Here is a 144,179-nt window from a genome sequence, read left to right as displayed (position 1 = left end):
GCGATCTGGGGGCCAGTATAACCCTCTTCATGTAGCACCACAACTCGCACACGATCCTCCGCTGGCAAAAATCTGAAGGCTCCCATCATAAAACTCTACAGTATGATTAACTAGATAGACCAACAGATAAAACAAACAAACAAAGCAGCAGATGTGATGCAACGTAATGCAATGTGATTGGCTGCCATATCCCGGTTATGATTGGTCACAAGAACCTCATCTGTGATTGGCTAATTTTGGATCTGAAGCTGTACAATGTTTAGTTCTGCTTTCAATTCCCATATTGTTGCAATAATTTCAGGCAAAACTGCTTCAAAAGCTAAAAATATTACAGGGAAAGAATGCAAAATTGTATTCTGAACAAAACCATATATAATATGTCATATTAGCATCGAAAATATTCGACAGAAAACGTTTAAAACTTGAAAAATCAAACAATTTATCCTATGCAGGACTTTTGAACACCACTGTATGTGTATATATATATATATATATATATATATATATATATACATATATATATATACACACACACAGTTTTAAAATGATCGTATTTTTTTTTCCTTTCCACACAATTTTTATATCATTAATCTTTTTAAACATACTGTTAATATTACAGACCTCTGATAGATACTAAGCGACAACATCAATATACAATTCTCAAAGTAGTTTTTTTGTTGTGCTATGTAATGTGCAGCTGCTATTACCTTTTGCCGGTTTTAAGCATATTGTTTCATGTGTTTTTTTTTTAATCTTCACTTTCTCTTTTAGCACATATCCCTAGAATATAAAGATAACATACACACAAAATAAGACTTCTGGATATCCTGTCTCCTCACTGTTCCCACAGGTCTTTAATGGGCATCTCTCTCTCGACGTCCTTTGGTATGTGAAGCAACTTCACTATATCAAAACCTTTTTTTTTTCTTTCCTTATGTTTTATCTACCTCTCCACAGGATTTTTAAATTTTTATTATATATTTCTTACTCGCTTACATCAAGGGAATATTCTAGGGTAAGCCGTGATCAGTGGAGTTCAGCAGAGAGAGACTTTCCAGCTGTAAGATTACCTTGTTACGTCATTACACAGCCAGCACTGTCTGCACTTCACTCTGATTAATTCAGAACCCTTTGTATTTATTAAATCATTACGGCACATATTCACACATATTTGTTTCACCACATAAAAATAGTCAATTAATGAATGTATAATAATAGGGGTTTTTTTGTTTTGTTATTTCTTTTCTTTCACATGAGGCTATGAATTCTTCTTGTTACCTTAATTTAACGGGGCACTCTGAGTTCAGTGCAACAGAAGATTAGAACATTTCATGTCGTAAATTCAACTCCATTATATCTACACATAAATATACAGTACAGACCAAAAGTTTGGACACACCTTCTCATTTAAAGATTTTTCTGTATTTTCATGACTATGAAAATTGTACATTCACACTGAAGGCATCAAAACTATGAATTAACACATGTGGAATTATATACTTAACAAAAAAGTATGAAAACTGAAAATATGTCTTATATTCTAGGTTCTTCAAAGTAGCCACCTTTTGCTCTGATGACTGCTTTGCACACTCTTGTCATTCTCTTGATGAGCTTCAAGAGGTAGTCACCGGGAATGGTCTTCCAACAATCTTAAAGGAGTTCCCAGAGATGCTTAGCACTTGTTGGCTCTTCTGCCTTCACTCTGCGGTCCAGCTCACCGCTCACCGTTATTTCACCATCAACACACTATGGACTTGGACCCAGGGCCGGACTGGGACTAAAATTCAGCCCTGGCATTTGAAGTTACACAGGCCCACTTGTCACATGGTGACTGTATAATATCTTTGTACACTTGTAGGCAGGGCCGGTTTTAGGCAAAGTGGGGCCCTAGGCAAAGTTTAAAATGGGGCCCAAAATGCTAACATATTGCACATCACACAAAAGCATTTCGGTTGTATTTACATGTGCTGAGTTCAGGCCGCTAAATGAGTTTGATCGACAATATTGAAGTTGTTCAACGCTTGTTTCCCGGCCTCTTTCCACTGTCTGAGACAGAATGATGGGACAGAACGATCACTAACAGATCACCATACAGTATCATGTTATCAGCAGCACATCTACAGTTTACGCTGGCGATGTGCTGCTGAGAACAATGATTTTTGTTCCGGCAAAAACAATCTGAATATGCAGCATTTTACTTGTTTAGTAAAATACACCCCATAGTCCTCCATATATTATAATGTGCACTACAGTCCTCCATATAGTATAATACACTCCCTATAGTCCTCCATATATTAAAATACACTGCTCAGTCCTCCATATAGCATAATACACTCCTCATAGTGCTCCATATAGTATAATGCACCGCCATAGTCATCCATGTAGTACAATTCAATTACCATAGTATAATGCACCCCATAGTTCTTCATATAGTATAACATATTCCCCATAGTCCTCAATACAGTATAATGCAGCCCACATACAGTATAATGCAGCCACCACCCTACAGAGTATAATGTAACCCCCCATAGAATATAATGCAGCCCCATCAGAGTATGATGCAATCATCCCTCATAAAATCTAATACAGCCCACATGGAATATAATACAGCCCACCTCCCCATAATATATAATGTAGCCCCCCATAGAATATAATGCAGCCCCCCATAGTATATAAGACAGCCTCCCCCATAGAATATAATATACCCCCATAGTATATAACACAGCCTCCCCTACAGAATATAATATACCCCTGCAATAGTATATAACACGGCCTCCCCCATAGAATATAATATACCCCCTATAGTATATAGCACAACGTGCATATTATATAGAGCACAGCCCACACAGGGGTATATAGAGCACAGCCCACACAGGGGTATATAGAGCACAGCCCACACAGGGGTATATAGAGCACAGCCCACACAGGGGTATATAGAGCACAGCCCACACAGGGGTATATAGAGCACAGCCCACACAGGGGTATATAGAGCACAGCCCACACAGGGGTATATAAAGCACAGCCCACACAGGGGTACATAGAGCACAACCCACACAGGGGTATATAGCGCACAGCCCACACAGGGGTATATAGAGCACAGCCCAGAGCCCACATAGGGGTATATAGAGCACAGCCCAGAGCCCACATAGGGGTATATAGAGCACAGCCCAGAGCCCACATAGGGGTATATAGAGCACAGCCCAGAGCCCACATAGGGGTATATACAGCACAGCCCAGAGCCCACATAGGGGTATATACAGCACAGCCCTGAGCCCACATGGGGGTATAGGGTATATACAGCACAGCCCAGAGCCCACATAGGGGTATATACAGCACAGCCCAGAGCCCACATAGGGGTATATACAGCACAGCCCAGAGCCCACATAGAGGTATATACAGCACAGCCCACATCTCATCTCTCCCCCACCAACCCCCCCGGTAATGGCCCCACAGTCCAGTTAAAAAAAAACAAAACACTCTCCTCACCTTCTTGCCCGCGCTGCTCCTGTCTCGGCGGCTGCAGTCTGCCCGGGACACAGCAGGTGCGCGATGATATGACGTCATCGCGCACCCGCAGTGTCAGAGGCAGAGCGGGGAATGATGGGAGAGGGAGCGTCAGCAGACGCTCTCTCCTCCATCATTGCATTGAACTATACCGGCGTCATAGACGCCGGTAAAGTTCAATGCGGCGGCACGGGAGGGGGAGGTACAGTGCAGCGGCCCACTTCTGGCACCGGCCCTTCTGGCATTTGCCAGAAGTGCCCGATGGCCAGTCCGGCCCTGCTTGGACCTCATGAAAGAGAACGACCCATGAGGGCCTTCTTGCAGCTCTATCTGCAACGTGATTGTTGCCTGTTATGATCTGGTGGTTTAGGAGCAACATGGAATGAGCTCTGAAGGAAGTGGTATCTGTACTGACCGCAGTCCCTAAGCTCAACACAACACTAGAAGTAGCCGTGGGATGCTCCTGTCACTCCCTAGGCACCTCGTCACAGCCTGAGAACTAACTACCCCTAAAGATAGAAACAGGAAAACTATCTTGCCTCAGAGAAAATCCCCAAAGGATAGATAGCCCCCCACAAGTAATGACTGTGAGTGGAGAGGGAAAAGACATACACAGAATGAAACTAGGATGAGCATAGGAGGCCAGTCTAGCTAGATAGATAGGACAGGATGGAATACTGTGCGGTCAGTATAAAACACTACAAAAAATCCACACAGAGTTTACAAAAATCTCCACACCTGACTAAAGGTGTGGAGGGTAAATCTGCTTCCCAGAGCTTCCAGCATCACAGAATTAATTCATACTGACAAGCTGGACAAACATAGAAAGCGCAGAACGGATAAGTCCACAACCTGTGGACAGAAAAGAGCAAGCAAGGACTTAGCTTTGCTGAACTGGTCAGGATAACAGGGAAATCCAAAGAGATGTGAATCCAACCAGGAACCATTGACAAGTGGCACAAGCTGAAGGAAAGAGCCAGGCTAAATAGCCGAGCAGAAAAGACAATCAGTGGAGCAGCTGCTGACAGCTAAATCCAAGGAGCAGCCATTCCACTTAAAACCACCGGAGGGAGCCCAAGAGCAGAACTCACAAAAGTGCCACTTACAACCACCGGAGGGAGCCCAAGAGCGGAATTCACAACAGTACCCCCCCTTGAGGAGGGATCACCGAACCCTCACCAGAGCCCCCAGGCCGATCAGGACGAGCCAAGTGAAAAGCACGAACCAAATCGGTGGCATGGACATCGGAGGCAACAACCCAAGAATTATCCTCCTTGCCATAACCCTTCCACTTGACAAGATACTGAAGCCTCCGCCTGGAAAAACGAGAATCCAAAATTTTCTCAACCTCATATTCTAACTCTCCCTCAATCAACATCGGGGCAGGAGGATCAACTGAGGGAACAACGGGCACCACATATCTCCGCAACAAAGATCTATGGAAAACATTATGAATGGCAAAAGAGGCTGGAAGAGCCAAACGAAAAGACACCGGATTAATAATTTCAGAAATTTTATAAGGACCAATAAACCGAGGCTTAAACTTAGGGCAAGAAACCTTCATAGGAACATGACGAGAAGACAACCAAACCAAATCCCCCACACGAAGCCGGGGACCAACACACCGACGGCGGTTAGCAAAACGTTGAGCCCTTATCTGAGACAACGTCAAATTGTCCACCACATGAGTCCAAATCTGCTGCAGCCTGTCCACCACAGAATCAACACCAGGACAATCAGAAGGCTCAACCTGCCCAGAAGAAAAACGAGGATGAAAGCCAAAATTACAAAAGAAAGGTGAAACCAAAGTAGCCGAACTAGCCCGATTATTAAGGGCAAACTCGGCCAACGGCAAGAAAGACACCCAATCATCCTGATCAGCAGACACAAAGCATCTCAAATAGGTCTCCAAGGTCTGATTAGTTCGCTCAGTTTGGCCATTAGTCTGAGGATGAAACGCCGAAGAAAAAGACAAATCAATGCCCATCCTAGCACAAAAGGCCCGCCAAAATCTAGAGACAAACTGAGAACCTCTGTCAGAGACAATATTCTCCGGCATGCCATGCAAACGAACCACATGCTGAAAAAATAATGGAACCAGATCTGAGGAGGAAGGCAACTTAGGCAAAGATACCAGATGGACCATTTTAGAGAACCGGTCACAAACAACCCAGATAACAGACATCTTCTGGGAAACAGGAAGATCTGAAATAAAATCCATGGAAATATGCGTCCAGGGCCTCTCAGGGACCGGCAAAGGCAAAAGCTACCCAGTAGCGCGGGAACAGCAAGGCTTGGCCCGGGCGCAAGTCCCACAGGACTGCACAAAAGCACGCACATCGCGCGACAAGGAAGGCCACCTAAAGGACCTAGCAACCAAATCTCTGGTACCAAAAATCCCAGGATGACCAGCCAACACAGAACAATGAACCTCAGAAATAACCTTACTTGTCCATCTATCAGGAACAAACAGCTTCCCCACTGGACAGCGGTCAGACCTATCAGCCTGAAATTCCTGAAGCAACCGCCGCAAATGAGGGGAGATAGCAGAAAGAATCACCCCCTTCTTAAGAATGCCAACCGGCTCAAGGACTCCAGGAGAATCAGGCGAAAAACTCCTAGAGAGGGCATCAGCCTTAACATTCTTAGATCCCGGAAGATACGAGACCACAAGATCAAAACGGGAGAAAAACAGGGACCATCGAGCCTGTCTAGGATTCAGCTGCTTGGCCGACTCGAGGTAAATCAGATTCTTATGATCGGTCAGGACCACAACGCGGTGTTTAGCTCCCTCAAGCCAATGTCGCCACTCCTCAAACGCCCACTTCATAGCCAACAACTCCCGATTGCCGACATCATAATTGCGTTCCGCAGGCGAAAACTTTCTGGGAAAAAAAGCACACGGTTTCATCAAAGAACCATCAGACTCCCTCTGAGACAAAACGGCCCCTGCCCCAATCTCAGAAGCGTCGACCTCAACCTGAAAAGGAAGAGAAACATCCGGCTGATGCAACACAGGGGCAGAAGTAAATCGGCGCTTAAGCTCCTGAAAGGCCTCAACAGCCTCAGAGGACCAATTCGTCACATCAGCGCCTTTCTTCGTCAAATCAGTAAGGGGCTTAACCACACTGGAAAAGTTGGCAATGAAACGGCGATAGAAATTAGCAAAGCCCAAAATTTTTTGAAGGCCCTTCACAGGTGTGGGTTGGATCCAGTCATGAATAGCTTGGACCTTAACAGGATCCATTTCTATAGACGAGGGAGAAAAAATAAAACCCAAAAAAGAGACCTTCTGAACTCCGAATAGGCACTTAGACCCCTTCACAAACAAAGCATTATCACGAAGGATCTGGAACACCATCCTGACCTGCTTCACATGAGACTCCCAATCATCGGAAAAAATCAAAATATCATCCAAATATACGACCATGAATTTATCAAGATAATTGCGGAAAATATCATGCATGAAAGACTGGAACACAGATGGAGCATTAGAGAGCCCAAATGGCATCACAAGATATTCAAAATGGCCTTCGGCGTATTAAATGCAGTTTTCCATTCGTCACCCTGTTTAATACGAACAAGATTATATGCCCCTCGGAGGTCAATCTTAGTAAACCAACTAGCCCCCTTAATCTGAGCAAACAAATCAGTAAGCAAAGGCAAGGGGTATTGGAATTTGACCGTGATCTTATTAAGAAGACGATAATCAATACAGGGTCTCAAGGAGCCATCCTTCTTAGCAACAAAAAAGAAACCCGCTTCCAATGGTGACGAAGAGGGCCAAATATGCCCCTTCTCCAAAGACTCCTTAACATAACTCCGCATGGCGGCATGCTCTGCAATCAGAGATAACATGAGCTGAATCACCACAGTAAAAACACAGCCTATTCTGACGTCTGAATTCCTGCCGTTCTGTTCTAGTCAAAATCCTATCACATTGCATAGGTTCTGGACTCTGCTCAGAGGATACTGCCATATGGTGCACAGCTTTGCGCTCGCGCAGACGCCGATCGATCTGAATGGCTAGAGACATAGATTCGCTCAAATCGGCAGGCGTAGGAAAGCCCACCATAACATCTTTAAGGGCTTCAGAAAGACCTTTTCTGAAAATAGCAGCCAGAGCCTCTTCATTCCATTTAGTGAGCACAGACCATTTTCTAAATTTCTGGCAGTATAACTCTGCCGCTTCCTGACCTTGACACAAGGCCAACAGGGTTTTTTCTGCATGATCCACAGAATTAGGTTCGTCATACAATAATCCGAGCGCTTGAAAAAATGCATCAACATTCAATAATGCCGGATCCCCTGTTTCAAGAGAAAAAGCCCAGTCTTGAGGGTCACCACGCAGCAAGGATATGATGATTTTTACTTGCTGAATGGGATCACCAGAAGAACGGGGTTTCAAAGCAAAAAACAATCTGCAGTTATTTTTAAAGTTCAAAAACTTGGATCTGTCCCCAAAAAACAAATCAGGAGTAGGAATTCTAGGCTCTAAAGCCGGAGTCTGGACAACATAGTCCTGGATACTCTGTACTCTTGCAGCAAGTTGATCCGCACGAGAAAACAAACCCTGAACATCCATGCCAAAGCATATATCCTGAACCACTCAGATATCAAGAGGAAAAAAAAGACAAACCAGAGCACAGAAAAAAAAATGGTTCAGAACTTTCTTTTCCTTCTTTTGAGATGCATTTAATTCATTTTTGGCCACTTGTACTGTTATGATGCGGTGGTCTAGGAGCAACATGGAACGATCTCTGAAGGAAGTGGTAACTGTACTGACCGCAGTCCCTAAGCTCAACACAACACTAGAAGTAGCCGTGGAATGCTCCTAACTCTCCCTAGGCATCTCGTCACAGCCTAAGAGCTAACTACCCCTAAAGACAGAAGCAGGAAAACTATCTTGCCTCAGAGAAAATCCCCAAAGGATAGATTAGCCCCCCACAAATAATGACTGTGAGTGGAGAGGAAAAAGACATACACAGAATGAAACCAGGATGAGCACAGGAGGCCAGTCTAGCTTGATAGATAGGACAGGATGGAATACTGTGCGGTCAGTATAAAACACTACAAAAATCCACGCAGAGATTACAAAAAATCTCCACACCTGACTAAAGGTGTGGAGGGTAAATCTGCTTCCCAGAGCTTCCAGCAAGACAGAATTAATTCATACTCATAACGCTGGACAAACATAGAAAGCACTGAACGGATAAGTCCACAATCTGTGAACAGAAAAGCGCAAGCAAAAACTTAGCTTTGCTGAACTGGTCAGGATAACAGGGAAATCCAAAGTGATGTGAATCCAACCAGGAACCATTTACAAGTGGCACTGGCTGAAGGAACAGCCAGGCCTAAATAGCCGAGCAGAAGAGACGATAAGTGGAAGCAGCTAATGACAGCTAACTCCAAGGAGCAGCCATACCACTTGAAACCACAAGAGGGAGCCCAAGAGCAGAACTCACAAAAGTGCCACTTACAACCACCGGAGGGAGCCCAAGAGCAGAATTCACAACACCTTTCCTGAGCTTCAATCTTCAGGCTCTCGTTAAATAGTTTTTTAATCAAACAACTGCAGTGGGGCTACTAGTTGGGTTGGGGCCTACTACCAGTGTTTGCCGCTCCAAGGTGTTCTCCAGGTTGCCTTTCCTGAGCTTCAATCTTCAGGCTCTTGTTAAATAGTTTTTTAATCGAACAACTGCAGTGGGGCTACTAGTTGGGTTGGGGCCTACTACCAGTGTCTGCCGCTCCAAGGTGTTCTCCAGGTTGCCTTTCCCTAGCTTCTATCTTCAGGCTCTCGTTAAATTGTTTTTAATATAACACTGCATTTGGCCTTCTTGTTTTGTTGGCCCTACCAGCAGTGTCTGCCGCTCCTTGATGTTCTCCTACACTGAACAAACCAGTGCCACCTGTTTACTACTGTTACCAATTTTGAACTGCATTTAGCCTACTTACTGATTTGGGCCTACTCACTGTGTCAGCCTCTCATTACAGTTGTACTCCACTGAACAAAGCAATGCCCCCTGGTTAGTCCTGTTACCAATTTTGAACTGCATTTAGCCCACTTTATTCTTTGGGCCTATATCTTTGTTTCCTCCTCATCCTGCCCATTGCCCAGCCAGTGATAGATGAGTCTGCTGGTACATTGACCCAGAACGCTACATTCCCCGTGCACGCTACACAGCAAGAATGTGACCCTGCTGAAAGTCAGGTTCCCCTTCCCGCATACCATAACACCTTACACGGGGACAAAGAGGAAGGTGCAGATGAAAGTGCAGGTTCCTTCATCAGGTGGGGGGGGGATACACGTTGGCGACGTCACTGGCACAGGGCCCCTCATAGTACGCAAAAAGTGTCGCTGCCAGTGGGAGGCGCCCCCGCCGTGCAGACACACCTCCGTACTTTGAGGGGCCCTGTGCCAGTGCCAATGCCAACGAGTGGGCCCCCCCTGCTTGCTCAGGATCACAGCACTTGCAAAGTTTAAATACTTACCTCTCCCTGCTCCACTGCCCTGAGGTGGTCCAGATTACCTGGGCCCACTAAATACTTGAACCAGCCCTACCCCCCACAACTTTAGCCAAATGACCCCCAATTTCCAATGCCTAACTATTATTATAAGGTAAATTAAGATTGACAAGCTTCAGTAACAAGAATGGATGTTTTTGCCATTAAAATGGGCACTGTATGTGTTTTCCTGGCCTTCACTCACTGCCGACTATGCTTCCCCATTGACTTGCATTGGGTTTCGTGTTTCGGTCGATCCCCGACTTTTCGCGATAATCGTCCGATTCCACTCGACTCGACTTTTGAGATAGTCGGGTTTCGCGAAACCCGACTCGACCCTAAAAAACTAAAAGTCGCTCAACCCTAGCAGCGACGTTACCTCAAAAATAAGCTATGCTCAATTCCTTTTAAGGGCGATTATCTTTTTGGTCCCGCTCTAGACGAAATTCTGGAATGGGCCACAGATAGAAAAAAGGCCCTTCCAGAACAAAAAAACAGAAAGCGTATTTTTTGTGCCTCACAGTCTAAAACCCCCCAAACAAGAGGTAAAGGAAAAACAGGGAGATGGAGCTATGCCAAGGGCAAAGGAAAAATATCCTCATTCCCCAGCAACAGCAGCAGGAACAACAGCAGCAGGACAAATGACTCCGTCCCGGTGAGGGGGAGGCTCGCAAACTTCAACCACCATTGGCGGGCCATTACCAATTGTCAGTGGGTTCTCAATGTTATTCAAGAGAGCCTCCTTACAGAATTCTCGGAGTCTGAGAATTACCTCCCCAACATCCCAGGGAGCACATACTATGATGATGACAGGTCTTGGGGATCTCTTAAAATCAAATGCGATCTCCCCGGTACCCCCGAAGGATGGGGTGCAGGCCATTACTCGTCTCTTTCTGGTAAAAAAAAAACATCAGGGGAGGCGAGAGTCATAATAAATCCAAGAGATCTAAATCGCCATATTCTATACTACAGGTTCAAAATGGAGTCAGTGAAATCTGCTTTTCCCCTGATAGGTCAAAACGTTTTTATGGCAACCATCGACTTGAAGACGCGTACTTCCATGTACCGATTCACCTCCGGCACAAGAAGTATCTCAGATTTGCAATTCAGTACAACCAGCAAGTGAGACACTTCCAATTCAATGTGCTCCCTTTCGGCATCTCGTCAGCGCCGAGAGTATTCTCCAGAATAATGGCAGAAGCGGTATCGTACATTCGGAGCCAGGGAGTCTGTATTGTTCCTTATCTGGATGATCTGCCACTTATAGCCCTCTCAGCTCAAATCCTCAGCAGTCATGTTTCAAAGACTCTCGACATTTTCACAACCCTGGGGTGGCTCCCAAATCTGAGGAAGTCCCATCTCTAACCTTCCAAATCGAGGAGGTTTCTGGGGTTTCTGTTAGACTCTGTGAAACAAAAAACTTTTCTCCTGGAAGATCGTCGCCGGACATTAATAGAAAAGGTTATAGATTTCAGAGAAGACAGATCCCAGACTCTACGAAAAAGCATGTCGGTCCTAGGTTCTATGACGTCCTGTATTCAGTCAGTGTCCTGGGCTCAGGCCCATTCCAGAATACTTCAAGCCCACATACTTTCAAACTGGGACAGAAATCCGGGCTCTCTGAACAAAAGAGTGCACACTCCAGGGCGTGTGAAGGCATCCCTAGCATGGTGGTTGAACCCCAGGAATATCCACAGAGGTGTAAGCTGGTCCAGCCATGGAATTTCCGATTAGCCTACGCCTTCCTGCCGATCCCAATTTTGGGAAAACCCTTCACAAGATCCGAGAGGATCAGGTGCCGACCATTCTAGTGGCCCCAGTGTGGCCGAAAAGGAGCTGGTTCAATCTTATCGTTGAGTTACAGGTGGACAGCCCAATCCACCTGCCAGTAGAAGCCGATCTTCTTCAGGGGCCCTTCCAACATCAGAACCCCCAAAAGTTGAACCTAGCAGCTTGGTTACTGAGGCCCAGGTCCTAAGTGCTAGAGGGCTGTCAGATGCTGTAATTGCTACCTTGCAAAAATCTAGACAGCCTATTACTAATGCAATTTATGGTAAGGTGTGGAAAAGATTCTCATCTTTCTGTCTACCTAATGGTCCAGATCCACTTCATCCAGATATATCGCAAATTTTGGATTTCCTTCAGCGTGGGTTAGAGTTAGGCCTTAGGCCCAGCATGCTGAAGGTTCAGGGTTCCACTCTCAGTGCTGTTTTTGACCAGGACCTGGCCAATCATCGTTGGATCAGAAGATTCATGGTATCGGCTCTCAGATCACAACCCAGAAAACAACCCATTTTACCTTCTTGGGACTTAAATCTAGTTCTCAGGGAGCTCACACAAGCATCTTTTGAGCCCTTAACTTCCTGTTCGCTACAATTTTTGTCATACAAAGCTGCCTTTCTAGTAGCAATAACCACAGCAAGACTTGTGGGGGAGCTGCAAGCCTTATCAATTAGAGAACCATAATTGTTGATTACAGATGACTCTATAATCCTCCGTCTTGATTCGTCCTTTCTGCCGAAGGTGGTGTCCGATTTTCACCGATCTCAGAACATTGCTCTTCCTTCCTTCTGCCAGAATCCGGCAAACCCAAAAGAGGAAGAGTTCCATACTCTCGACGTTAAACGAACTATTCTTCATTATCTGGAACAAACTAGCTCTTTCAGAGTTGATCAAAACTTGTTTGTCCATCTGTCAGGTCAGAAGATGGGGAGGAAGATGGCAAAAAGTACCATCTCTAACTGGATAAAGAGGGCCATACATGAAACCTATCTGGCTCAGAACTTGACACTTCCAATCGGGGTCAAGGCCCACTCTACAAGATCTACTTCAGCTTCATGGGCAGAAAGAGCGGGCGCTTCCATCGAGCAGATATGCAGGGCCGCAACATGGTCTTCACCTCATACCTTCACCAAACACTACAGATTGGACTTATTGTCCAATAGAGATCAAGTCTTTGGCTGGAAAGTTCTCCAGGCTATTGTCCCCCCCAGTGCAGAATTGGTTGGTACTCCTCCTATGCTGTCGTGGAAGGTGACTAGAGGAAATAGAATTAGACTTAACGGTAATTCGGTTTCTAGGAACCTTCCACGACAGCACTAATTCCCTGCCTTTCCTTGGATTAATCCTGGGTCCTTTAAGGTAGCTAGTGCTATGGTATCCATTGTAAGTCACTGGCGATTTGGAGGGAGCAGGGGCCTTTTAACCTCTTGTGCTTCCTGTAACCCATTAGGGAATGGAGACACCCTGCTATGCTGTCGTGGAAGGTTCCTAGAAACCAAATTACTGGTAAGTCTAATTCTATTTTTTAGGTTTTATTGTTCTCATCACATTCCACTATGTAATGAATAAAGATTTACAACTGGAATATTTCATTTAGTGATATCTAGGATGTGGGATTTTAGTGTTCCCTTTATTTTTTTGAGCAGTGTATATGGCCAGAGTCCGTCACTGACTCCATCACCACTGGCCGCTTATATGAATGTTTCCCGTCTTCCCTGCACTGTAATCTTCTATGACGTTAGATCTCATGTCTGTTCACACACAGAAGTTTGAGGCTTTTATAAAAGCTATTTTGTAAGAACATCAAAACAGGAGATATCTGATGCCAATATCTCCATGTACACTGTTTTTTTTTCTGGATATGTTTTTTTTTAGCATTTTCCTGTAGGCTTTTGTATATTACATGAAAAACACACACAAAAAAACAGTGCTGTGGGAAGATTATACTATGTGGGGGCCCCGTACTATGATGGTAATACAGGTTTTATAACAACCCCACAATTTGTGACTCTTCAGGGTAAATCACTATCTCACCATTGGATTAGAGCTGATACTATGAAGCTAAGGCCGGAGTCGCACTAGAGAGGAATACGGACGAGTGCTATGTGAGAAAAAAATCGCATAGCACTCGGACAAATGTTAATCTATGGGGCAGCTCCCATCACCTTTTTTTTCTCGGCCGTATTATACGTGCGAGTTAAATCGCAGCATGCTGCCATTTGCACCGTACTGTATATCGGCCAAGACTCGCTAATGCAAGTTTATGGATGCGAGACAAACTCGCACACCACATGGACCATCAGTGTGACTTGTGAGAAATACACACTGGTGTCTTTGAAAAGCTAGCAATTCATGTATGATGTACAGTAAAATCACACTGACAGCTTACAATAGAATAGATATATACTAGTGATGAGCGAGTATACTCGTTGCTCGGGTTTTCCCAAGCACGCTCGGGTGATCTCCAAGTATTTGTAAGTGCTGGGAGATTTAGTTTTCGTTGCCTCAGCTCAATGATTTACAGCTGCTACACTGCTTGAATACATGTGGGGATTCCCTAGCAACCAGGCAATCCTCAAATGTATTCAGCCTGGCTAGCAGCCATAAATCATGCAGCTGCGTCAACGAAAACTAAATCTCTGAATAATACACGGGAAAACCCGAGCACACACGGGAAAACCCGAGCAATGAGTATACTCGCTCATCTCTAATATATACACATAGTATTGGTGTATATATATATCTATATATATATAGATATATATATATATACACACACACTGCTCAAAAAATAAAGGGAACACTTAAACAACAGAATATAACTCCAAGTCAAACTTCTGTGAAATTAAACTGTCCACTTAGGAAGCAACACTGTTGACGATCAATTTACATAGTTATTAAGGTTGAAGGAAGACTATAAGTCCATCTAGTTCAACCCATAGCCTAACAGACCACATCTCAGTAACAATGCTTTCTGACTGATGTTTTGGTCACTTTTGAATATTGGTTGTTCTTTCACACTCGTGGTAGCATAAGACGGACTCCTCAACCCACACAAGTGGTTCAGGTAGTGCAGCTCATCAAAGATGACACATCAATGCGAGCTTTGGCAAGAAAGTTTGCTGTGTCTGTCAGCGTAGTGTCCAGAGCCTGGAGACGCCACCAATAGACAGGCCAGTACACCAGAAGATGTGGAGGGGGCTGTAGGAGGGCAACAACCCAGCAGCAAGACCACTACCTCAGCCTTTGTGCAAGGAGGAACAGGAGGAGCACTGCTAGAGCCCTGCAAAATGACCTCCAGCAGGCCACAAATGCGCATGTGTCTACAAAAACGGTTAGAAACCGACTCCATGAGGATGGTCTGAGTGCCCGACTGTTGTGAATTCCGCTCTTGGGCTCCCTCCGGTGGTTGTAAGTGGCACTTTTGTGAGTTCTGCTCTTGGGCTCCCTCTTGTGGTTTCAAGTGGTATGGCTGCTCCTTGGAGTCAGCTGTCATCAGCTGCCTCCACTTATCGTCTCTTCTGCTTGGCTATTTAGGCCTGGCTGTTCCTTCAGCCAGTGCCACTTGTAAATGGTTCCTGGTTGGATTCACATCTCTTTGGATTTCCCTGTTATCCTGACCAGTTCAGCAAAGCTAAGTTTTTGCTTGCGCTTTTCTGTTCACAGATTGTGGACTTATCCGTTCACTGCTTTCTATGTTTGTCCAGCATTATCAGTATGAATTAATTCTGTCTTGCTGGAAGCTCTGGGAAGCAGATTTACCCTCCATACCTTTAGTCAGGTGTGGAGATTTTTTTGTAAACTCTGCGTGGATTTTTGTAGTGTTTTATACTGACCGCACAGTATTCCATCCTGTCCTATTTATCAAGCTAGACTGGCCTCCTGTGCTCATCCTGGTTTCATTCTGTGTATGTCTTTTTCCTCTCCACTCACAGTCATTATTTGTGGGGGGCTAATCTATCCTTTGGGGATTTTCTCTGAGGCAAGAGAGTTTTCCTGCTTCTGTCTTTAGGGGTAGTTAGCTCTTAGGCTGTGATGAGATGCCTAGGGAGAGTTAGGAGAATTCCACGGCTACTTCTAGTGTTGTGTTGAGCATAGGGACTGCGGTCAGTACAGTTACCACTTCCTTCAGAGCTCGTTCCATGTTGCTCCTAGACCACCGCATCATAACACCCGACGTCCACAGATGGGGGTTGTGCTCACAGCTCAACACTGTGCAGGATGTTTGGCATTTGCCACAGAACAACAGCATTGGCAAATTCGCTATTGGCGCCCTGTGCACTTCACAGATGAGAGCAGGTTCACACTGAGCACATGTGACAGATGTGACAGAGTCTGTAGACGCCATGGAGAGCGATCTGCTGCCTGCAACATCCTTCAGCATGACTGGTTTGGCAGTGAGTCAGTAATGGTTTTGAGTGGAATTTCTTTGGAGAGCCGGACAGCCCTCCATCTGCTCACCAGAGGTAGCCTGACTGCCATTAGGTACCGAGATGAGATCCTCAGACCCCTTGTGAGACCATACGCTGATGCAGTTGGCCCTGGGTTCCTCCTAATGCAGGACAATGCCAGACCTCATGTGGCTGGAGTGTGTCAGCAGTTCCTGAAAGATGAAGGCATTGAAGCTATGGACTGGCCCGCCCGTTCCCCAGACCTGAATCCAATAGAACACATCTGGGGTATCATGTCTCGCACCATTCACCAATGTCACGTTGCACCACAGACTGTCCAGGAGTTGGCAGATGCTTTAGTCCAGGTCTGGGAGGAGATCCCTCAGTAGACCATCCGCCACCACATCAGGAGCATGCCCAGGCGTTGTAGTGAGATCATACAGGCACGTGGAGGCCTGCACACACTACTGAGCGTGATTTCCTGGTCTTTAGGCATTGCCATTGAAGTTGGATAAGCCTTCATTTTCCACTTTGATTTTGAGCATCATTCCAACTCCAGACCTCCGTGGGATATTTTTTATGATTTTCTTTGTTCATTTTTAGGCTTTATCGTTCTCAACACATTCCACTATGTAATGAATAAAGATTTACAACTGGAATATTTCATTCAGTGATATCTAGGATGTGGGATTTTAGTGTTCCCTTTATTTTTTTGAGCAGTGTATATATGTCAGTGACACACACATATATATATATATATATATATATATATATATATATATATATATTTAGTGTATATATATATATATATATACAGCGTATATATATATCTTTATATTTCATAGACAGATAGATAGCAGAATGGCCGGTAATTCATTTGTCGGTTCTGTAAATTCATTGCAGAAGTAGACAAGATAGAAGCCACGGTTACATGTCAATTCTGGCTTCGGCTAAGTTTTTTCTGTGAAAATATTCTTTTATTAAATACATACAGGTGCCAAATTTTACACACACATACTAATAACAGTATTAGTCACTGACATATATGTCTAACTGTTCTGCAATCGTTTACTGTATGTAAACCATGTCTTCTATCCTGTCGGCTTCTGCAATGATTTCACAGAAGCCGACAAATTAATTATCGACTATTCTGCTATCTATCTGTCTATGAAATATAAATTGATATATACACTGCCTTGCGAAAGTATTTGGCTCCCTGGAACTTTCCAACCTTTTACCACATATCATGCTTCAAACATAAACATACCAAATGTTAATTTTTTATGAAGAATCAACAACAGTGGGACACAATTGTGAAGTTGAACGAAATTTATTGGTTATTTTGTGGAAATTCAAAAACTGAAAAGTGGGGCGTGCAATATTATTCGGCCTCTTTACTTTCAGTGCAGTAAAATCACTCCAGAAGTTCATTGTGGATCTCTGAATGATCCAATGTTGTCCTAAATGCCTAATGATGATAAATATAATCCACCTGTGTGTAATCAAGTCTCCGTATAAATGCACTTGCTCTGTGATAGTCTCAGGGTTCTGTTTGAAGCACAGAGAGCATCATGAAGACCAAGGAACCCAACAGGCAGGTCCGTGATAGTGTTGTGGAGAAGTTTAAAGCCGGATTTGGATACAAAATGTTTTCCAAAACTGTAAAAATCCCAAGGAGCACTGTGTAAGCGATCATATTGAAATGGAAGTAGTATCAATCCACTGCAAATCTACCAAGACCCGGCCGTCCCTCTAAACTTTCATCTCAAACAAGGAGAAGACTGATCAGAGATGCAGCCAAGAGGCCCTTGATAACTCTGGATGAACTGCAGAGATCTACAGCTGAGGTGGGACAGCCTGTCCATAGGACAACAATCAGTCGTACACTGCACAAATCTGGCCTTTAAGGAGGAGTGGCAAGAAGAAAGACATTTCTCAAAGATATCCATAAAAATTGTCATTTAAAGTTTGCAACAAGCCACCTGGGAGACACACCAAACATGTGGAAGAAGGTGCTCTGGTCAGATGAAACCAAAATTGAACTTTTTGGCAACAATGTCAAACGATATGTTTGGCGTAAAGGCAACACATCACCCTGAACACACCATCCCGACCGTCAAACAGGGTGGTGGCAGCATCATGGTTTGGTCCTGCTTTTCTTCAGCAGGGACAGTGAAGATAGGTAAAATTGATGGGAAGGTGGATGGAGCCAAATACAGTACCATTCTTGAAGAAAACCTGTTGGAGTCTGCAAAAGACCTGAGACTAGGACTGAGATTTGTCTTCCAACAAGACAATGATCCCAAACATAAAGAAAAATCCTCAATGGAATGGTTAACAAATAAACGTATCCAGGTGTTAGAATGGCCAAGTCAAAGTCCAGACCTGAATCCAATCGAGAATCTGTGGAAAGAGCTGAAAACTGCTGTTCACAAACGATCTCCATCCAACCTCACTGAGCTCGAGCTATTTGCCAAGGAAGAATGCGCAAGAAATTCAGTCTTTCGATGTACAAAACTGATAGAGACATACCCCAAGCGAATAGCAGCTGTAATCGCAGCAAAAGGTGGCACAACAAAGTATTAAGTTAAAGGGGCCGAATAATATTGCACGCCCCACTTTTCAGTTTTTGAATTTCCACAAAAATTTAAAATAATCAATAAATTTCGTTCAACTTCACAATTGTGTTCCACTTGTTGATTCTTCACCAAAAATTTAGATTTGGCATCTTTATGTTTGAAGCATGATATGTGGGAAAAGGTTGAAAAGTTCCAGGGAGCCAAATACTTTCGCAAGGCACTGTATATGTGTGTCACTGACTAATACTGTATATATATATATATATATATATATATATATATATATATATATATACATACCTATTCTATGTGTATATATCTATTCTATTCCAACCTATTCTATTCTATACTGTACACATCTGCCGGTTTTTAATCTCGCTCTATATATATGTTTTGAAGATTTGGTTTCAAAACGATGTGTACAGTTGTGTTTTATAATGTGATTTCAAAGGAAAGAACCTGGCACTCAACTTAATGCTCGTGAAATTTTATTTGTAGTAGCCAAAACGTTTCGGTCCTATGTTCGGACCTTCATCAGTTACTACAGATGTGAAAAAAGAATCACTATTTACAACTATATACAAAGGTGAAGAAATTATTTACATAGTACAAAGTACCAAAATTTATACAATGCGAAATGTCACTTCCATGACAAAATAATTATGGTCATTTAGATAAGAGAACAAGGTAAGTATTGACTGATGTCAGGCTGAATGAGACCCCGAGATATTAAATGTGATTGGGCGTGTGGTGAGAATGAAATTAACGTATCGTACTAGTGGTAGGACAACTGGAGAAAATGACACCAGGGTCATGTAGGGCACAGCATAGTGTACATAGTAGTGTGAAATAAGTTATAATGTCATACGTACGTCTCTATACACTTGTGAGGGGAAGGTGATGGTGATGAGGCATACCTGGTAATACGCAGTAAAAAACATAGGCACACTGAGCGGACTGGAGAAAGAAAAAAAGGATCGTAACGACTTTAGTTAAGTATACATGCGCCAAGAATGCAGCGGCTCGTGTGCTATGGAGGATAAAGTGCCCGTAATGTAGGAGTTACCTTAAAACGCTGGTTCGCGCTATGCATGTGTCCAGACGCGGAGTCCTCCGCTGGTCTGGAAAATGGATGAAGTGCGCGCGTTATAAAGGAAAAGGGCGGTGTCAGAATGGCATCGCTAGGCGACGGGGAGCGTGTTCAGATAACCGGAAGTGACGCGACCGGAAGTAGAATGGCCGTGCGCGTCACTAGGACAGCGCTCTGCGTTCCACCAGGGAAAGAAGGGAGCGGAATGTAATAGGAGGGTGCGGGAGACAAGGGGGGAGGTGCCTGTGATGTCCATGCGCCGTAATAGATCTAGTAGTAATGCAGTCGTCCAGTGATAACTAGGAGCGGCGAGTGGAGGTGGAGCGAGTCCGTGGTATTGGCCTCAGAAGGAGGAGAAGTGACGGACAAATGAGGTGACCCACTACATCAGTACAGCCGGCTCTAAAGAAGAAGAGTATTAGAATCAGAGTCTAGGGGGACGCAGAGTCATTACAGTACATACATGATATTGGTAACAGCAATGGAAATAACAATAGTGAACATCACAATAACACCCGCAGAGGAAAACAATTCTAAGATGACATATCCAGAGCAAAAAGGTCCAGTATGTAAGGTATACAGCATAAAACCTGTTATGTGTATAATCAGGGTACTTATAGAACACAATCATGTTTAGAGACTAATATGCAAATTATCAATAATAAACAGAAGGTACATTTTGCAGGCCATAGACAGATTTATAGAAATGATGCTAGGTCGTAGTCTCTATTGAGACCTCTGGGATGGAGGGTTTCTAGATTGTGTATCCAGAAAGCTTCCCGACGTTTTAACAAGGCAACCCTATTTCCGCCATGTCTAAGTGGGGGTATGTGTTCTATAACTTGAAACTTTAGTTGAATGATATTATGGCCCTGAGTGACAAAGTGAAAGGGGATTGGCAATAGCAAATTTTTGCAGCGTATGGTAGATTTGTGTTTAGATATCCTGTCTCGGATGGGCTGTGTTGTTTCCCCCACGTATACCAATCTGCAGGGGCATTTTATAAGGTATACGACCCAGGAGGTGTCACAAGTGAAAAAATCCGGGATGTTAAAGGTCTTACCCGAATGGGGGTGGTGGAAAGACGTACCCTTAAGGACGTTATTGCACTGGGTACAATGGAGACAGGGGAAGGTCCCCATTCTGGGGTTTTGGAGGAATCGTTGGCGAGGTGTGGATCTTTTTGTGCCAATGTCAGCCTTTACTAATGAGTCTTTTAAGTTAGGGGCCCGTCTGAAGCAGGGTAGAAATGGTTCTTGGAATTCTGGAATGTTAGGATGTGCCCGGGCCAATATAGGCCAATGTTTGCGTATCGTTTTATGGAGGATGTAAGCGAACGGATGAAAGGAATGTACGAATGGAATACGACTCGAGGATCTATTAGGTTTAGGTGTGGAAGGTTTACTAGCACTGTCCAGAACTGATGTTGGATAGCCTCGGTCCGAGAATTTGGAAGTCATTTTTTTCAGCCTTTGGGAGTGAAGGTCTTTGTCTGAGACTATGTTACTAACCCGGTGAAACTGGGATTTTGGTATAGACCGCTTGGTGGAAGAAGGATGAAGGCTAGAAAAGTGTAACAAACTGTTATGGTCCGTGCTTTTTGTGTAAAGGTCAGTAGCAAGTGAGCCATCAGGGTTTAGTATGACCATTGTATCAAGAAAATTAATTCTGTTTGGGTCTTGCGATATCGTAAACGAGATACCTGGCCATGCCGTATTGAGCCATTCAAAAAAGGAGGCAAGGGACTCCAACGGGCCCCCCAGATGCAGAAAACGTCATCTATGTACCGTCTCCAAAGGAGAACGTGGTGGAGGTAGAGTGGATGGCTATAGATGAGGCTCTCCTCAAAATCGGCCATATAACAATTTGCATAGGGGGCGCCACGTTGGAGCCCATTGCGGTACCGCGGATCTGGAGGTAAAAATCATCCTGAAACATAAAATGATTCATGGTTAGGATAATGGTTAACAGTTCCACACATAGGTTGACCTGGTCCTCATGCATTCCGGACTGTTTAAGTAGCTTATGGACAGAGTTAATACCATCCACATGCGGGATGGACGTGTATAAATCTTTAACATCTAGAGTTACCAGAATCGCATTTTGAGGGATATTGCCCAGACCCTTCAGGACATCCAAGAAGGCCCCTGTATCGAGGATAAAAGATTTTGATTTTTTTTATCAATGGGGTGAGGATTTTCTCTAAGTACACGGCAATTGGAGAAAGTATTGAGTCCGTGGAAGCCACGATGGGTCTTCCCGGGGGTTTGTTCAGATTCTTGTGTATCTTCGGGAGAGTATAAAAGACCGGGATTACCGGATGAGAATTAATAAGAAAATCACAGGTCCTAGAGTCTAAAACCCCAAGCTGAGTATATTTGTGGAGAGTATCTGTAATTCTCTGACGTATGGAGGCTGTGGGGTCCCTCTGTAACCTCTGGTAGATAGTGGTACTACTTAGTTGGCGTGTGATTTCAGAAAGATAATCTGACTTATTCATCACCACCAGGGCCCCACCTTTCTCAGCTGGTTTGATCACCAGACTATTATCCTCCTGTAGACCCCGGAGGGCCTGGCGTTCTGTTACAGTTAGATTAGGGGGATAAAATAACCTGCCCCTGTTTATATCGTCCCGTAGTGTACGGAATGCGTCCTGGACAAATCCAATAAATGTCTCAATGGCATGTGAGGCCTGTGGGGGTCTAAAGAGACTCTTTTTCTGTAATCCCAAGTCCCGTGAAGAGAGAACATTGGAAGGAGATGTTATGGGAGGTTGGGGAGGGGGGGGGGGGGTGTCCGAGGGTTTAGCAAAGTAAGCCTTCAGTCTAAGGGACCCGTCGCCTAGCGATGCCATTCTGACACCGCCCTTTTCCTTTATAATGCGCGCACTTCATCCATTTTCCAGACCAGCGGAGGACTCCGCGTCTGGACACATGCACAGCGCGAACCAGCGTTTTTAGGTAACTCCTACATTACGGGCACTTTATCCTCCATAGCACACGAGCCGCTGCATTCTTGGCGGATGTATACTTAAAGGGGTTGTCCACTACTTTCAATTAACCCCCCAATGTACCCCCCGGGGCCCCTAATGAATTGTGCCATTACCTTCTGTTGACGTTTTTGCCTGAGAGCGGCGCTATTTCGGCTGCTGAGTCCGGGTCACGTGACCCCCAGACTGCAGCCGCCGCTCATTTCCGCCGACGTCACGTCAATTTCCAGACTCTAGAAATTGACGTGACGTCAGCAGCAGGCGTGACCATCCCCCACAGTAGGCAGTCACTCATCAAGAGTGACTGGGCTGTGGGCGGTGCTGGGGGCGGGCGGGGCTGTGTGTGCTCACTGCTTCTGGGATGTGCAGGCGGGGCTGTGCTGAGGGCGGGCGGGGCTGTGTGTGCTCACTGCTTCTGGGATGTGCGGGCGGGGCTGTGCTGGGGGTGGGCGGGGCTGTGTGTGCTCAGCTCACTGCTGCTGGGATCATGATGTGCGGGCGGGGCTGTGCTTCGGTCGCCAGGGGTCTGTCCGCCGGCACCGGTGTTTTTGTGGACCGGCGCCGGTGTCTGCCCGCCGGCGCCGGTGTTAACGTGTGTGTGTGTGCCGGCGCTGTGCGTGTGTGTGTGTGCCGGCGCTGTGTGTGTGTGCAGGCATCGTCCGATGGGACTACAAGTCCCATCGGGCTCTGCCTGCTGCACTGACAGTGAGTGACACATTAGCCAATGATGGGACAGTAGTAGTCCCATCATCCGGCTAATGTGTTGAATGTAAAAAAAAACATACACAGTACATACATACATACATACATACATACAACACACACCATGCGACGACATGCACCATGCGGCATGCTGCATGCACCATGTGACGACATGCTACATGCACCATGCGACGACATGCACCATGCGACGACATGCGACATGCACCATGCGACGACATGCGACATGCACCATGCGACATGCTGCATGCACCATGCGACGACATGCTACATGCACCATGCGACGACATGCGACATGCACCATGCGCCGACATGCTACATGCGACGACATGCGACATGCACCATGCTACATGCACCATGCTGCATGCACCATGCGACGACATGCTACATGCACCATGCGACATGCACCATGCGACGACATGCGACATGCACCATGCTACATGCACCATGCTGCATGCACCATGCGACGACATGCTACATGCACCATGCGACATGCACCATGCGACGACATGCGACATTCACCATGCGACAAGCACCATGCGACGACATGTGACATGCACCATGCTACATGCACCATGCAACGACATGCACCATGTGCTCACATGTGACATTCACCATGCGACAAGCACCTTGCGATGACATGCTACATGCACCATGCGACAACATGCGACATTCACCATGCGACATGCACCATGCGACGACATGCAACATGTGACGACATGCGACATGAACCATGTGACAGCATGCACCATGCGACGACATGCACCATGCACCATGCGACGACATGCATCATGCGACGACATGCTACATGCACAAGTGGCGACATGCACCATGCGACGACATGCACCATGCTACGACATGCAACATGCGACGACATGCACCATGCGACGACATGCAACATGCACCATGCGACGACATGCACCATGCAACGACATGTACCATGCAACGACATGCACCATGCAACGACATGTGACATACAGTACATACATACATACTACATACATACAGTACATATAACATAGAGTACATACTCACCATCACTTGTCACTTTGTTCCCCGAAGCCAGTGTCACCTGTAAAAAATGTTAAAATAATAAACAAACAATATATTCCCTGTCCGCAGAAATCCAATTAAAACGAGTGTCCCACGATGATCTCCCGTGGAGAGCAGTAGCATCAACTGATGCGACCACTCTCCAGGGGCTCCAGGAACACAATGATGTAAGGTATCCATCATTTATTCCTCACAAGGTATTCCTACGCCCCTGTGAGAAAATAGTCCCCAGTCTCACTATTGGCATTGCTGGGTGAGACATTTTCCCACGCAGCAATTGCCATAAAGTGAGACTTTGAACTAGAGTAACCTCAGTGATGCACTGCAGGAGCCATTGTCTCCTGTCAGTGTGTCACTGAGGGTCCTATAGAGCAGTGACATCACCCGATGTCACTGTTCTATAGGGGAGATCGTCGTGGGACACTCGTTATTAATTGGACTACGGCGGACAGGTAGTATACGGTTTATTATTTTACTTTTTTTTGCAGGCGCTGAAGTATGGTAAGTATGGTTAAATGAAGAATATTAAAATACTTTTTTCCAAATGTGTGTGTGTTTTATTAACCCTTTCTTACTATTGGATTAATAATGGACAGGCGTCTTATTGACGCCTCTCCGTTATTAACCCGGCTTAATGTCACCTTACAATAGCAAGGTGACATTAACCCCTTATTACCCCATATCCCACCGCTACTCGGGAGTGGGAAGAGAGGGGCTAAGTGCCGGAATTGGCGCCATTACAGATGCGCCATTTCTGGGGCGGCTGCGGACAGGTATTTGTAGCCGGGGGGGGGGGGGGCAATATCCATGGCCCCTCTCTAGGCTATGAATATCAGCCTGCAGCTGTCTGCGTAGCCTTTCTGGCTATAAAATATAGGGGGGCCCACGTAATTTTTTTTGGGGGGGTCCCCCTAATTTAATAGCCAGTAAAGGCTAAGCAGACAGCTGGGGGCTGGTATTCATAGCAGGCTACAGATATTGGCCCCGGCCGTCGGCTTTCCCCCTCTGGCGCAGAAAATTGCGCGGGAGCCCACGCCGTTTTTTTCTGCATTTTTTTCTTTTTAAATTCAACGCTCATTAAGGCCTCTTTCACTCTTGCGTCGGTACGGGTCCATCGCTATGCGTCGGGCCAACGCACCGACGCACGTTGTGAAATTTGTGCACAACGTAAGCAGCGGATGCAGTTTTTCAACGCATCCGCTGCCCATTCTGAAGTGCGGGGAGGAGGGGGCGGAGTTTCTGCCGCGCATGCGCGGTAGAAAATGGCGGGCGAGACGGCCAAAAATTTTTTAAATTGAACGTTTTTTCGTGCCGACGGCTCTAATACAAGTCTATGGGTAAAACGCATCCTGCGAGCACATTTGCAGGATCCGTTTATTTGCACCGTATCGTTTTTTTTCCGCCAGATCCGTTTTTTTCAACCGGATCCGTTTTTTTCCGCCGGATCCATTTTTTTTCCATCGGATGTTTTTTTTCTGCCAGATCTGTTTTTTTTTCATAGAGTTGTATTATCGCCAGATTGCACCTGATGGCCACACGTTTAATCCGTTTTTGCAGGATCCGTCAAAAAAGCTGTTTCCGCCGGACGGAAAACACATACAGAGGAACGGTTTTTCGGTACGTCGAAAAAATGCACAGCGACTGATCTAGCAAAAAATGGATGAAACGTGTGGCCATCAGACGCACTCCGGCGCTAATACAACTCTATGAGAAAAAAACGGATCTGGCGGAAAAAAAACCGATCAGGTGGAAAAAAACGGATACGGCGGAAAAAAAAGATCCGGCAGAAAAAAAAAGATCCGACGAAAAAACCGGATCCTGCAAATGTGCTCGCAGGATGCGTTTTGTACCCATAGACTTGTATTAGCAACGGATCCGTCGTGTTTTGGCGGACGCGACGCACAAAAAAAGTTCAATGTAACTTTTTTTTTGCGACGTGTCTGCCATTTCCGACCGCGCATGCGTGGCTGGAACTCCGCCCCCTCCTCCACGCTCATCACAATGGGCTGCGGATGCGTTGTAAAACTGCATCCGCTGCCCATGTTGTGCTAAATTTAGCATAACGTCCGTCGGTACGTCTGGCCGAAGGTTTGCGATGGGCCCGTACCGATTCAAGTGTGAAAGTAGCCTTACATCTGAATTTGCTGAGTATAATGCAGCCACCCCAGAGTATAATGTAACCCCCAAATAATATAATGCAGCCCCCCATAGAGCATGATGCAATCACCCCTCATAGAATATAAATATAATACAGCCCCCCATAGAATATAATGTAGCCCCGAATAGAATAGAATGCAGCCCACCTCCCCATAGAATATAATGCAGCCCCATCAAAGAGTATGATGCAATCATCCCTCATAAAATCTAATACAGCCCCCCATTGAATATAATGCAGCCCACCTCCCCATAATATATAATGTAGCCCCCATAGAATATAATGCAGCCCCCCATAGTATATAAGACAGCCTCCCCGATAGAATAGAATATACCCCCGCAATAGTATATAACACAGCCACATAGTATATAACACGGCCTCCCCCATAGAATATAATATACCTCCCATAGTATATATCAAAGCCCACATATAATATAGCACAACTTGCATAGTATATAGCACAGCCTGCATAATATAGCACAGCCCGCGTAGTAGTATACAGCACAGCCCGTGTAGTAGTATACAGCACAGCCCGGGTCGTAGTATATGCAGCACAGCCCGCGTAGTAGTATATACAGCACAGCCCGCGTAGTAGTATACACAGCACAGCCTGCGTAGTAGTATACACAGCCCAGCCCACACAGAGTTATATACACAGCACAGCCCACACAGTGGTATATACTGTACACAGCACAGCCCACACAGTGGTATATATAGCACAACCCACATCTCATCCCCCCGATAATGGCTCCACAGTCCAGTTAAAAAAAAAAAACCCTCTCCTCACCTTTCCTCTTGCCCGCGCTGCTCCTGTCTCCTGTCTCGGCGGCTGCAGTCTGCCCGGGACACAGCGGGGGGGCGATGATATGACGTCATAGTGCACCCGCAGTGTCAGAGGCAGAGCGGGGAATGATGGGAGAGGGAGCGAGAGCGGACGCTCTCTCCTCCATCATTGCATTGAACTATACCAGTGTCATAGACGCCGGTATAGTTGAATGCGGCGGCGGCACTGGTGGGAGGAGGGGGGAAAGAGTGCAGCGGCCCACTACTGGCACCGGCCCTTCTGGCATTTGCCAGAAGTGCCCGATGGTCAGTCCGGCCCTGGTCACCGCCCACACACTTCCCTCCTCCTGAACTGCAGCGTTTCTCGGACCCACATCCGCAGCAAAACTGCAGATATTTTTTACATCTCAATGAAAGTCTAAGGCCGGAGTCACACTACTGCGAGATACGGCCGAGTCTCGCAGGTTAAATACAAGCTCTGGCACCGGCACTCCGGAGCGGAGCGTGCGGCTCCATGTATTGCTGTGCGGCTGCACGCTCCACTCTGGAGTGCCGGGGCCAGAGCTTGGTTTTAACCTACGAGACTCGGCCGTATCTCGCTGTAGTGTGATCCCGGCGTAAGGGTGCAGAAACGCTGCAGTTCAGCACAAAAGAAGTGACATGCTGCAGAGAAAAAAAAAACTGCGTTTCGGTGCGGCCTTTTCCGCAGCATGTGCACAAGTCTGCGGCTCCCATAGACTTACATTGGTTGTGCACTACACTGCGGATTTGATGCAATTCCGTACCGCAAAAAACGCTGCGGATCTGCAATCAAATCCGCAACGTGTGCACACAGTCTTAGCATTTAGTGAACCTAGCAAAAAGGCAAGCAAAAAACAAGTGTGGGATTGCACTTTTTTTGCAATTTCATCGCACTTTGAATTTTTTTTCACATTTTCTGTTACACGACATGGTAAAACCAATGGTGTCGTTCAAAAGTAGAACTTGTCCCGCAAAAGAAAAGCCCTCACATGGCCATATTGACGGAAACATTATGGCTCTGGAAAGAAGGGGAGCGATAAACGAAAAAAGCTCCAGGGGTGAAGGGGTTTAGAAACATGGATATGGACATATCTATGGAAATAGATATATAGATATATCTGTATGTATCTATCTATCCCATATCTATCTAATTCTATCTATCTGTCTGTGTCTATCTATCTATCTATCTATCTAATATCTAATATCTATCTATCTATCCATCTATCTATCTATCTATTATCTATCCCACATCTATCTATCTATCTATCTATCTATCCCATATCTATTATCTATCTATCTATCTATCCCATATCTATCTATCTATCCCATATCTATCTATCTATCTATCTATCTATCTATCTATCTATCTATCTATCTATCTATCCCATATCTATCTATCTATCTATCTATCCCATATCTATCTATCTACCTATCTATCTATCTATCCCATATCTATCTATCTATCTATCTATCTATCTATCTATCTATCTATCTATCTATCCCATATCTATCTATCTATTATCTATTTATCTATCTAGTATCTATCTATCTATCTATCTATCTATTTATCTATCTAATATCTATCTATCTATCCCATATCTATCTATCTACCTATCTATCTATCTATCCCATATCTATCTATCTATCTATCTATCTATCTATCCCATATCTATCTATCTATCTATCTATCTATCTATCTATCTATCTATCTATCTATCTATCTATCCCATATCTTTCTATTTATCTATCTATTATCTATCTATTTATCTATCTAGTATCTATCTATTTATCTATCTAGTATCTATTTATCTATCTATTTATCTATCTAATATCTATCTATCTATCCCATATCAAATCCCATATCTATCTATCTATCTATCTATCTATCTATGTGTAATGGAGTGTGGGTTGGACAAATGTAAAAGAGGAGTTGGACAGAAATGACATCACAAATCTTTTTGAAGAGAGGAGGGAGAGGAGGGAGGTGTTTGGGTATGTTCACACGTTCAGGATTTCCATCCTTTTTTTTTCCTGACTGTTTTTTAAAAAACTGCAGCTCTTGGCAGAAAACGCAGGTCCTTTTTTTGGTCCTTTTTTGGTCCGTTTTTGATGCGTTTTTTGATGCGTTTTTTGATGCGTTTTTTTGATGCAGTTTTCTAGCCAGAGTCTGTGTGTTTTCTAGGAATTTTTTTAGGGTTAAAATGGCTGAAAATACCCTAACCCTACCCCTAACCCTACCCCTAACCCTAACCCTACCCCTAACCCTACCCCTAACCCTAACCCTACCCCTAACCCTACCCCTAACCCTAACCCTACCCCTAACCCTACCCCTAACCCTACCCCTAACCCTACCCCTAACCCTAACCCTAACCCTACCCCTAACCCTACCCCTACCCCTATTCTAACCTTAGTGAAAAAAAAAAAAAAAAAATTCTTTATTTTTTTTATTGTCCCTACCTATGGGGGTGACAAAGGGGGGGGGGTGTCATTTACTATTTTTTTATTTTGATCACTGAGATAGGTTATATCTCAGTGATCAAAATGCACTTTGGAACGAATCTGCCGGCCGGCAGATTCGGCGGGCGCACTGCGCATGCGCCCGCCATTTTGCAAGATGGCGGCGCCCAGGGAGAAGACGGCCGGACGGACACCGGGACGCCGGGTGAGTATAAGGGGGGGAGATTAGGGCACGGGGGGGGCATCAGAGCACTGGGGGGGGGCATCGGAGCACTGGGGGGGGGGCATCGGAGCACGGGGGGGCGGGATCGGAACACGGGGGGGGCAGCCACACTCCGCCCACGCACTTCCGCCCGCTCCCCGCACTTCCTGCTGCAGCGGTTCTGCACATCAAATCGCAGTAAAACCCGCAGATATATTTTTGATCTGCGGGTTTTACTGCGGTTTGGACCTCACAATGGAGGTCTATGGGTGCAGAACCGCTGCGGCTCCGGAAAAAGAATTGACATGCTCCTTCTTTTTTCCGGGAGCTATTCAGCGCGTCTTTTTTTTAACAATTTCCGGACCATGTGCACAGTGTGTCCTGTTTTCCATAGGGTACAGTGTACTGTACCCTGCATGGAAAACAGCTGCGGAACCGCAGCGGCAAAACCGCCGCGGTTCCGCGGTAAAAAACGCACTGTGTGAACATGGCCTTTGGGTGTTTTTGGAGTGGGTGTGCTAGGTTCGGGCTTAGTGGCAGTGCAAAGCATCATGGAACTTGTAGTATTAGAGCACAATGACTCAGGAGAAAGGAAGTTGTCGATTAACCCCATGAGAGCTGAATCCAGCACTGAAGATGTGCTGCTACAGCATGATAACAGGTAATATTGCTAAAATAAACACAGTAGATGTTTTCAGTGGCACATAATAGCAAGATTTATGAAAAAAAAAAACAACTTTATAGTAGTGAACAACTTCTTTAACTAAAGTCGTTACGATCCTTTTTTTCTTTCTCCAGTCCGCTCAGTGTGCCTATGTTTTTTACTGCGTATTACCAGGTATGCCTCATCACCATCACCTTCCCCTCACAAGTGTATAGAGACGCACGTATGACATTATAACTTATTTCACACTACTATAGACGCAGACTATGCTGTGCCCTACATGACCCTGGTGTCATTTTCTCCAGTTGTCCTACCACTAGTACGATACGTTAGTTTCATTCTCACCACACGCCCAATCACATTTAATATCTCGGGGTCTCATTCAGCCTGACATCAGTCAATACTTGTTCTCTTATCTAAATGACCATAATTATTTTGTCATGGAAGTGACATTTCGCATTGTATAAATTTTGGTACTTTGTACTATGTAAATAATTTCTTCACCTTTGTATATAATTGTAAATAGTGTTTCTTTTTTCACATCTGTAGTAACTGATGAAGGTCCGAACATAGGACCGAAACGTTTTGGCTACTACAAATAAAATTTCACGAGCATTAAGTTGAGTGCCAGGTTCTTTCTTTTGATTTCATAAGGTGTGGGAACCTACCTGAGCACCATTATTAGTAGTGCACACTCTTCTATCTTTCACATTATAATGTGATTTCAACATGAGCTTTTACATAGAGAGAACTACTGTATGTAAAGGCTCATATTGCATACGGATGCCATACGGATGTCACACTGTTACTAGATACGAGGAAATCGCATCCTCGCATTGCAAATGGATTACATATGGATCACTGTTCAGGGAACTTTTGTGCGATTCTCGGCAATCAAAATTGGACCAATTTTTTATACATTAAGTTTGGCTCCAGCCTCATGGATATATTGGTTTAGAGGTCTCAGACTTATTATAATTTGGTGGGATCCAAAGACATTCTGATAGGGAATTTAGAATCTGAGCCCCATCGGTAACAGTGATGATAATGTGTGCAATCTGTAAAGCGCTACGGAATATGTTAGCGCTATATAAAAATAAAGATTATTATTATTATCAAAAAGAGCCTGGAGTACTGACCCCTGTTCCTCTCTCTCTCTGGGACCGGAGAAGTTACCTCTGAAGCTACTAGTTCCATGAGGCCTGACTCCAGGGTGGTCTGGAGTGTCTGTGTAGAGAGCTGAGTCTCTCTTATTCTCTGCAGAGGGTAGGAGGTAAATTCTATTCTGACCCCTTCCTGGATGGATCTTAGGACCCATGGGTTGGTAGATTTGTCCCGTCTTTTCGGAAAGAAGTGATAAATGCGACCTCCTACTTTTTTCTGGGCGTCATGGTTTACTTCAACGCTGGTCCTGGGAGAGAAAAAGATTTCTGCCCCGTCCTCCTTTGGGGTAACTCCATCTTCCTGTCTTTCCTTTGCCTCGGTATTGGGAAGGCTGCTCCTGTGGGGGCCGAAAGGATCTCTTTTTGGCATCCTTTTTGGTATTCTTCGGCTCTTGTAGTGACTTTTTTTGCCTGAAACTTTCTCTAATAACTCATCCAAAGCCAGCCCAAACATATATTTCCCTTTAAAGGGGATGGAACATACAGTAGTTTGATTTTAAAAGCTACGTCCCTGCTCCAGGATCTCAGCCACAGGGCTCGTCTTGCTGAGTTGGATAGGACTGCTGATTTAGCCGCCACGCTGAGGGATTCTGAGGCATCAGCCAGGAAGGCTGTAGAATTTTGGAGGAGGGGAAGTGAGGCAAGGATCTCTTCTCTGGTGGTCCCTGATGCCGGGTGTTCTTCCAGCTGGATCTCTTCTCTGGGTTCCCTGATGCCAGGTGTTCTTCCAGCTGCCCCAACCAACGAGACATTGATCTAGCAACCAATGTAGAGACTGCATTTGTGTTTAACAAGGCCGCTGATGTTTCCCATGTTTTCCAGAGGATACCCTCCATTTTGCGCTCCAGGGGTTCCTTCAACTAAGAGTCATCCTTAAATGGCAAGGTTGGTTTTTTTGGCTACCCGGGCAACCTGAACATCCACCTTGGGTACCTCAGACCAGCATCCTACAGTCTTGTAATCGACTGGAAATCTATCCTTTAATTCTGAAGGAGTACTTAATCTGTTCTCTGGAGTCTCCCACTCTTCCAGCACCAGTTTCCGGATATTCTTTTGCATGGGGAGGAATAGCTTCTTTTTGGATCGGAGGCCTCCAAACATCTCCTCCTGTACTGAATGAGCTGGCCTTTCTTCCTCCACTTCCATGGTTCTTCTCACCGCCGTCATGAGTTCATCCATTTTCACTGCGAAAAAGTAGTACTTCCTCTCCTGTGACTCCAGGTCAGAACTTCGCTCGCATTCTTCCTGGAACTCCTTCAGCAGAGATTTCTGGGAGTCCTACACCTCTTCGTGCAGACTTTTCCTATTTTTTGCTGCTGGAGGAGCACTAGGGGCTGGTGTTAGCTGGGAAAAGGATACCAGGGAAGCTTGTATTTCATGACGTACAATGCTTTTAATGTCTCTTAAGGAGGGCTGTTCCTCCTTCAAAACTTTCTCAATACACTCCTGAAATAAGGGTTTGCCATGTGAGGAGGAGTTTTTTGGCACATAACGCACATTTGGCACGGGAACTACAGGTGAGACACACGCACTCTTTGACCGTTGAATAACCCCCAGCTGTAACATCTTATCGATCTGGCGCATAACCTGCTGCACCTCGTCGGAGATCTGATAGGGTGTTCGCCGTAGTGAGACATGATTCTTGGTGTCCAGTTCGTGGACCACTAACATAGTCCTTTGAGGTCGGTTGGAAAACACGACCGGGAAGGGTTCCAGCATGGTCCGCAACTGCGACCTCCGGGGTTCGGTTAGAACGGCGCTTACCTCCACGTCCTCAATGGACCCAACGGCCTTGGATTGGGCCAGCATGTCCAGGAGGGGGTCTTCCTCCCAGTCTTCGGGTAGGATGTAAGGTTCATGTTCGTGATGAGCCTTCATCATGTTGATGTGAAAGGCCTTTCACCTACCCCGAGCGTGGTTGAGCGTTGCCACGTAGGTGACCGGGTTGAGCTGTTATTTGACGACGTATGGGCCTTCCCAGGCTGCCTGAAGCTTATCCTTTGGTACGGGGACCAGCCTCCACACCTTTTGACCCACATGGCAGGTCCGCTCCCGGGAGTTCTGGTTGTACCAGTGCTTCTGATCAGCCTGAGTCATGCACCAACTGCTTCAAGGTCTGCATCTCGTCACGGAAGAGCATGACATACTTCACTATGGACACTTCACAAGGGTTCAGCTCCTCTTCCCAGGATTTCCTTAACAACCCAAGGGGTCCCTGGACTCTTCTGCCGCACAAGAGCTCGAAGGGGGAGAACCCCGTCGAGGCCTGTGGAACCTATCGGTAAGCAAATAGCAGGTGTGGGAGGTACCGCTCCCAATTGTGTCCTTGGGTCTCAACCAGCTTGCGTAGCATCTGTTTGAGAGTACCATTGAAGCGCTCACACAAGCCATTGGTCTGTTGGTGATACGCACTCAATACCAGACACTTCACCTACATTTTCTTACAGAGAACCTCCATTAGGCGAGACATGAATTGGGTCTCTTGATTGGTAAGCATATCCCTGGGAAATCGTACCCGTGAAAAGATAGCCAGCAGTACAACCGTCACCATATCTGCCCTAGTTGAGGACAGAGCCACTGTCTCTGGGTACCGGGTAGTCTACCACAGTAAGAATGTATTGCTTTCCAGAGCTGCTGGAGACAGCCAGCGGGCCCACAATGTCCGCCGCGATCCTCTGGAAAGGCTCCTCTATCACTGGCAACGGGATCAGGGGAGCCTTAGGGGCAGGCCCCACCTTCCTCACTCTTTGACAGGTGATGCAGGAGCGGCAGTAGTTAGTCACATCTGTCCCCATCTTGCGCCAATAGAAGTGTTGAGACAGCCGGGCCTTAGTTTTGCTCATCCCCAAGAGTCCAGCGAGCGGTATATTATGAGCAATCCTCAACAACTCACCTCTGAATTGGTACGGGGCGACCAGCTGTCTTTCCCTCAATCACTTCTTTTTCGATTTTCTGGGTACTGTCTCCTGGCACAACCTCCCTCGTTCCCAGAACACCCTCTACTTATCAGACACGGAGGTGGGTGTCTCTTCGAGGTGTCTCAAATTCTCCAGGCTCGCATCTGAGTGCAGAGTGGTCTGGAACTCCTGGCTAGGGGCAACCAGAAGCGACATCAGGGTCCCTTCCCCACGGGAACCCTCTGGGACCTGCTCTAGGTCCATCTCTGGTTCAGTCACACCTGTGACCGAGGAGGGTCCAGAAGGCAGAATGTTATCTGCGTTCCAGGCACTATGACTGGGGGTGACAGCAGCTACATAGGCTGTCTCCCTGGGGATTTCCACAGACCCATCAGCCGGCGCTGCTATGGGTACTACCTCTCCATCCACCCCCAACATTTCAGGAGCAGTGCTACTCATGGGGCAGCTACCTTCCTCCGTAGCACTGATCAGTTGCACAGCATCACCTTCCTCACAGTTCCCATGCATCTCCCCATTTTCCTGAGCACCATCGCTTGCTCCTGTTAGGGATTCCTCAGCCATCCCACTCCGTGGAGTGACGTGACTGAGCAGTCCTGCACCTGTGAACACATTCCTATGAAACAAATGGTGATCAGGTAAAACATACATATTTTCATAATTTGCATCATCAGCATTACCCTCAGCATTTTCAGAAAAAATCAATATCAAGTACATTATTAACCGGTAAAGCATTGTCAGGTAGCACATGCAATTTCCCATTGCTATCATCCGCATTTGATCAGGGAGGGGAGTCAGGGACATAGTATGCAACCATTCTTCCCAGATAAGTCCCCAATGAAACATCAGTGGACAAATTATCGGACAGCCCCACTTCCTTCACCCCGCTCCCGACACCCCAATCTATATACACCCCGGTCATTGGCAGGGGACAGCGGAAGCTCCCAATCCTGGTGACAGTCAGGGTTTTCCCAGGAATGATCTCTTCAGGGGCCGCCAGTTCGGGTTGGATGAGGGTTTGTTCAGCCCTGGTGTCCTTGAGGCCTGTAGCGACATGGCCCCCCACGGTGACGTTCTGCATGTTGTCACACACCCTACCAACTGCCCCACCCACCAAAATAACTGCTGCATTAGGCCCTAGAGCCTTGGCTGGGGGGTTCTTCTGCTTCCCTGGACAGTTGGTGCTGATATGACCAGTCTGTTTGCATGAAAAACAATGGCAAAAGTCGGAGGTAGGTCTGCTGCTGTTGGTAACAAGGACAGGGCCTCTGTTGTGTTGGCTGGCAGGGGTACTGGCGTTAGTTGCAGGCTTACCCCCTCTCCAGCTGGCTCTTACTGGCTTCCGCACTTCCGATCTACGGTTGGCCTCATAGGCATTGGCAATCTGCGCTGGTTTAGTCACGTCCGTCTTTGGGCTCTTAGTCCTTCATGAACTGTCGCACCTCAGCTGGGCAAAGATGTAAGAACTGGTCTTTAATCATCAGGTCCCGCAGCTGTGCAAAGGTGGTTACTGACAGTCCTTGGGTCCACTGGTCAAAGTGGGTCCAGAGTCCATGCGCCACATCGCTTTAACTGTCGTGTGGGCCACATTGGAGGTTCCAGAACTTTCTATGGTAAACCTCAGGTGAAAGCTGGTACTTGGTTATCAGGGCCTGCTTGATGGCCTCATAATCATCATCCTGGTCTGGCGGGAGAGCAGCAAACGCCTCCAGAGCTTTGCATTTTAGCCCTGGGGTCAGGTATCGGGCTCATTGGTTCCCAGGCAGCCGGTACGGTCTGCAGGCTTTGTCAAATGCCAGGAGAAAACTGTCCAAGTCCCCATCCTTTTCATCACAGGAAAGTGCTCTGGCCGGGGTTTAGGGGTCTGAGCGCTGTTGAGCTCGCCGCTGGACTGGGACGACCTCGGCCCATGGAGTCGGGCTAACGCCAGCTGGTGCTCCCAATCCATTTGCCTCTCTCCACCTCCTGGAATTGCAGGACCAGCTGCACAAGTCTTTCCATGCTGTCTGTGGAGCATTGTTGCAGAGCCAGCTGCAGGCGGAGGTCCGCGCTCCCCTGGTTGCAAGTTGGGCTGGCATTCAGTGGTTGGACCTCTGCGGCAGCCCTATTTTCACTTGGGCCAGCTTCTGCATCCGCTGGGCTCTGGGCGATTTCCTGTTGCACCTGAGCCACGACCAGTTGATTTTTGTTTTTGCCCATGGCGTCAGTCTGCATCAACCTGCAGATGGCAATAAGAGTGTCCTTGTTATGCTGCTTATACCAGCCTTCTCCTCTTGCGGCCATCATTGCCAAATAAAAGATAGGATAGAAAAGCAATGAGAAGGGTAGGGGGTAGTCACAAGTACAGTTAGGGCCAGAAATATTTGGACAGTGACACAAGTTTTGTTATTTTAGCTGTTTACAAAAACATGTTCAGAAATACAATTATATATATAATATGGGCTGAAAGTGCACACTCCCAGCTGCAATATGATAGTTTCCACATCCAAATCGGAGAAAGGGTTTAGGAATCATAGCTCTGTTATGCATAGCGTCCTCTTTTTCAAGGGACCAAAAGTAATTGGACAATGGACTCTGAGGGCTGCAATTAACTCTGAAGGCGTCTCCCTTGTTAACCTGTAATCAATGAAGTAGTTAAAAGGTCAGGGGTCGATTCCAGGTGTGTGGTTTTGCATTTGGAAGCTGTTGCTGTGAGCAGACAACATGCGGTCAAAGGAACTCTCAGTTGAGGTGAAGCAGAACATCCTGAGGCTGAAAAAAAAAGAAAAAATCCATCAGAGAGATAGCAGACATGCTTGGAGTAGCAAAATCAACAGTTGGGTACATTCTGAGAAAAAAGGAATTGACTGGTGAGCTTGGGAACTCAAAAAGGCCTGGGCGTCCACGGATGACAACAGTGGTGGATGATCGCCGCATACTTAATTTGGTGAAGAAGAACCCGTTCACAACATCAACTGAAGTCCAGAACACTCTCAGTGAAGTAGGTGTATCTGTCTCTAAGTCAACAGTAAAGAGAAGACTCCATGACAGTAAATACAAAGGGTTCACATCTAGATGCAAACCATTCATCAATACCAAAAATAGACAGGCCAGAGTTAAATTTGCAGAAAAACACCTCAAGAAGCCAGCTCAGTTCTGGAAAAGTATTCTATGGACAGATGAGACAAAGATCAACCTGTACCAGAATGATGGGAAGAAAAAAGTTTGGAGAAGAAAGGGAACGGCACATGATCCAAGGCACACCACATCCTCTGTAAAACATGGTGGAGGCAACGTGATGGCATGGGCATGCATGGCTTTCAATGGCACTGGGTCACTTGTGTTTATTGATGACATAAGAGCAGACAAGAGTAGCCGGATGAATTCTGAAGTGTACCAGGATATACTTTCAGCCCAGATTCAGCCAAATGCTGCAAAGTTGATTGGACGGCGCTTCATAGTACAGATGGACAATGACCCCAAGCATACAGCCAAAGCTACCCAGGAGTTCATGAGTGCCAAAAAGTGGAACATTCTGCAATGGCCAAGTCAATCTCCAGATCTAAACCCAATTGAGCATGCATTTCACTTGCTCAAATCCAGACTTAAGACGGAAAGACCCACAAACAAGCAAGACCTGAAGGCTGCGGCTGTAAAGGCCTGGCAAAGCATTAAGAAGGAGGAAACCCAGCGTTTGGTGATGTCCATGGGTTCCAGACTTAAGGCAGTGATTGCCTCCAAAGGATTTGCAACAAAATATTGAAAATAAAAATATTTTGTTTGGGTTATGTTTATTTGTCCAATTACTTTTGACCTCCTAAAATGTGGAGTGTTTGTAAAGAAATGTGTACAATTCCTACATTTTCTATCAATGGCCAAGTCAATCTCCAGATCTAAACCCAATTGAGCATGCATTTCACTTGCTCAAATACAGACTTAAGACGGAAAGACCCACAAACAAGCGAGACCTGAAGGCTGAGGCTGTAAAGGCCTGGCAAAGCATTAAGAAGGAGGAAACCCAGCGTTTGGTGATGTCCATGGGTTCCAGACTTAAGGCAGTGATTGCCTCCAAAGGATTTGCAAGAAAATATTGAAAATAAAAATATTTTGTTTGGGTTATGTTTATTTGTCCAATTACTTTTGACCTCCTAAAATGTGGAGTGTTTGTAAAGAAATGTGTACAATTCCTACATTTTCTATCAGATATTTTTGTTCAACCCTTCAAATTAAACGTTACAATCTGCACTTGAATTCTGTTGTAGAGGTTTCATTTCAAATCCAATGTGGCGGCATGCAGAGCCCAACTCGCGAAAATTGTGTCACTGTCCAAATATTTCTGGCCCTAACTGTACACACGGTATCGTCTCAGGACTAGTGAACACTGAGCTTGTTCTCCAAACTTATCTGCGCAGAGTCCTCGCAAGAACTGTGCAAGTTTTTAGTGACAGGAATGATTGCTCAAACCAGATCACTAATGCTCTATTATCCCACCACTCTGCCACCAATATATCACGGTTCACACCGTGCTGCCAACAATATGTCACGGATCCCAGCAATATGTCAGGGATCCCAGGGAGGATATCTTTATCATCCCCACTACTCACACCAATTTGTCATGAACCGGGGTGGCTTGGTTACCCCTGGTTCCTTCTGAAGGGGATTTATCTATATCCCACTTCCCTGTTATGGTTTAAACTTGTAAGGGCGCCCACTTACCCTCAGGTCAGATTAGGTACTGCACCCAGGGTAATTAGTCGCCAGAAAGTCTGCCTGCTATGTACTGGCTATTGAGCTCACTGCAGCGAGTGCGATTTAACTACTCCCATTCAGGCGGGAATAATAATAATTAACAATGCCGCCGCTGATACAAAGCTCCCCAAATGCACAGAACAAAGTATGCTGCCACCAGCTCCAATTAACGGGCCCTGAGCCAACCCAGCTCAGTAGTGTAATTCACCTCAGAAGACGCACAGTTCATTATAGTGCAGGAAGAGACAAGCTAGTAATTTTATATTTTACTCCATAAAAAGGTAAGCAGTGTTTACAAAGTATTAAGAGATATTATAAAGGAGACAATCATATGTACATTACAGATTACAAAGATACAATAGGATTAAAGTTGAAAAGAGAACACTTACAGGTCGTTATCTCATGGTATCATCTTAGCTGGCCTGTGGCTTGAGAGGATAAATACATCCAGGTGCATAGAATAGCTTTGCTGAGCTGATGTTAGCTCGCTTCCTGGGCCAAGACTAATACCGAATTCAGCAGGGGTAGAGATATGCCCTCTGGTCATGACATAACTAAGTGGGCTGAGTAATGATATGCACTCTTTTCTCAGAAGTTCTTGGAAGCCCCCAGACAAAAGCATTCCTGTGCCAGTGGAAGGGGAAAATGAGTGGCTTTACAGGATTGGTCGTCTGCAGTTTGAAAGCCACGCCCTGCTCACACATTAGTATCAAGTTGTACAGTGTCTCTGCCACAGGGCTTTGTGTCTGTACCCGCGATTGCAGTGGGGGAGGAAGGGGGTCAAATCTGCAGCATGTGTGTGACATGGTACTTTCTAGAACTAATCTCACATTACGACATTGTTACATTATCATGACACCTTCCCCTTTTGGACTGCGCTACGGAGGCAGAACCTCTCGGTACTCCTCTATGAGCATCTCGGCAGGTTCACCTGGCAGGACAACCCATCTGCATTGCCATGCTCCCTGCCCATTTTGTGTTCAATTGTAAAATCATACTGCTGGAGGGCAAGGCTCCAGCGTAGCAACCTTCCGTTGGTTCCACACATGGCTTATAGCCAGCGCAGAGGGTTGTGGTCGGTCTCCACAGTTAAGGGGCGACCGAATAAGTAGAGCTGCAACCGTGGCAGGGCCCAGACTATGGCCAGGCAATCCATCTCGATGGTGGAATAGGCCACTTCCCTCGGCAGAAGCTTCCGGCTCAGGTTCAACACGGGGTGCTCTTGGTTCCCCGAGTCGACCTGGCTGAGCACAGCACCGAGGCCAAACTCGCTGGCTTTGGTCTGCACCAAGAACAGTCGATTGCTGTCGACTGCTTTCAACACAGGGACAATGCACAGTGCAGTTTTCAATGCCTGGTAGGCCCCCTCACAGCCGTTGGTCCAGTCGGCTATGTGGGGTAGCTTCTTCCTGGTGAGGTCCGTCAAGGGTTTTTGCAGGCTACTATAGTGCTGAACGAAGCGACTATAGTACCCTGCAGTGCCCAGGAAGGACATCACCTGTTTCTTGGTCCTGGGGGTGGGCCAGCACACGATCGCATCCACTTTACGAGGCTCTAGCTTTATGGAGCCCCCGCCTACTTGGTGCCCCAGGCAGTGGACCTATCTGGCACTTTCCTGCCTTGATGGTCAGTCCGGTTCGATGAATTCGCCTGAGCACCTCCTTGAGATGCTGCAGGTATTCACCCCAGGAGGAACTTAAGATGACAATGTCATCCAGGAACACCACCGTGTACTTCTCCAGTCCCTCAAGCAGGTGGCTGACCATCTGCTGGAAAGTGGCAGGAGTATTCTTCATGCTGAAGGGAATTACCATGGACTCGTACATTCCGAAGGGTGTGATAAAGGCGGACTTCTCCTGCGCCTCAGGTCAGATAACCGCTCAAGCAGCTCCTCGATGCACGGCATTGGGTGCGCGTCAGAGGCTGTGATGGCGTTGAGCCACCTGTAGTCCAAACAGAACTGGGTGGTCTGATCCTTTTTTGGCACAAGAACTACAGGTGAGGCCCACACACTCTTTGACCGTTGAATCACCCCTAGCTGTAACATCTCATCGATCTCCTGGCACATAACCTGCTCTACCTCGTTGGAGATCCGATAGGGTGTTCACCGTAGTGGGGCATGATTCCCCGTGTCCAATTTGTGGACCGCTAACAGTCTTTCGAGGTCAGTTGGAGAACACGACCTGGAAGGGTTCCAGCGTGGTCCGCAACTGCAACCTCTGGGGTTCGGTTAAAATGGCACTTACCTCCACGTCCTCAATAAACCCATCGGCCTTGGAGTCTCAACCAGCATGCGTAGCATCTGTTTGAGAGTACCATTGAAGCGCTCACACAAGCCATTGGTCTGTTGGTGATATGCACTCGATACCAGATGCTTCACCTGCATTTTCTTACAGAGAGCCTCCATTAGGCGAGACATGAATTGGGTCCCTTGATTGGTAAGTATATCCCTGGGAAATCCTACCCGTGAAAGGATAGCCAGCAGTGAATCTGCCACCTTATCTGCCCTAGTTGAGGACAGAGCCACTGCCTTTGGGTACCAGGTAGAGTAGTCTACCACAGTAAAGATGAAGACACAAAAGAGAATAGTAAAACCAAAAACACTCAGTTTGAAAAAATGTTGCAGTAATCCGCAAGTGCTAGTAAAAGATGTAAAAAACAGGGTATTTGGTTGATACGTTTTTTGCAAAAAATGTATACTAAGCTGCTCTACCAATCTTCACGGTATACCCTTATCAGAGCAGTCCTAACTAATGTATGCAATCCCTATCTGATGTATTTAAAAACCTGATCATCTGTATATAACCTGTGTGAACAGGGTTCAGAGAGGAAAAATCCATGTGTGCATACAGGGCAGAACAGCTTTTGTGCAGATAGCCCAAGAGGAGTGGTGGAACTCCCCAGTCTTGTAGACACAAGAGAACAATTATGGAAACAGGAACACATGGGCTACTTGCACAGTGAACAAGTCTGTATGATCATGTTCACACACCACCAAGAAACCTGAAGACACAAAAGAGAATAGTAAAACCAAAAACACTCAGTTTGAAAAAATGTTGCAGTAATCCGCAAGTGCTAGTAAAAGATGTAAAAAACAGGGTATTTGGTTGATACGTTTTTTGCAAAAAATGTATACTAAGCTGCTCTACCAATCTTCACGGTATACCCTTATCAGAGCAGTCCTAACTAATGTATGCAATCCCTATCTGATGTATTTAAAAACCTGATCATCTGTATATAACCTGTGTGAACAGGGTTCAGAGAGGAAAAATCCATGTGTGCATACAGGGCAGAACAAGTCTGTATGATCATGTTCACACACCACCAAGAAACCTGAAGACACAGGTGGATTTTTCCTCTTTTGCAAAAAACGTATCAACCAAATACCCTGTTTTTTACATCTTTTACTAGCACTTGCGGATTACTGCAACATTTTTTCAAACTGAGTGTTTTTGGTTTTACTATTCTCTTTTGTGTCTTCAGGTTTCTTGGTGGTGTGTGAACATGATCATACAGACTTGTTCACTGTGCAAGTAGCCCATGTGTTCCTGTTTCCATAATTGTTCTCTTGTGTCTACAAGACTGGGGAGTTCCACCACTCCTCTTGGGCTATCTGCACAAAAGCTGTTCTGCCCTGTATGCACACATGGATTTTTCCTCTCTGAACCCTGTTCACACAGGTTATATACAGATGATCAGGTTTTTAAATACATCAGATAGGGATTGCATACATTAGTTAGGACTGCTCTGATAAGGGTATACCGTGAAGATTGGTAGAGCAGCTTAGTATACATTTTTTGCAAAAAACGTATCAACCAAATACCCTGTTTTTTACATCTTTTACTAGCACTTGCGGATTACTGCAACATTTTTTCAAACTGAGTGTTTTTGGTTTTACTATTCTCTTTTGTGTCTTCAGGTTTCTTGGTGGTGTGTGAACATGATCATACAGACTTGTTCACTGTGCAAGTAGCCCATGTGTTCCTGTTTCCATAATTGTTCTCTTGTGTCTACAAGACTGGGGAGTTCCACCACTCCTCTTGGGCTATCTGCACAAAAGCTGTTCTGCCCTGTATGCACACATGGATTTTTCCTCTCTGAACCCTGTTCACACAGGTTATATACAGATGATCAGGTTTTTAAATACATCAGATAGGGATTGCATACATTAGTTAGGACTGCTCTGATAAGGGTATACCGTGAAGATTGGTAGAGCAGCTTAGTATACATTTTTTGCAAAAAACGTATCAACCAAATACCCTGTTTTTTACATCTTTTACTAGCACTTGCGGATTACTGCAACATTTTTTCAAACTGAGTGTTTTTGGTTTTACTATTCTCTTTTGTGTCTTCAGGTTTCTTGGTGGTGTGTGAACATGATCATACAGACTTGTTCACTGTGCAAGTAGCCCATGTGTTCCTGTTTCCATAATTGTTCTCTTGTGTCTACAAGACTGGGGAGTTCCACCACTCCTCTTGGGCTATCTGCACAAAAGCTGTTCTGCCCTGTATGCACACATGGATTTTTCCTCTCTGAACCCTGTTCACACAGGTTATATACAGATGATCAGGTTTTTAAATACATCAGATAGGGATTGCATACATTAGTTAGGACTGCTCTGATAAGGGTATACCGTGAAGATTGGTAGAGCAGCTTAGTATACATTTTTTGCAAAAAACGTATCAACCAAATACCCTGTTTTTTACATCTTTTACTAGCACTTGCGGATTACTGCAACATTTTTTCAAACTGAGTGTTTTTGGTTTTACTATTCTCTTTTGTGTCTTCAGGTTTCTTGGTGGTGTGTGAACATGATCATACAGACTTGTTCACTGTGCAAGTAGCCCATGTGTTCCTGTTACCACAGTAAAGATGTATTGCTTTCCAGAGCTGCTGGGGATGGCCAGTGGGCCCACAATGTCCACCGCGATCCTCTGGAAAGGCTCCTCTATCACTGGCAATGGGATCAGGGGAGCCATAAGGGCAGGCTCCACCTTCCCCACTCTTTGACAGGTGATGCAGGAGCGGCATTAGTTAGTCACATCTGTCCCCATCTTGGGCCAATAGAAGTGTTGAGACAGCCGGGCCTTAGTTTTGCTGATCCCCAAGTGTCCAGCGAGTGGGATCTCATGGGCAATGCTCAACAACTCACCCCTGAATTGGTACGGGGCGACCAGCTGTCTTTCCCTCAATCACTTCTTTTGTGATTTTCCCCGTTCTGTCTCCTGGTACAACCTCCCTCGTTCCCAGAACACCCTCTACTTCTCAGACACGAAGGTGGGTGTATCGGCGAGGTGTCTCAAATTCTCCAGGCCTGCATCTGAGTGCAGAGTGGCCTGGAACTCCTGGCTAGGGGCAACCAAAAGCGACATCCTGGTCCCTTCCCCACGGGAACCCTCTGGGACCTGCTCTAGGTCCATCTCTGGTTCAGTCACCCCTGTGACTGAAGAGGGTCCAGAAGGCCGAATGTTATCTATGTTCCAGGCACTCTAACTGTGGGTGACCGCAGCCACATAGGCTGTCTCCCCGGGGATTTCCACAGACCCATCCACCGGCGCTGCTATGGCCGCATGTTCAGGAGGGGGTCTTCCTCCCAGTCTTCGGGCAGGCTGTATACCGGTAGGACATAAGGTTCATGTTCGTGATGAGCCTTCATTATGTTGATGTGAAAGGCCTTTCGCCCACCCCGAGCATTGTCAAGCATTATCACGAAGGTGACCAGGTTGAGCTATTGGTGGACGACGTACGGGCCTTCCCATGCTGCCTGAAGCTTATCCTTTGGTACGGGGACGAGCCACCACACCTTTTGACCCTCGTGGTAGGTCCGCTCCCGGGCATTCTGGTCGTACCAGTGCTTCTGATCAGCCTGAGCCTGCATCATGTTGTCATGCACAAACTGCGTCAAGGTCTGAATCTCTTGCATGTAGAAAAGCCGCGGAGACACCATCACGTGTTTCTCAACGCAAGCAATAGCCAGGTCTTTCACCGGGAAGGAACAACCACGGGAAGGGCAGCATCCAAAAAGGAAAACCACCTATGCCAAAACATGGTATCCATCCACAGACAGCTGTTTCGGGGTATTTTCCCCTCATCAGTGTGGAGTAGGAAACTGGCTATTAGGAGCAGTGCCTAGTAAAAGGACTATAAAGATAAGGATGAATGACCTCGGGGAGATCAAAACATCCAACACCGCAGAGACACCATCACGTGTTTCTCAACGCAGTGATCCAGAACACTGCCCCCATCCCTTATGGGAAATATGCAAATGCATGTAGAAAAGCCGCAGAGACACCATCACGTGTTTCTCAACGCAAGCAATAGCCAGGTCTTTCACCAGGAAGGAACAACCATGGGAAGGGCAGCATCTGAATCTCGTCACGGAAGCGCATGACATACTCCACTATGGACACTTCACAAGGGTTCGGCTCCTCTTCCGAGGATTCCCTTACCAACCCAAGGGTCCCTGGACTCTTCTGCCGCACAAGAGCTTGAAGGGGGAGAACCCCGTCGAGGCCTGCGGAACCTCTCGGTAAGCGAATAGCAGGTGTGGGAGGTACCGCTCCCAATCGCGTCCTTGGATCATGCGTAGCATTGTAGCATCTGTTTGAGAGTACCATTGAAGCGCTCACACAAGCCATTGGTCTGTTGGTGATACGCACTCGATACCAGATGCTTCACCTGTATTTTCTTACAGAGAGCTTCCATTAGGCGAGACATGAATTGGGTCCCTTGATTGGTAAGCATATCCCTGGGAAATCCTACCCGTGAAAAGATAGACAGCAGTGAATCCGCCACCTTATCTGTCCTAGTTGAGGACAGAGCCACTGCCTCTGGGTACCAGGTAGAGTAGTCTACCACAGTAAAGATGTATTGCTTTCCAGTGCTGCTGGGGACGGCCAGTGGGCCCACAATGTCCACTGCGATCCTCTGGAAAGGCTCCTCTATCACTGGCAACGGGATCAGGGGAGCCATAAGGGCAGGCTCCAGATTCCCCACTCTTTGACAGGTGATGCAGGAGCGGCAGTAGTTAGTCACATCTGTCCCCATCTTGGGCCAATAGAAGTGTTGAGACAGCCGGGCCTTAGTTTTGCTGATCCCCAAGTGTCCAGCGAGTGGGATCTCATGGGCAATGCTCAACAACTCTCCCCTGAATTGGTACGGGGCGACCAGCTGTCTTTGCCTCAATCACTTCTTTTGTGATTTTCCCGGTTCTGTCTCCTGGTACAACCTCCCTCGTTCCCAGAACACCTTCTACTTATCAGACACGAAGGTGGGTGTCTCGGCGAGGTGTCTCAAATTCTCCAGGCCTGCATCTGAGTGCAGAGTGGCCTGGAACTCCTGGCTAGGGGCAACCAGAAGCGACATCAGGGTCCCTTCCCCACGGGAACCCTCTGGGACCTGCTCTAGGTCCATCTCTGGTTCAGTCACCCCTGTGACTGAAGAGGGTCCAGAAGGCTGAATGTTATCTACGTTCCAGGCACTCTAACTGCGGGTGACAGCAGCCACATAGGCTGTCTCCCCGGGGATTTCCACAGACCCATCCGCCGGCGCTGCTATGGGTACTACCTCTCCATCCACACCCAACATTTCAGGAGCAGTGCTACTCATGGGGCAGTTACCTTCCTCCTTGGCACTGATCAGTTGCACGGCCTCACCTTCTTCACAGTTACCATGCATCTCCCCATTTCCCTGAGCACCATCGCTTGCTCCTGTTAGGGGTTCCTCAGCCATCCCACTCTGTGGAGTGATGTGGCTGAGCAGTCCTGACCCTGTGAACACATCATTCGTAGGAAACAAATGGTGATTAGGTAAAACATGCATATTTTCATCCTTCGCATCATCAGCATTACCTCAGCATTTTCAGAAAAATCATTATCAAGTACATTAACCGTTAAAGCATTGTCAGGTAACATCCGCATTTGACCAGGGAGGGGAGTCAGGGACATAGTATGGAACCATTCTCCCCAGATAAGTCCCGAATAAAACATCAGTGGGCAAATTATCGGACAGCCCCACTTCCTTCACCCCACTCCCGGCATTCCAATCTATATACACCTGGGCCCATTGGCAGGAGACAGCGAAACCTCCCAATCCTGGTGACAGTCAGGGTTTTCCCAGGAATGATCTCTTCAGGAGCTGCCAGTTGAGGTTTGATGAGGGTTCATTCAGCCCTGGTGTCCTTGAGGCCTGTAGCGATATGGCCCCCCACGGTGACGTGCTGCATGTTGTTACACACCGTACCAACCGCCCCACCCACCAAAAGAACTGCTGCATGAGGCCCTGGGGCCTTGGCTGGGGGGTTCTTCTGTTTCTCTGGACAGTTGGCGCTAATATGACCAGTCTGTTTGCAGGAAAAACAATGGTGAAGGTCGGTGGTAGGTCTGGTGCTGTTGGCAACAAGGACAGGGCCTCTGTTGTGTTGGCTGGCAGGGGTACTGGCATTGGTTGCTGGCTTACCCCCTTTTCAGATGGCTGTTACTGGCTTCCGCAATCTGCGCTGCTTTAGTTACCTCTTTGTGCTCTCGGTCCATCATGAACTGTCGCACCTCAGCTGGGCAAAGATGTAAGAACTGGTCTTTGATCATCAGGTCCTGCAGCTGTGCAAAGGTGGTCACTGACAGTCCTTGGGTCCACTGGTCAAAGTGGGTCTAGAGTCCATGCACCACATCACTTTGAAGGGTTTCTGAGGGATGTTATTCTGGATTATCTCAATGAGAATAACTGTTTAACTCCATATCAGCATGGGTTTATGAGAAATCGCTCTTGTCAAACCAATCTAATCAGTTTTTATGAAGAGGTAAGCTATAGGCTGGACCACGGTGAGTCATTGGACGTGGTATATCTCGATTTTTCCAAAGCGTTTGATACCGTGCCGCACAAGAGGTTGGTACACAAAATGAGAATGCTTGGTCTGGGGGAAAATGTGTGTAAATGGGTTAGTAACTGGCTTAGTGATAGAAAGCAGAGGGTGGTTATAAATGGTATAGTCTCTAACTGGGTCGCTGTGACCAGTGGGGTACCGCAGGGGTCAGTATTGGGACCTGTTCTCTTCAACATATTCATTAATGATCTGGTAGAAGGTTTACACAGTAAAATATCGATATTTGCAGATGATACAAAACTATGTAAAGCAGTTAATACAAGAGAAGATAGTATTCTGCTACAGATGGATCTGGATAAGTTGGAAACTTGGGCTGAAAGGTGGCAGATGAGGTTTAACAATGATAAATGTAAGGTTATACACATGGGAAGAGGGAATCAATATCACCATTACACACTGAACGGGAAACCACTGGGTAAATCTGACAGGGAGAAGGACTTGGGGATCCTAGTTAATGATAAACTTACCTGGAGCAGCCAGTGCCAGGCAGCAGCTGCCAAGGCAAACAGGATCATGGGGTGCATTAAAAGAGGTCTGGATACACATGATGAGAGCATTATACTGCCTCTGTACAAATCCCTAGTTAGACCGCACATGGAGTACTGTGTCCAGTTTTGGGCACCGGTGCTCAGGAAGGATATAATGGAACTAGAGAGAGTACAAAGGAGGGCAACAAAATTAATAAAGGGGATGGGAGAACTACAATACCCAGATAGATTAGCGAAATTAGGATTATTTAGTCTAGAAAAAAGACGACTGAGGGGCGATCTAATAACCATGTATAAGTATATAAGGGGACAATACAAATATCTCGCTGAGGATCTGTTTATACCAAGGAAGGTGACGGGCACAAGGGGGCATTCTTTGCGTCTGGAGGAGAGAAGGTTTTTCCACCAACATAGAAGAGGATTCTTTACTGTTAGGGCAGTGAGAATCTGGAATTGCTTGCCTGAGGAGGTGGTGATGGCGAACTCAGTCGAGGGGTTCAAGAGAGGCCTTGATGTCTTCCTGGAGCAGAACAATATTGTATCATACAATTATTAGGTTCTGTAGAAGGACGTAGATCTGGGTATTTATTATGATGGAATATAGGCTGAACTGGATGGACAAATGTCTTTTTTCGGCCTTACTATGTTACTATGTTACTTTAACTGTCGTGTGGGCCACATTGGAGGTTCCGGAACTTTCTACGGTAAACCTCAGGTGAAAGCTGGTACTTGGTTAACAGGGCCTGCTTGATGGCCTCATAATCGTCATCCTGGTCTGGCGGGAGAGCAGCAAACGCCTCCAGAGCTTTGCATTTTAGCCCTGGAGTCAGGTATCGGGCTCATTGGTTCCCAGGCAGCCGGTACGGTCTGCAGGCTTTCTCAAATGCCAGCAGAAAAGTGTCCAAGTCCCCGTCCTTTTCCATCACAGGAAAGGGCTCTGGCCGGGGTTTAGGAGGGTCTGAGCGCTGTTGGGCTCGCCGCTGGACTGGGACGACCTCGGCCCATGGAATCGGTTTAACGCCAGCTGGTGCTCCCGGTCCGTTTGCCTCTCTCCGCCTCCTGGAATTGCAGGACCAGCTGAAGAAGGTCCGCGCTCCCCTGCTTGCAAGTAGGGCCGACATTCAGTGGTTGCCTTATTTTCGCTTGGGCCGGCTTCTGCATCCGCTGGGCTCTGGGTGATTTCCTGTTGCACCAGAGCCACGACCAGTTGATTTTTGTTTTTGCCCGTGGCGTCAGTCTGCATCAACCCGCAGAGGGCAATAAGAGTGTCCTTGTTATGCTGCTTATACCAGGCTTCTCCTGTTGCGGCCATCATTGACAAATAGAAGATAGGATAGAAAAACAATGAGAAGGGTAGGGAGTAATTGCAAGTACACACGGTATCGTCTCAGAACTAGTGAACACTGAGCTTGTTCTCCAAACTTATCTGCGCAGAGTCCTCGCAAGAACTGTGCAAGTTTTTAGTGACAGGAATGATTGCTCAAACCAGATCACTAATGCTCTATTATCCCACCACTCTACCACCAATATATCACGGTTCACACCGTGCTGCCAACAATATGTCACGGATCCCAGCAATATGTCAGGGATCCCAGGGAGGATATCTTTATCATCCCCACTACTCACATCAATTTGTCACAAATTGGGGTGGCTTGGTTGCCCCTGGTTCCTTCTGAAGGGGATTTATCTATATCCCACTTCCTAGTTCTGTTTTAAACTTGTAAGGGCGCCCCCTTACCCTCAGGTCAGATTAGGTACTGCACCTAGGGTAATGTTACCAGAAAGGCTGCTTGCTATGTACTGGCTATTGGGCTCACTGCAGCGAGGGTGATTTAACTACTCCCACTCAGGTGGGAACTATGATTAACACCGCCATTGCTACAAAGCTCCCCAAATCCACAGAACAAAGTATGCTGCCACCAGCTCCGATTAATGGGTCCGGAGCCAACCCACATCTGAAGCGTAATTCACCTCAGAGGATGCACAGTTCGTTATAGAGCAGGAAGAGACAAGCTAGTAATATAATATTTTACTCCATAAAAAGGTAGGCTGTGTTTCCAAAGTATTAAGATATTATAAAGTAGAGAATCATATGAACATTACAGATTATGAAAATAAAATAGGATTAACGTTGAAAAGAGAACACTTACAGGTTGTTATGTCATGGTATGATCTTGGCTGGCCTGTGACTTAGTTGGAGAAATACATCTAGGTGCATAGAACAGCTTTGCTAAGCTGATGTTAGCTTGCTTCCTGGGCCAAGACTAACACCCAATTAAGCAGGGGTAGAGATATGCCCTCTTGTCGTGACATCTCTAAGAGGGCTATGTTACTATACATGGCTAATTTTCTGACTGTTTCGGATAACATGATACATGATTTTAGTTTTTCTTTGTCTAGTCTCACTTGAATATAGATCAATATTTAATAGTCTCCTGATGAGTCGCCTTTGGTGAGGTCGACGAAACCCATAGAAATGAGAGGCTAGGAGAGTGAGTGTGTATACATCACCTCACCCTATATAATGAGACGTGGGGTTTATGTTTTTTCTATTAGTTATCTTCTGACTAAACTTCATGGTGTGAATTATGTGTATAATTTTACATTTGGAACTAATGAAGTTTAGTTTTATCCTTTTGTCAGCAAACATGAGGAATGACAAGAGACAACCCCTTTAAGTAGATCTAAGGCTGCCGTCACACTAGCAGTATTTGGTCAGTATTTTACATCAGTATTTGTAAGCCAAAACCAGGAGTGGAACAATTAGAGGAAAAGTATAATAGAAACATATGCACCACTTCTGCATTTATCACCCACTCCTGGTTTTGGCTTACAAATACTGATGTAAAATACTGACCAAATACTGCTAGTGTGACGGCAGCCTAATTTTGGTTAAAACGATTCCAGCATTCTGAAAATTAAAAAGGCTTCTCCCCTATGTGACATGTATGATGTTTATTAACAAACGTTTTCCATTTAAAATATTTCTCACATTAAGAAAATGAAAAAGGCTTCTCCTCTGCATGACTGCTTTTATGTCTAACAAGAAGCGCTTTCCAGTTAAAATATTTCCCACATTCTGAACAGGAAAAAGGCTTCTCCCCTGTGTGAGTTCTCCGGTGCTTAACAAAATTTGATTTATATGTAAAACATTTCCCACATTCTAAACAGGAAAAAGGTTTCTCTCCTGTGTGAATTCTCTGGTGCCTATCCAAATGTGATTTAAGAATAAAACATTTCCCACATTCTGAACATGAAAAAGGCTTCTCCCCTGTATGAATTCTCTGGTGAGTAACAAGATCTGACTTCTGTTTAAAACATTTCTCACATTCTGAACAAGAAAAAGGCTTCTCCCCTGTGTGAGTTCTCTGATGTCTAACAAGATCTGACTTCTGTTTAAAACATTTCTCACATTCTGAACAAGAAAAAGGCTTCTCCCCTGTGTGAGTTCTCTGATGTCTAACAAGAAGCGTTTTACAGTTAAAACATTTCTCACATTCTGAACAAGAAAAAGGCTTCTCCCCTGTGTGAGTTCTCTGATGTTTAACAAGAAGTGTTTTACAGTTAAAACATTTCTCACATTCTGAACAAGAAAAAGGCTTCTCCCCTGTGTGAGTTCTCTGATGTCTAACAAGAAGCGATTTCCAGTTAAAACATTTCTCACATTCTGGACAAGAAAAAGGCTTCTCCCCTGTGTGAGTTCTCCGATGTCTAACAAGTTCTGACTTCTGTTTAAAACATTTCTCACATTCTGAACAGCAAAAAGGCTTTTCCCCTGTGTGAGTTCTCTGGTGATTAAGAAAATTAGATTTATATGCAAAACATTTCCCACATTCTGAACAGAAAAAAGGTTTCTCCCCTGTGTGAATTCTCTGGTGAGTAACTAGCTCCGATTTCTGTGCAAAACATTTCCCACATTTTAAACATGGAAAAGGCTTCTCTCCTGTGTGAATTCTCTGGTGCCTAACCAAACTTGAGTTCAGATTAAAATATTTCCCACATTCGGAACATGAAAAAGGCTTCTCCCCTGTATGAATTCTCTGGTGAGTAACAAGATTTGATTTCTTTTTAAAACATTTCTCACATTCTGAACAGGAAAACGGCTTCTCCTCTGTGTGAGTTCTCTGGTGGTTAACAAAATTTGATTTATATACAAAACATTTCCCACATTCTAAGCAAGAAAAAGGCTTCTCCCCTGTGTGAGTTCTCCGATGTCTAACAAGTCCTGACTTCTGTTTAAAACATTTCTCACATTCTGAACAGGAAAATAGCTTCTCCCCTGTGTGAGTTCTCTGGTGATTAAGAAAATTAGATTTATATGCAAAACATTTCCCACATTCTGAACAGGAAAAAGGTTTCTCCCCTGTGTGAATTATCTGGTGAGTAACTAACTCCGATTTCTGTGCAAAACATTTCCCACATTTTAAACATGGAAAAGGCTTCTCCCCTGTGTGAATTCTCTGGTGCCTAACCAAACTTGAGTTCAGATTAAAATATTTCCCACATTCTGAACATGAAAAAGGCTTCTCCCCTGTATGAATTCTCTGGTGAGTAACAAGATTTGATTTCTTTTTAAAACATTTCTCACATTCTGAACAGGAAAACGGCTTCTCCTCTGTGTGATTTCTCTGGTGGTTAACAAAATTTGATTTATATGCAAAACATTTCCCACATTCTAAACAAGAAAAAGGTTTCTCCCCTGTGTGAATTCTCTGGTGAGTAACAAGCTCCGATTTCTGTGCAAAACTTTTCCCACATTTTAAACATGAAAAAGGCTTCTCCCCTGTGTGAATTCTCTGGTGATTATACAAACTTGAGCTAACAGTAAAACATTTCCCACATTCTGAACATGAAAAAGGTTTCTCCCCTGTGTGAATTCTCTGGTGATTAACAAGTTCTGATTTCTGTTTAAAAGATTTCCCACATTTTAAACATGAAAAAGGCTTCTCCCCTAGGTGAGTTCTCTGGTGGTTAACAAAATGTGATTTTCGTGTAAAATATTTCCCACGCTCTGAACATGAAAATGACTTCTTTGCTTTAGAAGCAGTTTGTTTTTTAATGCCTCTTTTGTGACTTTGATTTTCCTTTGTAGTCGGTAATGAATCAGAAGATGGGACCTGTTTCATAGGATCTAATGACAGATCTTTGCTGTGAATGGATGATGGTATGTCTGGAGTAATGGCAGTCACTTCAATTGTATCCTGTGGCATTTCAAGATCATTTGATTTAAAAATTGAAAATATAAGTTGTCCTTCTGATCTCCTGGTCCAGTCATCTGCTAAGATAAAAAACAATTATTATTTTTTAATAAAATATCCTTGAGTTTTAAATTTTTTAACATTTCTACTTAAACTGTACATAAAAATGGCAAGCTATGTAAAAAGCTTTAATTATTTACCAAGACAATGACAGTTCACAGTCTAATAGAAAACCTTATTGGATGAACCAGTAGTGTGTGGTGTTCAACAATTTGCTCATTCTACAGTCCAAATATCAAATAAAAAGAAGACAATCAATGTATGTAGGTGATAATACCAATTCTCATCTAACAAAAAACAAGTCCCCACTCAAGTCCATCATCTGTCAATGGAAAAACAGAGGTTCCCACACTATTAGTGGCTCAAAGGCTATTGAAAACCAACAAGGTTTCTATAAACCTATCCAGTAAAATCCGCTCTCACTTCTGAGTCTTGCAGTGCGCAAACATTTAGGATCCCTATATTTAGCAATACTATAGTGAGAAGAACCCACTTAATTTATGGTGTGCGTCTCATGGAGCACAATCTGGGCACTATGTGTTGGGTAGTAAAAGAGCAAATGTTTAATTTTCACACTCCAACATTCAATACGTGTTAATTTCCAGAAAGTGGCTGTGGAGTCAAAATATTCACTCCTCCTATATATTATAACCCTCAGTGAATTAATTTATAAAGTGAAATCACTTTATGGTGATTTTGACTATTCTGCTTTTCTGTCATTTAGTTATATTAGGGCTTCTGATTATGGTGTGTCCAATCTCATCTGGGATCTGTTCCTGCTGTCCAGCTGGAGTAATCTGCTCCATACTTCAGCCAATTGGAAAGTACCACCCCCTACTAAAGCTCAAAACTCATTGCCGGAATCTGCCAGATAAAGTGCTGTTCTCCTCTGTTTCAGTCCTCTGTGCTCAGCTTGTGGCTTGTGTATTTGTTTCCTGCTGTGACCGTGACCCATTTACTGGCTACTCTTGTGTCTTCTGATTCTGTCCTTCTGGTTCCAACCCAGCTACCTGAATACTCTTCTTGCCATCTATCACCAGAGAATAGCAGGTAACACCATGGTCTAAGCCTAGGGGTCCCAGTGTAAGTTCAGATCCAGTAAGGGTGTTAAAGGGCGATGAGCAAGGCAATCCTTGGGATATGGAAATCAGAGAACATAGTGCCAAGCATATTCATGGTGGACGTCTTTTAAGCTGCCAGAAAACCATGAAGAGTGCTCCCAATACATTGTGTCTGCAAACTTCCAGACAAAGGAAAAAATGCAGGAAGCACTCCATAGTTTAAAGATGAAAAAATGTGGTTTTATTTCAAACCAACATGCTGTGGCAATGTTTCGGCTCACATGAGCCTTTTGCAAACTATTCCAGCTAGATCTGCATTCAAATACCTAAATGGCGCTCCTTCCCTTCTGAAAACTGGCATGTGCCCAGACAGTAGTGTACAACTGTATATAGGGTATTGTGCGAAGTTGGAAAATACTTTGTAAGATCAGTTTTCCATTACTATTTCCTTTGTGAATAATTCCAAAGTTAGCACTAGTGATGAGCGAGCATACTCAGTAATGCTCGTTACTCACCCGAGCATCGCTGAACTCGCGGTACTCTGTGAGAGCCAAGCATTTCCGGGATTTAGCTGCCAAAAAAATATTTAGCTACAGGGCAGATATTTTACACACTATTTTATAGACACACTGCACAGATGAAATCCTGTTCTTTTTTCAATCTGAATCTTGATTTATAATTGAAATTGGCTTGTGCTGTGGCTTGTGAGGAAGAAGGAGAAGAGAAATACGGAAAAGACGACATCGTCGTCGTCGCTATTGGCAACATCCCATTGTTGAAGTCCAAGATAGCCGTGTACCACTCATTGTACACCGAGCTTCATAGAATTGCTGCTACGTGTCAGAGGATCCATCACCAGGCAGGACACACAGCTACGTAAACCAATTCCTGCTGAGGAACATCTGTTGGTGACCCTAAGGTACATAATTTTGAAAAATAAACACCTGTCATTAATATTATTGTTCTAAAAAACCATTTACTGATTTTTTTTCCCCCCATTTTCTTTTCCACAGATTCCTGGCTACCAGAGAGACCTTAAGAGCACTACATTTTCAATTTTAGATTGGACTGTCCACCCTTTCTGGGATTGTTGGAGACACCTGCCGTGAATTGTGTAGATATTCTGCATGCAGAATTCCTCCCCCATCCCACAACTGAACTCTGGCTGAAAAATGCAGGAAAATTTAAGGAAATTTGTAATTTTCAAAACTGTGTGGGATCTGTGGACGGCAAACACATTTGGATTCTAAAACCTACTGGAAGTGGATCCGAGTACTTCAATTATAAAAAATACTTTTCCATTGTTCTCATGGCGATGGCAGATGCTGTGTGTCGATTTGTCGCCATTGACTCATTTGGAGGAGGAAATAACTCACAGACTTTCAAAAACTCTGACATGGGCCAACTTTTATAAGGTAATAATTTTAATTTTGCACCTCCACAACCTCTTCCAAACACTGGAGGACCGCCAATGCCGTTTGTTTTTGTTGGGGATGAGGCGTTTCAAATGTGTGCCAACCTCATAAAACCATACTCGAGTCGGGACTTGATTCACACAAAAAGGATTTTCAACCACCCACTGACAAGGGTATAAAGAACAGTGGAGTGTGCCTTTGGTTTGCTGGCAGCTAATTGGTGCATTTTGGGTACAGTTATCAATCTTAAAATTGAGACATTGATGAAGTTGTGAAAGCATGTGTTGTTCTACATAATTACATCCTGTCAAAAGAGCAACCCTACTTAGAACTTGAGGAATCTGTTAATGCCACATTGCAGGATTACCATGCCCACCCTCTGAGGACTACAGTGGAAGTTGCCTAAATGAGGGATAAACTGGCTGCCTACTGTGTTTCTCATATTGGGCGTGTGGCATGGCAAGATGAAACGGTTTAAGATGTAGTCAAATTTACCTGTAATGTTATGTACCTGTACTGTTTTCTGACTGTAATACTAAAGGTACCGTCACACTAAGCGACGCTGCAGCGATACCGACAACGATCCGGATCGCTGCAGCGTCGCTGTTTGGTCGCTGGAGAGCTGTCACACAGACCGCTCTCCAGCGACCAACGATGCCGGTAACCAGGGTAAACATCGGGTTACTAAGCGCAGGGCCGCGCTTAGTAACCCGATGTTTACCCTGGTTACCATCGTTAAAGTAAAAAAAACAACCACTATATACTTACCTACCGCTGTCTGTCCTCGGCGCTCTGCTTCTCTGGTCTGGCTGTGAGCACAGCGGCCGGAAAGCAGAGCGGTGACGTCACCGCTCTGCTTTCCGGCTGCCCGGCGCTCACAGCCAGAGCAGAGAAGCAGAGCGCCGAGGACAGACAGCGGTAGGTAAGTATGTAGTGGTTGTTTTTTTTACTTTAACGATGGTAACCAGGGTAAACATCGGGTTACTAAGCGCGGCCCTGCGCTTAGTAACCCGATGTTTACCCTGGTTACCAGCGAAGACATCGCTGAATCGGCGTCACACACGCCGATTCAGCGATGTCAGCGGGAGAGCCAGCGACGAAACAAAGTTCTGGACTTTCTTCCCCGACCAGCGACATCACAGCAGGGGCCTGATCGCTGCTGCCTGTCACACTGGACGATATCACTAGCCAGGACGCTGCAACGTCACGGATCGCTAGCGATATCGTCTAGTGTGACGGTACCTTAACACCTTGACTGTAACTTTAATAATAAACACCTTAACTGTAACACCTGTTAATACTTCACTTAACAATACACACATGTTTAAATAAAGACATAAAGAAAACACAGGAAGACAGGTATTGTGAAACAAAATAATTTTTACTAACAAAAATAAAAACAAATTGAAATTTAATGTGATTTACTTGTGATGGTAGGCTAGGAGTGGTTGGGGAAGTTGTTATAGGGGGAGTGGCAGTCAATTGGAGGATTGGGTCAGAAACATTGGCAGAGGACACATTGGGGGAAGAGGACACATTAGGAGTGGAAAACAAGTTGGAAGGGATTGACACATTGGATGGGAAAGAACCAAGGGAAGGTGTGGACAGACTTGAAAACAAAGACAAATTCGGAGGTGAGAGTGGAGGGGGTGTGTAATGTCTTTTTTCCTTTTCGCTTCCTGGCCTTTGTTTTGCTGCTTCCTCGGCTTTTTGGTTCCTGTTGCTGCTTGGCGGGAGCGGAAGGCTGGACTGCCGCACTCGGCTGCATGGTTGATAAGGAAGGCTTGGCTGCTGCACTCAGCTGCATGGTTGAAAGGGAAGGCTGAGCTGCTGCACTCGGCTGAGTGGTGGAAGTGTAAGGCTGGGCTGCTGCACTTGGCTGCATGGTGTAGCTGGGTACTGTTGGAATAGTCAAATGTCCAGCGGTGGTTGTGGTGGATAGGTCACTTGGTGAGCAGACTGGTATCCAAGTCCTTGTGATGTTGGGAAAGGTGCTGGCGGATTCTGCCACTGATGCTGTGCTGGAGATAGTTGCCCTCTAGCTGGAGGTGGTTGCTGATATAAGGACCACTGCATGGCCTCAGTGTAAGCAGCCTGACAGGCCTTCATCACATACAGCTGGAGATCAGGACTAAGGTTTTCCATCACGCCCCGTTCTATAGCGAAAAAATAATGTTGTGCCAGTCTATTAAGGTCGGCTTCCAGGTGGTCAAGGCGTCTGTGGACTTCCTGGAAAAGTGTGTTCACCTGAGTGAACCCACTATCCAGTCTTTCTACAATCACCTTCATCCCAGCCTGGAAGACCGAGCTTAAGTGAATAAACTCGGGCATGACTGACCTCTCCCAGGCCCTCTGCCACTGGCGAGCAGACCCAAGTAAAGTAGTAGCAGAGGGCTGAGAGTAGGGAAAATCAGATGGACCGGCTTCCTGTTACCCAGCCTGTGAAGCCTGCCAGGTTGTTCCATCGCTGGCGGATGATTGGGATTGGGCCTGTTTGTTGGCTGGTCGATGAGGGGCCGCTCCAACAGAGGACGATCCAGGTTGTGTGGTGCCACTCCAGGTTCTGTGTGGAAAATAAATGAAAAACATTAGTAAAAAAATTAAAAGTTTAAATAATAGTAAGAAAACACAAAAAGTACTCACGTTCGCTTAGCAACCACAGGTTTCAGAAAAGCTGATGATGGTACTTATATTTTCAGAGTTTTCAAGCAGCACCACTTCGAACCCGAATCTCCTCTCTACTGACCTTATTGAAGCGATTGAACGCCAACAAACTTTTACTCTCTTCACTGTGAAGGGGGAAGAAAAAAAAATAATTGTAAAAAAAGACACCAACATTTACAGCAAAACAGACGCGTAAGACCACATTGCAATACTTACGAAAATCCTTTCTGAATTGTGGCCTTGCATGGTCCCAATCATCCAACAGGGATCTGGCCACTTCTTCCCAGAGTCATCGAATCAATACTGAGTCTGAATGATTCCTATCATGGGGGTCCCACAACGCTGCTCGCTCTTGCACAGCTTGATTAAGTACATCGTTATCTATGTCACGTTGTCAACCTATAGATGAAATACAAAAAAAGAATTTGTAAGTAAAACTGAAAACAAATTCAATTACAACTCTGATATAGGCTACTTTCACCCCGTTTTCCCTCCTCAGCAACTTGAGGCTGACGACTCTGGGAAGAATAATTTCCACTTGACTGCTCCTGCTCTTCTGCACTGGAAGTTACCTGTAAAGAAAATACATGATTTAGCACATGTCTAGCATTGACAGTCAATACATACCAATCAGTAAATCAAATGTGATTACATAATCAGTGTCATGTCCACTTTCGGAAGCTTCAGTGGAGGACATGTTGGTAGAGCAGTCAGCAGCCAAGTGAAACACCAGAGAAAAGAACAGATAAGGAAAAATGTACTCAATACTTACATTACAGGCAGTAGTCCAACAGCACAGCAGTCAGGCAGCACCAGGAAGGCAACACAAGGAAGGCAGCACCAGGACGGCAGCACCAGGACGGCAGCACCAGGAAGGCAGCACCAGGAACCGAGCAGCAAACAGTCTGCAAGGAACAGAAAAAAATTAGTAGAGTACAGACTGCAAAGACAGACATTTTCAAAGCTTCTATACTTACATCCAAAGTGCTTGCATCCAGAGTCTTGAGTGTAAGGAAATTGCTTTGTACTCACCCCCTTTTATACCCCTTTGTTTTAGGAGTGGCTGAAACCAGTTCCTGGACATGTTCAGTCTGAAGTACGCATGCGTGTCGAATGCATGCATACTCATGTCCTTGCGAACCAATGCGTTCCCATAGACCGTAATGCGTTTTTTTACATACTCATCCTCATGTACATGATTGCACAATATTTGACCCCTCAAAAAATCTAACATGTTGCGTTTGCCGGACACCGTGAAACGAAGCATGCGTACGCATCCGCATGCGAAAGCATGCAAAAGCATGTCACTGCGTACACCATGTTAAAGATACTGTACGTACACATGACACATGCGGATCATACACTGCACACAGAAACGCTAATGTGAACCTTACCTTATTGACACAATTTTGTTGGCCAAAAAAAATAAAAAATACAGGCCAGATATTTGAAAGTGGGCTATCTCTGTCACACGCCTTATCTATCTGTGGCCTACAAATTGTGGTATTTGAGTCCTACATTCAACAGTTTTTTTCTGTGTGTTACCCTAGTTCTATACATTATTTTACATAAAATAAGGCCACATATTGAACAGTGTCATATCTCGATCAGACACTTCATCTATCTGTGGGCTACAAATTGTGGCATTTCAGGCCTCCATTCAACTGTTTTTGCTGTGTCTTACCCTAGTTCTATACATTATTTTACATAAAATAAGGCCACATATTGAACAGTGTGGTATCTCGATCAGACGCTTCATCTATCTGTGGGCTACAAATTGTGGCATTTCATGCCTCCATTCAACTGTTTTTGCTGTGTCTTACCATAGTTATAGACAGTTTGCTAAGAAAAAAAAAAATTAACCTACAGTCCCGATATTTTAAACTGTAGCTTTTCCGCACACGGATCACATATAAGTTCGCTCCAAATTCAGCCATTTGTAGTGAACGTGGAAAATATTGTAGTACATTTAAAATGGGGGAAGGTGCGTGGCAATTGACGGGGATTGGACATGATGGTTATGGTGCATGCAGAGGCCGAGGCCGTGGGCAAGCTGAAATTGTGCCACAACAAACACCCACATCTTCTTGCCCAACCTTCCAGTCCCAATTACTAGGAGACCGCAGAACACCACTATTGAACCCATAGCAGTGTCAAAAGGTTGTTGGTTGGATAGCGGATAATGCTTTCAGTCACTTTGCCACTACCACCAGCACCCTGTCTTCCACACGGTCAAGTCTGAGTAGCCGTGAGTCGGGACTGCATATTCCTCACCCTGATCCTCCTTCCTCCCACCATGCCAAGTGCCTGGAGACAACTGATCCCATACTTGGACACTCCGAAGAGCTGTTCACTTTTGCATTTATAGATTCAGGCCTCTCGCCCGGTACACTTGAAGCGGGGCAAGATGAAATCGCATGTAGTGATGCCCAAATATTTGAGCAATAAACCTACAAGGGGGGCAATCAATATAAAGTACTCCGCCATAATATGTATATAAGAAAACCAACAAAAGATGGACACAGGAGCTAAAATAAGCAATTTTATTGAAGACAAAATTCTAAAAAAGTATATAAATACATAAATACAAACAACAATAAGAACGATGCAAAGAAAAAAGAGAGGCAACACTAGTGCCACGCACAAGAAAACTAAGCAGGTGAGCCGTACAACAGATACCTATATATATAGATCTAAATATATTGATAAATGCTTTATAGGGATTCCAAGTAAGTGACCTGGTAACACCATATACAATCAGATTATACTAGATAATAATATCAATAGTTACTAGAGCATAGAACCAGCCACACCACCAATGTGAGGCTCCAAAGCATCATATATCCATAAGGAGGTTCAAAGCCTGAGCGTACATACAAAAAGTATACCATACTGTAACTACCATGAGGAACCCTCTACAGCTAGTACACAACCATATATATACCGCTATTTTCAGGAAGTCCCATGTATAGTGTATGAAAAATAAGGCCAGAATTAATTCCTACATGGTAGTACAGAATAAGAATGAGAATAAGGAATAACACTAAAGGCAATGAACCAACCTGCTGCTCGTGCGTGGAGAAGGAAGGCCCCGACGCGCGTTTCGCACACGTTGCTTCCTCGGGGGGCGTTAGTGAGGGAAGACATGGGGGTCCTTTTATATTCAATAGCAGGCCGCTGAGCGGTAATGGCGGCGCTTACCCCAGCAAAGCGACGGCCGGAAGCAGCGGATTCAGCGTCCCACGTCACACGGCCGCGCCCCGCACTGACGCGTCAGTGGTAGGGGCCAGCCGCGCGACGCTGAAAGGACGCGTCTCCACGGCAACCAAGCCGCGCCAACCGTAAGAAGCGCACACCGCTCAGAAGGCAATGGAGAACAGGGAGAGACAACGCGACTGACGTAAGCCAAAAGCACACAGAACGGAAGTGCACATACCTGACCGGCCGGTGACGGGATAAAGTGAAAGAAAAGGTGAAGTGAAAGTGAAAGTGAGTGGAGTGCTCACTCACCACCCGGGGGCAGGCTGGAAGAAGTAAATAAAAGAAGTGTGAGATTGCAATAAGCACTACATAAGATCATATAAATAACAATGAATAAGATCTGTGAATGAGATACTGCATACAGGAGCCAATTGTCTATATAAGAGGACAGTAAAAAGCAGTCTTAGAAAAGAAACAAATATAATGCATATATACATATAGAATCCAAAGTCCAAGATGCATATGATAAGGAAAGTGAGCTATGTGAAGCTGGTACACAGAAGAGTATGTATATGTGTATTGAAATGTATGTAATAAAATGATGATGATAAGTGGATACAAGACTATGTGAAGATAATAAACAATAGTGAAGAAGGGCAAAAATATTGGACAATAAACCAGACCTTAAAATACCAGCAGAAAAAGTAATAAGGAGAGACATATGTAAAAAGGAAATTATTTTTCTTTTTATATAAAGTTACTATAAGAAAAAATTATTATTTATAAACAAAGTGAAAAAAGTGAAACAAATAATTATATGCATATTGGACTGAGGCTATGTATTATATAGAGCGAATAACAAGAATAGTATTGACACATATTAGAAAATAAAAATAAAGAATAAAAAATAATGAATAATAAAAATTGTGATACAGCGTAACAAAATATATGAAAAGAAAAAAGATATTAATTAGAAAGAAATAAGAAATAAACACAGTAAAAATTCTTGGCTTCTTGTTTGAGATGTCGACGTCTGTCAATGCTTCCTGGGGTCATAAGAAATGATTAAATCAGAGCGATCTGTTAAATGGACATAAAAGGGAACAATGTGAGTAACAAAAAATGAAAAGAACAAAATTAAAAACCACTAACACTAGGCATAAAAGGGCTTTTATGGAAATTAGAGTAAGTCAACATAAATCCATAAAAACTAAAGAAATGGGACAAAACTAAAGACCTCATTAAGGCCCTTAGGGCGAATGCAATCGATACGAATAATCCATTCAGCTTCCAGTTGGGCAAGGCGTTTTTTTGTGTCTCCGCCTCGTCCATCCATCAAAACTCGGTCAATGCCACGAACTCGTAACAAATGACTATTGCAGCCGTGTTTCTCTTTAAAATGCCTTGGAATTGGCTTCAGGAATTCATCAGCCGATGAATTCTGTGCTGCTTTTATATCGCGGATATGCTCCCTAATTCTAATACGTAACTGACGTGACGTCAAGCCCACATAGATGAGGCCACAAGGGCATGTGGCGTAATACACCACATGATCCGTGGAACAGGTAATGTGTTGGGTAATCCTGAATTCTTTTGATCCATCGCTAGACCAACATGTGAAGCAGCGTTCCAAGTTCCTGCAAGCCGTACAATCCCGGCACGGGAAAAAACCCCATCTCCCGAGATGCCCGAGATGGGGTTTTTTCCCGTGCCGGGATTGTACGGCTTGCAGGAACTTGGAACGCTGCTTCACATGTTTGTCTAGCGATGGATCAAAAGAATTCAGGATTACCCAACACATTACCTGTTCCACGGATCATGTGGTGTATTACGCCACATGCCCTTGTGGCCTCATCTATGTGGGCTTGACGTCACGTCAGTTACGTATTAGAATTAGGGAGCATATCCGCGATATAAAAGCAGCACAGAATTCATCGGCTGATGAATTCCTGAAGCCAATTCCAAGGCATTTTAAAGAGAAACACGGCTGCAATAGTCATTTGTTACGAGTTCGTGGCATTGACCGAGTTTTGATGGATGGACGAGGCGGAGACACAAAAAAACGCCTTGCCCAACTGGAAGCTGAATGGATTATTCGTATCGATTGCATTCGCCCTAAGGGCCTTAATGAGGTCCTTAGTTTTGTCCCATTTCTTTAGTTTTTATGGATTTATGTTGACTTACTCTAATTTCCATAAAAGCCCTTTTATGCCTAGTGTTAGTGGTTTTTAATTTTGTTCTTTTCATTTTTTGTTACTCACATTGTTCCCTTTTATGTCCATTTAACAGATCGCTCTGATTTAATCATTTCTTATGACCCCAGGAAGCATTGACAGACGTCGACATCTCAAACAAGAAGCCAAGAATTTTTACTGTGTTTATTTCTTATTTCTTTCTAATTAATATCTTTTTTCTTTTCATATATTTTGTTACGCTGTATCACAATTTTTATTATTCATTATTTTTTATTCTTTATTTTTATTTTCTAATATGTGTCAATACTATTCTTGTTATTCGCTCTATATAATACATAGCCTCAGTCCAATATGCATATAATTATTTGTTTCACTTTTTTCACTTTGTTTATAAATAATAATTTTTTCTTATAGTAACTTTATATAAAAAGAAAAATAATTTCCTTTTTACATATGTCTCTCCTTATTACTTTTTCTGCTGGTATTTTAAGGTCTGGTTTATTGTCCAATATTTTTGCCCTTCTTCACTATTGTTTATTATCTTCACATAGTCTTGTATCCACTTATCATCATCATTTTATTACATACATTTCAATACACATATACATACTCTTCTGTGTACCAGCTTCACATAGCTCACTTTCCTTATCATATGCATCTTGGACTTTGGATTCTATATGTATATATGCATTATATTTGTTTCTTTTCTAAGACTGCTTTTTACTGTCCTCTTATATAGACAATTGGCTCCTGTATGCAGTATCTCATTCACAGATCTTATTCATTGTTATTTATATGATCTTATGTAGTGCTTATTGCAATCTCACACTTCTTTTATTTACTTCTTCCAGCCTGCCCCCGGGTGGTGAGTGAGCACTCCACTCACTTTCACTTCACCTTTTCTTTCACTTTATCCCGTCACCGGCCGGTCAGGTATGTGCACTTCCGTTCTGTGTGCTTTTGGCTTACGTCAGTCGCGTTGTCTCTCCCTGTTCTCCATTGCCTTCTGAGCGGTGTGCGCTTCTTACGGTTGGCGCGGCTTGGTTGCCGTGGAGATGCGTCCTTTCAGCGTCGCGCGGCTGGCCCCTACCACTGACGCGTCAGTGCGGGGCGCGGCCGTGTGACGTGGGACGCTGAATCCGCTGCTTCCGGCCGTCGCTTTGCTGGGGTAAGCGCCGCCATTACCGCTCAGCGGCCTGCTATTGAATATAAAAGGACCCCCATGTCTTCCCTCACTAGCGCCCCCCGAGGAAGCAACGTGTGCGAAACGCGCGTCGGGGCCTTCCTTCTCCACGCACGAGCAGCAGGTTGGTTCATTGCCTTTAGTGTTATTCCTTATTCTCATTCTTATTCTGTACTACCATGTAGGAATTAATTCTGGCCTTATTTTTCATACACTATACATGGGACTTCCTGAAAATAGCGGTATATATATGGTTGTGTACTAGCTGTAGAGGGTTCCTCATGGTAGTTACAGTATGGTATACTTTTTGTATGTACGCTCAGGCTTTGAACCTCCTTATGGATATATGATGCTTTGGAGCCTCACATTGGTGGTGTGGCTGGTTCTATGCTCTAGTAACTATTGATATTATTATCTAGTATAATCTGATTGTATATGGTGTTACCAGGTCACTTACTTGGAATCCCTATAAAGCATTTATCAATATATTTAGATCTATATATATAGGTATCTGTTGTACGGCTCACCTGCTTAGTTTTCTTGTGCGTGGCACTAGTGTTGCCTCTCTTTTATCTTTGCATCGTTCTTATTGTTGTTTGTATTTATGTATTTATATACTTTTTTAGAATTTTGTCTTCAATAAAATTGCTTATTTTAGCTCCTGTGTCCATCTTTTGTTGGTTTTCCAAATATTTGAGCAGCCACGGTCAAATGAAGGCAATAGTGGGAACGTGTCACAAGAGGTGGACAAAGATGTGATGCAATTGCCAGAAAGTCAGGAGGAGGACCAGGGTGCGGAAGTGGAAGACGAGGTGGTGGATGATATAGTAACTGACCCAACCTGGCAGGAGAATATGCAGAGCGAGAACAGCAGCACACACAGACGGAGGAAGGCAGGAAGAAGCAGGAAGAAGCAGTGTGGTGGCCGTAGAAAGAAGGCGGCCAACCGTTCCTCGTAACACCAACACAACAGAAGTTGTCAGCTCAACTGTTAGGTTTTCCCGAGTCTGGTTGTTTTTTAAAGACTCTGCCGATAACCCCAAACAGGCCATTTGCACCACCTGCCACGTCCGCATCAGCGGGGGTAGAAAAACTACCAGTCTGACCACCACCAGCATGATCAGGCACATGGCAGCAAAGCACCCGACTTTGTGGGCAGAACCCCAGGCTCCAGGAAGTGTCTGAAAGTGACAGCACTGCTTCTTCCCCTGTTGTGCGTGCAAGCCAATCTCCTGCCTATGCTGCATACAAATGTGGAAAAAAGCGGATTCCTATATCTAGTTAAAATATAACCTTTATTTCTATCCTCTAAAAAAAGTGCAAACATATAGTGCCAACAAAAGTGCAAGGTGCATACGTACAACACAAAAGACACATATAAAAACGCATCTGTATATCACCGCCCACAAAAAACGTAAATGCCTAGTGGCAATGACTAACATAACACTCAGGTCCACGATATCCGTGAATCCGTAAACCCTCTAGATCTCACAGTTTATAGACCTGTGTGTACATATCATATGGTAGGATTGTGTGCCAGAAGACTCTATGGCTCTCAGTCTTCACACTAATCCATGACCACTATTGTGATACAGAAATTCCTACTAGGCGGTATGATATTGTAACAACGCTCATTTATCCGTAGTGACACAGTGGTTATGTAAACTCAAACGGTACATACTTATTTCTGGTATAATACCACATGTGTCACCACCATCTATGTAAAAATGATGATACTTATCAGTCTTCTGCCAGTTGCCATCTGGACCTAATGCAGTGCTGAATAAGAGTGGCCCGTTCGGATGGTTTCATTCCTCCAACCGCATCCTTCACTTAGGGTCCACGTTGCTAAAGAGTGCCTCCCTAGATAAATGAGCGGTTACAATATCATACCGCCTAGTAGGAATTTCTGTATCACAATAGTGGTCATTGATTAGTGTGAAGACTGAGAGCCATAGAGTCTTCTGGCACACAATCCTACCATATGATATGTACACACAGGTCTATAAACTGTGAGATCTAGAGGGTTTACGGATTCACGGATATCGTGGACCTGAGTGTTATGTTAGTCATTGCCACTAGGCATTTACGTTTTTTGTGGGCGGTGATATACAGATGCGTTTTTATATGTGTCTTTTGTGTTGTACGTATGCACCTTGCACTTTTGTTGGCACTATATGTTTGCACTTTTTTTAGAGGATAGAAATAAAGGTTATATTTTAACTAGATATAGGAATCTGCTTTTTTCCACTTTAGTTTTTTGGTTCCTCTGACTTTGGAGTCCAGCTGGTCTATGCTGCATACAAAGATGCTTCCTGCCCTGCACCTGTCATTGCCCACACTCAACTAGCACCATCATCAAGCACGTCCTTGTCCCAGTGCAGCCTTCAGTTGTCCATACCCCAGTCATTGGAATGCAAGCGGAAATATGCAGCCAACGACCCACAGGCCACAGTACTAAATTCAAACATTTCTCGTCTGCTTCCGCTCGAAATGTTGCCTTTTAGGCTCATTGAGATGGAAGCTTTTCGCAGCCTGATGGCGGCAGCCTTCCCAAGGTACTCGGTCCCCAGACGCCACTATTTCTCCCGATGTGCCTTCTCGGCATTACACAAGCACGTATCCCACAACATTAGCCGTGCCCTCAACAATGCTGTTACTGGGAAAGTCCACCTAACCACGGACATGTGGTCAAGTGCTTGTGGACTGGGACGGTACATCTCACTGACAGCACATGGGGTTAACATAGTGGCAGTCAGGATCCAGATGGTCCTTGGGATGGAACACTTCCTCCTGACGCCGAGGATTGCGGGCCTTATGTCAATCGGTTGCCCCCACAGTCTACAGCTCTTGCACCTCCTCTTCAGCCTCCATCTCTGAAATGAGCACATCAGTCAGAAGCTGGAAGCACTGCAACACTGCCTCAGCCAAGCGGCAACAGGCTGTGGTGAAGCTAATCTGCTTAGGTGACAAATCACACAATGCTGAAGAGTTGTGGACAGCTCTGAAAGAGCAGGCAGATCTGTGGCTGACACCGCTGATCCTACAGCCAGGCATGGTCGTGTGTGACAATGGCAGGGACCTGGTGGCGGCTCTGAGGTGAGCTCACACACATACTATGCCTGGCCCATGTGCTTAATCTTGTTGTTCAATGGTTTCTCAAAAGCTACTCGGAGCTGCCAGATCAGCTTGTGAGAGTATGTCGCCAGTGTCCCCAGTTTAGAAAGTCAGCTACAGCTTCAGCCACCCTTGCCATGCCTCAGCAGGGTTTACAGCTTCCGGTTCACCGACTGGAGAATTGGAACTCTACACTGCATATGTTGGAAAGGATTTGTAGCAGAAGAGGGCAGTTGTTCACTACCAACATCAACAAGGCCATCGGTATTCAGTTTAGACTCCACACATAACACCTCAGGAGTGGACATGGATGTTAGAAATATGTACCATCCTACAAAACTTTGAGTACTCCACCAAAATGGTGAGCTGCGATGACGCCATAATTAGCATCACCATCCCACTTCTCTGCATTCTGAAAATCTCTCTGCTCACAATGAAAGAGGATGCATTGCAGGCGGAGTACAATGAGATGGAGCAAGGAACCATACAGGGTGATTACACACAGCCCAGCCTCATGTCATCCCAACGTGGATTGGTTGACAATGAGGAAGAGGAGGAGGAAGAACAGGAGCTACTTTCATGTGCTATAGTCAGTACTACAAGCACAACTGTCATACCATCTGTTCAATGTTCAGCATGGAAGGTCTGAGGACAGGGAGGAGGAGAACAGCATGGTCAGTTGTCCTGTTGGTGAGGACATGGAAGTCTTGCTTTTTAGCAGTCTGGCACCCATGACTTTATTTTGCGCTGCCTTTCCCATGAACCTTGTATTATCAAAATTTTTGGTAACACTCATTACTGGTTGGTGACACTTCTAGACCACACTACAAGGAGAACTTTCCATCTCTTCTTTCAGAGGCAGATAGGTGTACTAAAATGTTCCAGTACCAGAGGGCCATTGTTGCGGAATTATTGAAAAAAAATTCCCATCTGAAAACATTGGTGGCAGAGGTCACATTTCGTTGGACAACCAAGGAGTTCAGGCGAGAGAGACACAACTCCAATCAAGCAGAGGCAGGGGAACACTGGCAAAGTTCTGGGAGAGTTTTCTCAGACCCTCCCATCGCCCTGGCCCAGAGGCACTGGGTACTCTCACAAGGAGTGCAAAGTTTGGGAAGATGCTGAGAGAGTACCTTGCTGACTGTAGCAACGTCCTCCGTGATTCCTATGTGCCTTTTAATTATTGGGCATCCAAGCTGGACACGAGGCAAGAACTGGCTCTCTATGCCTTGGAGGTCCTGGCTTGCCCAGCTGCTGGCTTTTTGTCAGAGCAGGTTTTTAAAGCCACTGATGGAATCATAACTGATAAGAGCATCTGCCTGTCAACTGAAAATGGTGACAGGCTGACTCTTATAAAAATGAACATGGGCTGGATTAGGCCAGACCTCTCTACACCACCGAATGATATCAAAGAAAAATAACCTCCACACATGGGTATACGCTTCCTGATTTTGGCTATTTGTTGTTATCCACCTCCTGCTCATGATCCACCACCAGTAGATCACCATGGTGACCATGGTCCGTGATGCAACAGCCAACTTATTGTGCAAAAGGGTGTTTTTGATGCCCATTTAAAAATGTTTACACATTATATGTGTGTAATCCCCAGGGAGAAATATTTTTCAGCCCATACACTTAGTGTAAGGGCATTACAAGTATAGGAGACCTGCTCCTTTAAACTGGGAAAACATTTTTCAGAGGCCATCCTCCACGTCCAATAGATCACCAGGGTGAACGTGTTCCATAATGCAACAGCCAAGTAATTTTTTTCAAGGGTGTTATGATGACGTTCCAAAAATGTTTACAAAGAGTGTTGAGGTGTACCCCCCCCCAGGGGGAAATAGTGTATTGGCATTACAAGAATAGGAGACCCACTCCTTTAAACTAGGAAAATATTTTTTGGAGGCCATCCTCCACATTTTTTTTCTTGGGGGATCGGAGTGTGTGCAAATTTGGGGCAGGCCTTGCATTCACTTCATGGGTAAACTTTATGTGACTTAAAAAAATCCTAATAATGGGAACTTTGGTTTCATGTGGCCATGCGTGTGTTCAAAGGCTTATTGGGGTGCGTGTAACTTTGGTGCAGGGCAGGCTTACCATTCAATGAATAAGCAAACCGTATTGGAGTACCAAATGAATAATGTGAACTTGGTTTTCATGTGGCCATCCGGTACATGGGTTCAAAGGCTTATTGGGGTGCGTGTAACTTTTTTTGCAGGGCAGGCCTTTTATTCAATGCATAAGCAAACAGTATGAAAGTATCAAATGAATACTGTGAACTTTGGTTGCATGTGGTCATTCATGACGTCTGTTAAATAGGTTGTTGGGGTGGGTACAAATTTTGGTCAGCCCTGCCATTCATACGCAATACCAGTAAAAGAGACCCACTGTTTAATAATGGGAACAACAAAGCATAGCCAGTTGATGGCTCTCTAAGAAATGTGAGGGCTGCCTGGTGGCCCTATAAAAATAGACTTTGTGACTTTCAGAGACCCTCCTTCATAAATGAAACCGGATGCATCTGATGATTTGTCATACATCACATGGCCAGATAAGTATGTAAAATGTTAAAATGACATTTCCCAGTGAATGCATTTGTCTTGGTTGAAAGCAATGCTAAAGTTGAAAAACGCATCAAAAACGCTACGTGTGAACATAGCCCAAGTGGTGGAGGAACATATTTGTTTTGGGTTATTTATTTTGCCTTACATACAAATCATTAGCCTGGAAAGGATGTTCCTTAACATATTTCCCAGGAAAATCCATTTTAGTTTAGTTTTTGTATGTTTTATTGTGCGCCTGTTAAAGTGATGTAAGACTCTGACAACATTGCTCACAGCTGTGACCTGGGAGGCAGAAATGCTTCCAGGGGCGATCCCCATGATGTTCCTGTGTCATTTAAGCACTGTTTCCATCAAGTTCAGATGTTTTTAGACCCCAAAAAGGATCCCCGGGGGCGGTTGTGGCAAAAATGCTCAGTTTTCCCATAGACTTACATTGGCTCGTTGCTTGGGTCGAGTTACTGAGTATACCAATTTGCTCGACCCGCGCAACGAGCACCCAAGCATTTTAGTGCTTGCTCATCGTTAGTTATCACCACATAAAGTGACACACATCAGATCTTAAAAATGGGGCCTGATTAGGAAAACAAAACTGGCTGCGGGGAGAGGTTAAATCAGAGTATTTTGGACACTAACTACTGTAGTTGAAAACTGTGACTATAAGCCCGTTGCACATTAGCGTTTTTTTGCGCAGCGTAGGCCTGTGTACTGTCCGCATGTGTCTTGCGTACCTACCTTTAACATTGTGTACGCAGACACATGCGTTAGCATCAGTTTGTATGCGGATGCGTCCGCAGGCGTCGTGTCACACTGTCTGGCGAGCGCAACATGTTGCATGTTTTGAGGTGTCAAATATGCGCATGCGGATGAGTGCGTAAAAACAACGCATTACTGTCTATGGGAACACATTGGTACGCAAGGACATGCGTACGCATGCGTTCCATGCTTTTCGGACTGAGCATGTCCAGGAACTGATTGAGACACGCCTTCTTGGAAATATCGAAAGCATGTGCATAAACGCAAACGCAGGCAAAAACACATACAAGCGCGTGCACGCGCATCTTTTTTTTGCGTCATAAGTAAGCTGATGCGGATAAAAAAAGCAGCGTAAGCATGCGTTTAAATGCATTTTGGCATGCGTTTGCGCATGCACATGATACGCTGCGCACAGATACAGTAATGTGAACTTAGCCTAACATCTACTGAAATGATCAAACTCAACATTTTTCATCAGTAGTAAATGAGTAACTAGTGGTGAAACCTCTCTGGGGTAATTAGAGTATGGGTCTCGGTGTCTTCACAATCTAAACTAGCGTAAGATCTGTCACGGTTCACACCGTGCTGCCAACACTATGTCACGGATCTTAGCAATATGTAAAGGATCCTGGGGAGGATACCTTTATCGTCCCCACTACTCACACCAATTTGTCACGAAGCGGGGTTGTTTGATTGCCCCTGGTTTATCTGAAGGTGATTTATCTATATCCCACTTCCCAGTTCCGGTTTGGAACTTGCAGCTCTCTGGCGCCCCCCTTACCCTCAGGTCAGATTAGGTACTGCACCTAGGGTAATTAGTCGCCAGAAAGGCTGCCTGCTATGTACTGGCAATTGGGCTCACTGCAGCAAGGGCGATTTAACTACTCCCACTCAGGCGGGAACAATAATTAACAACGCCGCCGTCGCTACAAAGCCCCCAAATGCACAGAACAAAGTATGCTGCCACCAGCTCCGATTTTCACCAAAGATTAATGGGTATGGAGCCAACCCAAATCAGTAGCGTAATTCACCTCAGAGGACACACAGTTCTTTATAGAGCAAAGCGTAAAAAGCTAGCAATTATATATTTTACTCCATAAAAAGTTAGGCAGTGTTTACAAAAGTATAAAAAGATATTATAAAGGAGACAATACATGCATACATTACAGATTACAAAATAAAATTGGATTACTGGAAGAAAAACACACTTACAGGTCGTTCAGCTCATTTCAAATCAGCATGGCGGCCGTGTGCTCTGGAGAGACATCCAGGTGCATTAGCAGAGCTTTGCTGAGCTGCTGTAAGCTAGCTTCCTGGACCAAGACTAAACCACTACTCAGCAGGCGTAAAAGATATGCCCTCTGTTGTGACATCACTAAGTGGGCTGAGTAATGATATGCACTGATCTGCTAGTTATTTACATTTTTAGAGTCTGGAGACAAAGGCATTCCTTTTAGTGGGAGGGGCTGCTGCACCCTGGTCTTCCATTATACTATATAGCAGGGGAGAGGGAGGGTTAGTGGCTTTACAGGATTGGTCGCCCGCAGTTTAAAAGCCACACTCTGCTCACACATTAGTAACAAGTTGCCCAGTGTATCAGCCATAGGGCTTTGTGTCTACACCAGCGAATGCAGTGGGGAGAGAAAGAAAGGGGGGGGGGGGTTGAAGCTGCAGCCTGTGTCTAGGACCATGGTCACATGTGCAAAAATCCCTCAAACCACCATGGGCTAAGGGATTTTTGCACATGTGACAAGGCAATGACAAGTCCCAATATTTTCTGTCAGATGAGTTTCAAGATGAAATGTTACACATTTAAAGAGAACTGTGTATAATAGTGCAGAGCTGAGATGTCTTAAAGGAAACCTGTCAGCAGGATTGTGCTCAGTAACCTACAGACACTGTCAGGTCTGCACTGTTATACTGATTACATTGATACCTGGTGATGAAATCCGTCTTGTGGTTTTTGTTTAATCTGTATTTGTAGTTTTCAGTTAATGAGATTCTTGTGCTCCGGGGCGGGGCTTTGTGTGTTGCTGTGATTACATATACATCTGTATTGGCTTATGACAGGTCACTGATCCCTCAGTGACCTGCCCCCCTTTTTTACATAATGCATATAATAGTGTTGATATTATTGTTGATAATACCTATAATATTGTGGCTATTGTGAGGCTTAGAAAAAAAATTACATCCAGCAAAATGTCACCGGCGATGGCGGCGCCTGCACAGTAGCATCTATAAGTAAGAGATAGATGCTACTGGACAGACGACGCCTGGGACATTTTGCTGGATGTAGTTTTTTTCAAAGCATCATAATAGCCACAACATTATAGACATGATCAACAATAATATCAACACAATTATATGCATTACGTAAAATAGGGGGCAGGTCACTGAAGGATCAGTGACCTGTCATATACCAATACAGATGAATATGTAAGCAGAGAACTACATAAAACCCGCCCACAGCCCAGCCTCGCCCGCAGCTCCACCCTAGAGTACAAGAATCTCATTAACTGAAAACTACAAATAAAGATTAAACAACAACCATAAGGCGGATTTCATCACCAGGTATCATTGCAATCAGTATAATGGCGCTGACCTGACACTGTGTGTAGGTTACTGTGCACAATCCTGCTGACAGGTTGTTAGGAGTCGAGTTTCCTCTGCTGCACAGGGGGAATCTCGATCCGTGTCTGCTGCGGTCTCCCATTCTAGATCAGCCGCAGTGGAGCCTGCTCAGCGGAGACGTTGCTCCCAGCGTCTTACTGAGACTGATTCTGTGCAAAGGGTTACTGCTGCCTCTCCTGGCTCTGCTGTTGTACCCTGCACTGATCTGCGGCGAGCAGGCTTTTCTGGGACTAAGTCCTACTGCGCTAGTATACTGTTAGGGTTGGCGGAACGCACCGAATATATTTATTAACCCCTTCCCGACCTTTGACGCATACGCTGCGTCATGAAAGTCGGTGCCATTCCGACCCATGACGCAGCATATGCGTCATGGAAAGATCGCGTCCCTGCAGGCCGGGTGAAAGGGTTAACTCCCATTTCACCCGATCTGCAGGGACAGGGGGAGTGGTAGTTTAGCCCAGGGGGGGTGGCTTCACCCCCTCGTGGCTACGATCGCTCTGATTGGCTGTTGAAAGTGAAACTGCCAATCAGAGCGATTTGTAATATTTCACCTAAAAAACTGGTGAAATATTACAATCCAGCCATGGCCGATGCTGCAATATCATCGGCCATGGCTGGAAACACTTATGTGCACCCACCCCACCCCACCGATCGCCCCCCCAGCCCCCCGATCTGTGGTCCGCTCCCCTCCGTCCTGTGCTCCGCTCCCCCGTCCTCCTGTCCGCTTCCCCGTGCACCAATCACACCCCCTGTGCTGCAATCAAACCCCCCCGCACTCCGATCCCCCCCCCCCCGCACACAGCGACCCCCCCCCGTGCTCCGATCCACCCCCCCCGCACAGCGATCCCTCACCCCGTGCTCCAATCCTTCCCCGTGCTCCAATCCTCCCTCCCGTGTTCCGATCCACCCCCCCCCATGATCCGATCCACCCCCCCGTGCTCCGACGCCCCCCCCGTGCCCTGATCTCCCCCCCCTTATACTTACCTGGCCGCCCGAGGTCCGTCCGTCTTCTTTCCTGGGCGCCGCCATCTTCCAAAATGGCGGGCGCATGTGCAGTGCGCCCGCCGAATCTGCCGGCCGGCAGATTCGTTCCAGAGTGAATTTTGATCACTGAGATATATCCTATCTCAGTGATCAAAATAAAAAAAATAGTAAATGACCCCCCCCTTTGTCACCCCCATAGATAGGGACAATAAAAAAAATAAAGAATTTTTTTTTTTTCACTAAGGTTGGGGTAAGAACTAGGGTTAGGGTTAGGGGTAGGGTTAGGGGTAGGGTTAGGGTTAGGGGTAGGGTTAGGGGTAGGGGTAGGGTTAGGGCTAGGGTTAGGGGTAGGGTTAGGGCTAGGGTTAGGGTTAGGGGTAGGGTTAGGGCTAGGGTTAGGGTTTCGGTATGTGCACACGTATTCTGGTCCTATGCGGATTTTTCCGCAGCGGATTTGAAAAATCCACAGTGCTAAACCGCTGCCGATTTATCGTGGATTTACCGCGGTTTTTCTGCGCATTTCACTGCGGTTTTACAACTGCGATTTTCTATTGGAGCAGTTCTAAAACCGCTGCGGAATCCGCAGAAAGAAGTGACATGCTGCGGAATGTAAACCGCTGCGTTTCCGTGCAGTTTTTCTGCAGCATGTGTACAGCGATTTTTGGTTCCCATAGGTTCACATTGAACTGTACACTCATGGGAAACTGCTGCGGATCCGCAGCGTTTTCCGCAGCGTGTGCACATACCTTTAGAATTAGGCTATGTGCACACGGTGCGGATTGGCCGCTGCGGATTCGCAGCAGTGTTCCATCGGGTTTACAGTACCATGTAAACATATGGAAAACCAAATCCGCTGTGCCCATGGTGCAGAAAATACCGCGCGGGAACGCTGCGTTGTATTTTCCGCAGCATGCCAATTCTTTGTGCGGATTCCGCAGCGTTTTACACCTGTTCCTCAATAGGAATCCGCAGGTGAAATCCGCACAAAAAACACTGGAAATCCACGGTAAATCCACAGGTAAAACGCAGTGCCTTTTACCCGCGGATTTTTCAAAAATGATGCTGAAAAATCTCATACGAATCCGCAACGTTGGCACATAGCCTTAGAGTTGGGTTGGAATTAGGGTTGTGGTTAGGGTTAGGGGTGTGTTGGGGTTAGGGTTGTGGTTAGGGGTGTGTTGGGGTTAGGGTTGTGATTAGGGTTACGGCTACAGTTGGGATAAGGGTTAGGGGTGTGTTGGAGGTAGAATTGAGGGGTTTCCACTGTTTAGGCACTTCAGGGGGTCTCCAAACGCAACATGGCGCCACCATTGATTCCAGCCAATCTTGTATTCAAAAATTCAAATGGTGCTCCCTCACTTCCGAACCCCGACGTGTGCCCAAACAGTGGTTTACCCCCACATATGGGGTACCAGCATACTCAGGACAAACTGCGCAACAATTACTGGGGTCCAATTTCTCCTGTTACCCTTGAGAAAATAAAAAATTGCTTGCTAAAACATCATTTTTGAGGAAAGAAAAATGATTTTTTATTTTCACGGCTTTGCGTTGTAAACGTCTGTGAAGCACTTGGGGGTTCAAAGTGCTCACCACATATCTAGATAAGTTCCTTGGGGGGTCTAGTTTCCAAAATGGGGTCACTTGTGGGGGGTTTCTACTGTTTAGGCACACCAGGGGCTCTGCAAACGCAACGTGACGCCCGCAGACCATTCCATCAAAGTCTGCATTTCAAAAGTCACTACTTCCCTTCTGAGCCCCCACGTGTGCCCAAACAGTGGTTTACCCCCACACATGGGGCATCAGCGTACTCAGGAGAAACTGGACAACAACTTTTGCGGTCCAATTTCTCCTGTAACCCTTGGGAAAATAAAAAATTCTGGGCTAAAAAATTATTTTTGAGGAAAGAAAACGTATTTATTATTTTCACTGCTCTGTGTTATGAACTTCTGTGAAGCACTTGGGGGTTCAAAGTGCTCACCTCACATCTAGATAAGTTCCTTTGGGGGTCTAGTTTCCAAAATGGGGTCACTTGTGGGGGGTTTCTACTGTTTAGCCACATCAGGGGCTCTGCAAACGCAACGTGACGCCCGCAGAGCATTCCATCAAAGTCTGCATTTCAAAACGTCACTACTTCACTTCCGAGCCCCAGCATGTGCCTAAACAGTGGTTTACCCCCACATATGGGGTATCAGCGTACTCAGGAGAAACTGGACAACAACTTTTGGGGTCAAATTTCTCCTGTTACCCTTGGGAAAATAAAAAATTGCGGGCTAAAATTCATTTTTGAGAAAATAATTTTTGTTTTTTATTTTCATGGCTCTGCGTTATAAACTTCTGTGAAGCACTTGAGGGTTCAAAGTGCTCACTACACATCTAGATTAGTTCCTTTGGGGGTCTAGTTTCCAAAATGGGGTAATTTGTGGGGGATCTCCAATGTTTAGGCACACTGGGGCTCTCCAAACGCGACATGGTGTCCGCTAATGATTGGAGATAATTTTCCATTTAAAAAGCCAAATGGCGTGCCTTCCCTTCTGAGCCCTGCCGTGCGCCCAAACAGTGGTTTACCCCCACATATGGGGTATCTGCATACTCAGGACAAACTGGACAACAACATTTGTGGTCCAATTTCTCCTATTACCATTGGCAAAATAGGAAATTCCAGGCTAAAAAATCATTTTTGAGAAAAGAAAAATTATTTTTTATTTTCATGGCTCTGCATTATAAACTTCTGTGAAGCACCTGGGGGTTTAAAGTGCTCAGTATGCATCTAGATAAGTTCCTTGGGGGGTCTAGTTTCCAAAATGGGGTCACTTGTGGGGGAGCTCCATTGCATAGGCACACAGGGGCTCTCCAAATGCGACATGGTGTCCGCTAACAATTGGAGCTAATTTTCCATTCAAAAAGTTAAAAGGCGCGCCTTCCCTTCCGAGCCCTGCCGTGTGCCCAAACAGTGGTTTACCCCCACATATGAGGTATCGGCGTACTCGGGAGAAATTGCTCAACAAATTTTAGGATCCATTTTATCCTATTGCCCATGTGAAAATGAAAAAATTGAGGCGAAAATAAATTTTTTGTGAAAAAAAAGTACTTTTTCATTTTTACGGATCAATTTGTGAAGCACCTGAGGGTTTAAAGTGCTCACTAGGCATCTAGATAAGTTCCTTGGGGGGTCCAGTTTCCAAAATGGGGTCACTTGTGGGGGAGCTCCAATGTTTAAGCACACAGGGTCTTTCCAAACGCGACATGGTGTCCGCTATCGATGGAGATAATTTTTCATTCAAAAAGTCAAATGGCGCTCCTTCCCTTCCGAGCCTTACCATGTGCCCAAACAGTGGTTTACCCCCACATGTGAAGTATCGGTGTACTCAGGAGAAATTGCCAAACAAATTTTAGGATCCATTTTATCCTGTTGTCCACGTGAAAATGAAAAAATTGAGGCTAAAAGAATTTTTTTGTGAAAAAAAAGTACTTTTTCATTTTTACGGATCAATTTGTGAAGCACCTGGGGGTTTAAAGGGCTCACTATGCATCTAGATAAGTTCCTTGGGGCGTCTAGTTTCCAAAATGGGGTCACTTGTGGGGGAGCTCCAATTTTTAGGCACACGGGGGCTCTCCAAATGTGACATGGTGTCCGCTAAAGAGTGCAGCCAATTTTTCATTCAAAAAGTCAAATGGCGCTCCTTCCCTTCCAAGCCCTGCCGTGCGCCCAAACAGTGGTTTACCCCCACATATGAGGTATCAGCGTACTCAGGACAAATTGGACAACAACGTACGTGGTTCAGTTTCTCCTTTTACCATTGGGAAAATAAAAAAATTGTTGCTGAAAAATCATTTTTGTGACTAAAAAGTTAAATGTTCATTTTTTCCTTCCATGTTGCTTCTGCTGCTGTGAAGCACCTGAAGGGTTAATAAACTTCTTGAATGTGGTTTTGTGCACCTTGAGGGGTGCAGTTTTTAGAATGGTGTCACTTTTGGGTATTTTCAGCCATATAGACCCCTCAAACTGACTTCAAATGTGAGGTGGTCCCTAAAAAAAATGGTTTTGTAAATTTCGTTGTAAAAATGAGAAATCGCTGGTCAAATTTTAACCCTTATAACTTCCTAGCAAAAAAAAATTTTGTTTCCAAAATTGTGCTGATGTAAAGTAGACGTGTGGGAAATGTTATTTATTAACTATTTTGTGTCACATAACTCTCTGGTTTAACAGAATAAAAATTCAAAATGTGAAAATTGCGAAATTTTCAAAATTTTCGCCAAATTTCCGTTTTTATCACAAATAAACACAGAATTTATTGACCTAAATTTACCACTAACATGAAGCCCAATATGTCACGAAAAAACAATCTCAGAACCGCTAGGATCCATTGAAGCGTTCCTGAGTTATTACCTCATGAAGGGACACTGGTCAGAATTGCAAAAAACGGCAAGGTCTTTAAGGTCAAAATAGGCTGGGTCATGAAGGGGTTAAGTGGGATTGGTGCATTTGCAACCCGGGATCCACCGTGCTGGAAAGAACCTGCTGCTAAATAAATCCCCCCCTGACGAAGGAATCACCGAAACGCGCGTCGGGGTGCTCTGTGGTTGGGCCCGCAGGACCGACAGGTATATATACGACCATATTTTGTCAATTCCCACATATCTTACAGCGGATATTGGTGCGCATGTTTTGATACTATTGTGCAGGGGGGACATACGGTACACTGTAGACTTTGTCTCTTCTCCTTTTATACGCAATTTTGCACAATCATACGGTTGCACTTTTTTGCATGTTGTTTCTTAGAGGACACACATGTATAATAGATTTTATATTTTTTCAGCTTATATTTAGCACATTTTTTCACCTTTACACTATTCCCCTTGTATGCACATAATAATTTTTTCTCATACATGCGCTTACAACCAGATTGTGGGACTGTTTTTTATATATATTTTTTATATCGTATCTTCTACCTGTGCACCTGTGTATATTTATTCCCCAAGCACATGCACTTTTGTGCTGATGTTGCCATACTATTATAAATAAAGGCTATTTTTATCTGACTTACCCTTCTGTGGCTTTTTATATATATAAGTATATATTTTTTTTGTTTCATGTATATACATATGTTTTTCTACCAGTATTATGAGTCCTTTGTAAGTTCTTTGATTCTTTTATACCAAGTCCGAGTGGTCTGCCACTCTTCTTTTTTACTTTTTAGCAACGAGTGATTAGTTTATATATATATATATATTATTTTTTTTTATTAATTATTTTTTTGAAATACTTTATATGTATTAAATATCCATTGTTGCTATTACGTTCCTTTAACCCCTTAGCGACCGCCGATACGCCTTTTAACGGCGGCCGCTAAGGGTACTTAAACCAAAGTAAAAAGTAAATAGCGCCCCCCAGAGTCAGATTTTCTCCGGGGTCTCGGCTGCCGGGGGTAGCCGAGTCCCCAGAGAACATGATTCGGGGTTTTTTTTACCCACCCCGCTTTTGCGATTGCCGGTAATTAACCGTTTACCGGCGATCGCAAAAAAAACCAAAAAACAAAACGCAATTTCTTTTTAATTTCTCTGTCCTCCGATGTGATCGCACATCAGAGGACAGAGAAAAGGGGAGAAAAGGGGTCCCAGATAGCCCCCCGATACTCACCTATCTCCCCCGATGCTCCTCGTGGCTCCCGGTGGACGGCGCCATCTTCAAAATGGCGGGCGCATGCGCAGTGCGCCCGCCGGCCGGTCCCGGGAGAATCTTTGGGGTCTCGGCTACCGGGGGTAGCGACCCCTGTTTTGCGATCGCCGGTAATTAACTGTTTACCGGCGACCGCAAAAAAAAAAAAAAAAAGCTAAGTGTAATTCTCTGTCCTCTGATGTGATCGCACATCAGAGGACAGAGAAATACGGGGATTCGGGGACCCTATCATACTTACCGGTGTCCCTGGGTCCTCCTGCTGCTCCTCCTGGCCGCCGGCGTCTTCTGGGGAAAAGAAAATGGCGGGCGCATGCGCTGTGCGCCCGCCATCTGTCTCCATCTGCCGGCTGGCAGGAGAAGAGCAGTTGGGGCTAAAATTAGGGTTAGGGGTAGGGTTAGGGTTAGGGCTAGGGGTAGGGTTAGGGCTAGGGTTAGGGGTAGGGTTAGGGCTAGGGTTAGGGGTAGGGTTAGGGGTAGGGTTAGGATTAGGGTTAGGGCTAAATTTAGGGTTAGGGTTGGGGCTAAATTTAGGGTTAGGGTTGGGGCTAAATTTAGAGTTAGGGTTGGCGCTAAATTTAGGGTTAGGCTTCTTTCACACTTACGTCGGTACGGGGCCGTCGCAATGCATCGGCCCCACATACCGACGCACGTTGTGAAAATTGTGCACAACGTGGGCAGCGGATGTAGTTTTTCAACGCATCCGCTGCCCAATCTATGTCCTGGGGAGGAGGGGGCGGAGTTACGGCCACGCATGCGCGGTCAGAAATGGCGGATGCGACGTACAAAAAACGTTACATTGAACTTTTTTTGTGCTGACGGTCTGCCAAAACACTGATCCAGTGCACGACGGACGCGACGTGTGGCCATCCGTCACGATCCGTCGGCAATACAAGTCTATGGGCAAAAAACGCATCCTGCGGGCACATTTGCAGGATCCGTTTCTTGTCCAAAACGACGGATTGCGACGGATGCCAAACGACGCAAGTGTGAAATTAGCCTTAGGGCTAGGGTTAGAGTTAGGGTTAGAGTTGGGATTAGGGTTAGGGTTTGGATTAGGGTTGGTATTAGGGTTAGGGTTGGCATTAGGGTTACGCTTGGGATTAGGGTTAAGGTTAGGGTTGTGATTAGGGGTGTATTGGGATTAGGGTTAGGTTTGAGGTTAGGGTTGATATTAGGATTAGGGGTGTGTTGGATTTAGGGTTTTGATTAGGGTTATGGTTAGGGTTGACATTAGGGTTGTGATTATGGTTAGGGTTAGTGATTAGGATTATGGATCAGGTTGGGATTAGGGTTAAGGGTGTGTTGGGGTTAGGGTTGGAGCTAGAATTGGGGGGTTTCCACTGTTTAGGTACATCAGGGGGTCTCCAAACACGACAGCCAATTTTGCGCTCAAAAAGTCAAATGGTGCTCCCTCCCTTCTGAGCTCTGCCGTGCGCCCAAACAGTGGGGTACCCCCACATATGGGGCATCAGCATACTCGGGATAAATTGGACAACAACTTCTGCAGTCCAATTTCTCCTGTTACCCTTGTGAAAATAAAAACTTGGGGGCTACAAAATCTTTTTTGTGGAAAAAAATATATTTTTTATTTTTATGACTCTGCATTATAAACTTCTGTGAAGCACTTGGGCATTCAAAGTTCTCACCACACATCTAGATAAGTTCCTTGGGGGGTCTAGTTTCCAAAACGGGGTCACTTGTGGGGGGTTACTACTGTTTAGGTACATCAGGGGCTCTGCAATCGCAACATAACGCCAACAGACCATTCTATCAAAGTCTGCATTCCAAAACGGCGCTCCTTCCCTTCCGAGCTCTGCCGTGCGCCCAAACAGTGGTTTACCCCCACATATGGCACATCAGCGTACTCGGGATAAATTGTACAACAACTATTGTAGTCCAATTTCTCCTGTTACCCTTGTGAAAATAAAAATTTGGGGGCAAAAAGATCATTTTTGTAGAAAAAATACGATTTTTTATTTTCACAGCTCTACGTTATAAACTTCTGTGAAGCACATGGGGGTTCAAAGTGCTCACCACACATCTAGATAAGTTCCTTAAGGGGTCTAGTTTCCAAAATGGTGTCACTTGTGGGGGGTTTCCACTGTTTAGGCACACCAGGGGCTCTGCAAACGCAACATGGCGTCCGATCTCAATTCCAGACAATTCTACATTGAAAAACTAAAACGGCACTCCTTCCCTTCCAAGCTCTGCGGTGCGCCCAAACAGTGGTTTACCCTCACATATGGGGTATCGACGTATTCAGGAGAAATCTCACAACAACTTTTGTTGTCTAATTTCTCCTGTTACCCTTGTGAAAATAAGAATTTATGGGCGAAAAGATGATTTTTGTGTAAACAAAAGTGATTTTTTATTTTCACGGCTCTACGTTATAAACTTCCGTGAAGTACTTGGGGGTTCAAAGTGCTCACCACACATCTAGATAAGTTCCTTAAGGGGTCTAGTTTCCAAAATGGTTTCACTTGTGGGGAGTTTCCACTGTTTAGGTACATCAGGGGCTCTCTAAACGTGACATGGCGTCCGATCTCAATTCCAGCCAATTCTGTATTGAAAAAGTCAAACGGCGCTCTTTCACTTCCAAGTTCTGCGGTGCGCCCAAAAAGTGGTTTACCCCCACATATGGGGTATTGGCGTATTCAGGAGAAATTGCATAACAAAATTTATGGTTACATTTCTGTTTTTACACATGTGAAAATAAAAAAAATGGTTCTGAATTAAGATGTTTGGAAAAAAAAGTTAAATGTTCATTTTTTCCTTCCACATTGTTTCAGTTCCTGTGAAGCACGTAAAGAGTTAATAAACTTCTTGAATGTGGTTTTGAGAACCTTGAGGGGTGCAGTTTTTAGAATGGTGTCACGTTTCATTATTTTCTATCATATAGACCCCTCAAAATGACTTCAAATGTGATGTGGTCCCTAAAAAAAATGGTGTTGTAAAAATGAGAAATTGCTGGTCAACTTTTAACCCTTATAACTCCCTAACAAAAAAAATTTTGTTTCCAAAATTGTGCTGATGTAAAGTAGACATGTGGGATATGTTATTTATTAACTATTTTTCATGACATATCTCTCTGATTTAAGGGCATAAAAATACAAAGTTTTGAAAATGGCAAAATTTTAAAATTTTTCGCCATATTTCCGTTTTTTTCATAAATAATCACAAGTAATATCGAAGAAATGTAAGTACAATATTTCACGAAAAAAACAATCTCAGAATCAGCGGGATCCGTTGAAGCGTTCCAGAGTTATAACCTCATAAAGGGACAGTGGTCAGAATTGTAAAAATTGGCTCGGTCATTAAGTACCAAATTGGCTCTGTCACTAAGGGGTTAAATAAATGGCGGCACTATATGGCGGTATAAACCAGCTCTGTTAGCTTCACAGAGCAGCCGAGAAAGCAAAGCTCTGTGACTTGTTAGACTTTCACAGAGGCACAGGCCAACTACCCAAATGAGAGCAGTCAGTGGTCATGCATGCACACAAAACTCCTCGCTGGAGGTGCCAGCATTCTAGGGGCTTATTTCAGCCGGGTCCCTGAACACATTCAAACACATGACCACACTGGTGCAAAGCACATAACATAAGAGGATACTAGCGCATGGCCGTGCGGCCATGCGAGCCTTAAATAGCTGCAGCACGTACAGGACCTATCAAAGAAGGACCAATGGAATTGCTGCGGTACCTGAGCATGTGACCCTAGATCTCCACTGAGAGACCTTGCCCTGGGCATCCTCAGTGTGCAAAGCAGAACTTAGTCCTAGCACCTGCAGGACCTTCTGTGAGAAAGACCAATGGAAGTCGCTGCAGTACCTGAGCATGTGACCCTAGATCTCCACTGAGAGATCTTGCCCTGGGCATGCTCAGTGTGTGCAAAGAAGGACTTTGTCCCAGAAAAGCCTGCTCGCCGCAGATCAGTGCAGGGTACAATAGCTGAGCCTGGAGAGGCAGCAGTAACCCTTTGCACAGAATCAGTCTCAGTAAGACGCTGGGAGCGATATCTCCGCTGAGCAGGCTCCACTGCGGCCGATGTAGAATGGGAGACCGCAGCAGACACGGATCGAGATTCCCCCTGTGCAGCAGAGGAAACTCGACTCCTAACACAGGTTCCCTTTAAATTTAGATCTTAGGCATTTGGAAGAGGCGATGGAGAGCTTTTTTTAAGACTGTCAGAGAGTTATAGACTCACATACGTGAGGAAGATCAATCCCACAACAATAAAACTATCATACAGAATGAAGAGGTAAAAAAAGAGTAGAAAATGTTACATCCCCAACAACAACAACGTATGTACGAGGGGAGAGCTCAAACAATAAACCAGAGTTGCCCTCATTTATGGTGGACCATTGGAGCTACTATGAGTCCTGACCAAAAGAGTAGAGAAAGTAATATTTCTCCTCATTTCAGGAGAGATTGTACAGTAATCCAAATTACTTAGGATGATCGAAAACAATGTAATTTATGACGTGGTGTGAATCCATGAAACCAGGGCTCGAGCCATGCCAACTAGTGATGAGCGAACGTGCTTGCCACTACTCGTTAGTAACCCGAGTATCACTGTACTCGGCGAGTACCGAACATTTCCGGGATTACTCGGCGGGAACTCTGGTCTCCACCCTGCATATTTGGCGGTCTTTAGAGACCCAATCAACATGCAGGGATTGTCTGCCAGAACTAACGCCGCAGCCATCTTTGTTGTGGTCTTGCAGTGATTGGCTGGCCACACAGCATCATCAGGGGTATAAGAAACCGGACGCCGCCCTGCTCAGCGCATTCAGCTCCGGAATCAGACAGTGTAGGGAGAGCTGCTGCTGAGATAGGGTCAGATTTGAGGATTTGCTATTCAGTGTGGGGTATACCATCCTAAACTACTCAAATCCAGCTAACCAACAGTCCTTTTAAGGACTAATTCTGGAGTATATAGGTTGCAGTGTTAGGTAGACAGAGGAGTGTATGTCGCTCTATACATATCAGTGCAAGACCTGCAGGCACTGTATGTGTGTATATAGATATCATTGCATACATCAAGAGGGTCCATTCCATTACTGTCTGCTGGTGCTGCTACCTATAGCATATATTGACCGTATATACCTAGCCCCAGGTATAATTGGCAAGGAATTTTTTTTTTGCCAGGTTAATAGAGATTATTTTTTGCAAAGCAATCCAGAGCCCTTTTTATTTCTCTATTTGCTTTTTGACACTGCACAATACAGCCAGTTCCTTTTCCTAGCACAGCGTGAAAATCCAGCAATTTTAAAGGGGTCACAAAAATCACTTATGAGTGCGCAGAAAAATCTTTAATTTTTTTTGTGGTACGGTAGAGTAGAATTTTTTTTTGAGTGTCTTACACAATTTCTTGACACCATTTTGCCCCCACAAATACATACAAGCCACATACTTTACAGTGTGGTATATCTGTGACATGTCTCATACAGCCGTGCGCTACAAATTTGGGCATTTTAGGCCGGTATTCCATTTTTTTGCTGTCTGTTACTCTAGTTATATACAGCACTATTTAGCAGACCCCCCAAAAATACAGGCCACATATTTGGCAGTGTGGTATTTCCGTGACAGGTCTCATATATTTGCGTGCTCCAAGTTTGGGAATTTTAGACCATTAGTCCAGTTTTATTCCTGTCTGTTAGGCTGGGGTCACACTGGGTTAGTGCAACCCGTTTAGCGCTAAGCGCTAGCGGGTTGCGCTAACGCAATGTCTTTTTCGGGGTCGCGTTAAACGTCCCCGCTCTCGCAGATCCCCGATCTGCGAGAGCGGGGAACGGACCTCGGGCGCGCCGCGGACGCTGCAAGCAGCGTCCGAGGCGCGCTACAAAAGAACGGCACATCGCTAGCGCGTGCCGAAAATGACACGCGCTAGCAATGCGCTTTAACATTGCGGGCAATGGGAGCGCTAACGGACGCGTTGCACGGCGTTAATTTCGCCGTGCAACGCTGTCCGCTAGCGCTCACATTAAAACGCAATGTGAACCTAGCCTTACTGTACTTAAATACAGCACTATTTTGCATTGAAAAAAAAAAAATACAGGCCACATATTTGGCAGTGTGGCATTTCCGTGACAGGCCTAATATATCTGTGTGCTCCAAGTTTGGGCATTTTAGGCCGGTTTCCACTGTTTTTGCAGTCTGTTACTCTACTTATATACAGCACTATTTTGCATTAAAAAAAAACAGGCCACATACTTGGCAGTGTGGCATTTCCATGACAGGCCTCATATCTGCGTGCTCCAAGTTTGGGCATTTTAGGCAGTTATTCCAGTTTTTTCCTGTCTGTTACTCTACTTATATACAGCACTATTTTGCATTTAAAAAAATAATTTAAAAAAGACCACATATTTGGCAGTATGGTATTTCCGTGACAGGCCTCATCTATCTGTGCGAAAAATGTGGCCATTTTAGGCCTACACATTCTAGTGTTTTTGCTGTCTGTTACACTACTTATTGACACCAATTTGATAACCCAAAACATTTTTTAACTACAGTCCAGATAGTTTAAAGTGTGGTTTTACCGCACACGTATCAAATACAAGTTTTGCTCCCAATTCAGCCACTTGTAGTGAACGTGTAAAATATTCTAGTCCATTTACAATGGGCAAGGCGCGTGGCAAGGGACGGGGAAGTGGACGTGATGGTGATTGTGTATGCCGAGACAAAGGGCAAGCTGAAATTGGGCCACAAAAAACTTGCTGGACCTTAGTGTCCGAAGTCCTAGAGGACCACAGCAAGACAGCACTATTGAAGCCAGAGCAGTGTGAAAAGGTTGTTGGTTGGATAGCGGATAATACTTCCAGTTACTTGGCCACCAGTACCCACACGGTCAAGTCTGAGTAGCCATGAATCTAGACCGCATATTACTCACCCTGACCCTCCTTCCTCCCACCATGCCTAGTGCCTGGAGACAACTTATCCCACACTTTGACACTCTGAAGAGCTGTTCACTTTTCCAGTTATAGATTCGGGCCTCTCACCCGGTCCACGTGAAGTGGGGCAAGATGAGATTCCATGTATTGATGGCCAAATATTTGAGCAGCGACGGTCACAAGAGGTGGACGATGATGAGACACAATTGCCAGAAAGTCAGGAGGAGGACCAGGGTGCGGAAGTGGAAGATGAGGTGCTGGATGATATAGTAACTGATCCAACCTGGCAGGAGGACATGCAGAGCGAGGACAGCAGCACACAGGGGGAGGGAGGCGTAACACCCCTTCAGGCAGGAAGAAGCAGTGTGGTGGCTGCAGACAGAAGGCGGGCAATTGTTCCCCGTAACACCAACATGACGGAAGTTGCCAGTCCAACTGTTAGGTCATCCAGAGTTTGGTTATTTTTTAAAGACTCTGCCGATAACCCCAAACAGGCCATTTGCAACACCTATCATGCCAGTATCAGCAGGGGTAGCAAAACTACCAGCCTTACCACCACCAGCATGATCAGGCACATGGCAGCAAAGCACCCGACTTTGTGGGCCCAACCCCAGGCTCCAGGAACAGTGTTTGCGGGTGACACCACTGCTTCGTCCACTGTTGTGCGTGCAAGTCAATCCCCTGTCCACGGTGCATGCGAAGATGCCTCCTGCCCTGCACTTGCCATTTCCCACACTCAAAAAGCACCATCCTCAAGCATGTCCACATCCTTGTCCCAGCACAGCCTTCAGTTGTCCAGTTACCCCAGTCATTGGAATGCAAGCGGAAATACGAAGCCAACGCCCCACAGGCCAAAGTACTAAATTCACACATTTCTCGTCTGCTTGCGCTGGATATGTTTCCTTTTAGGCTCGTGGAGACTGAATTTTTCCGCAACCTGATAGCGGCAGCCGTCCCAAGGTACTCGGTTCCCAGCCTCCACTATTTCTCCCGCTGTGCCATCTCGGCATTACAAAAGCACGTGTCCCACAACATTACCTGTTCCCTCAACAATGCAGTTACTGGGAAAGTACACCTAACCACAGACACGTGGACAAGTGCTTGTGACTAGGGACGGTACATCTCGCTGACGGCACGCTGGGTTAATATAGTGGAAGCCGGAACCCAGTCAGACCTTGAGATGGATGGAAGACGTCCTCCTGACGCCAAGGATTACGGGCCTTACGTCAATCAGGGTTGCCCCCACAGTCTACAGCTCCCGCACCTCCTCCTCTTCAGCCTCCATCTCTGAAATGAGTACATCAGTCCCAAGCTGGAAGCACTACAGTACTGCCAAATCCAAATGGCAACAGGATGTGCTGAAGCTAATATGCTTAGGTGACAAACCCCACAATGCTGAAGAGTTGTGGACAGCTCTGAAATAGCAGGCACATCTGTGGCTGACACCCTTGAACCTCCTGCCACGCAAGGTTGTGTCTGACAATGGCAGGAACCTGGTGGTGGCTCTGAGGCGAGGCAAATTGACACACCTACCATGCCTGGACCATGTGCTTGTTTAACGATTTCTCAACGGAGCTGCTGGATCGGCTTGTGAAAGTATGTCGCCTGTGTGCCCATTTTAGAAAGTCAGCTACAGCTTCAGCAGCAATTGCCGTGCTTCAGCAGCAACTGCAGCTTCCGGCTCACCGACTGGTGTGTGATATCTCCACGCACTGGAACTCTACACTACAGATGTTGGAAAAGATTTGTGAGCAGAAGAGGGCAGTTGTTAAATACCAGCATCAACAAGGCCGTGGTTATTCAGGTCAGACTCCACACATAAGACCTCAAGAGTGGACATGGATGTCAGACATATGTAACATCCTACAAAACTTTGAGGAGTCCACCAAGATGGTGAGCAGCGATGATGCCATAATTAGCGTCACCATCCCGCTTCTCTGCATTCTGAAAAGCTCTCTGCTCACAATGAAAGAGAATGCATTGCAGGTGGAGCAGGAGGACATGGAGCAAGGAACCATACAGGGTAATTACACACAGCCCAGAATGTCATGTCATCCCAACGTGGATTGGTTGACAATGAGGAAGAGGAGGAGGAGGAACAGGAGGTACTTTCATGCACTGTAGACAGTACTACAAGCACAACTATCATGCCGTCTGTTCAAGGTGGATGACCTGAGGACAGGGAGGAAGAGGAGGAGGAGGACACCTTGGTCAGTCGTCCTGTTGGTGAGGACACCGAAGGCTTGCCTGTTACAAGTCTGGCAAGCATGGCTTACTTTATGCTGCGCTGCCTTTCCCGTGACCCTCATTTTGTAAGCTTTTTGGGTGACAGTCAATACTGGGTAGTGACACTTTTAGAACCACGCTACAAGGAGAACTTTCAATCTCTTCTTCCTCCTCTTCTCTTCTAAAATGGTGCATTACCAGAGGGCCATTGTTGCAGAATTAGCAAAAAAATCCCTTCTCAAAACGCTGGCGGCAGATGTAACAGTTCATTGGACAACCAAGGAGTACAGGAGAGAGAGACACAACTCCAATCCAGCAGAGGCAGGGGAACACTGGCAAAGTTCTGGGATAGTTATCTCAGACCCTCCCATTGCACTGGCCCTGAGGTAATATCACAAGGAACGGAATGTTTTGTAAAATGCTGAGGGAATACCTTGCTGATCGTACCAACGTCCTCCGTGATTCCTCTGTGCCTTTTAATTATTGGGTATCCAAGCTGGACACGTGGAATGAACTGGCTCTCTATGCTTTGGAGGTCCTGGCTTGCCCTGCCACTAGTGTTTTGTCAGAGCAGGTTTTTAGTGCCGCTGGTGGAATTATAACAGATAAACGCACATGCATGTCAAATGAAAATGCAGACAGGCTGACTCTTATAAAAATGAACAAGGGCTGGAATGGGCCAGACTTCTCCACACCACCAAATGACAGCAAAATATAACCTCCAACACAGTGTCTTTTTGGAAGGTGTATTCCCATGCACCTCTTCACACCCACACATGGGTATACTATTCCTGATTTTGGCTATTCGGTGTACTCCTCCTCCTTGTCCTCATCCTCATCAAACACTACCACTAGAACACCAAGGTGAATGTGTTCTATGCTGCTACAGCCAGTCAATTTTTTGGCAAGGGTGTCTATGATCCCCATAAAAAATGTTTAAAAAAATGTACCCCACATGGGGAGATGTTTGTCAGCCCATGCACTTAGTGTATGGGCATTACAAGTACAGGAGACCTGCTCCTTTAAACTGTGAAGAACTTTTTCAAAGGCCATACTTTACATCTCTTCCTTCACCACCCCTACATCACCAGGGTGACCGTGTTCCGTGATGAAACAGCCACTACATTGTTTTGCAAGGGTGTTTAGGATGTCCTTAACAACAATTATTTACACAGCAGGTTGATGTGTCCCCCCCAGGGGAAAATGTTATGCACTTAGTGTATGAACATTCCAAGTCTAGGAGACCCGCTCCTTTAAATTGGGCCTGTTTTTTAATGAGGCCTTCCTCCATGTCTCATCATTCACCGCCGTTAGATCACCAGGGTTAACGTGTTCCGTGCTGCTAAAGCCACTATAGTTTTTTGCAAGGGTGTTGATGATGCCTGTAATACATTTTTTTTACACAGTATGTTGATGTGTACCCTCCCCCCCAGGAGAAAATGTTTATCAGCCCATATGTGACACCCCAAGAGTCCGATCGCCACAATGGCATTACCTTCCTAACAAGGGGGGGTGATTTCGTGCCTGGAAGCAAGGAGGGATCCCCTAATCAGGTAATACTGAAAAGCAACACCATCCTGACTCCGGACCAGAAGGGGGAGCTCTAAACCCAGTTTCAGGGGAGCTTCCCTATAAAAAAGAGTAGAGGCAAAGGAGAGGATCCTGGGGCCTGGAGCTGCAACTGGGCTCACCCCAGAAGAAAGCGCCAAGAGACCCTACACCGGAGTCCGTGGTGGTGTGGGAATTGCATACCCAGCCACTGAATCCAGATGGCAGGAGATTGCAAGTCTCCTGTCCCATCTAACTTCTGCAGGTACTGGAGCCTGGGGCTGCCAGTGAGAAGGCAGTGCCCATGACAGGCTCAGGCTGACAGCCATACAGGTTGGGAGTACAGACACTGAGAGGACTTTTGCAGAGCTTCAGGCAGCAAGGGTCAGAGTATACAGCGCAGAAGGAAGGCTTCCAAACCCACCTGGCTAAGTGGATCCCAAGATACTTCCAGGCTACTGGGACCCCATCATCACCTGTTATCTGTACCCGGGTCTGTACCTGCATTCCACCAGTAAAAGGTGTAGGAAACTGCTATCCCTGTGTCATTCAGTTATTTCCTGCACCCTCAGTCCTACACGCCACAGTCAATTGTCCTTCTCACCAACTGTACCAGTAGCCCTGGGGACTAAGCTCTACCTGTGGGGAGCTATACCAACTCTGCTGCAACTCCATCAGCCCCAGTTGACCCCTTTAAGCAGCGTCAGCCATCCATGGCCGAATACCACAGATTGCGTCACAAATTATTATTATAGATTTTATTCTCCACTTTCATTCATCCCCTTTAACTGGATGCCCAGGGCCACGGACCGGGTCAACGCCACTGTGACCACCCCTTTAAGTACCGTCAGACCCGACCCGAGTACCCCACGGTCTTAGTGGGCGCTCCAATTTTGGCATCACGAACAGGATATCGTAGCCCGATACCACCGGGTCCTGTGTGCCATAAACTTTATTGGGCTGTGCGATAACCGCCATTGCCATGCCGCGTGAGGAGCAGAGAAGGTGTGCCATTGTGGGCGGAGTTAAGAGAAAGAGCGTGAAGGGAGCTGCACTCCGTGCTCTGCCGTCAGCGGGCGAAAAAGCAGGTGGCCCCAACTGGAGACCGGAAGGAGATCATCCAGCCTGCCGGCGGAGCAGCAGCTGATCACGGTAAAGATATCCAGAGCCTGGCTGAGGTTCACTAGGGGGGTGGGGGGGAGGACATGTTCAGCTCAGGTGGAGATCTAGCGGCAGCTACAGCCGCAGCCCCCTGCACCCAGCAATTACATACCACCAGGAAGCGGCATCCTTTCCACAGACCCTCGTGGAAGCCGATGCGCAGACCCTAGATAATGACCCCTCTTCTACAGGACTGCGCCTCCAGGTTCAGGAACTGACCTAAAATGTGGCTGCACTAGCCAAAACCATGCAGGCCATGCAAGAGGTCCCAAAGAAGAGGATCCAGCTGACCTCCAGTCCAGATGACGTCCCATGGCGAGATCCCACCGATCAGAGGGAGAGACAACGACCGCTTTGACCAGGACGGACGACCCATTTGTCACCGCTGCAGCAAGGAGGGACACATCGCAAGAATCTGCAATTTAAACAGGCATACCCTGGGGCAGAGGGCCAACCCCCAGGAGTAGGATGACCAGGGCCACACAGCTGGCGAGCAAAGTAGATCGGAGGACAACCGGTCCTCCCAGTTTCATTGACGGCATCCCGATAAATGCTTTACTGCACACCGGCTTTCAGGTGATGACTATGCCATATATTCTTTACAAAAGGTACTGGGCTAACTCTCATATTGCCCGTGGCCCAGATAATGATCTGGCAGTAGTCGCCAGCAATGTTCAGCCTTTGCCATAAGTGGGGTATAAGGAGGTGACCATTAAGGTGGGGCGAGTAGAATTGAAAGCCCAAGGTCTGATAATTGTAGACATTGATCGACGAGAATGTAACCAAATGATCACTTTAGGCACCAATGTAATAGAATATTGTCTTGCAGAAATTATTGCTTTGTTGCAACAGGTAGCTGAAACTGCTGGTTCCAGTGAGCAGCGGGTCCTGCAAAAGGAGATAAAAGCACTGATGCAGAGACAAAAGGTAGAGCGGTCTGGTGGAGAAGTCAGCAGTGTCAGAGTGAGTGATCCATTCCCGATTGCAGTACCCCCGAATGAAATGTTAATTTGGTGTCGGACAGCAATAGGCCTCAGGGGCCAAGATTACCAGGCCCTGGTAGATCCAGTGTACTCTAATAGTAGGCCCACTGTCCTGACAGCCAGGTGGGTAGTCGATGTCCGCAAGGGGAGAGTACCGATACGCATCCTGAATTGTGGGGAAAAAGAGGTCCATTTACCCTCATATGCCACCCTTGCTAAGTTGTTAACTGTCAGTAACAATGCAATACAAACAGCAGAACCATTGGTCCCGTCCAACCAGGCGGAGGACAATGGCTCTGAGGGGCAGCTAGAGGATTGGTGTCAACAGCTACACGTAGGCACTGACTCCACTCTTTTGCACCAAAAGCATGGGGCTTACCGAGTGGTCCAAGAATATGACCGGTTATTCAGCAAACACCCACTAGACTTTGGGCAGGTAAAAGGGGTTCAACACCATATCCCCACTGGAGGTCATCCGCCCATTAAAGAAAGGTACCAGCCTGTACCCCCAGCTCACTATCAATGTGCCAAAGATATGTTACGGGAGATAGGCTGGGGTGATTACAGCCAGTTGTAGGCCCTGGTCAGCTCCGTTTATCCTCGTTAGAAAGAAACATGGTACCCTGAGAATGTGTGTTGACTACAGGCGAATTAACAGCATTACACACAAGGACGCCTACCCATTACCCAGAATTGAGGAGTCACTAGCTGCACTGAGATCCGCAGGTTCCCGTGGCAGAGGCGGATAAAGAGAAGACCACCTTCACGACACCAATGGGCCTCTCCGAGTTCAACTACATGTCGTTTGGGTTCTGCAACGCACCAGGGACGTTCCAGAGGATCATGGAGAGTTGCCTCGGGGGTACAAGAACTTTGAAACTATTCTGTTGTACCTGGATGATGTCATCGTCTTCTCCAAGACCTATGAAGACCACTTGAATCACCTGGCCGAGGTGTTCGAAGCCCTGTCCAATTGTGGCCTGAAAGTGAAGCCATCCAAATGCCACCTGCTGAAGCCCAAGGTACAGTACCTAGGTCACGTGGTAAGCTCTGAAGGTGTGGCACCAGACCCTGACAAAGTCACCTTTATCAGGGATTGGCCAAAACCCAATAACATTCATGAAGTACGGCAGTTCATCAGTTTGTTAGGCTACTACCGGATATTCATCAAGGGCTTTACCAAGATAGCCGCATCCCTGCAAGGCCTCCTAGTGGGCCAATCCAAGAAGACTAAGAACATGAGTCCTCCGTTTGAGTGGAACAACAGGCTAGAAGAATCCTTCACTCGGTTGAAGTTGGCTCTTACAGCAAAGACGACAGCCAAGGCGTTCCAAGAACATTTTTGTCAACTGCACGGTTACACTGAACAAATGCTCACCGACCAAGGCCCAGCCTTGGAGGCAGATGTGTTCCAAGAGTTCTGTAAGTGGTACAGATGCAAGAAAAAAGAACAACGCTGTACCATCCGCAGAGAAATAGCATGTGCGAGAAAATGAACCAGGTGGTAATTGACTTGTTGAAGACCTTGCCCCTGGAAGAGAGAAATCTGTGGCCAGAGAAGTTGCCGGACTTGGTAGACCTATACAACCATATCCCGGTGAACTCCACCAACTGCACTCCAGCCTACCTGATGAGAGAGAGACCTGGCAATTTACAGTACCTATTGACTTGGACATGGGAGTTCCAACACATGAAACCACATCCCCAGATGCAGACTTGGATACAGAGCGGCAGCTGCAATACGGCAAAGTACAAGAAAGTGTAGAGAAAAGTTTGTCCCAAGCCAGGCAAAGACAAGAAAAGAGCTACAACCAACAAGCTCCAGCTACTCCTTTAGTACCAGGACAACAAGTTCGCAAAAGAAAGAGAAGAATGCACAAACTAGAGGATCAGTGGGAGGCTGAACCATACACTGTCATGCTATCAAACTTCGAAAATACCAAGGTATGCATTGTCAGTAAAGATGGAGGAGAAACCTCAGCAGCAGTATCAAGAGATCATCTGAAGTAGTGCCAGAAAGAGAAGCGATCCAAGACCAGAATGAAGATCAGCGAGCTCAAGCAGCAGATGCCACACCAGCAGCGGAGCAAGAGAATTCTCCCCCTGCCAGCGGTAAATCTGTCATGCCCACAGTGAGCAGGAGCATTCGTAGGAGATCAGGTATACCTGCACTACGTAGAATCACCAGTAGCGTAGCCAATAGTGAGCACACTACATCAGTGGTAGTGAGCACACTACACCAGTGGTAGCAAGCATAGTGAATCCGGTTAGGTCACTACCAGTACCAGTGCTAGAAGATCTACCCATAGTACCAGAGGTCAGATCCCAGCCCATTATAGGGACTAAAATGTCACTGCATTAGTAATATAAATAAGTTGGAATGTGTAAGTTTGCAACCGTTAAAGCATGAGTATCTACAGAGACTATTGTATGAACTTTTAAAGGGAACCTGTCACCCCCAAAATCGGAGATGAGCTAAGCCCACCAGCATCAGGGGCTTATCTACAGCATTCTGGAATGCTATAGATAAGCCCCCGATGTATCCTGAAAGATGAGAAAAAGAGGTTAGATTATACTCACCCAGGGGCGGTCCTATCCGATGGGTGTCGCGGTCCAGTCCGGGGTCTCCTATCTTCATAGGATGATGTCCTCTTCTTGTCTTCACACTGCGGTTCCGGCGCAGGTGTACTTAGTCTGCCCTGTTGAGGGCAGAGCACAGTACTGCAGTGCGCAGGTGTCGGGCCTCTCTGACCTTTCCCGGCGCCTGTGCACTGCAGTACTTTGCCCTACCCTCAACAGGGCAAAGTACACCTGCGCCGGAGCCACAGCGTGAATACAAGATGAGGACGTCATCGTAAGAATATGGGAGGCACCGGACCGTACCGCAACGCCCATCGGACCGGACTGCAGCGGGATAGGACCGCCCCTGGGTGAGTATAATCTAACCTCTTTTTCTCATCTTTCAGGATACATCGGGGGCTTATCTACAGCATTCCAGAATGCTGTAGACAAGCCCCTGATGCTGGTGGGCTTAGCTCATCTTCGATTTTGGGGGTGACAGGTTCCCTTTAAACATGCATAATAACCTGTTCAAGCTCAAATGGGCCACAGGACTATGTGTGGTCAGGACCCTTTGTTTGTACATAGTTACCTCGGTTTGGCCTAGAATATAAACAGCCAGTGTGGCCGTAGATCAGGCCCACCAACAGAGTCACATAGCCACGCCCGGGAATGAAGCAAAGTTGGGTTGGGGCGATTTCCATATAGGCAACTCAAAAAAGTCTGGTGGAACACAAATGGACCAGTGTTGCCCTCAGGAACTTAATTGGCCAATTGTGACTGCTTGTTTTGGTTTTTGTAATTTTTATATTTTTGAAACTCTGTAAACATTCATAATTGTTCACATGTTGACATGTTTTATTTTTGTTTCCTCAGTCTTGGCAGCCCAACCACTCACTGCATAAGCAATAACAGCATAGGAGACCCACTATTTAATAATGGCTTTTTAAGAATATTAATGCCGCTTGATGCCCCTCTAAAAATAGGCTTTGTGACTTTAAGAGTCTGCTTATGTGTCACACACCACATGGCCAGCTAGGGTTGTTAAATGTTACGAGGACATTTCCCAGTGAATGCATTTGTAATGGTTGAAACCAATGTTAAAGTTGAAAAACGCATCAAAAACGCTGCTTGGGAACATAGCCCAAGTGGTGGAGGAACATTTTGGTATGGGATTAATTATTTTGCCTTATATACAAGTCATTACCCTGGAAAGGATGGATTTACCTTAACTAGTGATGAGCGAATATACTCGTTACTCGAGATTTCCAGAGCACGCTCGGGGGTCCTCCGAGTAATGTTTAGTGCTCGGAGATTTAGTTTTTCTTGCCGCAGCTTAATGATTTACATCTGTTAGCCAGCATAAGTACATGTGGGGGTTGCCTGGTTGCTAGGGACTCCTCACATGTACTTATGCTGGCTAATAGCTGTAAATCATTCAGCTGCTGCGCTAAAAACAAAATCTCTGAGCACTAAAAATACTCGGAGGACACCCGAGCATGCTCGAGAAATCTCGAGTAACGAGTATATTCGCTCATCACATATTTCCCAGCAAAATCCATTTTTCGTTTTTGTATGTTTTTTGGCGCACCTGTTAAAATGGCGTGAAACTCTGAAACCATTGCTTACAGCTGTGACCTAGGAGTCAGAAATACTTCCAGGGACATTTGCCATGATGTTTCCTTGTCATTTGAGCAGTGTCTATCATTTTCAGAAGGTTTTAGACCTTAAAAGGATCCCCGGGGGTGGTGGTGGGGGGGGGGGGGGGTGATCGTGGTAAAAATACTCGGGTTTTCCATAGACTTACATTGGGCTTGGTGTTCTGTCCGAGTACCCGAGTATTCCAATTTGCTCGACCCGAGCAACGAGCATTTTATTACTCACTCACCACTAATGCCAACACAACTCTTGCAGGTGTGAATAAATGTATATTACAGCCATCATCCAATCACAGCTTAGAGATATGTCATGGCACAGGTGTAATGGTTTTCCCGTAGTTTATCACAATCCTCCTTGAAATTAGTTAGTTTTAATACAAATTGAAAAGTCAGGATAAAGGGAAACTCTGTTGTTATTGTGTAGAAATTCACACTTGGCCTCACTGCACATTTAATGTTGTCGATCAGAACAACAAAAAGTTTGGCCAGAAAGGCTGGATCTGGTCTTGTCGGGACCATATGAGCACATTCAGCAGCACAGAAGGAAGAGAAGGTAGATTCATCCAATAAGATATCACGGATCTAGGAAGCCAACAGCATCATTACCCTCAGCTTTCTCTTACAGGACCATCGTAATATTTTTCTTCAAGTGATTTTCTAACTTGTCAGCACATTCTATGTACGCTGTCATTTGGCTTTGCAGTTTACAGATCTGGGCAGGTAACAGGGTCTCCTAATCCCAGGGGGTAGGTGGATCCTCCAGGTGGTAAGTTCTATATAAAAGGGCTTTCAATGCCTAAAGTAATTTGAACAGTTTTGGGTGGATGAGAATGTTGTGGTCTAGAGGCAAAATGGTGATCATGGTAACACGGCCGGACTACACCACCGATAAAGCAGCCAGAGCCGGTAACTGAGAAGAATCTGTGACTTTTTTACTCTGCATTTAGTGGTTACTACTCACCTGGGTAGCCATATGTGGGAATCTCCTCTTTACACCGCTCATCACCCCTCACATATGTCTCTGTAGTATTAATATGGGTCAGATCTTCACCCTGAAACAAATATTGTAAAAGTCACAGACAGATGGAGAAGTCACATCTATGATCAGCTCTAATCCATCCATCTCCACTGTTCTCATTACACAAGTATAAAACATATAATACTGGTGGATAAAACAAGACTGAGCACAAGACCTTCACAGCCGTCTACACATCACAGGGGAGATCTCATGACACCTTCTCTCCATCTACCTGATGATTCTGAGGAGCATTGGGATCTTCTTGTTTACAGCCCTCTGGAAGAAGAGGATGAGGACATCTCTCTGGTGTTGTCATCTTACTGGATAGATCTGGAGAAAACACATTTAGGGACTGAATTCATTCTTTACATACAGATAATTATAGGCCGTGTGTATTTAGTCCTGTCTATTACCTGGTGATGTGAGGGGCTGGGGAACCTCCATCATGATGTCCTTGTACAGATCTCTGTGTCCTTCTAAATACTCCCACTCCTCCATGGAGAAATAGACAGCAACATCCTGACACCTTATAGAAACCTGATATATACAATGATACCGTCATCCCAGATCCCTTCATAACATTACTGAATAATGTCCCAGCATTCCCAGCAGTGTCACCTCTCCAGTCAGCAGCTCAATCATCTTGTAGGTGAGTTCTAGGATCTTCTGGTCATTGATGTCCTCATGTATCAGGGGGTGAGGTGCAGGTCCAGTGATTGGGCTCAGGGGTCTTCCCCATCCCTCAGACTCAGGGTCCTGACATCGCTCACTAGAGGTCTTCTTCACTACTGTGTAATCCTGGTTATGGCGAGACACATTAATAAGCCTCACTACAGACATTTCCAGAGTCCTCACCTCTCCAGTTCTGTCCATCTGTTATTCTCATAGATAAGAATGATGTAATGTGACGTCATCAGAATCTCTCACCTCTCCAGTAAGCCGGAAGAGGATCTCTAGGGTGAGGTGTAATATCCTCTCCGCCATCTTGTCTCTGTCCATATCCATCTTTGATGGGTAGGTAAAAAAAAATATTTTATATAGAAGATCTTCCCTGAGAGGACCCGATATTGTAGAGACCTGAATGAGAAGAAGATGAGCCGATGTAACATCATAAAATCCTGTGTAATAATACAATTACTGGAGATAATAAGTGAAACATATGAGATTTATTATTTTACTGTATTTAGTTTTCTTCTTGACATCTACTAATAAAACCTATAAACCTCTCTGGCAAAAATTAAGACACCACTGCACAGTTTTCTAAAAAATCACCATCTCTACATGTCTGACAGCCATTCCATTCCAGTGTCAGTTGAATTCCAACCAAAGTACACCTCATTCTACTTAATGTGCTTATGATTAGGTGATCAAGATGCATGCCAAGACGCATGAAAGCTGTGAAATAAAAACATGGCTATTCCACCAAATATTGGTTTCTGAACTCTTCCCGAGTTAAAACAGCAGTATTGTTGTTTCTAAATGAATAAGATCTTCTTTTCTTTGCATTGAAGTCTGAAAGCACGGTTTCTTTATTATTATTGACGATTTTCCATTTGGTGCAAAAAAATTACAAAATATTTAGCTTTGAATTTCAGAGACATGTTGTCAATAGTTTATAGAATAAAACAACAATGTACAATGTACATTTTATGCAAAAATATACCTATAAGGAGAAAAATCAGAGAAACTGAAAATTTTAAAGTGGTTTCTTAATTTTTGCCAGAGCTGTATTTAGGCCACAGACAACAAGTAGTTTCTTCCTCGGAGTCGGCAGCTGAATACGTTCCTCATAGACTCATCTTCCATAACGCTAATTCTCCTCTCATTTACCGACATTGGAATCGGCATTAGCAATACTGCAGGAGATATTCATTACACGTGACAGGAGAAATAACTACTTCATGATGAGGACGACATCTTCATCTTCTACTACGGCTCTAGAAACATATTTGTCCAGAGTCGGTCACTGACTCCATCACCACCGGCCGTCTATATGCAGGTTTCCCGTCTTCCCCGCACTGTAATCTTCTATCACGTTAGATCTCAGGTCTGATTCACACACAGACGTTTGAGGCTTTTAGAAAAGCATTTTTCCTTCTACAAACACTGAGGACAGAAATTATCTGATCCCAAAGTCTCCATGTACAGTGTTTTATGGGGTTTATTTCTGACCTTAGGCTTTCCTATATTACAAGAAAAACACCAGAAAAAAAAAGCAGATATTAAAATGTTTCTAAAGAAAATTGGCTCGAACAATTCTTGTAAAAAGAAAAAAACATGGAAAAAGCAGAAGACATTTTATTTTTTCACACCATAAACATTTGTTTAAGAAAATTAACTCTTTAGGGCCCCAGAACATAGATGTACACTGCACGGACAGCAAAGGTGCGGCTGCAACAAAAACCCTGGCATTTTAACCAATTGCTGCTGTGAAAAGCAAACATGGCATCTTAGAAGGTGTGACAGTTCGGCTAAATGCCCCTCCACCCCCAAGTACTCGATAGTATGGGGCGGCGTAGTTACTACGATACTTACATGCCTAATAATGGTGTCTGTGATAAAGAAACTTGGCTCTCAACTTTTGAAGATATGAGGTAATTTTAATGCACTCAAACTGTACTACAGTATCCAGACGTTTCGGTCAAACAGTGACCTTCATCAGTGTACTAACAATGGGAATAAAGAATGCACACGAAATAAATAATGAAATCACACGTAATAGAATAAAACATATCAATAAAGAGCAGAAGAAAAAATGAGTGATCTAGTAAGTCACACGGAGAGTGGTAATCCCTCAAACATCTTAATAACAGAGTGATAAATATAAAATAATCCTCCATATTTATATCTGAAGAACACGTTATTCTGAAGAGGGAGTAGTATAGTAAAGAACCTACCCGACGGCTGTTTGGTGCGGTGTATTAATTAAGGGGAATGAGACACCGTGTGTCTTTGTATATCGGTGTAAGTGGCGGATTGATTTTGTTAGGAGTGATTATTCTGAGACACCCACCTATGATGTTATTACTGGCTTCGCAGAATTAGGTGACCGTTTGGGTTTTTTGAGAATAGGATGTGGCTTACGATATATAAGAGAGAATTAATGATGTGATCTCATTATATGTTAGGTAAGGAATATGACCACACCTCTAAGTCAGAGAGGCACTGTATGCAGTGGGGTACCCGCCGTATTTCCTATGGTAAATTGTATCTGTAATGCACAGATAGAGCGAGTGACCGATGTGGCTAATACAGAGGTATGAGTTGAGGTTGATTGCATGATCTTAAAAAAAGTGTGTCCGTACCTTTAAGTCAGAGAGGCGCTGTGTGCCATGGAGCATCCGCTGTGCTACCTGGTGTCTCATTCCCCTTAATTAATACACCGCACCAAACAGCCGTCGGGTAGGTTCTTTACTATACTACTTCCTCTTCAGAATAACGTGTTCTCCAGATATAAATATGGAGGATTATTCTATGATTATTACTCTGTTATTGAGAAGTTTCAGGTTTTGAGGGATTACCACTCTCTGTGTGACTTACAAGATCACACATCTTTTCTTACGCTCTTTATTGGTGTGTTTTATTGTATTATGTGTGATTTCATTATTTATTTCGTGTGCATTCTTTATTCCCATTGTTAGTACACTGATGAAGGTCACTGTTTGACCGAAACGTCTGGATACTGTACTACAGTTTTGACTGCATTAAAATTACAAATATAAAGCGAGAGAGGTATAAACAGGGGTGGGATTTAGCCGGTTCTCCCCGGTTCGATGGAACCGCTTGTTAAAAAAGTAGCCGATTCCCCGAACCGGGGAGATGCAGAGCCGCGATCTGGTACCACGCCTCCCAACCGTCCCGTATCCTGCTGGGGAGTCCCGATTTGAGAGTGCCCCACTGCAGAGCTGCATCCCTCCACCCCACAGAGAGCCGCACACCACATGTCTGGCTGCTGCTGCTCTGTGCGCACAGGACCTGTGATGAGGTCACAGGAGGGGAGGAGTCAGGAGTCACATGATCAGGGGTCTCCCTGTATTGCAGGACTCTGCTGTGCTTGTTGCCATGGTGCTGGATGACGGTAAGCTTATGTGTGGGGTCAGGAGGGGTTTACAGTGTGGATGTAGCAGAGCCGTGTGTGTACGAGGTGTGTATGAGGTGTACGGATCGGAGCCGTGTGTGTATGAGGTGTATGGAGCTGAGCCGTGTGTGTGCGAGGTGTACGGAGCAGAGCCGTGTGTGTATGAGGTGTACGGAGCGGAGCCGTGTGTGTATGAGGTGTATGGAGCTGAGCCGTGTGTGTGCAAGGTGTACGGAGCGGAGCCGTGTGTGTAGGAGGTGTACGGAGCTGAGCCGTGTGTGTGCGAGGTGTACGGAGCTGAGCCTTGTGTGTATGAGGTTTACGGAGCGGAGCCGTGTGTGTATGAGGTGTATGGAGCTGAGCCGTGTGTGTGCAAGGTGTACGGAGCGGAGCCGTGTGTGTACGAGGTGTACAAAGCTGCGCCGTGTGTGTAGGAGGTGTACGGAGCTGAGCCTTGTGTGTATGAGGTGTACGGAGCGGAGCCGTGTGTGTACGAGGTGTACGGAGCGGAGCCGTGTGTGTATGAGGTGTACGGAGCGGAGCCGTGTGTGTAGGAGGTGTACGGAGCTGAGCCTTGTGTGTATGAGGTGTACGGAGCGGAGCCGTGTGTGTACGAGGTGTACGGAGCGGAGCCGTGTGTGTACGAGGTGTACGGAGCTGAGCCGTGTGTGTATGAGGTGTATGGAGCTGAGCCGTGTGTGTGCAAGGTGTACGGAGCGGAGCCGTGTGTGTAGGAGGTGTACGGAGCTGAGCCGTGTGTGTGCGAGGTGTACGGAGCTGAGCCTTGTGTGTATGAGGTTTACGGAGCGGAGCCGTGTGTGTATGAGGTGTATGGAGCTGAGCCGTGTGTGTGCAAGGTGTACGGAGCGGAGCCGTGTGTGTACGAGGTGTACAAAGCTGCGCCGTGTGTGTAGGAGGTGTACGGAGCTGAGCCTTGTGTGTATGAGGTGTACGGAGCGGAGCCGTGTGTGTATGAGGTGTACGGAGCGGAGCCGTGTGTGTAGGAGGTGTACGGAGCTGAGCCTTGTGTGTATGAGGTGTACGGAGCGGAGCCGTGTGTGTACGAGGTGTACGGAGCGGAGCCGTGTGTGTACGAGGTGTACGGAGCTGAGCCGTGTGTGTATGAGGTGTATGGAGCTGAGCCGTGTGTGTGCAAGGTGTACGGAGCGGAGCCGTGTGTGTAGGAGGTGTACGGAGCTGAGCCGTGTGTGTGCGAGGTGTACGGAGCTGAGCCTTGTGTGTATGAGGTTTACGGAGCGGAGCCGTGTGTGTATGAGGTGTATGGAGCTGAGCCGTGTGTGTGCAAGGTGTACGGAGCGGAGCCGTGTGTGTACGAGGTGTACAAAGCTGCGCCGTGTGTGTAGGAGGTGTACGGAGCTGAGCCTTGTGTGTATGAGGTGTACGGAGCGGAGCCGTGTGTGTACGAGGTGTACGGAGCGGAGCCGTGTGTGTATGAGGTGTACGGAGCGGAGCCGTGTGTGTAGGAGGTGTACGGAGCTGAGCCTTGTGTGTATGAGGTGTACGGAGCGGAGCCGTGTGTGTACGAAGTGTACGGAGCGGAGCCGTGTGTGTACGAGGTGTACGGAGCTGAGCCGTGTGTGTATGAGGTGTATGGAGCTGAGCCGTGTGTGTGCGAGGTGTACGGAGCGGAGCCATGTGTGTGCGAGGTGTACGGAGCGGAGTCGTGTGTGTACGAGGTGTACGAAGCTGGGCCGTGTGTGTGCGAGGTGTACGGAGCGGAGTCGTGTGTGTACGAGGTGTACGGAGCTGAGCCGTGTGTGTATGAGGTGTACGGAGCAGAGCCGTGTGTGTATGAGGTGTACAGAGCGGAGCCGTGTGAGTGTATGAGGTGTACAAAGCGGAGTCGTGTGTGTATGAGGTGTATGGAGAAGAGCCGTACGTGTGTATGAGGTGTACGGAGCTGAGCCGTGAGTGTATGAGGTGTACGGAGTGGAGCCGTGTGTGTGTATGAGGTGTACGAAGCGGAGCAGTGTGTGTATGAGGTGTACGGAGCAGAGCCGTGTGTGTATGAGATGTATGGAGCGGAGCTGTGTGTACGAGGTATACGGAGCAGAGCCGTATGTGTGTATGAGGTGTATGGAGCGGAGCCGTGTGTGTCCGAGGTGTACGGAGCGGAGCCGTGTAGGCAAGGTGTACAGAGCGGAGCCGCGTGTGTAGGAGTAACTATGTGTGGCCATTATACTGTACGCAATATCATGTGTGGCCATTATACAGTATTGAGCATCATGTGTGGCCATTATACAGTATTGAGCACCATGTGTGGCCATTATACAGTATTGAGCATCATGTGTGGCCATTATACAGTATTGAGCATCATGTGCGGCCATTATACAGTATTGAGCATCATGTGTGGCCGTTAGACTGTATTGACCATCATGTGTGGCCATTATACAGTATTGAGAATCATGTATGGCCATTATACAGTATTGAGCATCACATGTGGCTATTATACACTATTGAGCATCATGTGTGGCCATCTACTATATAATTGTCTAAGGGTCACTTCCGTCTGTCTGTCTGTCCTTCTGTAACGGTTATTCGTTCGCTGATTGGTCTCGGCAGCTGCCTGTCATGGCTGCCGCGACCAATCAGCGACGCGCACAGTCCGGAAGAAAATGGCCGCTCCTTACTCCCCGCATTGACTGCCCGGCGCCCGCATACACCCCTCCGCTCACCGCTCACACAGGGTTAATGCCGGCGGTAACGGACCGCGTTATGCCGCGGGTAACGCACTCCGTTACCGCTGCTATTAACCCTGTGTGACCAAGTTTTTACTATTGACGCGGCCTATGCAGCGCCAATAGTAAAAACATCTAATGTTAAAAATAATAATAAAAATAAAAAACGATTATATACTCACCTACCCCGCCTTTCCCGCTCCTCGCGATGCAACCGCCACGTTCCGTTGGCACAGATGGTCTGGCAGAAGGACCTGCCGTGACGTCACTGTCATGTGACCGCGACGTCATCACAGGCCCTGCGCGCCTGCGCGAGCAGGACCTGCCGTGACGTCACGGTCATGTGACCGCGACGTCATCACAGGCCCTGCGCGCCTGCGTGACCAGGCTGGGACCAGAAGCTGCCACCTGTACCTCGCACAGGTGACAGAACTACAAGTATGGTGAGTATGTTAGAACTACAAGGGGCCCTCGGAGAGGAAGGTGAGTATGTTTATTTTTTATTTTTTAACCTGTGACATACGTGGCTAGGCAATATACTATGTGGCTGGGCAATATACTACGTGGCTCTGTGCTGTATGCTACGTCACTGAGCAATATACTACATGACTGGGCAATATACTACATGGCTGGGCAATATACTACGTCACTGGGCAATATACTACGTTACTGGGCAATATACTACATGGCTGGGCAATATACTACATGGCTGGGCAATATACTACGTCGCTGGGCAATATACTTTGTGGCTGGGCAATATACTACGTCGCTGGGCAATATACTACGTGACTGGGCAATATACTACGTCACTGGGCAATATACTACGTGGCTGGGCAATATACTACGTGGCTGGGCAATATACTACGTGGCTGGGCAATATACTACGTGGCTGGGCAATATACTACATAGCTGGCCAATATACTACGTGGCTGGGCAATATACTACGTGGCTGGGCAATATACTACGTGGCTGGGCAATACACTACGTGGCTGCGCAATATACTACGTGTCTGGGCAATATACTACGTGACTGGCCAATATACTACGTCGCTGGGCAATATACTACGTGGCTCTGTGCTGTATACTACGTCACTGGGCAATATACTACGTAATATACTACGTGTCTGACCAATATACTACGTGGACTGTGCAATATACTACGTGAACATGCATATTCTAGAATACCCGATGCGTTAGAATCGGGCCACTATCTAGTTATACAATATTGAGCATCATGTGTGGCCATTATACAGTATTGAGAATCATGTAGGGCCATTATACGGTATGGAGCATCATGTGTGGCCATTATACAGTATGGAGCACTGTGTGGCCATTTTTTTTGTTTATAATTATTGTTTATGAAACAGTGTGATCAGCAGTGCTAAATGGGTGTGGTTGGGATGTGGATATGGGTGTGACTAGTTGTGAAATAGGTGTGGTCAGAGGCGTGGCCTAAAATTTGCCGCAGCGCACTGCGCGCACCACAAACCTTACCCCTTTCCCTTCTTCAAAAGTTGGGAGGTATGGTTTGACTGCGCCCCTACTTGTATATGTTTGAGGAAAAGGTGTGCGTAAATGGGTGTGGCTTAAAAATGGGTGTGGTTTTCCTACACACAAACACTGAACCTGATGTTAAAAATCTGAATCCCACCCCTGGGTATAAGCAAATCCCTTTTGCCGTATTTACCACAGAAAATCCTGGAAAATTAGCAAAAAACAAAAAAGTGTGGTTTTAAAACGTAACTTTTACTAGTTAGTTTATGAAAAGGAGGTCCATAACCTCCATAAAATCAATGTGAATAGTAGACCATCACACACATATATTAAATCTCAACTGGGGAATATAATTCAAATCCCAATCCTCAGTCAGAGATACATAAATATTTTCACCTCAAAAGTATTCCAATGAATTAATATAGAACCCAAAGGCCCACCTGGGGCAATCAATTTGAGTTAATACTTATCCATATTATTCACATATACCTTTCTATCAGGAGGATTTGTCTGTCACATATCATCTCATGGGCCATAAAGAAAATAAAATGGAACAATCTCACCATTTGTTGTTTCTTTCCTTTTTTCTTCATGTCATTGCAAATGGAGTCTGGCTCACAACATAATCCCTGTCAAACCCTAGTTGTGGCTGACCCTGGTACCCCAAAAGACTCCCACCCTTACAAAAACAGTCCACAGCTAGGCCTCACACTATCTAGCCCTGGACGGACCCTGTGTGCCTCCCAACGCGTTCCTTCAACAAAGGGATTCTGGCACATTAATTCTTGTCAGAAGTTCCTGGCCAACATCTCCCTTCAGTCAGGAGAAAAAGAAAGTGGCATCCATATTGGTCACCACCTCTTATAAATGGTATATATCATTAGTGAAAGAGCTTACACACCTGAAATCCATCTTCATAGGCGTAACAACATCTATACAGGGGTATAGACACTTACAGAGATTAATCCCAACTATAACTCTCAGTTAAGTTTTAAAACTGCATTAAAATTACCTCATATATTCAAAAGTTGAGTGCCAAATTTCTTTATCACAATATTTGGTTTGGGACCCTACCTGAGCACCATACCGTTAAGTGCCACGTTACAACATTGCTTAAAAATGGTCTGTGGGCCTGCAATGTATGAAGGTCTATTAGGCTGGGCCAGAGGCAGCGTCCAATAAGTTACCTTTCATCACTCCATGCAGATTAGACTAAAGTTACATGAAAGCACTGATTTTGGGGGGTTTGGGTGACTATATAATGTATTTGGGGGCCTCCTACAGATGATGTCAGGGAAGAGAAGGATCTGGCATCCTGAATTTCAGAGGCTAGTCCATTATTCTTCCTGTAGATAATCCTCCCCTAGAGGAGTCTGGAGGCGACTCTTATACAGACCACAGGAAAGCTGGAATATTTGTGTGTATGGGGGAATCGAGATAGATAGCGGTCTGTCAAATGACCATTCAGCAAACTCTTATCTCATGTGTATGGGGCCGTTAGTATTACACTGACAGGCAGTGATGATACACGGCACTACAGTAGTACAGTGCGTCACCAGAGCCATCAAAGGCTTGTATGTTGTGTGATCACAGTAATCAGAGCTGTTGAAAAAAGGTTTAAAGTGAAAAAAATCATAGTTTAGCAACCAGAAATATCCATCAGTATAGGGAAACCAGAGTCACTACACAACAACATAACAACTTTAATATACTCTATTACCCTATACACAGTGGAGTAGATAGAAATCACGGATACCACAGTAATATCTGTAATTGGGCCTCAAAAAGAAAAAAATAAAATAAAAATTTGTAATGTCACCTATGTGACCCCCATGTACTGTATTAGTAATGTCACCTACAGGTGCTTCTCACAAAATTAGAAAATCATCAAAAAGTTACCGTATATACTCGAGTATAAGCCGAGATTTTCAGCCCAAATTTTTGGGCTGAAAGTGCCCCTCTCGGCTTATACTCGAGTCAAGGTGGGTGGCAGGGTCGGCGGGTGAGGGGGAGAGGGCGCTGAGGCATACTTACCTAGTCCCAGCGATCCTGGCGCTGTCCCTGCCGTCCCACGGTCTTCGGTGCTGCAGTTCTTCCCCTCTTCAGCGGTCACGTGGGACCGCTCATTAGAAAAATGAATAGGCGGCTCCACCTCCCATAGGGGTGGAGCCGCGTATTCATTTCTCTAATCAGCGGTGCCGGTGACCGCTGATAGAGAAAGAGGCTGCGGCACCGAAGACCAGCTGTGACAGGCAGAGTGAGCGTCAGGATCGCTGGGACCAGGTAAGTATTTTATATTCACCTGTCCGCGTTCCAGCGGGCCGGGCGTCGCTCCATCTTCCCGGCGCCTCCATCTTCCCGGAATCTGCGCTCTGACTGTTCAGGTCAGAGGGCACGATGACGCATATAGTGTGCGCGGCGCCCTCTGCCTGATCAGTCAGAGCAGAGACGCCGGGAAGATGGAGGCGCCGGGACCGGACGCTGGGAGATGCAAGCAAGAGAGGTGAGTATGTGTTTTTTTTTTTTTTTATTGCAGCAGCAGCAGCGGCACAGATTTATGTGGAGCATCAATGGGACAAAATGAACGGTGCAGAGCATATATGGGGCACAGATATGGGACAATAATGAACGGTGCAGAGCACTGTATGGGGCAGAGCTATGGGACAAAATGAACGGTGCAGAGCATATATGGGGCACAGATATGGGGCAATAATGAACGGTGCCGAGCACAGTATGGGGCACAGATATGGGGCAATAATGAACGGTGCAGAGCATATATGGGGCACAGATATGGGGCAATAATGAACGGTGCAGAGCATATATGGGGCACAGCTATGGGACAAAATGAACGGTGCAGAGCACTATAATGGGGCACAGCTATGGGACAAAATGAACGGTGCAGAGCACTATATGGCACAGCTATGGGGAAATAATGATCTATTTTTATTTTTGAAATTCACCGGTAAATGCTGCATTTCCACCCTAGGCTTATACTCGAGTCAATAAGTTTTTCCTGTTTTTTTGTGGCAAAATTAGGGGGGGTCGGCTTATACTCGGGTCGGCTTATACTCGAGTATATACAGTAATTTATTGCAGTTCTTTAATACAAAAAGTGAAACTTATATTATGTAGAGTCATTACAAACAGAGTGATCTATTTCACATGTTTATTTCTGTTACTGTTGATGATTATGGCTTACAATGAAAATCCAAAATTCAATATCTCAGTAAATTAGAATAATTAACAAAAAACACCTGCAAAGACTTCCCAAACATTTAAAAAGGTCCTTTAGTCTGTTTCAGTAGGCTCCACAATCATGGGGAAGACTGCTGACTTGACGGATGTCCAGAAGGAAGTCATTGACATACTCCACAAAGAAGATAAGCCACAATAGGTCATTGCTAAAGAAGCTGGCTGTTCACAGAGTGCTGTATCCAAGCATATTAATGGAAAGTTGAGTGGAAGGAAAAAATGTGGTAGAAAAAGGGGCACAAGCTACTGAGATAACCACAGCCTTGAAAGGATTGTTAAGAATAAGCCATTCAAAAATTTGGGGAAGATTCGCAAGTAGTGGACTGCTCCCTGGAGTTATTGCTTCAAGAGCCACCACACACAGACGTATCCGAGACATGGGCTACAAGTGTCGCATTACTTGTGTCAAGCCACTCATGATCAATAGACAACGCCAGAGGCGTCTTACCTGGGCCAAGGAGAAAAAGAACTGGACTGTTGCTCAGTGGTCCAAGGTGTTCTTTTCAGATGAAAGTAAATTTTGCATTTCATTTGGAAATCAAGGTCCCAGAGTCTGGAGGAAGAGTGGAGAGGCACACAATCCAAGCTGCTTGAGGTCTAGTGTGAAGTTTCCACAATCAGTCAGTGATGGTTTGGGGAGCCATGTCATCTGCTGGTGTAGGTCCACTGTGTTTTATCAAGACAAAAGTCAGCGCAGCCATCTACCAGGAAATCTTAAAGGACTTCATGCTTCCCACTGCCGACAAGCTTTTTGAAGATGGAAATGTCATTCTCCAGTATGACTTGGCACCTGTCCACAATGCCAAAAGTACCAATACCTGGTTTAAAAACAACAGTATCACTGTGCTTGATTGGCCAGCAAACTCGCCTGACCTTAACCCAATAGAGAATCTATGGGGTATTGTCAAGAGGAAGATGAGACCCAAGACCCAACGATGCAGACAAGCTGAAGACTGCTATAAAAGCAATCTGGGCTTCCATAACACCTCAGCAGTGCCACAGGCTGATCGCCTCCATGCCACTCCGCATTGATGCTTTAATTGATGCAAAATGAGCCCCGACCAAGTATTGAGTGTATTTACTGAACATACATTTCAGTAGGCCAACATTTTCAATTTTAAAATAATTTTTGAAGCTGGTGTTATAAAGTATTCTAATTTACTGCGATAATGACTTTTGGGTTTTCATTGGCTGTTAAGCCATAATAATCAACATTAACAGAAATAAACATGTGAAATAGATCACTCCGTTTGTAATGACTATATATGAGTTTCACTTTTTGTGTTGAAGAACTGAAATACCATATTTTTAATATTATAAGATGCTCAGGATTATAAGAGGCTCCCCAAATTTTGAGGAGAAAAGGAAAAAACTTTTTTTTTTAATAAAATCGTGATCGTGATATTCGGCTCCTTGAACTTTTCAACCCTTTTCCACATATCATGCTTCAAACATAAAGATACCAAATGTAAATTTTTGGTGAAGAATCAACAAGTGGAACACAATTGTGAAGTTGAACGAAATTTATTGATTATTTTAAATTTTTGTGGAAATTCAAAAACTGAAAAGAGGGGCGTGCAATATTATTCGGCCCCTTTAACTTAATACTTTGTTGCGCCACCTTTTGCTGCGATTACAGCTGCAAGTCACTTGGGGTATGTCTCTATCAGTTTTGTATATCGAGAGACTGAAATTCTTAAAAAATATATATATATTCGCGCTGGTATACCCTAAGAATAAGATGACATTCCAATTGCCAGAATACAACTCCAAAAAAGACATTAATATTGTTTACTAAAAACGTACTACGTTCTCCCACTAAAATTGTGAACATATGCTCAGATGGAGGTCAGTACCTTAAGTAGTAAGAATGCCGGAAATATAAGTATAATATAACCATGAAAGAAAGAAAGGCCATTCAATCGCTACAGCAGAATAAAGACTTAGTATTACGTCCCGCCGACAAAGGCGGGGGCATTGTTATACTGGATCGGGAGTCATATCACGAAGAAGCCATACGTCTCCTCAGTGATCCAGTTACTTACACAAAAATGAGAAAGGATCCGACTGAGGAGTACATTGGGGATATGAAAGATTTAATTAATAAAGGTTTTAATATGGGCATTTTAAATAAACATGAGTATGATTTTATCAATAACCCCACACCAAGGATGGCTGTCTTCTACTATTTGCCGATTCTTACTACTTAAGGTACTGACCTCCATCTGAGCATATGTTCACAATTTTAGTGGGAGAACGTAGTACGTTTTTGGTAAACAATATTAATGTCTTTTTTGGAGTTGTGACTGTGCGGCAGTCATATAGTGGACTACATATTGGACTTGTGACTATTAGAACGGGTTGAGGAAAGAACCCAGGTGTATATCCGGATTGCATCGCACATGCGATTTTACTTTGTGTATTCTGGCAATTGGAATGTCATCTTATTCTTAGGGTATACCAGCGCGAATATATATATATTTTTTATAACTTTGTACTTTTTACAATCTGTGGTGATTGTTTTATTCGCTGCAGGTATTTATATACCCTATATCACCAGCGCCGCTTTCACCCTTATTTATATTAGACTGAAATTCTTGCCGATTCTTCCTGGCAAACTGCTTGAGCTCAGTGAGGTTTGATGGAGATCGTTTGTGAACAGCAGTTTTCAGCTCTTTCCACAGATTCTCGATTGGATTGAGGTCTGGGCTTTGACTTGGCCATTCTAACACCTTGATACGTTTATTTGTGAACCATTCCATTGTAGATTTTGCTTTATGTTTGGGATCATTGTCTTGTTGGAAGACAAATCTCCATCCCAGTCTCAGGTCTTTTGCAGACTCCAACAGGTTTTCTTCAAGAATGGTCCTGTATTTGGCTCCAACCATCTTCCCATCAATTTTAACCATCTTCCCTGTCCCTGCTGAAGAAAAGCAGGCCCAAACCATGATCCTGCCACTACGTTTGACAGTGGGGATGGTGTGTTCAGGGTGATGAGCTGTGTTGCCTTTACGCCAAACATATCGTTTGGCATTGTTGCCAAAAAGTTAGATTTTGGTTTCATCTGACCAGAGCACCTTCTTCCTCATGTTTGGTGTGTCTCCCAGGTGACTTGTTGCAAACTGTAAAACAACACTTTTTATGGATATCTTTGAGAAATGGCTTTCGTCTTGCCACTCTTCCATAAAGGCCATATTTGTGCAGTGTAAGACTGATTGTTGTCCTATGGACAGACTGTCCCACCTCAGCTGTAGATCTCTGCAGTTCATCCAGAGTGATCGTGGGCCTCTTGGCTGCAACTCTGATCAGTCTTCTCCTTGTTTGAGATGAAAGTTTAGAGGGACGGCCGGGTCTTGGTAGGTTTGCAGTGGTATAATACTCCTTCCATTTCAATATGATTGCTTGTACAGTGCTCCTTGGGATGTTTAAAGTTTTGCATCCAAATCCCGCTTTAAACATCTCCACAACAGTATCACAGACATGCCTCTGGTGTTCCTTGGTCTTGTTAGGGTGGTCTGCAAGTCAGACCCTCAGGGATATTGGATGGCTGCCAAATGGGTGAGGTTTCTCCGGAGAATGATGGACATGGACAGATGTGATATCTGATCAAGCCATAAGTTTATTCCAGGAAGGACATTCAGTTATATACACTTTGGAGTAGGCGTATACATCATGTTCGAGCGCAAATCAGCTGTTTATTACATAGGAGATCATTTTTAATTGATCATGTTTGTTCCTAATAAGGGCAGAACTGTAGACAGGTGATCCTTACACAAGAAGTGGACTATGGATAGACATGTAGTGTTGGAGGTCCTAAGCCCCATCTAGATTGTCCTTACCCTGTCAACAACTTTAGTCAATAGTCAGCAGAATCAGTCTAAGCAAGGTGAAACATGTGTGGACATATTCAGAGACATATGTATGAATTATGAGAATACATTAAGGTGGTCCCTGATTTCCCTATCAGTCCCCCCTTTTGAGATTAGATATGATTCTACCCCTAACCCACAGGTGCTGTCACTGGCCTAATGCCAATGTCGGACTTTCTTGTCAATTCTGCCGAATCCCCCACAGGATGGGGAGATCATATCCTATTCTCAATCATAGCATTTGCTCATAATCATCATTGCGGGGTTTCATTTGCATGTACATAGTCTTTGTAATGGACGTATCGATCAGTCTCTGGAGGAGCCCTCTAATACAAGGTATGCAGCAGCATCCGACGATCACAAGTATTGCAGAGACGACGGCGAGAGAGATGAGGAAACTGGACACCAGGTGGCTCCACTTTCCGAACCATGACTCGAGCCAATCTGTGAAGGGGTTGTCGATACCAGAGTTCTCTGCCAGCTCCTCAGACAGTGATGTAAGACCCTCCAGTGCTTTAGTGATGCTCCCATCTGGGTCTGTGTTGTTCGGGATGAAAGTACAACAGTAAGTGCCAAACATTTTACAAACACCTCCCTTTTCTGCTAGTAACATGTCTAAAGCCATTCTATTCTGCCATGTCATTAAGGAAGTAGGGCCTAATTGTTCTGCTATTCCTTTTATAGCATCTCTTGTATAATTTATAAACCTTTGTTGATTATAATATATATAATTTATCCAATCCACATTCTTATTGAGTGTAACCCACCAGAAGAAAATTGACTCAAACCCTGCTGCGATCTGGTTCCTAGCTTTGTATTCATCTGGTACACCTCTAGGAACCCCTATGCTGTCTATGTAGATCCTTGGGTCAAAGGATCCAGCAGGTGCTGATCTCTTATTTCTATGCAGAGTATCAGCATTCAGTTTACCCCTTTGTATTTCTTCTGATGAGATTATTTGAAATGGCATGAGTATCTGCGTTAGGGCACAGGTGCCAGCCCAATCTGCTGGCAATCTGGCTCTAAGTTGCATATCTCCACATATCCACCATATGTCACTTCTCGCTGCAGTCTCTCCCTGAAACCATTTAGCCTTGAAGCTCCCCGTATCATGATCTATGGGGATGGTAGTGTCACAGAACTCTGACGTTAGGTTTCCTACGAATACTGCTTTTTCCGTTCCCGTCCCTTGTCTTTGGAAACAGGTGTAATTTCCCGGATATGCAGAAACTCTAGGGGGTATCTGGTCCATTTTTACATGTGGATGCAAAGCTGAAAGAGCATAACACAGAGCATTGTCGGAGGGGTCATATTTAGCATCATACAAGGCTAAAATGCATTGCAAGTCTGTTTGGTCTGGTTCTGAGGACCTGAGAGGAATGGTCCCCAAGTGAGGTCTGGCAGTAGCATATGCAATACAGTTAGACTTGTTATGCTGCCCTGCGGTAAATCTCATCCACATGAGCCATTCATTCCTTTCAGTATAGCCTGTTTCTATGGCCACTTTCTCCTCGTAGCTCACTTCCCCAAACATGTTGAATTTTGGCCTTTCTACTGTTGTTCCTTGGGGCTCCTTTCCTTCAGTCTTAAGGTACCTTCACACATAACGATATTGTTAACGATATCGTTGCTATTTGTGACGTAGCAACGATATCGTTAATGAAATCGTTATGTGTGACAGCGACCAACGATCAGGCCCCTGCTGGGAGATCGTTGGTCGCTGAATAAAGTCCAGAACTTTGTTTCGTCGCTGGACTCCCTGGAGACATCGCTGGATCGGCGTGTGTGACACCGATCCAGCGATGTCTTCACTGGTAACCAGGGTAAACATCGGGTAACTAAGCGCAGGGCCGCGCTTAGTAACCCGATGTTTACCCTGGTTACCATGCTAAAAGTAAAAAAAAACAAACAGTACATACTTACCTACAGCCGTCTGTCCTCCAGCGCTGTGCTCTGCACTCCTCCTGTACTGGCTGTGAGCCGGAAAGCAGAGCGGTGACGTCACCGCTCTGCTTTCCGGCTCCCAGACAGTACAGGAGGAGAGCAGAGAAGCAGAGCGCAGCGCTGGAGGACAGACGGCTGTAGGTAAGTATGTACTGTTTGTTTTTTTTACTTTTAGGATGGTAACCAGGGTAAACATCGGGTTACTAAGCGCGGCCCTGCGCTTAGTTACCCGATGTTTACCCTGGTTACCGGCATCGTTGGTCGCTGGAGAGCGGTCTGTGTGACAGCTCTCCAGCGACCAAACAGCGACGCTGCAGCGATTCGGATCGTTGTCGGTATCGCTGCAGCGTCGCTAAATGTGAAGGGGCCTTTATTCTCCTGTCGACGGATAGCCCTTAGCCAAAATTGTCATAACTGAGCCCTTTTCCCCAGGGAATGTAGTCCCAGTACATAAAGACCTTCGTCTGCCCAAGAGGGTTCACTAATGGTTACGAGAAGAGGGTTACAAGGAAAGTTGTAAGGGTCCTCTACCTTGCAATCCCACCTGGCTCCCCATAGTGTAATATAGAGTCTGTTAAGGAGAGGCTTCCCTGATGCACTAAGGCGAGTCTTACAGTAGCTTCTTCTGGCTGATATCCCCATGGATTTTCTGTATTCCAAGCTGCATCAGACCATGATGCACAGTTCTCATTCCCTGGCCTGGTTACACAAATATACACCACAGCCCCTTCAACCGCCGTTATGAATTTATAACTGGAATTACTGCTCTTTTTCCCAAATTTAAGATTCCATTGAAATTTCACTATTTCACAAAAGTCAAATCTAAAAGTAGCTGATTTCTCAGAGGCATCAAACCAAATTGTTAGTATTCCCGAGGCATCCCTAGTCATCATTGGCATAGTTGGTGTCCATTCTTCTTGCTGTGAGGCTGTCAACATCATCAGGAGCAGGATTATCATTGTTCCACTCCCAGACAATACACTGGCTTGCATGCTTCCAAGCAGGGTCTCCCTTCAACCGGTACAGGTTGCTCTCTGTGCTTCAAATAGAACCCTGAGACTATCACAGAGCAGGTGCATTTATACGGAGAATTGATTACACACAGGTGGATTATATTTATCATCATTAGGCATTTAGGACAACATTGGATCATTCAGAGATCCACAATGAACTTCTGGAGTGAGTTTGCTGCACTGAAAGTAAAGGGGCCGAATAATATTGCCCCACTTTTCAGTTTTTGAATTTCCACAAAAATTTAAAATAACCAATAAATTTCATTCAACTTCACAATTGTGTTCCACTTGTTGATTGTTCACCAAAAATGTACATTTGGTATCTTAATGTTTGAAGCATGACATGTGGGAAAAGGTTGAAAAGTTCAAGGGAGCCGAATAATTTCGCAAGGCACTGTACATGTGTCTTATTGCTTACTGGGGGTGGTGGCTGCGGTGAAGCGTTGTCCCAGGGTCGCTGATGGAGGAGGCAAGAGTGGAGCGTTGCTGCAGGCCGCAGGCTGGGACTAGGGAGTGTACGGATGTGCGGCGCGACGCTGCAGGTGTTCGAGGCTGCGGGTGCCCGCTGCTGCAGGGGCTCTGCTGACATTTTGTGAAAGGCCAGAGCCCCCACAGTTCCATGGTTTCCTATGCGGTGGACTCTGGGAAAATGGCTGCTGGGGCTGGTGCATGCGCAGATGGAGATCTCGTCATCAAGATCTCGAGAGACGGGATCTCAGCGCTGAGATCTCATCTCCTGAGATCTTGATGCCAAGATCTCCATCTGTGCTGTCAGGGATTTGAGGAGGGAGTGTGTTGTCACCCGTTGTCACAAATGTATTATTTATATGTTAAGTTATAGGTTATATCGATATCCTGAGTCATACCGACCAATTTCTTTGCTTACAACAGATGCCAAGCTTCTGGCTGGGGTGTTGGCAACCAGACTGTCAGGTGTTATCTCTAAATTAATATATCCGGATCAGTCCGGCTTTATGCCCGACAGGTCTACAGCAATTAACTTAAGAAGGCTTTTTATGAATGTACAGCTGGGTGCTGATAACTGTGGCCAGAGAGTTATTGCATCCATAGACGCCCATAAGGCTTTCGACAGTGTAGAATGGGGGTATTTGTGGCAGGTGTTACACTGTTTGGGTTTTGGTCCACAATTTGTGTCCTGGGTCAAACTGCTGTATGCGCAGCCAGTGGATAGAGTTAGGGTACCGTCACACTATACCAATTTGATCGCTACGACGGTACGATTCGTGATGTTCCAGCGATATCGTTACGATATCGCTGTGTCTGACACGCAGCAGCGATCAGGGATCCTGCTGAGAATCGTACGTCGTAGCAGATCGTTTAGAACTTTCTTTCATCGCTGGATCTCCCGCTGTCATCGCTAGATCGGTGTGTGTGACACCGATCTAGCGATCTACCGATGCGATCCAGCGATGCGTTCGCTTGTAACCAGGGTAAACATCGGGTAACTAAGCGCAGGACCGCGCTTAGTAACCCGATGTTTACCCTGGTTACAAGCGTAAAACTAAAAAAAAAACAAACAGCACATACTTACATTCTGGTGTCCGTCAGGTCCCTTGCCGTCTGCTTCCCGCACTGTGACTGCCGGCCGTAAAGTGAAAGCAGAGCACAGCGGCTGTGCTTTCACTTTCACTTTACGGCCGGCAGTCTGTGAGTGCGGGAAGCAGAGGGAAGCAGACGGCAAGGGACCTGACGGACACCAGAATGTAAGTATGTGCTGTTTGTTTTTTTTTTAGTTTTACGCTTGTAACCAGGGTAAACATCGGATTACTAAGCGCGGTCCTGCGCTTAGTTACCCGATGTTTACCCTGGTTACCCAGGGACCTTGGCATCGTTGGTCGCTGGAGAGCTGTCTGTGTGACAGCTCCCCAGCGACCACACTACGATTTACCTACGATCACGGCCAGGTCATATCGCTGGTCGTGATCGTAGGTAAATCGTATAGTGTGACGGTACCCTTAGGGTGAATGGAGAGTTTTTTTGTACGATTAAGTTACATAGAGGGACGAGACAGGGGTGTCCACTCTCCCCTCTCCTGTTTGCTTTGGCTGTTGAGCCGTTGGCCGCCAAGATTAGGCAGTCTGCTGAAGTATCTGGGTTTAAGTATGGGTCAATTGAAGAAAAGATAGCGTTATACGCGGATAACATACTGCTGTTCCTGAGCGATCCACATATTTCATTGGGAAATGCTATTCGGGTTATCGAAAGATTTGGAGCATTGTCGGGGTTAATGATAAATTGGAATAAATCAACTCTGTTTAAGGTACATGTCCTAGGGGATGTGATGGGAGATGTTGCGGAGGGAGGCAGACTTAAAGTGGCTGATCAATTGAAATATTTGGGGATATGGATCTCTATGCCGATTACAGATTACGTGCATAAGAATTTGACTCCCGTGTTGGGGGTTCTTAAGGCAAAAGTAGGGGCATGGTCTAAATTGCACTTGTCAGTGGTGGGCTGAGTCAATCTTATTAAAATGAATCTGATGCCTAAGATACTGTATGTTTTCCATAACTGACCTATTTGGATACCACGTGGGAAATTTAAGCTGATTAACTCCTTATTTAGGAGTTTGGTGTGGAGGAAGCAGCATCCCCGTATTAGGTTGGAGAAGCTTCAGAGACCTAAGGATGAAGGAGGTTTCGCTTTGCCTAACCCTGAAATATACTTCCTGGCAGCTCAGTGCCAGCACTTAAAGGGCTGGGAACATGAGGCGTCTTCCAGCGTGGTACAACAGCTGATAGAGAGGGTGACAAGATGTCCTGCGGTACAGTGCTTGGAAGATCTATCCTACGCTATTCCTGATATATAAATTATGGGGAAGAGTTAGACAAATTCATGGAGTCACCTGTCTTACCAGGTTCTCCCCCCTGGGTTTAAAAACAATTTACCGGAGTTTATGGCAATGGGATGTTTACCAGAATGGCAGGCCAGGGGGATACGATATGTCTATCAGGTTCTAGAGCGGCGAGAGCTGAAATCCTTTTCCCAGCTACAATTGGAATTTGGAATTAGGGCTTCTGGGGGATATTAATATGCACAGGTGAGACATGCGTTTAATGCTCAGAACAGGGGAGACTGTTTTAAAATTCAAGGCAATTTAGTGTTGGAGTATGTGTGTGGAGAGGGGACAACGAGAGGGGTTATTTCCACCTTGTACAGAGACCTACTACATACTCATTTACTGGGTTTCCCGATTGGCACTAGAACTAAATGGGAAAGAGAATTGGGCCATTTAGAGGATGACACATGGATGTCTGTGTTAGAATGGATACCAAAACTGTCACTAAATGAACCATACAGACTGACTCAGCTTTATATCCATAGAGTGTATAGATGTCCAGATGTCTTGTACAAGGCCGGATTGCGGTCTGACTCGGAGTTTCTTAGGTCCAGGAATGACAATGCTGGACTGCTTCACTTGCTCTGGACGTGTCCGAGGTTGGCTGCTTTCTGGTTGGTGATTATCAGCCGAATAGAGGGGGCTTATAGATGCGTGGTCCCAAGGGAACCGGTGGTGTGTTTGTTGGGATATGTAGAGGAGATAAGAGTAGATAACAATTTGAAGATAGCAATTGCTAGATTATTGAACATGGCTTGGAAGGTCATAGCAAGAAACTGGATAAAAGAGGATCCACCTTCGAGAGGAAAATACCTTCAATATGTGAAACATGTTATTACTCTAGAAAAGGGGTTTACCAGAAAAAAGGGAAAGTGGAGTTTTATGATAAACTGTGGACGCCTTGGCTGGAATTGGGGTAGGGGAGGGTTGAGAGAAGAACGTTCTGTGAAGTTTTTCCCTTGGAATGTTTGTTTATAAGGGGACAGTAGGAATCATAACATAATACTAAAGTATATGCTGGTATACGATATGCTAAGGGAAGAGCATGAGCTGTCTAAATGGGGAGAAAGAGGGGGTGGTAATGTTGGGATATATTGTGGGGGGGGGAAATCTTTTCAAAATCCCTGTATAGTTGTAAAATGTTTATTGTGATTTTATACTTAATAAAAATTTGAGTTTAAAAAAAAAAGTTATGGGTTATATAATCCTACACAAGTTTTGCTTCCACTTTCAGTTCTTGCCAGGAACTTGCAGCTCTCTAGCAGCCCCCTTACCCACAGGTCAGTCAAAGAACTGCACCTAAGATAAGTAGTTGCCGGAATGGCTGTCGTGTCGCATACTGACTATCAGGCACTCTGCAGTGAAGGCGGTATGTATATCACAGGCAGGAAATACACACATAAACCTCTGATCCATCACTGTCAAGGTTTCCCAATACCACTAGGACACTTTGTTGCCACCAGTTCCTCATTTGATACTAAAGCCTATATCGGGTCAGGAACCAACCCGCAGGTAGCGTAATTTGGCAAGGAGTATGTGTCGGTTCGATTAGAGAGCAAGGAAAATGAAGCTAGTAAATTTAAAAGTTTACTCCAGAAAATATAGGCAGTGTTTACAAAAATACTAAAGATATTACAAGAGGAGACAAAATACAGTATGTACACAAAGTTGCAAATAAAAGGGATTAAAATAAGAAACTTACTCTATGTCAGTAACAGATATGACGTGTTGATAAAGGGGAGGAGAGCCTTCCCATGGCAAAGGGTCTTTCAGCACAGCATTGTGTAGCTGGCTCTCCAGGCATCTGACACCTCCCTGATTGAGCGTCTGGGCTTTATACTTTTCTCTTGCTGACCTCACTTGGTGGGCTGAGTTGGAGAATGTATGCCCCTTTTTGAACATTTGAACAGTTATTAAAAATTTCTACTTTCCATAACTCTGGATGGGGGAAGCTCACTGAGTGACGACAGGGGTATTATATTTTCTCTTACGAAATTATTTTTCGTCTGACACCGAACATGACATGACTGCATATCACTGAGGGCAGAAACCATTTTCCTGGCTTCTGATGGGCGCCCAGGCTGCAAAACGTTCCTGTGTGTAGCCTAAATTCTACCGATTCGGGAAATACTGTATATTTTTCCTGTCTCTATGATTAGTGTGTGTTAATAAATTCAAGTTTGAATAGACAAAGGAAATTTTAAATTTTGGAGGGAGAATCCGCTATGAACTGATCTGGGTAATGACCAGTTGCTGGAGGAAGGAAGGGGGAAGAGTGGATAGAATTACACAGTGTAGAGGAAGGGGGGGGGGGGGGAGTTTTGCAGTGGGGCCTCTGCAGGTTCACATACAGAAGTACAATGCACAAACCAACTGGGTGTAAAGGTACCGTCACATTTAGCGACGCTGCAGCGATCCAGACAACGATCCCGATCGCTGCAGCGTCACTGTTTGGTCGCTGGAGAGCTGTCACACAGACAGCTCTCCAGCGACCAACGATGCCGGTCCCCTGGTAACCAGGGTAAACATCGGGTTATTAAGCGCAGGGCCGCGCTTAGTAACTCAATGTTTACCCTGGTTACCAGCGTAAACGTAAAAAAAAAAAACAGTACATACTTACCTTCCGCTGTCTGTCCTCCAGCACTGTGATTCTCTGCACTGACTGTGAGCGCCAGCTGGAAAGCACAGTGGTGACGTCACCGCTGTGCTCTGCTTTCCGGCTGGCCGGCGCTCACAGTGCAGATAAGCACAGCGCCGGAGGACAGACAGCGGAAGGTAAGTATGTAGTGTTTTTTTTTTTTTTTACGTTTACGCTGGTAACCAGGGTAAACTTTGGGTTACTAAGCGCAGCCCTGCGCTTAGTAACCCGATGTTTACCCTGCTTACCAGTGAAGACATCGCTGAATCGGCGTCACACACGCCGATTCAGCAATGTCTGCAGGGAGTCCAGCGACGAAATAAAGTTCTGGACTTTCTGCACTGACCAACGATGGCACAACAGGATCTTGATCGCTGCTGCGTGTCAAACTCAACGATATCGCTAGTGTGAAGGTACCTTAAGGCTACAGGCAGTGCCGGAGGTGGACTTAGAACATTATGAAATGACTCATATTTCCTGACATGCGCCGCCCCGGCAGCCATTTTCCCGGAGTCCACTGCATAGGAAACCATGGAACTGCGGGGGGTCTGGCCTTTCACAAAATGTCGGCAGAGCCCCTGCAGCACCAGATACCACCTGCACCACTGGACACCACGAGCAGAAACGTGCCACACATCCGAACACCCCCTGCGGCCTGCAGCAACACTCCACTCTTTCCTCCTCCAGCTGTGACACTAGGACCCTGCTCCATCACGGCTGGTAAAGTATATAAGCATTATAAGATGCACCCCCATTTTCCCCCCGAATTTTGGAGAAAAAAGTGCATCTTATATTCCGAAAAATACGGCAATACAGGTGAATAAAATAAGACTGAGCACAAGACCTTCAGAGCCATCTACACATCAGGGCAGAGAGCTCCACTCCGACTCAGACGCCAGCAAGGTGGAGGTGGGGTACTGGTATCATCAAAGATGAACTTATGGGACCTTTTCAGGTTGAGGATGGAGTGAAGCTCAACTCCCAGACCTACTGCCAGTTTCTGGAAGACAACTTCTTCAAGCAGTGGTACAGGAAGAAGTTGGTATCGTTCAAGAAAAACATGATTTTCATGCAGGATAATGCTCCATCACATGCCTCCAACTACTCCACAGCGTGGCTGGCCAGTAAAGGTTTCAAAAAAGAAAAAATAATGATATGGCCCCCTTGTTCACCTGATCTGAACCCCATAGAGAACCTGTGGACCCTCATAAAATGTGAGATCTACAGAGAGGGAAAACAGTACACCTCTCGGAACAGTGTCTGGGAGGCTGTGGTGGCTGCTGCACGCAATGTTGATCGTAAAAAGATTAAGCAACTGACAGAATCTATGGATGGAAGGCTGTTGAGTGTCATCATAAAGGCTAGGTTCACACTAGCGTTGCGCCGCCCTGCGTCGGCGACGCAACGCGCGACGCACGTAAAAACGCGCGCAAAAACGCGCGCGTTTTGCGACGCGTGCGTCGTTTTTGACGAAAATCGGACGCACAGAAAATGCTACAATGTAGCGTTTTCTTGCATCCGACGCTAGCGTCGGAAACGACGCACGTGGCAAAAACGCCACCAAAACAACGCACGCGTCCCCTATGTTAAACATAGGGGCGCGTCGCCGCTGCGTCGCCGCTGCGTCGCCGGCGCAACAGCGACGCACATTGGCGGAACGCCAATGTGAACGTAGCCAAAGAAAGGTGGCTATATTGGTCACTAATTTTGGGGGGTTTTGTTTTTGCATGTCAGAAATGTTTATTTCTAAATTTTGTGCAGTTATAATTGGTTTACCTGGTGAAAATAAACAAGTGAGATGGGAATATATTTGTTTTATTAAGTTGCCTAATAATTCTGCACAGTAAGGGTATGTGCACATGATGCGGATTTTGCTGCGGATCCGCAGCTGCGGGACTGCAGCAGTTTCCCATGAGTTTCAAGTACAATGTAAACCTATGGGAAACCAAAAACGCTGTGCACATGCTGCGGAAAAAAACGCGCGGAAACGCAGAGGTTTACATTCCGCAGTCACTTCTTTCTGCGGATTCCGCAGCGGTTTTACAACTGCTGCAAAAGAAATCCGCAGTTGTAAAACCGCAGTGAAAACCGCAGAAAAACCGTGGTAAATCTGCAGGTGTTTTCCACTGCGGATTCATCAAATCCGCTGCAGAAAAATCCGCAGTGGACCTCTTCTACATGTGCACATACCCGAATAGTTACGTGCACAAACAGATATCCTCCTAAGATAGCCAAATCTAAATAAAACCCCACTCCAACTTCCAAAAATATTAAGCTTTGATATTTATGAGTCTTTTGTGTTGATTGAGAACATAGTTGTTGATCAATAATAAAAATAATCCTCTAAAATACAACTTGCCTAATAATTCTGCACACAGTGTATTTGCACGACCAGCTTTTACAGCTCTTAATGGAGAAATGGCCCGCAAACTTGGTGTTTCTCTTGCATAAGAAAATTAGTGATTGTAGAAGCCCGTTTTTAACTAAAAGAGCCACCTTGTGCAGCACTAATGCTGCATGCTGTCAAGGTGGCTCTTTTAGTTCTGGTCCCTGCCAATGCTGCAATAAGGCCGGTTTCACATTAGCGTTGCGGACGGCTGCGGACTTCCTCCGTGAAGCCCCACCCTCGGCCGCACCTCTGCCGCTAGCTCCGCCTACTTCTGCATGCGGCCTGCGTACCTATCTTTAATATTAGGTACGCAGGTCGTGCCGCTGTATGCGGATGCTTCCGCATGCGTCGTTTTGACGATGCGGCGACCAGCGTAGAACGCAGCTTGTAGCAATTTTTTTTTTCTCCGCATCGTCAAAACGACGCATGCGGAAGCATCCGCATACAGCGGCACGACCTGCGTACCTAATGTTAAAGATAGGTACACAGGCCGCATGCAGAAGTAGGCGGAGCTAGCGGCCGAGGGCGGGGCTTCACAGAGGAAGTCCGCAGCCCTCCGCAGCTCCTCAAAACGCTAGTGTGAAACTAGCCTAATTGCTTTTATAATGTGCCCCCTCATACCGGCGCCTGCGTTGTAAGTTTGAAGGGCAGCGCAACTGCACATGCCTGAAAAAAAACTTACAGCGCAGGCGCCGGGGACGCTAATGAAGGAAGAGGCGGTGCCCAGCGCGCAGAGGCTGTGGTGCGTCTGTGTTAGAGGGGAAAGACCTGTCTAATTTTACTCACCTACTCCTTGCATGGTCCCTGCAGGTCCCTGGTTCCCCGGTGCCGCAGCTTCTTCCTGTACTGAGCGGTCACATGGTACCGCTCATTACAGTAATGAATATGCTGCTCCGCCTCCCATAGGTGTGGAGCCGCGTATTCATTACTATAATGAGCGGTAACGGTGACTGCTCAATACAGGAAGAAGCTGCGGCGCCGGGGAAGCAGGGACTGCACAGTGCCAGGAGCAGGTGAGTATAATGGGGAGGCGGAGCGCTGCACGATATTCACCTGCTTCCCGTTCCGTCTTCAGCATCTTCTGCAGTGACGCTCAGGTCAGAGGGCACGATGACGTATTTAGTGCACGCCCTCTGCCTGAACGTCAGTGCAGAAGACGCTGAAGATGGAGCGGTGCCGGAATGAAGTCAGTTGAATATTGAAAGTGCTGGGGGCCTGAGCGACAGAGAGGTGAGTATGTGATTTTTTTTTTTTATCGCAGCAACAGCAAATGGGGCAAGTGTCTGTATGGAACATCTTATGGGGCCATAACGTTTGTGCAGCATTTTATGGGGCAAGGGTCTATATGGGGCCATAATCAACGTTTGTGCAGCACTATATGGGGCAAGTGTCTGTATGGAGCATCTTATGGGGCCATAATTAATGTTTGTGCAGCATTGTATGGGGCAAATGTCTGTATGGAGTATCTTATGGGGCCATAACGTTTGTGCAGCACAATATGGGGCAAATATCTTTAAGGAGCATCTTATGGGGCCATAATCAACATTTGTGCAGCATTATATTGGGCACATGTGTCTATGGAGCATCTTATGGGGCCATTATTAATCTTTATGCAGGATTATATGGAACATATTTTAATAAGGAGCATCTTATGGGGCCATCATAAACTTTATGGAGCATTATATGGGGCTCCTTATTCAATATGGATATTCCAAAACACTTAAAGGGAACCTGTCACCCCGTTTTTTGAGATTGAGCTATAAATACTGTTAAATAGGGCCTGCGCTGTGTGTTACTATAGTGTATGTAGTGTACCCCGATTCCCCACCTATGCTGAGAAATAACTTACCAAAGTCGCCGTTTTCGCCTGTCAATCAGGCTGGTCAGGTCGGGAGGGCGTGGTGACATCGCTGGTTCTTCCTCAGCTTTACGTTGGTGGCGTAGTGGTGAACAAGCAGCGCGCGATCTGCGCTGTCATCCCTTTCGTCGGTGGGGGCGGCCATCTTCCTGGGGCCGCGCGTGCGCAGATCGAGTGCTCTGCTGCACGGGGCTTCAGGAAAATGGCCGCGGGATGCCGCGCGTGCGCATTAGAGATCGCGGCGGCCATTTTCCCAAAGCCGAGTTTGCATCTCGGCTTTGGGAAAATGGCCGCCGCGATCTCTAATGCGCACGCGCGGCATCCCGCGGCCATTTTCCTGAAGCCCCGTGCAGCAGAGCACTCGATCTGCGCACGCGCGACCCCAGGAAGATGGCCTCCCCCACCGACGAAAGGGATGACAGCGCAGATCACGCGCTGCTTGTTCACCACTACGCCACTACGCCACCAACGTAAAGCTGAGGAAGAACCAGCGCTGTGAACACGCCCTCCCGACCTGACCAGCCTGATTGACAGGCGAAAACGGCGACTTTGGTAAGTTATTTCTCAGCATAGGTGGGGAATCGGGGTACACTACATACACTATAGTAACACACAGCGCAGGCCCTATTTAACAGTATTTATAGTTCAATCTGAAAAAACGGGGTGACAGGTTCCCTTTAACCTACTGATGTCTCAATTAATTTTACTTTTATTTGTATCTATTTTTTCTTTTGACATTTACCGATAGCTGCTGCATTTCCCACCCTAGGCTTATACTCGAGTCATTAAGTTTTCCCAGTTTTTTGTGGCAAAATTCGGGGGATCAGCTTATACTCGGGTCGGCTTATACTTAAGTATATACGGTACATGCTTTAAACTGAAATGCCAGATAACCTGATTGCCACTGCGCCAATTGTACCAGTGATGGCGCATGTCTGTAGTTATGCATTCCATGTTGCACTACATCTAAAGTCATAGTCTGTGATTTTTCATGCCCGGTTGATCCATGCCGGAGTGCATCTCGGTCTCCTATCTGAGACTGTGCATGTCCAGAAGCATGCGTTCCACGCAGGAGATGTTCTGTCCCCACATGAGGCGAATGGAGGTGTGGTTGACTATTAAGGGTTGTGAAAGATTCGTACCTTCAGTATTTCCTCGATGTGAGGCAGACAGGACCAATGCTGTTCAGCGTCCGGAAAGATGATGCACACCAGGGATTGTGCAATCCAGACTTGTTTATTTGGAAATCTGGACATACAGCGTATAACTGGAATTACAGTACTTTCTCCAGAAATGCAGGTGTAGACAAGGTACAGTAAGATGTAGCACCAAGTATGACTGCAAGAGCGAACAGCAAGAGCGAACAGCAAGAGGTTGAAAGACTGATGCCTTCCTAAACCCGGTTCAAGCATGTCCTCTCACAACAGCAAGTAAACTGAAAATGAAATGGCTGCCAGAGGAAGAAAAGACTTGACGCCTGAACCGGAAGTGAAAGACATGCTCAGAAGAATTAATGCATAACAAGCTGCAATGCGGAAAAAGGCCATTGGGTGGCAGCAGAGTAAAATATAACAACATACATGGAACAGCACAGGAGCACACAATGGATTTGGATTGCATCCCACCATTATAGAAAGTCCCATCTCTGAGATCAGAGTCATGGGAGACTAAGAACAAGTATTGCACATCCTCCCATTATGCAATAGGCATGTAGATCTACTTTATCACTACATAAAATATGGGATTATGGCGCACAGTATATTCCTAAATGGTCTAATGTGACCAATATTGTATAATTAGAGATACACACAAACACTACCCTTGTTAGTTAGTAAATAGTATATGTTGGATATAAGTGATAAGAAATAATTCTGATATAGAAGCTCAGATATGTCGATGAAGTACAACAATATGTGAACCCCATTCACAGGGAACTGAGTAGCAATGGGTAGAGGATAAAATCCAAAAACGTAATCCAGAATGGGGCTGTATTCACACAAAACAGGCATAGGAAATTTACTCATTGCGTCCCTTAGGGGATCATGAATCCATTGTAAAAATCCTCTCCCTTTCCTTTTTGAGGACACATCTATTGTGATCACCTCCTCTCACTTTGGGTTTAACCACCTCAATGATACAAAAGGAGAGGTCTCCGAAGTCACGACGGACACTGTTCATGTGTCTCGCTAATGGGGTGTCCCAGCCATGGTGAATATCACCCAAATGCTTCCCAACCCTGCTCCTAAACTTCTTGGTCCTTCCTAAATAATCTAAGGGGCAGGTTCATATGGCCATAAATACAGTTCCTGAGGTTTTACAGTTGGGATAATCCCTCTTTTAACCCCTTTACCCCCAAGGGGTGGTTTGCATGTTAAAGACCAGGCCAATTTTTACAATTCAACGGATCCCAGTGATTCTGACATTGTTTTCTCGTGACATATCTTACTTCATGATAGTGGTAAAATTTCTTTGATATTACCTGCGTTTGTGAAAAAAACGGAAATTTGGCAAAAATTTTGAAAATGTCGCAATTTTCCAACTTTGAATTTTTATGCAATTAAATCACAGAGATATGTCACACAAAATACTTAATAAGTAACATTTCCCACATGTCTACTTTACATCAGCACAATTTTGGAACCAAACTTGTTTTGGGTTAGGGAGTTATAAGGGTTAAAAGTTGACCAGCAATTTCTCATTTTTACAACACCATTTTTTTTTTAGGGACCACATCTCATTTGAAGCCATTTTGAGGGGTCTATATGATAGAAAATACCCAAGTGTGACACCATTCTAAAAACTACACCCCTCATGGTGCTCAAAACCACATTCAAGAAGTTTATTAACCCTTCAGGTGTTTCACAGGAATTTTTGGAATGTTTAAATAAAAATGAACATTTAACTTTTTTTCGCAAAAAATTTACTTCAGCTCCAATTTGTTTTATTTTACCAAGGGTAACAGGAGAAAATGGACCCCAAAAGTTGTTGTACAATTTGTCCTGAGTACGCTGATACCCCATATATAGGGGTAAAGCACTGTTTGAGCGCATGGGAGAGCTCGGAAGGGAAGGAGCGCCATTTGACTTTTCAATGCAAAATTGACAGGAATTGAGATGGGACGCCATGTTGCGTTTGGAGAGCCCCTGATGTGCCTAAACATTGAAAACCTCCACAAGTAACACCATTTTGGAAAGTAGACCCCCTAAGGAACTTATCTAGATGTGTGGTGAGCACTTTGACCCACCAAGGGCTTCACAGAAGTTTATAATGCAGAGCCGTAAAAATAAAACAAACAATTTTTCCCACAAAAATTATTTTTTAGCCCCCAGTTTTGTATTTTCCCGAGGGTAGCAGGAGAAATTGGACCCCAAAAGTATTTGTCCTGAGTACGCTGATACCCCATATGTTGGGGTAAACCCCTGTTTGGGCACACGGGAGAGCTGTTTTACTTTTTCAACGCAGAATTGGCTGGAATTGAGATCGGACGCCATGTCGCGTTTGGAGAGCCCCTGATGTGCCTAAACAGGGGAAACCCCCCAATTATAACTGAAACCCTAATCCAAACACACCCCTAACCCTAATCCCAACGGTAACCCTAACCACACCTCTAACCCAGACACACCCCTAACCCTAATCGCAACCCTATTCCCAACCGTAAATGTAATCCAAATCCTAACCCTATCTTTAGCCCCAACCCTAACCCTAACTTTAGCCCCAACCCTAACTGTAGCCTTAACCCTAGCCCCAACCCTAACCCTAGCCCTAACCCTAATGGGAAAATGGAAATAAATACATTTTTTTTAATTTTTCCATAACTAAGGGGGTGACGAAGGGGGGTTTGATTTACTTTTATAGCGGGTTTTTTAGCGGATTTTTATAATTGGCAGCCGTCACACACTGAAAGACGCTTTTTATTGCAAAAAATATTTTTTGCGTTACCACATTTTGAGAGCTATAATTTTTCCATATTTGAGTCCACAGAGTCATGTGAGGTCTTGTTTTTTGCGGGACGAGTTTACGTTTTTATTGGTAACATTTTCAGGCAAGTGACGTTTTTTGATCGCTTTTTATTCCGATTTTTGTGAGGCAGAATGACCAAAAACCAGCTATTCATGAATTTCTTTTGGGGGAGGCGTTTATACCGTTCCGTGTTTGGTAAAATTCATAAAGCAGTTTTATTCTTCGGGTCAGTACGATTACAGCGATACCTCATTTATATCATTTTTTTATGTTTTGGCGCTTTTATACGATAAAAACTATTTTATAGAAAAAATAATTATTTTTGCATCGCTTTATTCTGAGGACTATAACTTATTTTTTTGCTGATGATGCTGTATGGCGGCTCGTTTTTTGCGGGCCAAGATGACGTTTTCAGCGGTAGCATGGTTATTTATATCTGTCTTTTTGATCGCGTGTTATTCCACTTTTTGTTCGGCGGTATGATAATAAAGCGTTTTTTGCCTCTTTTTTTCTTACGGTGTTTACTGAAGGGCTTAACTAGTAGGACAGTTTTATAGGTGGGGTCGTTACGGACGCGGCGATACTAAATATGTGTACTTTTATTATTTTTGTTTTTTTATTTAGCTAAAGAAATGTATTTATGGGAATAATATTTTTTTTTCTTTATTTAGGAATTTTTATTTTTTTTTTTTTTTTTTTACACATGTGGAAATTATTTTACAACTTTTTTACTTTGTGCCAGGGGGGACATCGCAGATCGTTGATCTGACAGACTGCACAGCACTCTGTCAGATCAGCGATCTGACTTAGAGCACTGCAGACTTACCAAGCACCTGCTCTGAGCAGGCACTTGGTAAGCCACCTCCCTCCCTGCAGGACCCGGATGCCGGGGCCATCTTGGATCCGGGGCCTGCAGCGAGGTAGGAGGTAGGAGACCCTCGGAGCAACGCGATCACATCGCGTTGCTCCGGGGGTCTCAGGGAAGTCCGCAGGGAGCCCCCTCCCTGCACGATGCTTCCCTATACCGCCGGCACACCGCGATCATGTTTGATCGCGGTGTGCCGGGGGTTAATGTGCCGGGAGCGGTCCGTGACCGCTCCATGCACATAGTGCCGGATGTCAGCTGCAATAGGCAGCTGACACCCGGCCGCGATCGGCCGCGCTCCCCCCGTGAGCGCGGCCGATCGCGTATGACGTACTATCCCGTCGGTGGTCATACGGGCCCACCCCACCTCGACGGGATAGTACATCAGATGTCAGAAAGGGGTTAAAAGGTTTTACCAGTGGAGCAACTGAAGAAAGATTTACATGGTCCCATTACATGTTAATATTACTAATATTAAGATGTTATCCCATCTTTTTCTTAGTCAGGTTTGAAGGAGTGTCTTTCTCCTCCATTTTTCTGCAAACAATCATGCTGGGAACATTATGCTATGTTTGGGATAATGGTACTATGAGAACATTATACTGTGTGTGTGGGGGGGGATGGAGGTATTGTGGGAACATTATACTGTGTATGGGGTAATGGAGGTACTGTGGGAACATTATACTGTGTGTGGGGGGATGGCTGTACTGTGGGAACATTATACTGTGTGGGGGGATGGCAGTACTGTGAGAACATTATACTCTGTGGGGCAGATGACGGTACTGTGAGAACATTATACTGTGTGGGGGGGGGGGGATGACAGTACCGTGAGAACATTATACTGTGTGTGGGGGGATGGTCGTACTGTGGGGACAATATACTGTGTGGGGGGATGGCGGTACTGTGGGAACATTATACTGTGTGTGGGGGATGGTGGTACTGTGGGAACATTATACTGCGTGGGGGGATTGCGGTACTGTGGGAACATTATACTGTGTGGGGGGTTGGTGGTATTGTGGGAACATTATACTGTGTGGGGGGATGGTGGTACTGTGGGAACATTATACTGTGTGTGGGGGATGGCAGTACTGTGGGAACATTATACTGTATGGGGGGATGGCGGTACTGTGGGAATATTGTGTGGGGGATGGTGGTACTGTGGGAACATTAAATGGTGTTTGTGGGGGATGGTGATACTGTGGGAACATTATACTGTGTGGGGATGGCAGTACTGTGGGAACATTATACTGTGTGGGTGGATGGCAGCACTGTGGGAACATTATACTGTGGGGGGATAGTGGTACTGCGAGAATAGTATACTGTGTGTGGGGGGATGGTGGTACTGTAGGAACATTATACTGTGTGTGGGGGATGGCGATACGGTGGGAACATTATACTGTGTGGGGGGATGGCAGTACTGTGGGAACATTATACTGTGTGGGGGGATAGTGGTACTGTGGGAACATTATACTGTGTGAGGATGGCAGTACTGTGGGAACATTATACTGTGTGTATGGGGGATGGCAGTACTGTGGGAACATTATATTGTATGGGGGATGGCAGACTGTGGGAACATTATACTGTGTGTGGGGATGGCGGTACTGTTGGAACATGATACTGTGTGAGGGGAGATGGTGGTACTGTGAGAACATTATACTGTGTGAGGATAGCAGTACTGTGGGAACATTATACTGTGTGTATGGGGGATGGCAGTACTGTGGGAACATTATATTGTGTGGGGGATGGCAGACTGTGGGAACATTATACTGTGTGTGGGGATGGCGGTACTGTGAGAACATTATACTGTGTGGGGGGGATGACGGTACTGTGAGAACATTATACTGTGTTTGGCGTCAGCACCCAGCGCACCCGGGCAAGTGCTGGGGCCCTGGCGAGACGGGGCTGCCCATTCACGGTAGGTGCAGGGTCGGCATTAGTGGCAGGCAGCTGCCTTGGGCTCCCGCTCCGCCAGGGGCCTCAGCTAGCGGCACATCACACAGCCGCTATGGGGCCCCTGTAAGGCAGGGGGGCCTGGTTGCCGCCAGCGCTGACTACCCCGCCGCATTGAACTATACTGGCGTCTGCCGGTAAAGTTCAAAGCAATGATGGAGGAGAGCGTCACCTGATGCTCCCTCTTCCATCATTTCGCGCTCTGCCTCTGACACTGCGGGTGCGCGATGACGTTATTGCGCACTCACTGTATGCCAGGCAGTGCAGCCGCGGAGACAGGAACAGGGAGCAGCCCGGACACGAGGAGAGGTGAGGAGTGTTTTGGTTGTTTTTTTACTATAAAAGTGAGCACTTGAGTGTGGGGCCATTCTCGGGAAGAGATGCAGGCTGTGCTACATAATACATGGCTGTGCTATATGCTATGTGGGCTGTGCTATATACTATGCAGGCTGTGCTATTTACTATGTGGGCTGAGCCTGTGCTATATATTGTCTGGCTGTGCTATATACTACGTGGCTGTGCTATATACTACATGGTCTGTGTTATATACTATGTGGGCTGTGCTATATACTACGTGGCTGTGCTATATGCTACACATTTTGCACTTTTACAAATGTTCTATGTTAATACTTTCTAATGTTTACTTTAAAACGTTTTCCATGAAAAAATTGTCATATTGCAGCAAGTTCAGCTAACAATAAAATGCCTTCTGGTAACTGAGGAGGAGGGAGTAGGTCACAAAAATTGGCGTATAAGGGATTGACTTATATAAAGCCCCTCTGCTGTATGGTATTGTAGAATTTACAATAGCTATCACTCCTGGCATTGTTCTATACCTATATTTCTCTGCTGTATCTCTGCATCATGAATTGTGGTATGTGTTAAAGGGGTGGCCCACTGAGAATCTTTCGCCCGGGGCCCTCAAAAACCAGGAGCCGGCCCTGGATGGCGGTACTGTGGGAACATTATACTTTGGGGGGGGGGGGATGGCGATACTGTGGTAACTTTATACTGTGTTGGGGTCATCATACATCATGCATAAGGGTATAATGGGGTCATTACACTGTGCAGGGGTCAAAAAGGGGCCTTGTACTATGAGAACAATCCGTTTCCTCACTTCCTGTCTTCCATAGTTGGGTTGTATGTATCTATTACAGGAAACGGAACAAAAACGCAATGATTCTTACAAAGTGTCAATAAAACACCAAAAGAGTCTCAGTCCTGAAGGGGTTAATGTTCCCCTCACTCAGTTATGGGGAATCTCCAGCACTTACCTCCACCTGCAGAGCCGCACTCCACATATATGGCTTTTCTGTGGGCACAGGACCTGTGATGAGGTCACAGGAGGGGAGGAGTCAGGAGTCACATGATCAGGGGCCTCAGTGTATGCAGGACTCTGCTGTGCTGGTTGTCATGGTGCTGGATGAGTTGAAGTTTATGTGTGGGGTCAGGAGGGGTTTACAGTGTGGAGGTAGCAGAGCCGTGTGTGTATGAGGTGTACGGAGCGGAGCCGTGTGTACGAGGTTTACGGAGCGGAGCCGTGTGTACGAGGTGTGCGGAGCGGAGCCGTGTGTACGAGGTGTATGGAGCGGAGCCACGTGTGTATGATGTACAAAGCAGAGCCGTGTGTGTCCGAGTTGTACGGAGCGGAGCCGTGTGTGCACGAGGTGTACAGAGCGGAACCATGTGTGTATGACGTGTAGGGAGCGGAGCTGTGTGTGTATGACATGTACAAAGCAGAGCCGTGTCTGTCCTAGATGCACGGAGCACAGCCGTATATGTACGAGGTGTACGGAGCAGAGCCGCTTGTGTACGATATGTAAGGAGCAGAGCTGCGTGTGTACGAGGTGTGCGGAGAGGAGCCGTAAAGTGTGAGCGAGGTGTATGGAGCAGAGCCGTGTGTGTACAAGATGCAAGGAGCAGAGCAAAGGTCAGTTTGCTGGACATCTTAGGGTATGTGTCCACGTTCAGGATTGCATCAGGATTTGGTCAGGATTTTTCATCAGTATTTGTAAGCCAAAACCAGGAGTGGAACAATTAGCGGAAAAGTATAATAGAAACATATGCACACACTTCTGTATTTATCATCCACTCCTGGTTTTGGCTTACAAAAACTGATGGAAAATCCTGAACAAATCCTGATGCAATCCTGAACGTGGACACATACCCTCAGAAGTACAGGCGAAAGAGACAACTCCAATCCAGCAGAGGCAGGAGAACACTGCACTGTCAAAGTTCTGGGAGCATTTTCTCAGACCCTCCGTACGCACAGGCCCTGAAATGCGGGGTACTCTCATAAGGAGTGCAAAGTTTGGGAAGATGCTGTGGAAGTACCTTGCTGACCTTACTAACCTCCTCTGTACCTTATAATTATTGGGCATCCAAGCTGGACACGTGGCATGAACTGGCTCTCTACGCCTTGGAGATCCTGGCCTGCCCTGCCGCTAGCGTTTTGTCAGAGCGGGTTTTTAGTGCCACTGATGGAATTATAACTGATAAGCGCATCCGCCTGTCAACTGAAAATGCTGGCAGGCTGACTCTTATAAAAATGAACAAGGGCTGGATTGGGACAGACTTCTCTACACCACCGAATGATAGCAGTGTAACATAAACTCAAATCCAGTATCCTTTTTGGGGAGGTCTGTTCCCATGCACCTCTTCACACCCACACATGGGTATGTACTTCCTGATTTTGGCTATTTCCTGTTGTCCTCCTCCTTTTCCTCATCCTCCACCACCATATTACCAGGATGACCATGGTCCATGATGCAACACCCCCATAATGTTTTTAAAGGGTGTTTGTGATGCCCGTAAAAAATTTTTTGTTAAACATGTATATCCCCCAGGGGTAAATATTTGTCAGCCGATACACTTAGTGCATGAGCATTACAAGTATAGGAGACCCGCTCCTTTCTAATGGGAAACATTTTTTAAGAGGCCCTCTTCCATGTCGCTTCCAAGGGGCATTGGAGTGCCTCCAAATTTTTGGCAGCCCTTGCATTCACTGCATAGGAAAACACTATGGGAGACCCACTTCCTAATAATGGGAACATTGTGTTCAGGAGGCCCACCTCTACATCTCTTCAAAGGGGTATTGGGGTGCAGTAAATATAGATTTGCGCTAGAGGAGTAAGGTAAAGGGGACACATGTTGATATTAGAAAGAAAAAAACAGTTTATAAATATTCCACCTGTAGCCTCACTACTGTTGATGTGGACACAGGGAAAAATGTATATATAAAAGCACTATACTAGGTAGTATATGAGGTAAAGTCAATCTTATGCAGCGGTGATCCTAAAATATAACTATATTATAATCAAAGTGTTAGAAAGTTCGTATACCTTGGAACTCGTGGAGCCTTGCGTTGTGCTTGAACTTCTGCAGGAGTAAACTGAATGTGCAGTTGAAGTTCCGACGATGTAGAGTAATTGCTGTCTCACCTCCGAGGGTCAGCGGTGTGTAGATAAAGTAAGTAGCGCGCTGTCCCAGCCGGTAACAGACGCTCAAACTCCGACCTGTAAGGTGGGCACGTCTTCCGTATGGTGTGTAATCGAAAGAGCAGCAAGGACCTGTTTGACGTTGAGGTCACGTGACTGATATTCTGTACAGAGCAAATAGACCAGAAACTAATAGAATTATTTATTTTGCCTTATATACAAGTCATTAACCTGGAAAGGATGCTCCTTAACATATTTCCCAGGAAAATCCATTTTGGTTTCGTTTTTGCATGTTTTATTGTGAGTCTGTAAAAGAGACGTAAGACTCTGACAACATTGTTCACAGTAGTGACCTGGGAGTCAGAAATGCTTCCAGGGGTTCTTCCCCATGCTGTTTCCATGTCATTTGAGCACTGTTCTAAAAAAAGTACAATTTCTGATAAGCCAGAATTAGTCTCAAATAGAAAAAACCAAAAACAACTAACCTAAACAATAATCTTTATTTCAAAACCATTAGATTAAAACAAGCACGACATCCCAACTCCTTATGATAGGAGTGGGTCTATAAAAAGCCCGGTTTTGGTGGGAGAAGGGCAAAAGTACAGGGAGCAAAAAAATGGACAAAAAATCCTACATATCCCTAATATCTGCTCCCTGCCTATCTGCGGAGGTTGGCACCCTCTTGGACGCAATATGGCGCCCCCGCTCCTCGTCGGCTGGCCCTAAATACCCTACAAGTCCCTTAATGTGATGATATCTAAATAAGGTAAACCGACAACCCACACACACCAAATACCAGTAATAAATCACCAACGTAAAAGCCCAGCCGGGCTGGTCTGACCGTACAGAGCCCTATACTCTATAATACTCCGCTGATAGCTATGGCTAGTATGCCCTAGCGAATCCCTAACCAAGAAACCCTGCCTGTCAGCGGAGGTTGGCACCCTCTTGAACGCAAATGGCGCCCCCGCTCCTCGGCGGCTGACCCTGCTGACCCTCACTGTGTCCCTACAGACGTAGGTGGATACTACACACGAGGGGTGCCTGAGGGACTAAAACGGTGACCCGTGACTCTGAACCCTTCTAGCTTCGGACAGACCATACAAAATACACACAACAACACACACAGGCTGATACAAGCAACACTATATTGAGTATTTTGTTGCAAAAGACAATATGTACATGAGTAGATATATTTTTATTCTAATGATGTTGCAAAGAATAATATATCCAAATAACCACAGGGTATTTCTAAAGTGCTTCAAGCGGGGTGACTGATAAACGTAATACCCCCACCATCCGAGGAAATACAGATAGACCAAGATATATTATCCTCGGTGTTGAAGCCAAAACTTAGTATCCCAAAAATGCACTCATGTTAAATACATGTCAATAAAGCGTCTAAGATTGGTGACATTTACATCAATAAAATTAGAAATAGAAAACCTAATCCACTTATCTGCGGTCAGGTTTTGCCTCTACGCGTTTCCCCCCCATGATGTGGTTCCTCAGGAGGCATATGGGAAAAATAGATTTCCGTGTGTTCAAGTCACATCAGAGATGAATGCTGTGCCCGGTTGTGGGTGCAGGGAATACACCGGCCAAAAACACCCCCCTTAAATAGTCCCTGCCTTAAAGATGAAAAAATGTAGGGGCTATAAATCATACATACATACCGCTGTTTGTATCGTCCCATCACTACACACGCATAGGGAGCCCCATGGTAGCTGTATGCACTCTCCGCCGCCATTGCTGTGTGGCCCCTCAGCGTTGTCTCACGGCGCGTGCGCCGCTCCCAGGCACTAGAGGTAAAAGTGCCCGGAACGCGACTGCGCATGTGCATGGCCGCCATTTTCCTATGTATCGTCTCCCACAGAAGAGAGACCACACAAACACCCGGCCGCCATTTTCCTGTGTACCATCTCGAAATTGGAGCCCCACATAAGATATTTTAACCCTTGGCGTCATTACTTTACGGCCCCTTGATTAACCGGCAGCCCGTGTGCCGTGTCCAGGCGCTGAAGATAGAGGCGCCCAGGACGCGACTGCGCATGCGTACGGCCCCCATTCTCCCATGTGTCATTTCACACAAGGGAGGGACTGCGCAGGAACCCGGCCGCCATTTTTCTGTGTACCACCTCAAGCCAAAGGGAAAACTGCGCAGGAGCCAAGAACCGAGACCCTGACATAAGTCCAGCGTCATACTTACAGCGCTAAGCCGCGCAAGGGTCTCTATATTGCTCCTGCGCCACTGACATTGACCATATGCCCCATTAGTCTCTCCAAACGGTGGTATTCTATAATACACTATATACGAACTCCTACATAGAACTAATATCAAAAGGCATCTTCATTAAAATGGGCAAACATAATGCAGAATAAATATAATTCTACACAGATTTATTATTGCAGAGTTTAATCTCCAAAAAACAGATGATGGTACATGATGGTATGTGACCTAGAAAGCGTACGCTACATCCACAACCACTAATCCAACTTCACTGATATATCGATAAATTGGGGTGCGCATGAATGACGGATAAACAAAACACCCCCTAATATTTAAATAATTTTACTGCACGCCATCTAATAGGCCTGCAGTCATACACAGTTAACATCAGGGAAGAAACGGGAGGAAAAAACAGAGCTGGCGTTAACAATTCACACAAAGCACCCATAGGTTAACCACTCATTCAGTCCTCCAGGGACCACTGACCCCATCCTAAAGATCCACTGGGTTTCTTTTTGGAGAATAACCCTATCCCAATCACCTCTCCTTCCATTTTGTTTTACCACCTCTAGGACACAGAACGAGAGAACCCTACTGTCACCCTGGTGTATCTCCCATACATGTCGTGCTATCGGGGTATCTCTAGCATTCTTTATGTCACCTAAGTGCTCCCCAATTCTCCTTCTTAGTTCTCTTTTCGTCTTTCCGATATAGTTTTTAGGGCATGTACATGTAGCCATATAGACCACACCAATGGTCTTACAATTGGCAAAGTCCCTGCAAAAGAAAAGTCTTCCACTCGATGCACTGGTAAAACTTTTACCTGGTGCTACGAAATCACAGAAGGAACAATTGCCACATCTAAACGTGCCATTAATACGTCTATCCAACCATGTACCTTCACGTTTAGGTCTTTTATAGTGGCTGTGTACGAGTCGATCTTTTAGGGATCTTCCCCTACAAAAGGTGATCTGGGGTCTATCCGGGATGAAACCTGCCAGAGTTTCATCCAGCTGTAGAATGCTCCAATGTTTTTTGAAGATGTTAAAAACCCGGTCGGACTGATTATCATAGGTTCCAATGATCCTCGTGATGTTATCGGCCTCCGGTTTCTTATGGGTCTGTAGGAGAGCTCCTCTCTCCCTACCCAGAGCATTTCTAAAAGCTGGATCCAACACTTCGTCCGGGTAGCCCCGATCCCGGAACCTCTCCCTCAAATCATACGCTTGTGCCCTGAAAGTAGCAGGGTTGGAGCAGTTTCTCCTTGTTCTCAGGTATTGGCCACGAGGGATGCCCCTCTTAAGGGGAGCCGGATGATGACTCTCCCACCTAAGAAGTGCATTCGTGGCTGTTGGCTTTCGAAATAGTCTTGTATCTAGCATCCCATTGGTATTAACAGTGATCTTCACGTCCAAAAAAGCTAGTTCACATCTATCACTTTCTGACGTGAATCTGAGACCAAAGCCGTTGTTATTTAGCCCTTGTACAAAACTGCTAAATTCCGTTTCTGTACCTCTCCATATGACGAACACGTCGTCTATATAACGATACCAGGCTGATATCTTGTTGGCCCACCATTCCTCTACTCCAGAAAACACCACGGTTTCCTCCCACCAGCCCAGGAGGAGATTTGCATACGAGGGCGCACAAGAGCAGCCCATCGCGGTCCCCCTGAGCTGGTGGAAGTACTTACCGTCAAACAGGAAGTAGTTGTGGGTTAACACAAACTCCATCAACTTTACCACAAAGTTGTTATGTTTCCCAAAGAAAATGGCCCTAGTCCTCAAGTAGTAATCTAGCGCCCTCAGACCCATTACATGGGGAATGCAACTATATAACGCTTCCACGTCTATTGAGCCTAGAATTGTTCCCTGTTCCACCACAATCCCATCAATCTTCTGGAGTAGGTCCGACGTGTCTCGCACATATGAGGGTAATGATATCACAAACGGACGTAAGATGTTGTCTATATAGATACCAACATTCTGACTTAGTGAGCCAACACCCGAGACTATGGGACGTCCTTTAAGAGGGGAAAGACCCTTATGGACTTTGGGGAGGGCATAGAAGGTCGGGATCATCGGAGTGCGCGGGGCCAGGAACCTGTATTCATTAAAGGAGATCAACTTTTCGTCTAGACCGGCATCCAGAATTGTTTTCAACAATCCAATAAACCTCTCAGTCGGATCATTCTCAAGTATGCCATAGGTCTCTCTATCATTAAGGATCAATTTGCACATACCGACATATCTCTGGTGGTCGAGGATGACCAAATTACCTCCTTTATCGGATGGTTTAACGATAATCTGGTCATTTTTCTCCAAATTCTCCAATGCCTCCCATTCCTCATCACTTAAGTTGGGTGGTGCATTACTGTTTCTCCGACCAATTCTTTTGAGGTCATCCTCCACCACCCGTAGAAAGACGTCGATATTCGTGTAATCTCCTGGAGGGGGCATTCTATTACTTTTTAATTTCAGGTCAGTCTGTGGACCTGAACCTCTCCCCCTTTCATTTTCCTCCAGGAGATCCGTCAAGGCATTAAGTCCCCCCAAGTCTTCCTCCGATATACCAAGTTCCAAACATTGCTGTTTGTTATGTAAGGAAAAAAATTTCCTCCATTTTAGTTTGCGACAATAAAGATTCAAATCCTTGACCCATGAGAAGGTACTAAACCATGTGGTGGGGACAAACGTAAGCCCCTTTTTTAGCACACTAACCTCTCCAGGTGACAAAACATGGGTACTAAGATTTATAATCTGATTTTCATCATATGGAGTTCTTACATTCGTTTCCTCAAATCGTACCCCCCCGGGGGTCCCTGCTCTAAAAAAGAGGAGGTAGAGGAGAGTGCAGATGCAGACGACATGGAGGATGCGGGAAATGAGGCTGAAGGTCTCGTGGGTGCTCCGAAGCCACTGGCTCCATTTATTTGACCCATAAAGTTCTGATTGTGGCCTCCGCCACCCCGACGACCTCCCCCAAAACCTCTCTGTCTCTGCCATTTTTTCTTCCCCCTATACGATGAATAACCCCCTCTCCCTCTTTGTCTCCAGTAACCCCCTGATCCTTCTGTATCTGAATATTCTGCCTCGGAGGAAGAAATCTCCGAAACAGAATCCACACCACCTGAAAAATTATATGCCTTTTCAGATTTGAACTCTTCTGAATCTCGCATAAACTGTGTGTGTTTACGATTTTTTAGTTGGTTCTGATACCGTTCTACCGAAATTTGTAAGGTGCTCTCTTTTTTATTAAAGTCGGGATTGGATTTGAACTGTAACGTTTTCTCTATTAGTTCATTCAGTTGTTTCGATGTGATGTCTAAGATCTTCTTTTCCTCCTCCAACAATAATTTCATGAACCTGACCGACGAAGCCACAGACTCCTCCCGCTAGGCTTTCAGAAGGCACGGGTTACTCACTCTTGGGGACGGGGAGATATTTACTCGTAGACCCCTTGGTACAATGTTGTTCTTAAGGTACCTTCACACATAACGATATTGTTAACGATATCGTTGCTATTTGTGACGTAGCAACGATATCGTTAATGAAATCGTTATGTGTGACAGCGACCAACGATCAGGCCCCTGCTGGGAGATCGTTGGTCGCTGAATAAAGTCCAGAACTTTATTTCGTCGCTGGACTCCCTGGAGACATCGCTGGATCGGCGTGTGTGACACCGATCCAGCGATGTCTTCACTGGTAACCAGGGTAAACATCGGGTAACTAAGCGCAGGGCCGCGCTTAGTAACCCGATGTTTACCCTGGTTACCATGCTAAAAGTAAAAAAAAACAAACAGTACATACTTACCTACAGCTGTCTGTCC

General features: G+C 45.6%; 1 protein-coding gene across 2 annotated transcripts; it reads right to left on the bottom strand.

Annotated features, from left to right (window-relative positions):
- Positions 1 to 51,934: 51,934 nt before the first annotated feature.
- Positions 51,935 to 136,011, bottom strand: LOC138663583 (zinc finger protein 585A-like). 2 transcript variants are annotated; one of them, XM_069749836.1, is made up of 7 exons: positions 135,958 to 136,011; positions 100,743 to 100,892; positions 100,434 to 100,613; positions 100,229 to 100,352; positions 100,048 to 100,145; positions 99,759 to 99,849; positions 51,935 to 54,348 (listed from the first exon to the last, which is right to left on the bottom strand). In XM_069749836.1, exons 1-7 carry the CDS (start codon positions 135,982 to 135,984, stop codon positions 52,064 to 52,066), a joined length of 2,955 nt encoding a protein of 984 aa, XP_069605937.1. In that variant the 5' UTR covers positions 135,985 to 136,011; the 3' UTR covers positions 51,935 to 52,063. The 2 variants fall into 2 exon arrangements, with proteins under 2 accessions (XP_069605937.1, XP_069605938.1); XM_069749837.1 differs by having other exon boundaries at positions 51,935 to 54,345; positions 135,958 to 136,001.
- Positions 136,012 to 144,179: the final 8,168 nt, after the last annotated feature.

The sequence above is a fragment of the Ranitomeya imitator genome, chromosome 2 (assembly GCF_032444005.1).
Source record: "Ranitomeya imitator isolate aRanImi1 chromosome 2, aRanImi1.pri, whole genome shotgun sequence".
In the NCBI taxonomy this organism is placed as follows: Eukaryota; Metazoa; Chordata; class Amphibia; order Anura; family Dendrobatidae; genus Ranitomeya; species Ranitomeya imitator.
This window is presented reverse-complemented; position numbering and strand designations above follow the sequence as displayed.

What these genes read in the sequence shown, in the direction of transcription:
- LOC138663583 (XM_069749836.1), bottom strand. Translation starts at nt 135,984, where the DNA reads ATGTGGAGTGCGGCTCTGCAGGTGGAG. An exon ending in TCTTCCGGCTTACTGGAGAG is followed by an intron (nt 100,614 to 100,742) that starts GTGAGAGATTCT and finishes CGCCATAACCAG; the next exon opens with GATTACACAGTAGTGAAGAA. An exon ending in TTGAGCTGCTGACTGGAGAG is followed by an intron (nt 100,353 to 100,433) that starts GTGACACTGCTG and finishes TGTATATATCAG; the next exon opens with GTTTCTATAAGGTGTCAGGA.